This window comes from Pollachius pollachius (genome assembly GCF_949987615.1).
Source record: "Pollachius pollachius genome assembly, chromosome: 11".
Taxonomy (NCBI): Eukaryota; Metazoa; Chordata; class Actinopteri; order Gadiformes; family Gadidae; genus Pollachius; species Pollachius pollachius.
Genome location: NC_136944.1, coordinates 3,125,057 through 3,246,952, shown reverse-complemented (window position 1 = coordinate 3,246,952; position 121,896 = coordinate 3,125,057). Strand labels below are relative to the sequence as shown.

At 46.6% G+C, this 121,896-nt stretch overlaps 3 protein-coding genes across 4 annotated transcripts in view; 1 reads left to right on the top strand and 2 right to left on the bottom strand.

Moving 5' to 3' along the window:
- Positions 1-7,170: 7,170 nt before the first annotated feature.
- Positions 7,171-50,778, bottom strand: LOC307082323 (growth factor receptor-bound protein 2). 2 transcript variants are annotated; one of them, XM_079745854.1, is made up of 6 exons: positions 50,567-50,778; positions 49,116-49,376; positions 17,594-17,691; positions 9,896-10,018; positions 9,574-9,742; positions 7,171-9,386 (listed from the first exon to the last, which is right to left on the bottom strand). In XM_079745854.1, exons 2-6 carry the CDS (start codon positions 49,191-49,193, stop codon positions 9,201-9,203), a joined length of 654 nt encoding a protein of 217 aa, XP_079601980.1. In that variant the 5' UTR covers positions 49,194-49,376; positions 50,567-50,778; the 3' UTR covers positions 7,171-9,200. The 2 variants fall into 2 exon arrangements, with proteins under 2 accessions (XP_079601980.1, XP_079601981.1); XM_079745855.1 differs by having other exon boundaries at positions 50,572-50,778.
- On the top strand, positions 49,192-53,859 carry LOC307083225 (melanin-concentrating hormone receptor 1-like; the record flags this gene model as incomplete). The annotated part of the gene is made up of 2 exons (XM_079747059.1): positions 49,192-49,207; positions 52,697-53,859. The coding sequence occupies 2 exons, from the start codon at positions 49,192-49,194 to the stop codon at positions 53,857-53,859; spliced, it is 1,179 nt and encodes a 392-aa protein (XP_079603185.1).
- A 46,259-nt stretch (positions 53,860-100,118) lies between these two features.
- LOC307082623 (ubiquitin carboxyl-terminal hydrolase 43-like) overlaps positions 100,119-121,896 on the bottom strand; it is a gene marked incomplete at both ends in the record, with an annotated part of 66,899 nt that continues 45,121 nt past the window's right edge. The window contains 5 exon segments of the mRNA XM_079746247.1: positions 100,119-101,251; positions 101,332-101,505; positions 104,783-104,941; positions 106,151-106,472; positions 116,969-117,098. Coding sequence (XP_079602373.1) covers positions 100,119-101,251; positions 101,332-101,505; positions 104,783-104,941; positions 106,151-106,472; positions 116,969-117,098 — 1,918 coding nt within the window.

The window sequence follows — 121,896 nt, the reverse complement described above, 5'->3', positions numbered from 1 at the left end:
AGCTAATGAGTCTCACTGAGAGTCAATGGAATCTGTGACAAGCTGAAAGTGGCCAAACTGCATCCTCAAGAGACTATGTTTCTAAAAGAGTACACAGTCATATTACAACCTCTTGCCTACTCAATCAACCTGCTTCAAGGAGAAAAGAACTGTTACTTTGGGTACATAATTCCCACCATTCTGAGCCTAAAAGCGAAGTTGGCTGAAAAATTGCCCCAAGTGCAGTTCTCAACCCACATCCTCTCAGGAGTTATAAAAGCCATTGACACTTGATTTGGGCAGGTGTTGGCCTCCCATGAGGCAAGGATGGCGGCTTCCACCTTCCCAAAGTTTAGACTGTGGTGGCTCGCTGAAGAAGAGAGGGGGGCCATGATAACAGCAATGGTCCAAAAGTCTTGTCTTCTTCATACAGAGCCTTCTGAGGATGTCGGCACCTCTGGAAATGCTGCAGTTGGAGGTGATCCAGAAGGTGAAGACAACTTCTTCAGTTTTGAGACAGCACAAATGACAAGTTCATCAGCGGAGGAAGAGGTGCAGAGGTATCTCCGGGATACAGACAAGTTATTGGCTTCTTTTAAGATGTATCCAATGATCAGAGCCCTCTTCTTAAAGTACAATACTACTCTGCCATCAAGTGCTCCTGTCGAGCGGCTTTTTAGCCAGGGAGGACTTATTTTCACTCCACATCGTAACAAACTGACGGATTAGCACATTGAACAGTCTCTCCTGCTGCGATACAACCGACTTTACTGGAGTGTTGACATGTAGAGTAGGTGGGTCCACACACACACACACACACAGACACAGACACAGACAGACACAAACACACACACACACACACACACACACACACACACACACACACACACACACTCACACACTACCCAGGTTTAACAAAATCCCCCTTGCCTTCCTGGGAGCACTTCAGTTAATGATTGCTTGAGTCTATATCTGTTTGTGGAGCTTTTGCCACTTTACTGGAGAAGATCCACCATGTCAAATATTACACCTTACATGTTAACTGCAAATGTTTGCACAAAAGAGTTTTTCACCCAATGTTATGTTAAAATTTTCAATGGAACATTGTTTCATGTGGGTAAAATGATATTTGGTGGCGTAGCTAAAAAATCTATATTATTTAGCCATCATCGCAATCAGTTTGAGTTTCTGTTTTATTTAGATGGGCCATTGTTATTATGTTTTTATCCTGTAAAATCAGGAAAAGGGTAAGGGAAAATGCAGGTTTCCTTCTGGTGCTTTTTATTTTAAGGTGATTTTACATGCAACACCTATGCACTTCAACACTTGTTTCATGTGGGTAAGATGATATTTGGTGGCGTAGTTAAAAAATATATATTATTTTGCCATCATCGCATTCAGTTTGAGTTTCTGTTTTATTTAGATGGGCCGTTGTTATTATGTTTTTATTCTGTAAAATCAGGAAAAGGGTAAGGGAAAATGCAGGTTTCCTTCTGGTGCTTTTTATTTTAAGGTGATTTTATATGCAACACCTATGCACTTCAGCACTTGTTTTGTGTTTGTCTATTTTCCGAAGTTTCAAGTTTTTCCCACAGCTGAGTAAATAATAAAGAAACTGAAAAGGGCAAATTTGTCAATTCGTCTGTTGTTCATATCTTTTGCATAAACATACCCTTATAGTCTTTGTTCCTCTACAGCCAATTATATAATATATAATATGCACTTTCAGGGAGAGTTGGGCTGGGCCTAACACGTTCAGCCAGTTGGAACAGAAGAACACACCAGAATAGGCCTGTTTAGTAAGCAGGTGCAATGTGGAAGTAATCCAAGTATTCGGAATACAATACTCAGATTGAGTGAGCTAATGGAATACGTTACATATTACATTTTTGGGCATGTATTCTGTATTCTGTAACTGGATACATTTTAAAAGTAACCTTCCCAACACTGCCTATGGACACCTCACACGTGAATGCCCCTTTGACTGTTAGTGGCTGATTCGAAGAATATGAGTAAAGTTTCCTCTCTGTCTTAGGAACGTAGGAGTGGCACTTAATGCGTTCTGCTTTCAATTTTTCCCATGCATTTTCTCCCATAATATTACTTGTTGCGCCAGAGTCAGAGTCAATCAGCATTTTTACATTTGTTCCCCCAACACAAAAGTTAAGTCTCTGGCATGTGGATATCTTCTATGGCAAATGCAAAGTCCTCACGTTCATCAACGTTGTTCATACTTTGTTTCGGTTTCCCGCCTTTAGGGCGGCATACTTTTGCAAAGTGATCTTTTCCTTGGCAGTTGTGACACATTTGTCCTCATGCAGGGCATTTCGGATCACGGCCAATATGATCAGTATTCCCACATCTGTAGCATTTCCCATAATTTTTATTGTCTCTGTTCGGTTTACGTTTTGCATTCCCATATCCATGCTTTCCCTTTTTTCTTTAAGAGCAATTCGGTTAACAGCGTCTGTGGAAGGTCTAGCCGACGCACATGACATGTCCTCCATTTGTTCATCGATGCTCTCACAACGGGCAGCTATTTCCAGTGTAGATGCAAGCGTCAATCCACGACCCTCTTCTAAAAGTTTCCGTCTCACGTAGTCCGACGTTCCTTTGCTTAATATCGCATCCCTTATCTGATTGTCAGAATCTCCCCCGTAACCACAGTCTCTCACAGCTTGTCTCAGACGTGTATCAAACTGCTGTACCATCTCACCTGGCTTTTGGTGCATTTTTTGAAATGCATGCCTTGCCAGCGATGTGTTGACTTGGGGTACAAAGTATGCATTCAATGCCTCCACTGTCTCGTCGTATCGGGTTGCCTCACCCGTGTCCGGACGAGTTAAGAAGATGTCCTGTACGTCTGGTCCAGCAAGATGAAGTGGCAGTGCACGTCTCCTTTGCCTCATAGCATCAGGTGAATCCACGGCTACGATAAGCCCTTTGCCGTCAGCATACAGCTGGAACGACGTCAGCAATCGCTTTCATCTGGAACCTAGCGTGGCCGGCTCGGTGCAGCATGCAAAATGCTGAATCCCGGATTTCTCCATACTAACTAACTAAACTTTAGTTTCCAACTAGCTAATGCAAATTAATCCTTGTTGCCATTGTTAATTCTCTACTTTACTTCTGAATTAAACAGAGATTGCAGAATTGAATCTAAATAATATGGACCACACATTGACACGTCCTTTGCTTGCTGGGTGCTAAATTGAATTGAATACAACTTCCTCGCCCCACCCATAATACCTACGAACATTCTGATAGGGCGTGTTCCTCATGGACATTACAGATATTATTGAAGATACAAGTGTGTAGATTTGTTAAATGGTTTGAACGAAGGTAAACGGTTGAAATTTGACTGAGTTACGATGTCTTAAGTAATTTAAGTGTCAGAATGGGCAGACGGCTTCAATGGGACCAACTGTAGAATATGACGGTTTGAAACTAAAACTATGATTCTGAAGAAAGTTTAAATGATATCGAAATTCCGTTTAGATATTATTGAAGATACAAGTGTGTAGATTTGTTAAATGAATTGAACGAAGATAAACGGTTGAAAATTGATAGTTACGTCTTAAACAGTTGAAGTACTGGGAGTTGAAGTACTGGGAGAAGTTAAAAAAAGTTTAAATTTTTTTTTTTACTTTATAAGTAGAATATCTTGAAAAGTATAAAATGTTTAAAAAATCTGAAAAGAAGCGTGCGATTCCAAGCTGGTGTAATGGAGTTAGAAATAGCTTGGATTATGTGTGAGTTTCGTCAGAATTAAGCAGCCTAAGATTGTATTATTTCTAATGGAGCCTCTTGTGAAGTTGTGGTGTGCTACAGGTCTGGTGTGTTTTGTCTGTTGCGTGTTGCCTTACCTCTTTGGAGCAGTGTTGCCATGAGACAGAGGTATGTGCATAGTAACAGTTCTCCCTGTATTGTATTTTGTTTAAGGAGAAAGAGATAATTTAGGTGGTATATTTGAATGTAGTGTGTGTATTATTTGTTTTATCATGCAATGTGATGATTTTGGAATAATTTTATTTACTAATGAAACGTTTATTATTATTTTCATCAGACCATGTGCATGCTAACTAGCTTAAAAGTTTGTTATGCTATCACAGTAATGTTACTGCATTGGAAGGTAAATGCATTTCATTTTGTTTTCATACATGCAGAGCCTGTAAAGATCAACACATGCCGACAGACAGACACGTTCTTATCCCTTCTTTTTTTCCCATTCTTTTTTGATGCTACTCGAAGCTGGTTTTCCAAGTTTGAGTCAGTCAGTCTTGAGCGGAAGCGAGTCAGTTTTGAAAAACAAACTTCAGGGCATGTCTCCTCAGGATGGGAAAATCCTCAGCACGAACATACAGTTTGTAAAAGTCCAGCAGAGAAAGGTTGTGGTACTTGGCTTTGAGCTCGTTGTTGTTTTGCAGATCAATTATTTCCATTTGGAGGTTATCTGGCACATCAGACGGTTGCACATTAAATGGTGTCGCAAACACGTCGAGTTCCTTTTGTATATTTTTCACATCATGAAACCTCTCATCAAATGCCTGGATGAGTTTTGCACACTCACCAGCATATTCAGTCGTAACTTCAGGCTTTTGTTCTTGTAGGGTGGGAAAGTGCACAGTGTTTCCCCTTTCCAGCTGTCCTTGCCACAGCCTTAACTTCACTTCAAATGATTTCACATTTGAAAGCAGAGAGCTGATGAGCTGGTTGGGACCTTGCAGCTTGATGTTTAGCTCTGACAGGTGCTTGCTGATGTCCACCATGAAGGCCAGATCACGGAGGAACTTGCCATCACTGAGCTCCATGACAGGTTTACCCTTCATCTCCATGAAGCGTCTGAGTTCTTCCCGCAGTGTATAAAACCGTGCGAGCATATTTGCACGACTCAGCCATCGCACTTCACAATGATAAACCAGATCACCATACTCTGACTCAAGCTCGCTGAGTAACTCCTTGAACTGGCGGTTGTTCAGCCCTCTGCTTTTAATGAAGTTTATGGTGGACACAACTGTTTTCATCACATTGTTAAGCTTCAGGGAATGTGCACACAAACTCTCTTGATGTATGATACAGTGGCATACAACTAAATCACTTGGATCCAGACTCAGTCGGCTCATTTCTTTTTTGACTAAAGCAGTCAATCCTTTTTGCGCGCCAACCACTGCGGGAGCTCCGTCAGTGGCGATGCCGCTCAACTTCTCAAATGGCAGTTCAAAATTGTTCATGGCCACAATAACTTGATTGAACAAATCCTCACCTTTAGTAGTGCCATGCATGGCTTGCAAAGACAGCAACTCCTCCTTTGTTTCAAACTCAGACGTAATCCCACCCAGAAAAATGGCAAGCTGCGCTGTGTTTGTGATGTCTGTTGTCTCGTCACTGGCCAGAGAAAAATACTCAGTCTCTTGCAGTGTTCTTGAGTGTTTTTTCAATATCTTGCGCCATATCAGTAATCCTTTCTGAAACGGTTCTCCGGGACAAACTGACGCTTTGAAATAATTTCAGTTTGTCGGGCGCGAGCAGCTCCGCGGCGGCTACGAGGCACTCCTTCACGAACTCTCCTTCAGCGTGAGGTTTCAGCTTCGTGGCTATCATTTCACTCACCACAAAACTTGCACGCGTAATATTCTCTCTGTCAGTCTGTGGCCGTGTGAAAGCTGCTTGTTGAGCACCCAAACTCCGACGAAGAGCGTTAATTTTATCCAAACGCATTTGTCCTTTCAACTCGTCGAGTTTAGCATCTTTCGAGCTGTAATGGCGCTCGACATTGGCCTTTTTCATCACCGCAAGCGCCTTGCCACAAACTAGGCACACTGGCTTGCCTTTCACTTCAACAAAGAAAAAGTCATTTGTCCATTTTTCCTGAAATACGCGGCATTCTGCGTCCACCTTCCTTTTCTTGACAGTCGCCATGATGCATCACTTGTCTGTGTCGGTACTTGTCATGTGTCAGTCACTCCGACCCAATGCAGTGGTACGTACATCACATGCTGTATTCACTGACCCTGACGTTGACTCGGACATAGGACTCTCTCTCGGAAAACTAATGACGGGCGATATATATTTTTTCCTGATTTTTTTTTTTATTCATGTATGCATATATGAAGATATAAAATATAAAAATTGTATTGCATTGCGGGCCAGTTGAAATGGCCTCGCGGGCCGTATACGGCCCGGAGGCCGGACGTTCCCCACCCCTGCTCTAGGTGAAAATTTGAGGAAGGAGATAGGTCCCAAAGTTTGTAGAGAATAATAAAGAAAGAATAAAACTTATGAAGAACAATAGTTGAGCGCTGCATGCAGCACTCACCTAAATAATAATTGTCCAGATGGCAGGAGGAGTGTAATTTAAAGATCACATATAGAGAATCATCGGGGGGGGGGGGGGGGGGGGTTAACTTATACTTCCATGGTCGGTAAACAATGCGACTGCTCGCTCAGACCTCTCGCTTATGATGCTACAATGCTAACAATGCTAGTTGACGAGAATATTTCTCAGGCTTCCGGCCTGATGGGGGCAGGTGGTCCTCTTGCCCGCTGCATCCGTCAACGGACGGATCCCATTGACTTTGAATGGAGCGGAGCCGCAATGCATTGTGGATCCATCCAATCCGTTGGATCAGTCGGCTCCGTCAAGAAAATTGAAAAATGTTCAACTTTTCAGGCAGTGACGGATCCGTCATCCAATCAGATCGCGTATGCTCGGGCTTGGCTGATGTATGCCCTTTAAAAAGACTGCTCCCCCATCCGTCAGCCACGCCTCCCGCCATCTGTTGACAGACGGTGCAGTGGGTAGACGGTACTCCCTGTTGATGACGGAGGCCACCGCAAGCCCATGACCGCAAGACGTGCACCGACAAAATGTCACCTCTGATGAGTGTTTTAAATTTATTAATATAACTATTACTTTAACCCTTAATTCTCCTCCCTCCCCCCCACAGACCTTTTCATAGCCACTGCCACTTTAATTTGTAATGTTAATTATTTAAATCAAGGTTTTGAACATAAATTTTACTGTGCCAACATATCCGAAAAACCTCTAGTATGAACAAACTAAACCCTTAGTGGAGCTCACTACAGCAGCTAGTAGCGCCACCACAGGTGTGCAGTTCAACAGGTAGTGGAAGTATCTGACGAAAGAACGGTCGATACAATCAGAGGCCACAGCCACTTGAGGTTTTTTTTAATAATTGCATTTTATTAATGAAAAACAAAAAAAACAAAAAAAAATGCAAATAAAAAAGCAGGAAATAAAACAATATCATTAGGTAAAAGAAGGCGACAGACACTTAAATAAAGAATGTTTCATGTGGGTAGAGATCATGGGGGGGGGGGGGATGGGGGGGTTGATCATACATCTTGAATTATTCTGTACATAGTTTGTCGCCCTGGTCGCGGTGGGGGGGATGTCAGAGGTCAGAGACGCTGACCGACCAGAGAGAAAAAGGCACTAAGAGAGAACGACAACGTAAAAGCACAAAAACACAAAACACACATGGACCGGACGCAAGACCAGAACGCTCAACAGAGAAAGTGCAGCTCACACGCCGACAGACACACTTTCTTAGCTCTTCTTTTTTTCCCCATTCTTTTTCTTTTACATTATTCACGTCGCCTCACACAACTTTGTGTTAAATTCATTTTGAAGCGTAAAAGACAATCTCTTTTGTTATCTTTTGAGTTGCGGAGGCGTGTGGGCGTGGCTTCACAGGTGACACACCCCCCCCCCCCCCCCCCCCCCCCCCCACGCCGTCTGTTGCCCTCGGCGACCACAGGAAGAGGATGAACGAGTACACGCGCATGTGCATGGCATTGGCATGACGACTGCCTCTAGAGGTTCTCTCTCTCCCTCTGGAATATTGACATAGGTTTTAACACAGGGAGGGGGGCATGCCGAGGGAGGGGGGCCTTGCCAGGGGAGGGGGAGCATGCCAAGACATGGCCGACCCCCTTGATATCTACGGACTCGTTAGGCTACATTCACCGCCCAGGGAGTCGACCAACCCGCCTTGATGCACAGTGGTGGGGGCACACTCAGAGCTGTAGAAGAGTTGGGAGATGTGAGCTCTGACTTGCCTCTTTAAGAGCCTCATTCAGGGACTTGATTAGAGCCTTGTTAGGGGCCTTGTTAAGAGCCTCGTTAAGAGCCTCGTTAGGGGCCTCCTAGGGGGGCCTTGTTAGGACCCACTAGGAGGCTCCTTAGAGGCCCTGATTCGAGCCTCGTTACGAGGCTCGTTAGAGGCCCTGGTTCGAGCCCTCCCAGTGGATAGAGGAGCTCTTTTAGGCTCTTATCCGATCACGTCATGGACAGGAAGAGGAGAGCTTTATTCATCGTTTGACAACATGGTTCAGACGCTCTTGTTCAGCAGACATGCTTTAACGAGCCGGGGGGGGGGTAAGGATAACAATAACACACTGACGTCTCAGTATCCCTAGCGCTACAAGGGGGTCTTTCTCAGGAATAAACATGAAATCAAACATAATTTACAAATTAAAAAGAAAAAGTTGTGATGAGAGGTAAAACGGACAAACACATACAAATATATAATATATATTCTTAAAAAATGGATTCTCTCTATACTTGATTTATTTATACAGCCTGAAGCTGGTACAACACTGAGGAGCACGGTGCCGCGCACAAGATGGCCGCCGAGCACAAGATGGCCGCTGAGAACAAGATGGACCTCGCTCTCCACCTTCAGCCTTTTTTTGTTGTGCCATTTAATCTTTTTTTTCTTTTTACATTTTTACTGTAATTTCATTTTCTTCTTTAAAACGTAGTTAGGATGATGCACTGAGTCGTCGTCGCGGGCGACCGGAGGAGGGGCATGCGGCGGGGCACGGCAAGAAAATATAAAGCAGAGGATGTGGGAGGGGCCTGTGAACAGGGAGGGGCCTGGAGCAGGAGGGGCGGAGTCAGGACATCCAATCCATCCTCTCTTCAGTCGGAAGCGCAGAGCATTTCCTGCTTTGGTTGTGGCCGCTCCCCCTACCCCCGCCCCCCCACGCGACCAATGGCGGTGGAGCTGCGACAGGATGTCCTCAGCAGTCTGAGAGGTACCCCTCTCTCCCCCCCTCTCTCTGCTCCCAGGCCAGGGGTCTTCTCTGATCAGGGGGGGCGGGGGTCAGTTCTGGAGGGACTATGATGGTGGTGGTGGTGGTGGTGGTGGTGGTGGTGTCGATGGCGGCGGCGTTGAAGGAGGCGGAGCCGGACTCTACATGTTCCTGTTGACGGGCGTGACGTAGTTGCGGGGGAACATGCCGGTCTGGCCGTGGCAGCCGCCCTTCCACCAGTTGGGGTCCGAGTTGTCGAGGACCTGGATATACTCGCCGCGCCGGAACCCAAGCTCGCCTTCCTCCTGGGGGTCGAAGTCGAACAGTGCCTGCACGTACGTGGGATGCTGCACCGTGGCAACGGGGGGGAGGGGAGGATGGAGAGGGATGGACCAAAGAGGGGAGAACATTAGAACCAAAAAGCTCTGAGTCTGTGTGTTTCTGTGTGTGTGCATGTGTGTGCTTGTGTGTCTGTGTGCGTGTCTGTGCGTGCCCGTGTGTGTGCGTCTCTGTGTGTGCGTGCGTCTCTCTGACCTGGGCCACCTGCTCGATGTCGCGCAGGAAGATCTGCTGGTTGCGGGACACCGAGGTGGTGCGGTGGTAGTCCACCAGCTCGTTCAGGCTGTTGAACTTCACCACCCACAGAAAGTACTTCCCCGCGCCGTCACGGAGCACCTTGAAGTGCTGCACGTCGTTACCGAACCTGAGGGGGAGAGAGAGCACCACCATCAGAGACAGCAAGAGAGAGAGCGCTGCCGACAGGGGAGAGAGAGACAGATAGACAGACAGCCATTTCAAGGGAGAGGGTGGCGGGGGTCAGAGGGTGGTGTTGGTAGTGCTCCCTGGCTGCACCTACTTGACGGAGAGGGAGAAGTCTCCCGGCGCGCTCTCGCTCTCCCGGATCAGGAAGGCTCCGTCGTGCCGCTGCTTGTTCAGCATCTCCTCCGCCTTCGCCCGCGGGATCTTACCGAAGAACCACCTGGAGGGGGCGACAGAGAGACAGGGTGAGGGAGAGACACACACACACACACACACACACACACACACAGCAGCAGGGTGAGGGGGAGACACACACACAAACACACACAGCAGGATGAGGGGGAGACAGAGAGGCAGGGTGAGGGGGAGACACACACACACACACACACACCACAGGGTGAAGGGGAGAGAGAGAAACAGGGTGAGGGGGCGAGGGGGAGACACAGACCACAGGGTAAGGGGGAGACACAGACCACAGGGTGAGGGGGAGACACAGACCACAGGGTGAGGGGGCGAGGGGGAGACACAAACCACAGGGTGAGGGGGAGACACAGACCACAGGGTGAGGGGGAGACACAGACCACAGGGTGAGGGGGAGACACAGACCACAGGGTGAGGGGGCGAGGGGGAGACACAAACCACAGGGTGAGGGGGAGACACAGACCACAGGGTGAGGGGGAGACACAGACCACAGGGTGAGGGGGAGACACAGACCACAGGGTGAGGGGGAGACACAGACCACAGGGTGAGGGGGCGAGGGGGAGACACAGACCACAGGGTGAGGGGGAGACACACACACACACAGCAGGGTGAGGGGGAGACAGAGAGACAGGGTGAGGGGGAGACACACACACACACACACACACACACACCACAGGGTGAAGGGGAGAGAGAGAAACAGGGTGAGGGGGCGAGGGGGAGACACAGACCACAGGGTTAGGGGGAGACACAGACCACAGGGTGAGGGGGCGAGGGGGAGACACAAACCACAGGGTGAGGGGGAGACACAGACCACAGGGTGAGGGGGCGAGGGGGAGACACAGACCACAGGGTGAGGGGGAGACACAGACCACAGGGTGAGGGGGAGACACAGACCACAGGGTGAGGGGGAGACACAGACCACAGGGTGAGGGGGAGACACAGACCACAGGGTGAGGGGGAGACACAGACCACAGGGTGAGGGGGCGAGGGGGAGACACAGACCACAGGGTGAGACACAGACCACAGGGTGAGGGGGAGACAGAGACACAGGGGTGTAAACAGTCACTAAAATTATTTAATACATAAAGGCTGGCAAAGGTTGCCGAAAATAAGGAATTCAGAGGATTTTCCTCCTTATGAATGGCAGAAAGATGCCTGCTCTGTCTTTATCTCTGTCTCTACTGGGTTTATGTTTCTGTTGATTGTTGGAGTGTTGGATAATATTCTAATTTATGTGCAGAGCAAACAGACAATAAAGTTATTTTATTAGTACCCAGACTAATGAACCAACGACCTCCTCTCCTGTTCAGTCCCCATTTCCTCATCGGAACCTTCTTGAAACAAATCATCTTAACCTAATCACTTCTAAATTATTCTTCAACTAAATCCATCTTAAAATGAATTTCCGAAATCAGTGTGAAATGAATTCCCAGAAATCATAAGCCCACTTCCCTCCTGTAGTTATGGTGACATTGTAAACAGAGTTTATGAGAGCCGTGTTGCCCAAAGGTACCAGGAAGCCAGCCAATCAGAGAGCATCAAAGACCAGGACTGCAGGAAGCAGAATAAACCAGTGGACTTTAAACCCACCAAGATAACACTCTGAATACAGTAAGGTGTTTACATTTCATAAATTATTGGGCGGCAGACAGATAGACGCGCGTGCATGTGTATGCGTGCAGGTGTGTGTGCAATGTGCACGTGAGGGAGGGTGCGAGTGTCTATATGAATGTGTGTCTGGAGATCAAGTGCATGTTAGTGTGCAGAGTCGCCCAGTCGCTTCATGCATGTGTGTAGATCACATGCGAGTGTGTATCAGAGCGCCCAGTAGCTCCTCCGTGTAGCTCCCCGTTTGTGTGTGTATCCGAGTGGCCCCAGTGTGGGGACAGTCTGAGCAGCTGGAGGTGGATCAGCCGTCAGAGAGAGGAGGTTCTCTGGAGGAGCGAACACGATAAAGGCATTAGCCTGAAGGACAGCGGCCCGCCGCGGCTCCAAGCAATGCTTTTATTACCCCCAGGCGTGTGAGGTGGTGAAGATACAGACAGCCAAGGAGAGGAGAGGGAGATGCAGACCTCATTCTACGACCTGGTTCCAGGGAAGTTTGCTTCCCTCGTCCCTAAAGTGACCATCGCCTCATAAAACATCACAGTTCACTTTTTCACTGTATACACACACACACACACACACCTTGAAAAAGGTTTGTTACATTGTATTTTAGAATGTTTAATTTATATGTGTATTTTATTATTAGTGTTGTACTTGTTTGTGTGTGTGAATGTGCTCTTTCCAGGCCAATAAAGCCTTTGAATCAGAAGGACAGAGGGCTGAGTGTTAATACATAATCATATAAAGTAGAGAGCGATTGAAGCCCGGTGACAACATTCAGACAGCTCTTCCTTTGTTCCTGGTGTAATAAACGAATGGCCTGGCAATGAACCAACACACACAGACTAAATGTCGAGGGCCATTAAACTGCCGAGCCCTGTAACAGAAGGGCTCCTGGTCTCCGCAGGAACAGTAGCAGGCAGACCTGAGAGGGGGTGTGGTCTGAGACGGGGGTGTGTCCTGAGAGAGGGTCTGTGGTCTGAGAGAGGGTGTGTGGTCTGAGATAGGGTGTACTCCTGAGAGGAGGGTGTGTCCAGAGAGGGGGGTTTGTGTCCAGAGAGAGGGGGGGGGTGTCCAGAGAGGGGGTGTGTGTCCAGAGACGGGGGGTGTGTCCAGAGAGGGAGGGTATGTCTAGAAAGGGGGGGTGTGTCCAGAGAGGGGGCTTGTGTGTCCAGAGAGGGGGCGTGTGTGTCCAGAGAGGGGGCGTGTGTGTCCAGAGAGGGGGCGTGTGTGTCCTGAGAGGGAGGCGTGTGTGTCCTGAGAGGGGGGTGTGTGTCCAGAGAGGGGGGTGTGTGTCCAGAGAGGGGGCGTGTGTGTCCAGAGAGGGGGCGTGTGTGTCCAGAGAGGGGGCGTGTGTGTCCTGAGAGGGGGCTGTGTGTCCTGAGAGGGGGGTGTGTGTCCTGAGAGGGGGTGTGTGTCCTGAGAGGGGGGTGTGTGTCCTGAGAGGGGGTGTGTGTCCTGAGAGGGGGGGGGGGGGTCCTTAGAGGAGGAGGGTGTGTCCTGAGAGAGGGGGTGTGTCCTGAGAGAGGGGGGGTGTGTGTCCTGGGCAGTGTTGGGTTATTAGTTAGTTACTCACTACTTGTTCCAAAAAGTAGTTAGTAACTGAATTACTCTATAATAAAAGTAACTAGTTACCAGGGAAAGTAACTATTTGCTATTTTTTAAAAAAAAGAAAAAGTTGCTATATGTCAAAGAATTTGGATTATTCTGAGCAGTTTTCACTTGGCCTTAATGTGTTAAATGGTTGAACTAACCATTCAAGGCTCTGATATACTTCCAACTGAATTTTAATTTGCTTAGTTGCAAAGGCTGTGGAACATCTGCCGAATACTACAGAAAATGCCAACTTTTGATTGGATTGCTCCGGACTCGCCATTTCTGCTGCTTCATTGAATCTGTTTGTGTGTGCCTTTGCGTGTGTGTGGCGCGCGTGTTCTGGCTTGTGTGTAAAAACACTGGCTCCGATTGTCTACCATGAAACATGACTCTGCCTTAGCCAATCATAATCGCTTATCTCGTTGTTAACCCACCCGGTCTCCTCACTAGCAGTTTGTGTTTGGAGCCAGGGGTGCGTTCGGATTAAGCAGTTTATTCAATCAATTCATAGAAACGCACTGCATTTAACGTACAGTAACGGTAACAGCGGTGTAACGACAGAAACAGTAGTTAGATTACCCCGTTACTGAAAAAATAACGGCGTTACCTAACGCTGTTATTTTAAAGTGTTATTACAAACGCTGGTCCTGAGAGAGGGGGTGTGTGTCCTGAGAGAGTGGGTGTGTGTCCTGAGAGGGGGGGGGGTCCTGAGAGGGGGTGTGTCCTGAGAGGGGGGCGTGTCCTGAGAGGGGGGCGTGTCCTGAGAGGGGGTGTGTCCTGTGAGGGGGTAAATGCGTCACTGTGCTTCATCAATACGCTTCACTTCTTGTTAAACGGAGAGTGACCGTGAACACCCCCCAACCCCCCAGGGCTGCATTCAACCAAAGAATGTCTTGAGCAGCTAAAATTCAACCAACTCTATGAAAAATCAATTGCAGCCATCATAAGTATCTCAACAGTTCTGTTCTGTGCTGTCAATCTGTGGGTTGCAGAGCCAATCAGGTTGTATATATTTTATACGATGGGTCCAATGGATTAATGTCAATAAGGGATGTAACGGTTACTGGTGTAATGGTAAACCCCGATAAAATGTTGTCAATAACAATTACCATTTTCATTTCAATTAAAATTATTATCTCTGTGGATAACATGTGCGATGTGGAAACCGTGTGTTTAAATCCTTCCCAGCGCTTCATCCGAGTCTCCTGAAGTTGCCGTGCAGGCCCACTGTGTAGCCTACAACATAATGTTTTTAAGTTTCTTGAAGTTGGAATCATGGCGGAAGGAGGAGATGACAGCGCTCAAGACATCCATCATCCTCCTAAGAGGACTAAGTCTGAAGTATGGACATATTTGGGTATTATAAGAATGCCGAGGGACTGTTGATTGAAGACAGCTATCCTGTCTGCAGAACGTGCAAGAAAAAAGCTTCTGTTAAAGCAGGGCTGCCCAATTTGGGGCCCGAGGGCCAAATTTGGCCCGCGACCGATTTCATTTGGCCCGCGCCTTACCCACTGTATATATTACTGTTTTCCGCCATCAGCGCTCGGAATCTGCGCTCGCTCTCATTGAATATTATTTATTGGTGCACTTCCATTCCTGACCCTAGAATAACATTGTGATACATTGATGGTAGGGTGGCGCTGTTGAGCTCCTATCCTGTTCAGCCGCCTCCCACATATTTGACTAAATATACTGAAAAATTTAAATTTTGGCCCACGAGCCTCCCCACGATTACATTTTGGCCCTCCACTGGGAAGAATTTGGGCCCCCCTGTGTTAAAGGCAGTAATACGTCGAATCTAGTGGTGCAACGGTTCACGGGTTACCCGTGATCCGTACGGATCAACCCTCACGGTTCGGGACGCAAGTGATCCGTGGATCGGCTGATAAAAAAAGAAGTTGTTTGTTCACGTGATCAGCGCATGTTTAAAGGACAATTCCGTTATTTAGAACATCATCAAGTATCGTAGCGAAATACAGTTTCTGTCGTGTTTTATTTGGCGTTCCGTAAATCCCATTGAAACGGAAACCGAAACCGGAAATGTTTATGTTTGGTTGTAGTCTTTTCGCTCGGTTCTCCGTATCAACAGTAGGGCTAGAACCGAGCGAAAAGACTACAACCAGCCCCCCTTGCAATGAGCAATGAGTCTTCCAACAGAAATCAATGGATTTACAAAATGCCAAATAAAACACGACAGAAACTGTATTTCGCTACCATACTTGATGAAAAAAAAAGAAGACGAGTATGTCTGCATTGTCTGGGGAGAGTGTAGACTCTAAACTCTCCCCAGACAATGCAGACATCCTGAATTAAAAGTTGTAAATACAGGGTTAGGGATTATTTACTATCCATGTTAAAAATAAGTAATAATGCCTCAGATTGCAATTTTTTTAAATATTGACTATGCTGAAAGGATAATTACCTTATTTTTTCTTTTACACATTTGAAGATTTGATTTAAAGTCACATTTGTCTTGTTATCTTCTTTGCTGTTGTTGATCCGAAAATGATCCGGGCTGTGACTCAAAAACCGTGACACGATCCGAACCTTGAGTTTTGTGATCCGTTGCACCCCTAGTCGAATCTCATGACTCATCTCCGTGACCATCACCCACAACTGTATAGCCAATGCAAGGTAAGTTAACGTTTTAGCTGAAATGCATGGTGTGGTGGGACTTCGGGTTGAGAGAGAATGCAATGATCCGTCTGTCTAACTTATTAACTTGTCAACAATGTTAACAGAAGCCTAAGTGCAGCGCCCACCGCCAGCGTAGGCTATGCATTAAGAAGGCATCTAGCTGCTTGCTAGAGCTTGCTAGAACAGCTAATATTCTAAGCTAAACAGCTAAACTTTCATTCACGATGAGACAGTGAAACGGTGAAAACAAGGCATTATTGATGGCATTTATCATTTGGATTTGATTACATATGATTGTAGTAGTTATTTTTGTTATTTGTTTATAGTGGCTATTTATTTTAAACGCACCATGCACTATAAGTTTACTTGAAGTGTTCATGTGTACAAATTTACATTTTAATAAAAGAAAAGTATATAATACGACAAGTGGTGTTTCTTTGATTAGTTTACATATTGTTCTTGAATGTCTTAAATGTTTGGATTAAACCTGCACTACTGTAAATGTTCCTGACAAATAAGCTGTTTACATGCTTAACCCTTGTTCCTTTGATGTTAAAAGTTGCACTTTTGATAATATAATATATAAATAAATATATTAAAAACTGTTACACTTTTTTAAAAATATTTCAGTTCGCTTGCTTTCTGAACATATTGAAAACAATTAAAAATACTGCAATAATACCGAAAACCGGGATAATTTTGGTCACAATAACCGTGACGTTAAATTTTCATACCGTTACATCCCTAAGGTCAATCTGCCGATTCTGATATGTTCCCATTCAAGCATGGAGCACTCAGCATGAAGATAGACAGAGCCTCGGGTTTGACTCTTCAGGTCTGGACGCTCAATGTCGCTTTTCCACTGGCGGGTACGCTTCGGATCCAGCGCGCCTCAGCCCAATAGTGAGGGCGCGGTATAGCCCAGCTCAGTTTCGGCTCGCGTTTCCACCACCGACAGTATCCTTATGGTAGGGCGGGGTTTAAGCCGTAAGGCGATAGCCGCGGCAGCTACGTTAACATCGTGACCTCATAGCAGCCCGACACAGTGTAGCCTGATAATAAATCCAAGGAAAAAGAAGAACGCACACAATAAACAAAGAGCAACAATGTAGGACGTCCAAGAAGGACGGCATACTTTTGCTCGACATTTTTTTTAACAAACAAAGCTTTCGCCTTTGTCCAGAAATACCTCACAGGTACTGTGTTTGTTTGTTATTATCCCCCTGTCGCACAGAAGTGTGATTCTGTCGACCAATCAACGGACGGCGTGTGTAGCTTGAACTTGCCGGCACCCTTTCAGGCGTCTCAGTAGCCCAGCGGAGCAGTACTACGAGATGAGTACGGCTCAATACGGCTCAGTCCGGATCACGGCCACTTTTGGCGGTGGAAACGCGGCCCGTGCCGCATCTTTGCAGACCGAACCGACCCGCAGCCTCCGGTGGGAATTGCTAGGTGCAACAAATGGAGCAGGAAGAGCTAGCGTGCTGTGCTCATAAACAAACCTCAATGATAAAGTTATACCTTTCCATTTCATGAGCTTGCTGCTTTGTTATCCAGATTTTTTCTGAACAGAATAATCAAGGTCTGTCAATGCACCTCCATTCCACTGAGCACCACCTTATCTCCATTCCACTGAGCACCACCTTATCTCCATCACACTGAGCACCACCTTATCTCCATCACACCACCTTATCTCCATCACAGTGAACCCCGACCACCCCACCCAGACAGAGGTAGAGCTTCTGATACTCACAGATGGGGTTTCATCTCGATGTAGTTCTTGGGGATGAAGCCGTCTTTGCCGTTGAGCTCGGCCTTGTACCAGTTCTGGTCGCACTCCTCGTTTAACACCTGGAGGAAGAAAACACAAGAGCGCTGTTAGCCACGGAATACGGTAGCATTGCTAATGGCGTGGATTCAGGCTGTGCATGTTAGCGCTAAGGCTGCTCAGTGTTTCCCCCAGAAAAAAGTCTTAGTCAAGGTGGTCAAGGAGGGACCTTTATCTGTAGGGCCTTTATCTGTATTCACTGTCTAACCCCTACCGGCTCCTTAATGACCCGTCTCTGTATTCACTGTCTAACCCCTTACATGCTCCTTTGAACACTAGCTACTAGGCTAGCTTCACTAGACGTGTTTCACTGGCTCCTATTCAGAACACACACACACACACACACACACACACACACACACACAAGTGAGTATATGTGTGTTTATATGGTTTCTGCATCTGTGTGCCTGTGTCTCAGTGTGGCCATTGCCAGGGACAACAGATCCCGACTGTGGAGGGTTCATTCAAGGCAGTGAGGTTCTCTATATGGGCTGTATGGAGCACGTGAGCGCGTGCAGCTTCTGAAAGACACGCTGGCTGCACGACGGTGGTGCCCAGCACCAATACATCACATCCCTCTGTTATAGACAACAGCAGAACAAGGACAGCTTGTACCAGCGGCTCAGCTTCTCAGACGAGCACTTAAACCAGGGGTCTCTTGAGGGGTCTTGAGGAGGCCGGAGGAACCGTGGGGGGCACTAGAATCTTGAGTGGAGAAGTAAAAACGTCACAAACCAGTTCACCAACCGGTCAAGGCAGCAGTCTTCCCCATGATCTGCAGACTACTGAACAGGCAGAGACCTTTAAAAGTCTCAGGAAACCTGACCAGGTATTTTTTGTTAATTAGCTGATTAGAGCGCGAAACTTAGGTCTATAATATCGAATTGTTTAACAATAATCTAATTTTCTGATACTGAATTTTGGGTTTTCATGAGCTGTGATCATCAAAATTAATACAAATAGAGGCTTGAAATATTTCACTTTCGGTGAAATGAATCTGTATAATATGTATAAGTTTTGCTTTATAAATTGAATGACTGCAATTAATTAACTTTTCCAAAATTTTGTAAATCATTGATATGCACCTGTATATGAACGATTACTCATGACAATCCACCCAGAAATGTCCTGAAATACATTTTGCACGGTTTTAATTGAGACATGGTTGGGAAGGTCTACTGAGGACAGATACCTCCAGTGAACCTGGTTCATGACAGACCGATGCCTTTAACCATAAGAACCAGGCTCCCCTTTCTTCTAGTACTGCAGACTATGTGGTGGTGATGGGGGAGGCTGCATGAGGTTCAGGGTGATGTAGAAAGGCTGTGACAGAGGAACACGATGGGAGCTGAGCTCGATCGCATTGGAGACACTAAATCTACCACTGCTCCCCAAGCCATGCAGGACCGCGTTCAACTATATTTACCATTATTTTCATCAATAAAAGGATTGATTACCAAGTTATAGTAATGAGAAATAATAAAGCAATTGTGGTGAATGCCCAATCGATCCATCATAACGTGCTCTTATTGAGTGTCTGCTAGATTCTCCTCCACCTTGAAACATAGAACGTTCCAGTTTTTCTGTGGATCAGTTCACAGTGAGCCAACCATCTCAGTGTGGTTCAATATAGCCATCACAACGCTTTCAGTAGGTCTATCTATTGCGACAGATGGCTATCTCCCCCCCCCCACACACACACACACACACACAAGGAGGAAATGGAGTGTGTGACATCCTTCCTGACTAGAGAGCGACAGAGACAGAGGGAAAGAGAGAGACACGGACAATAATATACGAGGGAGAGAGAAAAATACAGAAATCAGAAAGAGCTGGCGTGGATAGACGGATGAAGAGAGAGAGGTGGATGGACTAAGGAGATAGAGTTCACAAAGTGAAGGACTAGAAGAGAGAGAGACCCTTTAAGAGGGAAAGAAACGACAGCAGCTCATGGCAGAGTGTGAGCGCAGGTCGTTGAGCCTCTCATCAATGACAGCATGTGGTCGCAGCCCTCCCCAGGGCTGGTCTCAGAGTGGTGCTGTGTATCTCCATCCCACGACAGCATGTGGTCGCAGTCCTCCCCAGGGCTGGTTCCAGAGCAGCCTTCTGGGCCAGGTCCACCTCACCACCATCACTGAGCTTGGTCCTGGTCTCTTTTTTGTTCTCTGCTAGTATTTTCAACCCAAATTAAAAAAAATAATAAGAGGTGCAGCTAACACAGCAGCCCCCAAAGCTGTCAATCAAAGAGGAGTCTCCAAATGTCCATCAACGTTGATTGGTTGATTTGGGCAATGTGGAGATACCAGTTGATTAAATAATAGTGATCGACCGATTTATCGGCTGGCCGATTTTATCGGCCGGTATTTGCGTTTTTTACGTGTATCGGCAGATTTCTATTTCAGTTATCGGCCGATTTTTTATTTATTTATTTTTATTATTTTCTTCGGCATGATTTACAGACAGTTCAATAAATTTTCCTTTTCTTTAAATTGAGACATTGTAACATTTGTTATCATTATGTCATTTTTATGATGTTAATTGAGGGAGGCTTGGCCTGGAAATCCAGACCCACATCTAGAAAACTGTAGGGTCTGGCAATGAGTAAGAAAAATGGCCCAACTCGAGGGGCCACACCAAGCATGCATTTGAAACTATCAAAAGAATACAAGAGGTGACGTATCCAGACCAGTGGAGCTAACCAATAGATAAGACTCTTGCCGTATTCGGTCGGTAAAACAGCAACGCTTTTGGCCCGCCTATATTGATACATCGATGTGATTAATGTTCTGGGTCAGGGCAGGCCCAGAATACACACAAGTATATTGCTCGTTCCCAGAGTGACTCGCTGAGTAAATTCAAATTGTGCTCTCGCGAGAACTCTGGGTTTCCAGGGTATTATCGGCTCCAAATATCGGCTCAAGGAAATCAGTATCAGCGTATCGGTTATCGGCTAAGGCAGGTGAAAAGATATCGGTATCTGCCCTAAAAAAATCCACATTGGTCGATCCCTATTAAATAATGTGAGCGATCGAAGAGCTCTTACCAGGTGAGCTGGAACCCTATAAACGGCCCTCACAGAGGAATGCTTAACGTGGCTCTGTGTTTGGCCGCTTCATTTCAGACTATATGCACGTATTATACTAATAAAGCTTCAAAAAGTACAAAGCGATGACGTCAGCAGCTGTCTGCATCACTCATCAGTCCGGACCCTCTTACGACAGCGCTCCAGTGGAAAGGTTTCCACAGACACACAGCTTCTGAGGCAGGAGCGTGTTTCAAATCATTACCAACTAAAGAGGTAGTTTGGTCTTTGTGTAAATGCGAATGAAATTGCACAGCAGGCCATGCCGTAATCAGGCCAAGAAAAAAGACACCCGTAGGGCCGACGAAGTTCAGGTAGGCTGGTCCATACTGACTAGGGCAAAGAAAAAATAATAATGGGGAGTGTTTTTCACTGGTAATTTGAAATAGTCAGATCAGTGTCCGGGAATTAAGCAAATCATTCTAGTGACTCACTGCTGACTGGGAAGAGCCTTACGCAGAGCATGGGAGTCTGGCATGGCTGTGTGCTACGCGCTACCTTCAAACCCCTCCCATCCAGAACCATCAGCCTGAGGGGGCGGTGCGACCTCCAAACCCCTCCCTGTCTGAGTGGTGCTAGCTCCAAACCCCTCCCTTTCTGGAACCATCAGCCTGAGGGCACGGGGTCGGCTGAAGCCCCGGGCCCCTGCGCCCAGCGGTCTGCATCCATGTAACCCAACGCCCGCCCCGGGTATACACACACTAGGGGTGTAACGGTACATGTATTTGTACCGAACCGTCACGGTACAGGCACTTCGGAGCGGAATTGCCAGAAATGCACATCCCTAGCACACGTATTTGAAAAGGCACCATCCAGGTGTTCCTATCACTGTGGAAAAAAAAAAGAGCTGTGCAAACCCAGCTCACGACACTATTTCAACAACCCCTGTCTGGGAATTCAGAAATGCAAATGCCATAACCAAGTTTATTGGTGTTTTCATTGCTGCTGATCTACGGCCATTCTCCGTTGTTGACAAACAAGCAGTTTTTAAAATTTTTCCCCTTAACTATGAACTGTACTGTACCGTACCGTGTCTTAAAAACCGAAGTACGAACCGAACCGTGACTTTTGTGTGCTGTTACACCCCTAACATACACACACACACACACACACACACACACACACACACTAAATGTGTGAACCAACCTCATTCTGCTGCTATTTTGAGGACATTAACCCTGCGAGCAGCTTGGGGCTGCAGTCTGAGGGGGCTCAGAGCTCGGCCAGTTCGACCGCATGCTCCAGATGTTTCAGATCCTCAAACTAATCCCGTCCTGTTAGGACCGCCCCTAACCACCTGGGGATAAGACCCAGTAGCACCAGTATCCACACTGACCTGCTTCTGCGTGAAACATAATAAACCCATAATGATTGGAGCCGTCTTTCCAGGAAAGTGTCTAAGCCCCACCATCAGGGAGACAGCGTAGGAAGGGGCGGGCCTACCGCCTCTATAACTAATTCCCAAACAAGGACAGGAAGAGGGCGGGGCTTTTACACACACACACACACACACACACACGCACACACACACACACACACACACTTAAGAGTTTGTGATAAGCTGCCTTTGTTTGAATGCATTTTAAAGGAGATGAGTTTTGTACAGACTTACATGTGTTGGAATTTCTTCAGAGAAAATATTCTATATAAAAAAAACTATATGACAAATGATAATCGATTTGTGGTGTGAACTAATGATGCTTGTTCTCTAGCCCACAGCCATTTGGGCGCTGCGTCACTGACTTCATCACGGGGCAGGTTAGTGGGTTAGCTGGTTAGTTAACCATTTATTAACTGGCACACTGAACTTAACATGGCTGAAGAAATTCATATTCTACTTTATGCATTTCAGAGGGAAATATTCAACTTTTTATTCCACTACATACATTTGCTAACTTATGTTTATATTAACCTTGCATATTTAGATTAAAACAATGCATAAACAAAGTTATACATTTAGCTATACTATTACAGGTTAAGCTACCCAGTAGTAAATTAAGTTATCAAGATTAGCTCCAACTTCACCAGCTGTATCTTTAAAGTTATGAGGCCTACATAATAATACATCCCTACTTTTAATTGATTCAGTATTTTTTTAACTAAAGGCCACTTTCACTTAAGTAAAGTAATTGAGTTCCTCCCCTTCACTGCTTCTGCCACCACCGGTCCATATCAAATATGCAGACAGGGCACTGTTGCTCTGACTGCAAGTTGCCAGTTTGTGTTATTCATGGCAAGCTGTTGACAGTAATTAAAGATATGGAGTTCAGTGCACCTTATGAAAGCAAACGCGTGCAGAATTGGTCCATCAGAGAACTTATTAATACCATGTCTCTGGTGAGGTCGCTGCTCTCTGCTAGTGGTCATAACACCCCAAAACTTGCTGCTCCTCTAGTCTGCACGTAGACGGGAACAGAGGAAGGTCTGACTGCTTTAACATCTCTTTGCTTCTCTACTTGCTGTAGTGTTCAGTTAACTCTGATCACCACAAAGTGTAGTAGACCCCTACGAAGGGGTCACAAGAAAAGTTATGTTTTTCTGCCGAATTCTACAATTTCAATTAGGGCATTTAGCAGACGTTTTCATCCAAAGCAATTTACATCGGTTAATACACACATTGACACACAGACAGCAGAGTCAACCATGCAAGTTGACAGCCAGCTTGTCAGGAGGAGTTAGGGTTAAGTGTCAACACTCAGCTAGTAGGAGCTGGGGATCCAACTACCAACCTATCGTTTACAAGACAACTGCTCTACCTCCTGAGCTAAGCCGACCCATTCGGTTGACCCATATTCATCTTCTTCTCACACAATCCTTTTTAATAGCATATGTCAAACTGCACAGCCCTGCACTAAAGAAGTAATTGCTGCGTCCAGTGGACATGTTTCAGTTAGTGGTTCCTCATTTTCCATGGAGGCAGTGAGGGTCAGCTGATGAACTAAGGTAGGACCAACAGACCTCATGCTCTACGCTAGGACAAGATGGAGCCCCACTCGTTTGTAAAAGATAACCTGGATTAATCATTATTTTAACCTTAAACTTTTAGGAGGAGTTTGAGAGTGGGAATGTATCTGATGAATGATGCTTACTAAATCAAGGGTTTCGTTTCTGCTTTACCTTCTGTGTCGGTTGCATTATAGCCTGAAAAGAGGAAGCGTCAGAGAGGAAGATGCAAAACCAGCCCTTTTGAGTCTGTGGATAACGGGTTAGAGCTATAAATAAATTACAACCAGCGACACGCTCTCCTCCACCAGTATACATCATTTAAACAGACTGGCTGGCTGGAGAGAACTGAAGGATTCCTAAAATAAAAGTTTTCCTTTGAAACTCCAGCTATATAATTATATGACGTCTATAGATATTTATCACAATCCATAAGAAACAATGCATGCTGGTTAAGGCAATTTTCACATCAAACGATTCATTTTCCAGATCATAGTGTTGTCAAGTTGTCATGTTCTCAACACTTGAAAGCCTCTGAAGTCTCTTTAGAGCTCGAGTGGCATGTGTTCCAGAGAGAGCCAGAAAGTTGGTTTGCCGTTGAGACCCTTCAACAGGCAGCACAGACCCACAGCGTCTCCCAACAGGTCAGCACAGAGCTATGGGCAAGGCCACAGGCTGAGGAAAAAATTGCTTGAATGCGCAAAACTCAAAACATTATATAGGTAACAGTCCCCTAGATCGATGTCGTCCTTAAAGCTTGCAGTGTCCTAAGATAGCAGGCGAAGAATATTTTTTCAGCTCGTTCATGTGAAGATCGATGCATTTGAAGGCACTTTAACTGAAGAAGTCTGCCACTATTTACATTTATATTTAGTTCATTTAGCAGACGCTTTTATCCAAAGCGACTTACATTTACACTTGGCATTGCCACTCAAGCTCTAAAGAGACTTGTAACTATAGGCGTCCCTACAGCCCAGCATACAAACACCCAGATCTGTTTCTTTCCTAAAGATTTGGGCCGATGTCGGAGGGTGGGGAGGAAGATAAGATAAAGTGTATATTGCCACAGGATGTAAATGGCAATGCACAAGTATAAATGTCAGGGCAAAGTGAGCACGTCATTAACGGCATGAAGCTGTGACAGGGATAGGATTGTAACGGTTACCGGTGTAACGGTAAACCCCGATAAAAATGTTGTCAATAACAATTACCGTTTTCATTTCAAAAAAAAATATTATCTCGGTGGATAACCGCGCCCGCGGTGTGGAAACCGTGTGCTTAAATCCTTCCCAGCGCTTCATCCGAGTCTCCTGAAGTTGCCGCGCAGGCCCACTGTGTAGCCTACAGTGATGCCAGTAACGCGTTAATGGCCTCGGACCACTTTTTTCAGTAACGAGTAATCTAACGCGTTACTATTTCCAAACCAGTAATCAGATTAAAGTTACTCAAAGTCACTGTGCATTACTATTTTTTTACCGGATCACCGATTGCCGTTGAGAGCGATGGAGTGGTGTGTGTGTGTGTCTGTCTGGCTGGGGTTGATAAGTTACCAGACTACTTGCGGAGTGATACGATAGAAAAAAAAAATCTACTTTCCTTGACAGCGGTCATCATATGCTTAGCAACGGTGAAATATAAAAGAAAACACCGGAAGTTGTGAAGGCCCATACAAGTGAATAAATAACGATAGTCGCATTCATTATTCAATGTTCTACGTGACTCCGACTATTCGACGATCGTTGCCCATCCCTACCTTCAAAGAGGACTAAGTCTGAAGTATGTGTATATTTTGGGTATTTAAAAATACTGCGATAATACCAAAAACCGGGATAATTTTGGTCACAATAACCGTGAGGTTAAATTTTCATACCGTTACATCCCTAGACAGGGAGCAACAACAACTCACCCCCGGTCTCTGTCTCTCCCTCATCTCTAATACCTCTCTCTAGTCTTGTCTCTTTAATAAGACAATCATTAAAGAACCAGTGAACCCATTTTTATTTTATTATTATATACTCTTTTTAAACATGGTTGCCTTGTATGATCGTCAACACAGTAATCTGCCATTTTATCACTGTTACTGAAATAAGTCCCCAATTAAGAGAAAAGGTAAAATCCTTTGTTTTTGTTCCTCAAAAAACACTAATTAAACTTTCCACTGCGCAGGTGGGTTCTGTTTGTGGCATCTCATTAGCTTTTCCGAGGTAGTGGACAGATGGTGAAGCGCTCTCTGACCAGCGGTGTGTTTAATGTCTGAGTGAGGATTAGGTTTCCCGGACACCTATATTATAACTCTACGGTGTGTAGCGCATTTCATCGACAACCTCCTCATTATAACGCTCATACAGACGGCAACAGCTGATAAAAAAGTATCAAAGTTGGTGAGAGTCGTAACCATGGGATAACACCCCCCCCCACCCCTCTTTCCTAAAACTGTCCACCGACTTAAAAAAAAATCTCCCATCACTGTACCTCTGTCCATCATCGTGCTTTCAATCAGACATGCTAGTTCTAGTTCCTCTTTTGTTAAAGGTCAGAGTTCAAGGAATAATCTCCTGCACAGCTGCTGCACAAACACACACACACACACACACTTTGTCGGATGTAATTATCACAGTAATCCAATAATCACTGTATATACTACGGTTAATATGACCTTTATCGCTGCTTTGATGTAATTAACAACAGTCAGAGTAGGGGGTTGGTACGCATAACACAGAACAATTTGCTCTCAAATCCCTTGTGAAAACATGTTTAATCAAACATCAGCCAGCCATTACAAAATACTGTAGTTTCACTTTCCTGTCTCCCTGGTGACACTTTGGTTGTTCGAAAGAGAATTCAGGGAGACCCTCAAGATTCTGGGTTGTTCAATCAGAGCCTGAGGAAGTGCTTCAGAGTCTGGGCTGTCCAATCAGTGCCTGAGGAAGACTTTCATAGTGTGGGCTGCCCAATGAAGTGGCGCTGGAGCCGTGATTGATGGATTGGCCTTGACACTAGATGAAGGGCAGAGAAAGGAACAGGCAGATCGATGGACCGATGGCTGACTGCAGCCATTCATTTAGGAAGCTAACCAGTAAACCATTAAAGCAACACATTGGGCTACAAACCACCATAAAACCACGCAATACAGCGCACATCCCTGGCAACGCATAGCTCCCAGATAGCAACCCAGGGTTCCAGGGACATGGAAGGAGAGGTGGAGGAGAGAGCAGAGGAGGAGGGAGGAGACACAACGGATTTCAAAGAGAGAACAGGAAGAAATAGTCCTACCTGACCCACGGTTGTTCCACTAAGCACTTGAGTCTCCTCGAACAATGATTAGACTTAAAATTTCAGGGTACGGCACAATGCCACGGCTGGCCACTTTCTCGGAAGCCTTTCCCCCCTCCACTTAACTTTCTTTTGTGGGAAGCCCTGTGCCGACTGGTTTCAATTATGTGAATTTTAGGGCAGGCGACCATATACCGCTGGCCAACTATCAACTGAGGTGGAACCTGCCCGGAAAAAACTCTGGAAACCGAAAGGACTTAACGTTAGGCAGACCGTGATGTCAGCGTTAACAAGGTTAGCCTCAGGTTCCTCAGGTAAGGGTAACGTTACTAAGCAGCCCAAACTGTGGGCTAACTGCAGCATTGAAGCATTTATGGGGGAGATTTCCGCCTCCATTTAAAAAATGAATGTCAGTCCCTGCACTAGTCTCCCAGGGCCCAGGATTAGAAGGAGGGGAGGAGGGGTAATCTGGTCTCTGGCTGGGCGGGCTGGACAGATGGAGTCAGCCAAGCTAAAGCTGGCTGTCCCTCTACCAGCACCATCACCTGATGTTTGGACCCCCCTCCACCCCCAAAGAGCTGAGGGACTTGGTTGGACTAGAAACGGTCCTGCAGAGTATCAACTGTCTAAGCGCTACCTGGTCCTTAATTACACGTCTCTGTATCCACTGTCTAACCCCTACCTGCTCCTTAATGACCTGTCTGTGTTCTCTGTCTAACCCCTACCTGCTCCTTAATGACCTGTCTCTGTATCCACTGTCTAACCCCAGTCTCCTCCTTAATAACCTATCTTTGTTCACTGTCTAACCCCTACCTGCTCCTTAATGCCCTGTCTGTGTTCTCTATCTAACCCCTACCTGCTCCTTAATGACCTGTCTCTGTATCCACTGTCTAACCCCAGTCTCCTCCTTAATAACCTATCTTTGTTCACTGTCTAACCCCTACCTGCTCCTTAATGCCCTGTCTGTGTTCTCTGTCTAACCCCTACCTGCTCCTTAATGACCCGTCTCTGTATCCACTGTCTAACCCCTACCTGCTCCTTTATGACCTGTCTCTGTATCCACTGTCTAACCCCGGTCTCCTCCTTAATAACCTATCTTTGTTCACTGTCTAACCCCTACCTGCTCCTTAATGACCAGTCTCTGTGTCATTCAGGAATAATGACTAAACTTTAAATCATGATGAACATTCACCGTACACACACACATGGAATGAGACTAATGAATAGGCAATCAATAAGTAACTGAAATAAATATCTATGAGGACAATTATTAATGAGCACCATACTTGATAGAATTCCCGGCTATCTCTAAAGGGTATTAAAAGCGTTCATCTGAAAATAAATTCAGATGTGTGGACATTTATCCAACAAACGCGAAGGTAAAGTGTTTCTAAAACGTTCATCTCTGCCCTGGCGGTGGCTTTGTCTGGTCGACAATGGTTGTATAATAAATGCACGTACGTAAATGGACACAGGCCACCAGCTAATGATAGAGAGGAAGATCAGAATCTAAATAACTCTGTGGAGTCTTTGTCGGCTTGCAAGCTTTTCTCAACTCAAATAATGATCCCAATTTGCTGTGTCAAATTACTTTGTCGACGTTTCATACAATACTGACACTAAACTTATTTTGACACACACCAATTTGCAGCCTAACAAATTACAGCAATCATAATCCTGGCTTTGTAGTCCGAAGCTTTTGATACAGCGCAAAGAGGCTTGAGTCTGATCCCCGGCATCTGACATTTTCCCAATTTGTAATCATTTTTCGGTTTACCTGCGATTACTAAAAGTAGGCGATCACTCTATTGGAGAAAGTGAGTATCTGATAAAATACCTGTGTCGGCAATTGTTTCACCACAGTTTTGTTTTAACCATCTACATGTACCCAAGTGAAAGCAAACACTGGCTTAAAGTGCAGACTGCCATCAAGATGAATGATCAATACATATAACAGATACGATAATTACAGGTCCATGAAGGTATTCACAGTACGGATGCAGTCAGAGGACTGATTTGAGGACTGAAAGGGTTGTTCGCTTCACTATTCTACAACATGTACAGTGACCATGGTTACCATGAGAACAACCCCTGATTGCACTCGGTCACTTATTTAAAGTCAGGCTACAGCGGTCAAAATGCACCGTGGTCACGTTAAAAGTGATGTGGTCTTTTGTAAAAACTGAATTTTAGCAACCCCCCCCTTTCAGCTCGGCGTATAAAACGGAGTGGACCGCAGACCAGCATAGCGCAGTACGGCTCGGCGCACAGAGGGCTAATGGTCTGACGCCACATGTTCCTTATGGAGCCGAGGGGGGCCATCAGGTACAACCACTTAACAGCCCCCCATCTCGAAAAAATATGGTTTATTCACTCTTTTAAAAAACATTGCTGCAGTCATCAGAGAGCCAGCGCCCCTCAGTGTGTGAATCGACCTGGATAAGAGATGCCCTCCAACTGAATAATATTGGTTTCTAAGGAGAGGAGATGGAGTCTTTCCTCTATATGCTTCACTAACAGGTGTATGAATCGACCTGGATATGGAGAGTCCGTAGTGAATAGTTATACAACGTTGGGTCTTAAGCAATAACACAGCACTCTGCTCTCCTGAAAATATAATTCACATTTCATATATATTTCAATACTTTACTGGCAAATGCACTGCACAAGGTCAGATTCAAGGAGCTGCTTTTAATCAAAATGCTAAGGCGCCCTAACTTCCACAGCTGTTCATCAATATTACAGTCTGAAAGCCTTGACGGGCCCTCAGGGGCCACCAGAAGAGATTTAAGCCTAACTTTGAGAAGTAGAGCACATAAGATCATCAGACAGTTGGATGAGTTAGAAGTCTTTAATATGAAGAACAAGAGCTGCAACAATCAACTATAAACTGTCTTTATCGCGTTACAACCTTTTTCTGGTGAAAAGTCTGGTACGGACGTAGAACTTCTGAGATGAAAGCAGAGTTCTGACGTTGGCCAGCACAGTGCAGGCTGACCCGGAGGTTCCTGAATCATTTCTATATTTGCGTCCACTATTCAACCTGTCCACTACTGGACATCTGACCTCCTCTCTCAAAGGAAGCCAAACGTTTCCTCACCAATTAAGACGTCTTCCTAAAGGTTACTGGACCTGATTCAGGCCGAACAGGCCTCAGAGGATCCAGAGGGCCATTGCAGAAATGATGAGGGCGTGTGTTCAGAGGGAATGTCACTGTGTGCTGGGTGGGAGCGACAGCACACTACAGAGCTGTCTGAACCTGTCTGTGTGTGCTGGGTGGGAGCGACAGCACAGTACAGAGCTGTCTGAACCTGTCTGTGTGTGTTGGGTGGGAGCGACAGAACAGTACAGAGCTGTCTGCACCCTGCCGATGGGGCACAATGCCCAGCCTGCACTGTGGACACAGCGGCAGATGTAGCCCCCCATAGTGTGCAAGTGTGTGCGCATGCGTGTGTGAGTGTTCGTATGCATGTGTGAGTGTCTCTGTATGTGTGCCAGTGTGCGTGTCAACTCAAAAGGAACACTTCCTGCCATCCCAACACGCGGGCTCATTACGAACACTCCCGAATCCACTCTTGCAGTTTGTCAATAATTAATACGACCATCGAACCCCCGACCTTTTCCCTTCTCAGTACAAAACGCCCGGGTCAGAACAGTCAGGCTACGATCATCTAGTGTCCTTTAAAGCCACCGCTACAAACCTGCTCTGACCCATGGAATCCCATCCATGTGGTGGCTACGTCCTGGCACTTAAAAACAGTACTTAGCATTGTTTAGCATCTTACCCTAGCTATCTCTGTTGTATACAGGGAATGGTTAACCTAGCGATTGTTAGTGCTTGGCACTTGGTTCTATGAACATCCTTACTGTACCCACAGCGATATATTGTTGTTCTCTTTCTTCTGACTAATGTACTTATTGTAGGTCGCTTCTGATAAAAGCGATGAACAGACCTCATGACCTCTAAACTTAAAGCACTGTTGAACTGTGTTGGGATGCCGGGCGGTCTGGTCTATACGATGTCTAGGTAAAGTGAGGGTGGACCTCTGACATTCTACACAGTATTTGGCATTTGTAAAGCGTCCCCCTGACCCCATATTGTTCTGGACAGCGCGGCCCAGGCTGCTCAGAGCACAGGAGAAAGGCCACCCATTTGCTGGGCTTTCGTCTTCAGTTCTTTGAGACAAGCAGGAAAAAAGCTGAGGAAAGAGGGACAGAGAGTGAGACACAGACAGACAGAGACAGAGAGACACAGACAAACAGTCAAAGAGGCAGAGAGACTCCTTGAGGGACGGAAGCAGAGAGAGAGATAGGATGAGAGAGAGAGCATGATGGAGTAAGACACTGCTGTGTAATGACAGATTGGAGCAGTCTGGTAATTAACATGATCTTAGAGACCATCACCACTTGTAGGGCTCTATGACGCCTCACAGCCATGGGCACACGTCGGGCTCAGGTTTAACCCATGTCACCGTCAGAGGAGGGGGTCAAAAGGTTAACCCTCTCTCCCCCTCAGAGGAGGGGGGGCTCAGGGATAACCCTCGCTCCCCCTCAGAGGAGGCGGGCTCAGGGTTAACCCATGTCACCGTCAGAGGAGGGGGTCTCAAGGTTAACCCTCTCTCCCCCTCAGAGGAGGGGGGCTCAGGGTTAACCCATGCCACCGTCAGAGGAGGGGGGCTCAGGGTTAACCCTCTCTCCCCCTCAGAGGAGGGGGGGCTCAGGGATAACCCTCGCTCCCCCTCAGAGGAGGGGGGCTCAGGGTTAACCCATGTCACCGTCAGAGGGGTGATCAGGGTTAACCCTCACTCACCGTCAGAGGAGGGGGGCTCAGGGTTAACCCATGTCAGCGTCAGAGGGGGGATAGTTTTTTGATAATTCACCGTTGCTAAGCATATAATGACCGCTGTCAAGGAAAGTTTTTCTATCGTATCACTCCGGAAGTAGTCCGGTAACTTATCAACCCCAGTGTCTTCGGTTGCTAAGCGACGTCAACGTCTTTGGCAGACTATTTCTCTGCTGATCAACACTACGAATGCTGGTAACAAATAAATTGTAAAAAGACACAACGTGTGGAGTTATTTTTTTGGCCATAGTTTCCATATGCTAAAGACGTGTCTAGTTCACTGTCATGCAGGCTGTGTTCAGTAAAATAAATAGCGATCTGTTTTCGGTGCATGTAGGCCTATCTGCCTAAGCCCAAGTTGAAATAATTATGATGTTGAATGTGTATGGCGCAGTTGTTGAAATAAACAGATTGATTTCAAACAAATCATAAATGCCTCCCCGTGTCATTGTGTGTGCGCGTATACGAGGTGCGTGTGTGCGTGCGTGCATGGGGGGTTCTTGACTGACCGATTTTCAAATACTTCTCAGCGAATATCGAATAGTATTTTTGCCAGAAATGCACATCCCTAGTTGAGCTGCAGCGTTAGGTTCTACCTGGGGTTACATGGAATGGAGAACTGGTGCTACTTGTGTTTAAATACTGAGCTGACCTCAGACCAAGTTCACATAGGGTCAAGACCCGGGTGTATACTGGGTTTAAATGCTGAGCTGACCTCAGACCAGGTTTACATAGGGTCAAGACCCGGGTGTGTACTGGGTTTAAATGCTGAGCTGACCTCAGACCGAGTTTACATAGGGTCAAGACCCGGGTGTATACTGGGTTTAAATGCTGAGCTGACCTCAGACCAGGTTTACATAGGGTCAAGACCCGGGTGTGTACTGGGTTTAAATGCGGAAACAGCAGCATGGGGGATTGCTTCTCTTCTACTCAAGACTAATTATATTGATTCTTAATGTTCACCACGTTGTAATAAGTGATATTTAATGTATTATAATTTGAAGGTAAGTTGGCCGATAACAGGAAAAGAAGGTGTATTTATTTGTCTTTCTGTATCGACCAAGTAGGGAAGGACAACACTGTGGTAGGTTTGTCGTCACTTCGTTAAGAATGAAAATCACTTAGAGATTGAGGGCTTAATAAATAAGACCTTAAAAACACATCACAGGCGGAGGCTAGAGGGAAGTCAGACAACCTGCTCTGTCACCCAAAAGCTGACCCATAATAATCCACCGGCCAGTCATGGAAAGAGTGGTCTGGTTTCCACCAGGCAGAGAGGTGTGAGGGCTTCAGGCTGTCGGTTATATTTAGGGTCAGCTGCTGTGTGGAGTAACTCAGCAGCATTAGACCAGAGCTCACTGGGACCGAGCCAGGGCAAGCAGTTGCTCTGTGGGGGGGGGGGGGGGCTGGCCAACACTGGGCCACCACAGAGAGGGCATCTGTCTCATCCACACATTAAACCACTCTCATTGTTGCTAGGAAAGCACAGCACGACTCAGGAAGCAGGCGACGGTTAAAGGGCAGAGCGTTGCATGCGAAGAGGACAGGAAAAGTGAGCTGGGTCTAATTGGGGTGATATGACGATACGAGATGGCGAACGATAAACCGTCCTCCGCACGATCAGAGGTGTTTAGTATCGTGCTACAATGCAGTCTATCAGATGAACTTCTATGGTTCACACACGCATCCAACATTGTTTTCTCTGCCAAATCTTAAATCACACCACCTTCAGTAAGGGTTATTCCTTTCATTAAGGGTGAGGGTAAGGGTATATCTTTTGTAGGAAGGGAAGGTCATATTGTGCTCCATAATTAAAGAATTAATAGACAACACAGAAAAACACACAGAAGTGTGTTTTTCATTGAAAGGGGGCGTGTCTTAACTGGAACTTTGTGGGTCATGTTCCAACTGATTACAAAATTAAATCAATTCTGCTTATTGTTCCGATACTTTATCGATTCCCTTATTGATTACTGATCTATTTTCTGCGGGGAAAGAGGGTAGGCCTACACAGGATTTCAGAGAGCTATCTGCAGCCAGAGAGCTTTCTGCAGCCAGAGAGCTATCTGCAGCCAGAGAGCTATCTGCAGCCAGAGAGCTAGCTGCAGCCAGAGAGCTAGCTGCAGCCTGAGAGCTATCTGCAGCCAGAGAGCTATCTGCAGCCAGAGAGCTATCTGCAGCGATAGAGCTAGCTGTAGCCTGAGAGCTAGCTGTAACCTCATCATCTTTGTCTCCGTCATCTTAAGTGTATGAAATGAGAGCAGATTTCATCCACTTTCCCCTGAGCCTGACTGCTTGGCGCTGACGTTATTATAGCGTAGGATAATCACCCCTGTTGACGCACGCGCTGCTCTGGTGAGGACAGGGAGGAATGAAATCCTGAAGTGTATAAACGACTCCCCCATTATCCCCGTATCCCAGCATGCTGCTGAAGCATCCGTTACGGAGGAATTTGGGGTACTAATCTCAGAGGCAGACAGCGAGCAGGAGAAGCACGGTTCGAACCGATAGCCAGCCAGAAGGGTATAGAACAAGGCCACAGAATAACAGATTCATAAAGCCATGCCAACCACCGGATAGCACGTACGTAGTGCTCCCCAGGCAATATCGACGTTTAAATATTGCAATATTTTGAGGATTATGGAATCACTGCTGAAAAATTCAGTATCACTGAGTGTCCATCACAACATTTTTAAAAGGGGTAAGAAAAGTGTAACTTTAGTTGTAGTGCTGGAAGGTTAAGCTCTGCAACATTATTCTGCAGGCGTCCTTGGCTCTTGAAGTTGTACGAACGAAGGTAGTAACTTTCCTTTAATGCTATGGATGGTTCACCACAACAGCTGGGCTGAGCACCAATAATGTTTTAGAGAAACAAAGGGCCGTCCATCCATAAGCTGGATGGCAGAGAGAGAGAGAGAGAGAGAGAGAGAGAGAGAGAGAGAGAGAGAGAGAGAGAGAGAGAGAGAGAGAGAGAGAGAGAGAGAGAGAGAGAGAGAGAGAGAGAGAGAGAGAGAGAGAGAGAGAGAGAGAGAGACAGACGCTTAAAGGGGTCCGAGAGGGTGGGCTTGTGACAGCGTGTGTGTTTTGTGACATATGGATTGGAGATGGATCAGACATCTAGCTCTGTGTGTGTTCGTGCGTGCAGAGGAAGTGATCAGAGAGGCAGGGCGTGCTCTAATCCGTGTGCAGGATGGCTGATTTAACTCATCCCTGTGGGTTCGTGTGGGATCACTGACGTGTGAGGATGCAGCGACCTCTGACCTACCTCCACACGTCCCCCTCTCCCTCCAGCCTTCACTCACTCAGCCGTTCACTCATTTCTGTTTAAACGGTTCTGTTTGTTATGCTTCCACTGTGTTTCTTCCTCTAGGCACCCAGTGGTCTGCTGGTCGCCCGGGGAGGGGACCAGCATCGCCCTCGCTCTGCCGCCTTCAACGGCTCCTCCTCCTCTATAATCAAGGGTGACTTTCCCTGGTCTTTGAGGGGGCCATGGATAGGGGGGCTAGGGTTAGGGGGGGCTAGGGTTAGGGGGGGCTAGGGATAGGGGGTGTGGCCTGTGAAGAACTTTGAGACTGTAACTGTGATTAAGGGTTAAACTAATTGAATTGACTCTTGGGCACGACCCACCAGAACGGAGTGTAAAGATGGGTTTAGAGCGACAAGATGTGTGAGGGACCGCAGAGCAAGAGGGGGTGGTGGAAGGGTTGACCAGTCGGCCATTTTACTAAACCAGAGAGGTTTGGTGAGGAATGGAGCCGCGGCCATTCCTCTGCCAGAGGAACCTCCACACGCACGCGCCGGGACGTCTGTGGGACGCAATCAAAACAAAAACACAACAGAAAAATGCAAAAGAACACAAGAATTAGCCATGTGGCTGCAGTTGGGGACGAGCCAATAAAAAAGGACCGGAGGACACCGGGCAACCAATCAGGTGACACTGGCTGCACTGGAAAGAAAAAACCGAACCAGTTCCCCTTTTATGTGCATCGTGTCATTACAATGTCCATCATCCCAGAGGTTCATCTTTTTACATAAGGGCCTTTAGCAGACTCTTTCATCCAGAGCGACTTACAATAAGTACATCTGTCAGAAGAGAAACAATGAAACAATATATCGCTGTCGGTACAGTAAGGATGTTCATAGAACCAAGTGGCAAGCACTAACAATAACCTGGTTAACCCATTCCCGTATGCAACGCAGATAGCTAGGATACGATGCTACACAATGCTCCACAAACACCAGAGCACTGAGACTTGTCCTCCGCTCAGCCCCACCGACTCCTTTAACACACTGGGGCAATAATTACCTTCCACTCCTCTGCTAGCTCCGGAGATGGACGTACACATCCGTTTTCCCCTGAATGCTTCAGACCCTGCTGTTACACTTAGCTCCTGATGCTAAATCAGGGCTGTGTGCTGTTAGCTCCTGTTGCTACATCAGGGCTGAGTGCTGTTAGCTCCTGATGTTACATCAGGGCTGTGTGATTTTAGCTCCTGATGCTACATCAGGGCTGTGTGATTTTAGCTCCTGATGCTACATCAGGGCTGTGTGCAGTTAGCTCCTGTTGCTACACACTGGCTCACTTGGTCCTGATTGACTTGGCTTACTGGGTTCTGATTGCCTTGGCTCACTTTTGTTCAGAGTGAATTGGCTAACTCGGTTCAGAATGAATTGGCTCACATTGTTTCTCATTCCCTAATCCAGTGAACCAGAGGTGACCAAATGTCTTGCCATGAAATATTGTGATGTAAAATCGTGACGAAAAGTTTATTTCTTAATAATTATACATCTAAAACTGCCCTCTTGTCTTGTTTGTTGCTCTGTATGAGCAGACGAGGGCCAGGGTTCAGTCTATAGGCGTTGAATGACCCCTTCTACAAACTAACATACTTCAGAGGATGTGTGCATCCTTTTTAATGTCGCCGTCTGCGTTCAATTTGACTGAAATACAGGCTATGATACACATTAGCATACAAACTTCTGTTTAATAAACTAATTTATATTATACCTCCATGAAATCAAAAACTGATTGATCCAGCATATAAGAGAACAATAATTTAATGATTAAAAGTCTATGCAAGGCTGATGCAATTGATGTTGGCCTATTATGAGAATGTGCTGTAGGAAAGATCTATAGATAAAATATATTTTCTAAACGACGATCTAACATTCAATCATTTCAGTGTTGTAATGTCTGAAATGTGAAAATGTCAGTTTCTAGTTGACCTCATGCTCGGTAGGAGATCAGCTATCTGTCAGATGGCTCCTCATTACTCACCCACCAGGACGTCTCCACTGATGGGTCGGGAGCCCAGCGGGTCACCACATCGTGAAGCTCCACCACAGGTGAAAGAAATACTTCTCAAAGCACACAACTTATGAAGGAGGGAGTTTATCTGAGTGCACCCATTAACCTTGCCCTCATCTGCACTTTCCATCTCTCGGATCTTGCCGAAAGCAGACTCTTTATCCTGTTTGATTTGGTTATTAAAATAAACATTATTATTCTAATTTCTTCACGCCGCTTAACCCTTTTTGGGTGTGAAACCCTAAGGGCACTCTCAGGTCAGACTAGCAGGTCAACAACGTCAACGTAAACATGAATAGACTAAGAATTTAATTTATCGCCCTCTATGACAAGATGATTAGTACCAACACAATAATATAACATCTTTCATATTAAAGAGATTTTAATCTCAATTAATTTTTACCTTGTTAAATAAAGGATATTGATTGGTTATATAGGACAAATGTGTTGACAGTACGTTGAATATTTTGACAGTACCTAAACATTTCAAAAGCTAAAACAAAATCATCTGATGTGCATTACAATTGAGCTGTAACCTACAAAAGGGTTTTAACACAGCAGCATTAACTAAGAGGCCTTCCTGAATATATCCCCTCAGTGCTGATCCTCATCTCAATAATGTCATCAATAACATCACTGTGAGGGATTGGGAGTTATTAGCGAGTTAAACTGGGAGTTAAACCCCTCCCACCAATCACACAGCCAACCTACAGATATTCACAATCCGAGTTACGGCCGTCTGAATGCGACTGAAGACGCGGGCCGGCCCGAGTCCTTTGTCTGGCGGTGAGCCTGCAGAAAAGCCTTGCTCAAAGGCCGCTGGGCAGCAGCCCTGCTCTCAACAGAGCTGCCTTTGGTCAACAATAACACACAATAGGCCAATGACAGAAGTGCCCTGCCCTAAACAATAACCATTACAAACTAATGTTTCCTTTGTTTCATGTAGGCTTCATATTTCATAACTCTCATTCTGTTCCATCTGCAGGGCAAATCCAGGCAGAAGTAGACTGCCTCAAACAGCCAGAAACAGACCTCTAACCAGAGGAAGTAGACACGATCTGTCACGGGACCTTGTCTTCCGACAGTTTCACATCCGCATTCGCGTCCGCTGGCCGAGTGAGCAGATGGATTTAAAATAGGTTTTCTGAGAAGATGTTGCATCAGAAGTTCATTATAGTCAGCGTCACGACGTCCTTATCTATAACACGCACAAACAAACATCAAAGGGAAACACTACGGCCTGAAATCCTTACAATACGACAGTGAACAGAGTAGACCGCCAACAGAAAGCTCATCTGTAGCCATTAGACACATGTTGTTGGGAATTGTTATTGTGTTGTTGAGTCTCATACTTTGAGACAATTCTGAAGGATTTTTCTTGTTTAAATTGTGGATTGGCTCAAGTCTCCCTCGCTCTACCTCTGTCTCTCTCATTTGTGAGTCAGTGGGTGGGCAGGATCGATAGCAGTGTAGCGATAAGCGGGCACTAACAGACGGGAGGGAGCAGTTAATCAAAGAACAGGAAGCTTAAGAAGACAAAACGAGGGCGGAAGAGCATGAGGTCCCTGATCTGGAGGAGGGGCTGAGTGGCTGGGGTCAGGTTACACAGAGAGAGACAGAGACAGACAGAAAGAGAGAGAGAGGCAGAGATCGAGAGGGGAAGAGAGACAGGCAGAGGGGCAGAGAGAGGGAGAGAATGCGAGGCAGAGATACAAAAGAGGAAGAGAGACTACATGGGTAAATGGGGTAAAAACAGGAAGCAGAACAAGAAGTGATGGCTTGGCTCCAGTGTGTTCTTGCTCAACCCCTCCACCATGGCAGCGGTGCCTCCGGCCCTGTCTCGCTACAACCCGCTGTGCGGTTCTCAACAGGACCGCGTCCACAGGAGAGAGGCCTGCCAAACGGGAAACCTCTGAGCGCTCTGGGCCGCTGGAACCCCCTACTAGGGAGAGACAGGAAGCTGCCAGGGGAGGTCCATGCAGCAAACAGGAAGTGACAGACGGGTAGCACTCGCGTCTGCTGAGGCACATGTGCACAAACACACAGGGCCGGGTGCTGGGTGCCAGCCTTTAGCCTCAGCCAGCCTGGAGTTCTACACAGAAAGTGGTTAGAGTGAACGGCTCTGTTGGTAATCTCCTCAGAACATGAAACTATGCACTAATGCACTGATAGTAATCATGAGTGCTGAATAACAGGATCTTCACACACAAACAATTTGTGATTCATTCTCATAGGGCTGGGCGATATATCGATATTTGAAATATCGATATTTTTTCAAACAAGACATGGAACGAGACGCTATCGTCAACATTGATATAGTTTAATTTGCGTTGAAAGTACAGCATATTTTATCCAAATATCAGCAGTTTCGAACCGCGACTGCCGCCTGCTATTTCGTAACTCTGCTTATCTCTCTCCCGCTCTGCCTCCGGCTCACACACGGCCCGGCCCCCCTTCCACTCGCGTCACTTTTTTAATCCCCTACGGCGCGAAACATGGAGTCCGCCGGGAAACGCGGCGCAGAGGAGCTTGTATGTAAGCAGAGGACAAATGGCTCCATAGTTTGGAAATGTTTTGGGTACAAGATGTCTGACGAATGACAGAATCAGGTTTTTTGTAGAGTGCTTCAAATCTGTCACAACTAAAGGGTCGAGTACGACCAACCTCTTCCATCACTTGCAGTAGCACAACGTGCTCCAAAATGCGTGCAGCGACCCAAAATCTTAAGCTGTCTCGACATTAATTATTTTTTATTCAGATAACGGCAGTACAGAAATTGTTGAGGAAGTGGAAGAACAAGAGACGTCGGACAACCCGAACGGTCTGGAGATATATTAATAATATAATTTTTATTAATATATAATAAGATTCATAATATTCCGGAGGCGCACACAGCTATTGGCCGTGATATTATATATTATATTGTACGGTCGGCAGTGTCTAGTCCACGGTTTAATCAATCATCAAACTGAATAGCAACAGTAAATCCAAACGGTAGGTAGGCTATAGTAATAACGGTAGCTCCACGTAAACTCCCCCCCCATCAGCAAGGCAGGTTAACGAGCACAGCGACGCAGCCAGGCTGGAAATGAGAGCACAGTGGCACCACCGATGTAGAACGACGAGTTGGAGCGCGGCAACGGCAACTATGTTATTGTGTCAACAAATATCGATATTTATCTTATATCGATATTCTGCTTGAAGATATCGAGATATGACTTTTGGTCCATATCGCCCAGCCCTACTTTCTCAGAAGGAATTGCATAGAAACCTTAAAAGCGGTAATTCCTGTAACTAGTTAACAAGTGTAGACGTTGCGAACTATCCTCAAAACCACATACAGAATCCTTTCTTCTTTTGACAGGTGAATCACAGTTCAGTTGATTCATGGTTGATTTACTTTGTACTACAATTGAAATATCAACTTGTAGGATTCCAGTTATGTAGTGAATTAATTATTAAGTTCGAACATGATGTCGAAAGAAAGAAGTTCATAGTTTTATCATACTGAAGAGTTGGCGGGTTGGTAAGCATTCAGAAATGATCCAGTGTATCCCAAAGGCTCCGACAGCTGGATATTGGTTCTATCCCACCCAGGTACCCACCCAGCTGTATGTTGGTTCCGTCCCACCCAGGTACACCAGAAGAACAGCCAAGGCTGGGGAGAATACTCAACAAGTGCACACACACAAATTGAAAATCCAAAGATCCGATTCTGTATTTTGCGGGCCACTGCTCATGCTAACACACTGGTCAGAGATAGCGTCTGCGTTAAAGGCTGTCTGATGATTGAGTGCAGAGCTGTTTCACTAAATGGGGAGGGTGAGTGTAGGAGGGGGTGGAACTGATTGGAACGCAGCCTGAGGATTCTGTGTCAACACCGCTGCTCACAGACAGAGACAGAGGGAGACGGATCCATTCAGACCACAGAAGCTGCTTTGAGACACGTTGTTCTTCAATGAATCATTTCACTTTCAGTTTGGATCAGGTCGGGATCTTCCCAGCTGACATTTTAAGAGAACTTCTTGACCACTAGGGAACTCAACCCGGGCCGGCCCTTATGGTTGGCAGACTAAACTAACTAACCTACTTTACCTTCAACAACAATGAGCCCTTTGGGAGATCACAAAGCACATGGTTATCATCACAAACAACGTGATTACTCCAGTAACTCAAAGCAATGTCGGCTGAGAGCTCCATCACTGACTAAGAGGGGTCGGCTCAGACCGTCAAAGAGCGTTTAGAACAAACAACCATATTCTGCTCATTTCATATTGTATAAAATGATCCATCATTATCACATTATCATTTCCCTTATTTGAGAGCCCCACAAAAACACAACAAAATGAATCTTAACACAACATCAATAGTAAAACATTCCCCTTAATTCAAGCCAAACTATTCGTTGGCAGACAAGAGACACAAACACCAGGCCTGGTGGACACGCACGGACAGGGACATCAGATCCACGAGGGTCGCTGGAGGAAGAGGAGTGAGGAGAGGAGGGAGTAGAGGAGGCAGGCTGGAGCTACAGACAGAGGAGGGGATCAGAGACCAGTAGGGGAGAGGCTCTGCGTGTCAGCAGGAGGTCATGTTCACTTATTGAAGGAAGCGGGGCGGCTGCACCACATGAGAGACCGGAGTGACAAGGACTGAGGCCCAGAGAGGAGACCCCAAAGCCCTTCAAGGAGGAACTAGAGCACAAACCGCCCACTAAAAAATAATCAGCTGCAATTTGCCAATTCAAATGTTCTCCTCCCCGTCTACAGAGTTGGTGTTCAGGAGAGCTGTCTACTCTGCAGATGATTCACAAGGCACATATTTTTAATATTGCAAACACAGGCTTTTACAAACTGGGTATTCAAATGAGATCAGCATTTTGCATTTCCTAAACAAAAAACCCCAAGACAGGCTCACACCTTCCCCATTTGGCCCATCTGTGGCATTATGGAAATCATATGACACAATGTGAAACTGTGCTCGTGGTTAACTCCACACCACCTCAGATCACCATCTCTATCATCGACGCCCTTATCATCCGCCCACATCTGGCCCGACATACCGTGGAGACACTGAGGCACAGGGTGGATGTTTGAGGCCTAGTGTCAGATCACTTTACTGATGAAGGGGAAAAGTGTTCACAGGTCACAGAGAAAGATATCAGTAAGGACAAAGAACAGATTTGAAAGCTCAATTAAATAAAGTATTTAAATGAAGTATCAGTCGGCTAATATAACAATTTTATATAGAAAAATATAGAAATATAAAACATGCATTTTATATAGTGGCTCAAGTTGCTGGACATTACACAATCAATTGAATGTAAAATGTCACCAGATTAAACTATTTCACCCATCAACTCCAACAGTGTGAACCACCCTTGAATACTCATTGCACTCCATTCCCGGTGTTCTGTAGTGTGAAGCCTCTCCTCTGGGCCTGGTCTGGGACCGTCATCAGCCTAATGGCCTCTGGTCCACCGCCGGCCCGACCAGCCTCAGCTCAGAGCTTGGGCTGAGCTTTCTGAAAGGCCTTTGGAAAGACGTGGATAGACAGGAGCCCTCTGTCCACCTCTCATCATCAACCCTTTCACTCAAAGTTCAGAGTGGGAAATAAATTAGCAGACAATTACCCTTGTGGAACTCTGAGTCATGCTTTCGTCAAAACATCAGATTAAAAGGTTTGATAAAACTAATCTAATCTGCAGCAGGCCCGATCCAAGACCACTGTGTCTCAGGAGGAAAGGGCTGACGACCAACATGAAGCTAAAGCTAAGGTTAAGGACTTGGCACAGGAGTCACAGTATCACTTTGGCTTCAAACGTGGCCTTCAAACGTTTGGATCTGACAAATGAATGAGCTCCGAATCTAAATTACAAACAATAGATACAAACGGATGCAAGCCATTCCAGCGCCATCTAAATAAATCGAAATCCAGCCGCTCTGAAAGACATTTTACCAAATAGACTTTACAGTCCAGTTCCAGGAAAGGTGTCTGAATGTAGTTGTACCTTGTACAGCCATACCGTGACTGATAATGCAGGGCTCCAGACTGCGACCAAATGGTCGCATTTTGGGATCAAAATGTGAGATTGTGCGACTGAATTTTACATCTGGTCGCATGTGCGACTAGTAAATTAGCCCTTTTTTATTTTTTACACGTTAAACATGGAAGGGGCGCGTCAACGAATCCGAAATCTGTAGCAGGCCAATGAATGTGAGAAGGATATGGATGGCCACTGTTAGTGGCTAATGTGTGGAGGGGGAGGGTCCTAGAGATTAAATATCGAGCGTGCGTAAACGTCTCTGAACTATTGACTCGTTCTTCCGACTAGTGATGGATTCAATGATTATTTTCCTTGATTCAGTTCGCGTCGGTCAGTTGGCCAAGAAGAGTCGTTCAGAATCGTTCATTCATTCAGTCAGACTCAACCCCTCCCTCGTTCTCATTCTCAAATGATCGTGGAAGTCGGTCATCAATCAACACAACATTAAAACTTTAACCAAACGCAGCGGGATGGGGGGTGTAGTTGATTATTGGATGTTTAACATATCAGCAAGATAATAGAATTGATTTAGCAATGATGGTGGGGGTCCCGGGTGGAGAACGAACCATGAAAGAACGAGACAGATTGACGAGACATGACACATGAGACATGACACAGAAAGTACAAAGACAGCATGCATTTACCATTTCACTGATATTGAATTGTATTATCATACGCTCGCTCACTAAGCCTCTTCACCACTCACAGTCAGTGAACGAACAGCGAGTCAGTGACTAGTGGGTCTGGGAGGAGTCGAGTCTGAGAACGAACGAGAGAGAAGAATCAGTTTGGTTCGTTCTTGTTAAAGATTCGTTCATTTGAACTGATTTGGTCACGAACGACCCATCACTACTTCCGACCTGCGGCTAGTGTGCCAGTGCCTGGGTCCTGCGTCCTGCAGGGGTCTTATTTTGCAAACCCGCACCCGCAATACTTAAAACCACAGTAGCGCGAATTACATTCCGCACCCGCTATAAATTGATATCAATGCCCGACCCGCACCCGAAGGAAGGGACTTTTCACACGGGAGGCTTTTGTCGCGCCTGCTGCATTCTCAATGGAGAGATGAATTCCTGTCAAGCGGCACGACAAGCGGGCGCACTCCGATGAAACTGTTGCTTCCGTGCTCATCGAACGCATGCACGCGCAGCTGCGCACGTGGAAACAGTGGGTATTGATGAGAATCACAATAAAATGTGACACTGAATTTGAAACCTCACATTGTTATTTCTGCATCTATTATAAAAATATGTATTAGTAATACAGTGAAAAAAAAAAAAAAGAGAAAACCACATTGGTATGTTGAATTACAGTGTTTGCCCCTAAAATTTCTGGTTGTGCCCCTAAAATGTTCAGTTAGGGTCACAGTGCTCCTAGTGAAAAAAGTTAGTCTGGAGCCCTGTAATAGTTGAATATCTTGTCGTTCACTCGCTCTGCATTTTACATAGAGGCTTAGCTTTCAGAGGGGTCCTCCTGGCCCAGGCTCCCCCGAGCAGCACGAGATGAGCCCAGACAGAAGGAGGAGCTCCAGCCCCTTGAGGCGTCATACTTATGGGCCTCATCCCAGCGTGCTGAGTGACACAGCTCAGCCTTCGGATGAATACGTTCTCCCAGCTGACAACAGTGTTTTGGGCTGGAGCTGGGCTTTGCCGACAGCCTATACTTCACCACATGTGCTTTGATTCACTGCGGTTTATGGTTGAGGCTTCAATGCTCAAATAGACAAAGGTTATGATATGAGGATTCTGAATTCACCTTGGTCTGAGGCAGACTAAAGAACATCTTTAATCTGGGTCAAACAAACACTTCAACTCAGAACGCTTCGGTGAGAACTTTACAGTTTCTCAATACAAAAATTGGTGTGATACAAGTGCGTTAAGTAAGTATTTTCCATAAATATTGTGTGTATGGAAATGAAAGCACAGCATAACTTGTCAAAGTCCTCAGAGTAGCCATATTGGCCAGTGAACGACAAAGACTTTAAATATCAGTTACATTTCACAAACGCATCGTCAGTCATTATATACACTTTGACAACTGTGGAACATCCAGCAAGGATTACAGAACGGAGTGGAAGGATGAATAACTTTGGTCAGTGCAAGTGTCACATATATCTGTGTATATATCTTGCTGTAACTCGTGCATCAGATAAACACAACCAGCCTTCCTAGGAAACATTCAACTCAGAAGAAGAAAGTTCAACTACCGTTAAAATGCAGTTGATAGTGTGCGGGGAGCCTTGTGGCGTCTTGTGTAAGACAGATTGCAGAGCAGCAAACCAATGCGTGCTGACTGGATGCCAGGTCCGAGTCCGCAGCCGGTTCAACTGACAAACACTCGGGCTCAACTGTCACGTCAGCAGCTTTCCTGGTCTCCCAGCGTTTAGACTAAAAGCTGTAATCCGCAGTGAGGCTCTCTTCAGTTATACTGCTGGCAGGCGGTTGAGACACACACTTTGAGGGGAGTTTCTTCAGACCCACATTTCACCAGTACCTTCACTACACCAGCAGAAGACAACTGTAAACCTGAAGGATTGAAACGGAAGACCCCCAAAACAATGATCAGTGTTATTTCACTCGTCTGAGCTCTCTAAGAGAGAAGTTGACTTGAAGGGACATCGTACAAAGGAGAGGGAGAGAGGGAGCCAGCAGCAGGGAAGAGCCAAGATGGCCACCTGTATCCTGTGTTGTGGACCTTTGTTAAGAGCTCCTACTACACACGGTAAAACAGGGACATGTGTTCCAATGGGGGGTTCCCGTGTGTGCATAACTTCTTGGTAAACACACATACACGTGTGAACACATTTCAACACCCACATGGTGCTCTGACCTCCATGGTGCTCTGACCTCGATGGGGCCCCATCCCTACCCCGGCTCCTGGGCCTCAACAGAGGGAGTGTGCTGTCTGAACCTCATGCCTGTCAGCCTGTCCAGGGGATTCATGTCAGGGTTAGTGGGTTTGAGTTCTTTGAGGACTGAAACTCCCACCACCAACACCACCACCACTGCTTGTTCTCGTGTCCTGGGTCTCTCATTAATATGGATGCAGCAGCTGACTGGGACTCCGGCTGGGGCGTGCTGGTGTATCACGCAGACTGATCCACTCATACGAGACAGGCCTTTCACAAACCGCCAGCGATGGATACCCAGAGGAGAAGGGCCGCCAAACAGAGGGGAGGAGATAATCTCAACAGTGGAGAGTGATAAAGAGTGTTCCTGTCCTGCCTCTTGTTCTAAGCTCCATGGAGTGTTCACCCGAGCTGCCTGGAACCATTAAGGACACGCACAGTCACTGCTGCCACCAGCCTGGGCAGAACTCTTGTGCACGTTGTGTTGGTTTCTTCTAGTGAAACTACATCAGTGAAGGAAATTAACCTTCTTAACAAGGGCTTTATTTTGACACTGTGTAATACATTTCGGGGGCATTTGAACTGTTTGGAAAACACTTTTTTTTTTTTTTTTTACAGGAGACTGATATTAAGTTATTCCGATGAAACAACCAGACCTGCTTGTTAAACAGAATTAAATTAAGAAGTTTCAAGTAATTATTTAACAATGATTGACATAACTCCCATAATCCTTCCTTGCTAGTAGGGATTTTAACAATTTACAATTAATCAACATCACATTTGACCGATAATTATTTAATTACTGAAAGAAACTAATTTTACAATAAATCCTTGCGTTTGGTCGTCGTTTTTGCTACTGTTGCAAATGTAAAATTAAAAAGGCTGGCCAAAAATATTAAAATAACCAAAATATCCTTCATTAGATTAGTATTCTAACATTATAAAATGACTCTTAAACTTTTGTCTGTAGTGTAGTACACAGTTAGGTTGTTCACGTTACTGAGAAATTATGATGGCCGTTACCTTAGATCAGCACGGCTGTCAGTGATGACAACCTTGTTCTCTGAAGGCATCTTCGAGCCGTCGACGTACATACTTAAAGCAAGTGGCAGCTTCTGCTTCTTTCCTTTTCCGAGAACTGTAAACCAGTAGTTCTCAAATCGAATCGGGCATATTGACAGCTCAACACATTTATTGGTCCCTACTAGGGGTGTGAACGGTTACACAACCCCTTTTTTTTCATGTACACAGTTAACCGTTTTTTTTTTTTAAGTGGACCGCAGTCGCGCTATAGGGTGATTATTTGTTTATTAACACGGCGGATGCGCGAGCAGAATGATCGCAAAAAGAACATTTGTTTGACCGGTTGCCATGGTTATCTCTGTGTAGTTAATTTGCAGTTGCCGTGTTAATTAGGATGTTGTCAGCTCACTGTTACATTAAACTGTAATCAGAAAACGTGGTTATATGCTATAGACCCTATAGTATCTGTGGTATAAAGGCTGGGACGAATTTCAAATGATAAATATGTACACTTTATGGTAAAAGTATAGACCGTCGCGATTCCCATTGAAACGAATGGCGCGGTGATTATTCTTCAAAACGAGAGCTGGTAAATTGTGAAAAATGAATTAAACTGTAATCAGACAACGCGGTTATATGCTATAGACCCTAGAGTATCTGTGGTATAAAGGCTGGGACGAATTTCGAATTATAAATATGTAAACTTTATGTTGAAAGTATGGACCGTCGCTATTCCCATTGAAACAATGGCGCGGTGATTATTATTTATTTTTTACGGTTTTCGTTTACTTATTTTTCCTAAGCGGTTATGATTTACTAACCGGTTACACGTGTACACCCCTAGTCCATATGTGCTTGGTTTTCCCCCCTCACTATCCTCCATGCACCACCTGCAGTATCTCTTCGCCTCCCACTTTGAGGACCACTGCTTTAAACTATTTTCCCATAGCCTGTTGGCCTGTGATATGCTAATTCATAACCACGTTCTTTCAAGTGCTATTCAATTAGACCTTTGGAAACAAAGATTATCGGCAACTTGCAATTTGAAAGTATGTAGGCCACCAATGAATAAAAACGCTGCTCCTCTTTTATAGCACATTCATTACTATCAGTTAATAGTTAATGACTGGTGAACAAGTGTTGGTTAAGTTAATAACACAAGGCTTGGCATCCCACTTCTATATATACTTCCACATCAGGACTACAGGTCAAAGCAGGGAGACACACTCAGAGCTGCTTCCATAACCCGCCTTGACAAAAGAGCTTTTCAGATTGTTGCAGCCCGCAGCTATCAGAGTCCTCTCTGGGTATTACGGCCGCCCCAAGCCAGACTCTTCAGCATAAGGAGAAGTGACCTAAAAAAAGCTCAGAGAAAAAAAAATCTAATCTCTAAAGTGAGGCGGCATCAAAGGCTGATTTATACGAGCACAAAGTCTCTCGCTAGCACACACGTTTCCTTGAAACACAGAGGAAATAAATATTTAACTCCACACACACACACACACACACACACACACACACACACACACACACACACACACACACACACACACACACACACTAAGCGGGGGGGGATTATTAAGATTGCATTTAAATCCTAAACTCAGGGAAAGTCACTGTACACTCTAATATTGTGCTATCTCCTCACGGAGGATAAGGTGAAGACATAGAATCTGAAATCAAGCAGATTATCTTTTCCCCCAAAGAGAAAAACGTCAGCGTTTGGAATCAAAGGTTCATGAAACTGAAATAGTCCCAGAATAGTGTTGCATGTGGATTAGTTTCCTGGTTCTACTCATCATGCAGTAAGGTTGGGATGGCTGCCCAATATTCCCTGAATACAGCCTTAACAGTTTCACACAGTAGTTAGTTTCCATTTCCTTCAGACAGAAGTGTTATTGGAAGGATGGGAAGGTTTCCCAATCAAAATAACAAAACAACCCACTACCCTGATAGGCTGAAATCGTGCATGGCGGTGATTCCATCAATGCCATACAAGTCGTTCAGAGTCATGTCCCTGGCTTCTGTATCCAGGGTCTGGGATAGAGTTGTGACACTTCATTTAAACACATTGCGTTTACCTTGAGCACCTCCCCTCGTTTAAAGCTGAGCTCGTCATCCGCGGTTGCTTTGAAATCATATTTGGCGATGGCCTCCATGGTCTTCGGTGCAGGTAGGAACCCGTTTGGTTGAGGTCGTAGATGCAGGCGTCTGGGCTCAAAAATACGAAAAAATATACATCCACGGAGCTGTGGTCGGCTATTCCACTCCGAGTCGCTCCTCCTCGACTAGGACCCCTTGTCTCAGGGCTGAGGCCTCACATACAAGTCAAGGGGACGCACCTGCAAAACAAAACTACACTTCAGACAAACATCCAGCCGGCTGTTGCTCATGACAAACAATCTACATTTACATTGAGGGGATTTTACTGACGCTTTTATCCAAAGCGATTTACACACACTGACGGCGGTGTCAGCCACGCAGGGCGACAGCCAGCTCGTCAGGAGCAGTCTGGGTGAGGCGTCTCGCTCAGGGACACCTCAACACTCGGGGGATTAAAGAGCAGGGGATTAAACTAGCAACCTGCCGGACGTTTACCAGCCAACCCGCTCTACCTCCTGAGCTACTATCGCCCCATAATCTAATAAAATAAAACAATTAAAGCCTCTTGGTCTGTTTTGTCTTGGCCCGTGAGGTGACCTCCATCCCTGATGGACAGGTCCCTAACGGCCAGTTGACGGGCAGCTGGTCAGCACTGGTACCCAACACGTTAATTGGTTTAGTGGCCCCCTTTAAGTGGATGAGGCCAGCACATCGCTTTAGCTAATGGTGTTCTGCAGCTCCGCTTTAATGGCATTGGGCTGATTGCGTAAACAAGAGGGCTACTTTTGAAGTGGATTAGGTGATTGAAATAAATGATACCATTCAATATTAATAGTGACCCCCTCTTCTGTCCATGCAGTACAGTGTGACGGTTCAATATCTTAAAAGTTATTGACAGGCAGGATGACAAAGCCTGTTATTGTTATGGGTCGAATATTGAGCCATAACACATCTGTATGAGAACCCCCCACACACACACACACTCTAAAATAACATCAGTCTAGTGTCCACAGGAAACCTTCTCATCGGGCTAGGAGCAGGAGTGCGCCCAGTACAGTGTGATGGGGACCTGGACCATCCCAGCTCTGTCCCCCCCCCACCATTCACCAGTAACACCAGTTCACCAGTAAAACCAGTGAGGAGCTAACCCGGACCATCTCAGCGCTGCCCCCCACCATCACATCCCAGTAACACCAGTGGGCTGAGGGCTAGCCCGAACCATCTCAGCCCTGTCCCCTACCATCTCATCCCAGTAACACCAGTGGATCCAGACCCCGTCTTTTGCTCGAACCCCGAATATTGAACCCCAGAGGGGTCCCAGAGGGAAGCTAAGCTATGTGGAGGCTAGCCGTCGGGGGCTAGCAGCTAGCCCCTGACGGCTAGCCTCCACTTAGCTTAGCTTCCGTCGTCAGAAGAAACAAACCTTCACCTTACGGGTCCGCGGAACGGTGCCAGGACAGATGCTGTGTTCGAATCCCGCCTCGTTGTTGGATCGACGCCCGCGGGATGCTATCCGGGCTTCGGTTGTGTCTCGAAAAGATTAACTAAATCGTACGTACGCCTTAAAAAAACGCTTTCGCCCGAACTCGGAGCCTCTGAGTGTGGCTGCTGCTGGGAGGAGGTCCGGCCGCGCGCACATCCGCTTTCTTTCACAATAAAAGCCTCTACAATGGCGGGTGCTGAGCGCAGGTTTCGTGGCTGACTTCCTCTTCGTTTCACAATAAAAACAAATACAACGGCTACTGCTGGGGAAATATTTGGTTGCTGACTTCCGCTTCCTTTTATAATAAAAGCCTCTGCAACGGCTTCTGCTGGGAGGTGGTTTGGTGGCTGACTTCATCCAGAACGGCTGCTGCCGCACCAAACACAAAATTATTATTTACATATGCTCCATGTTTTAGGCTCAAATAAATATTTTTATTATCCAATATGATGATTTTTTAAGGCAGAAAATACAGGGGTGGGGGTGGGGGGGGGGGGACCCCATTTAGGTAGTGCTGATCCTGGTGTGAGGGTTCTTTGGGCATTTGGGCCAGCGGTCCCATCCTTCTCCCCCTCCTCCTCCTCCTCCTGCTCCTGCTGCTCCGGTGACCGGGTTCAACTGTTCAACCATCCAACCCACACGCACATCTGTCCTCTAACCCAGCGATTCCCGACGGGTTTTGTTTAGTTTTTTTTTAGGTCTTAGGTTACACGAGTCATTTTATTTCCTCTAACACATAGACATAAAATATATCAATATGCAAGTAAAACACTGTAAATTAAGCACTATAAATGCACTGTAAATCCTTTACACTATTTTGTCTTTATTGAAGTCTCAGGTGACTTTTCTTTTGTTTCTCTTATAAATTGTTGTTTTTATATTTTTGCATTGTTGAAGGGAGCCTGAGACTCAAGCACTTCATTGCTGTTGCTTTAATTTATGTGAATTTGAATGATTGTGACAAAAAAAAAATCTTGAAAAACACAAAACCTTTGTTCAAAAGTGATGCATCTTAAAATGAAGGCATTCAAAATGACTACGGGTCCTCCAAATTTTTTTATGAATATTCCGGTCCTTGGAACAAAAAAGGTGGGGAAAACCTGTTTTAAACCTCAGACCGTCCAGCCTGTAACGTAAGACAGCTGGTAAAGGACGACATCTAGCGATGCATCGTGACCCCTGTGAATAACTAACACTTATATCTGCGGGTGTGATAAGATAAGAAAGTTTTTTTTAGATCCTTTATTTAGTCAGTCTGGTCCTTATTTCAACTTTTTGTGACCAATGTTATTTATCATGGTGTTATTATAGGCTCTGACCTGAGAGGCGTCCTACATAATCCGTCCGTATAAATAGTTTAAACTATCAGAAGAAGAAAATGCTGTTCTGTTCTGACTGACTTGGACCGGAATGGAAATCCTGCATTCATGTCTATTGTGATGGTGAGCCGCGCAGGTCCCCTGTGAAGAAGCAGACTCAATGCAATAATATGGATTTTCCAATATGGGAAAACGACATAGAACGACACTAAAGTTGACGCACGTCTCAAAAAGCAGTTGTAGATATCGAACAGCGTGGAATACCTTATGATGATTCACTGACCGGGAGAGGCTGATGGAGGAGCTTGGAGACGCGGCGCCCATATGCACCTGTTGGACAACCGGACGCGCGGCTCTAGGTGAGTCAGGATGGCAACGCAGTGCGTCTTATCTGTTCTTTGCTCTTTAGTTAAGAACACTAGTGGTCTGTTCGCTCCGGGGATGATGGCCCGGTTTATTCCTGGACTGTTTGGAGACGCGTAATGGAGTGGACAGAATGACCAGACGCGTTTGGAGTGTTTCTCTGCACGCCAGTCCGAACTGAAGATGGACTTTGGGAATATTTCAAATTATTTTTTCTCGTCGCTGAATTCATCTAAGATTCTTGAAGGTATGCTGTTTAAAACATATTTCTACCGGATAGGACAAATACTATCATTAGACGAACCTTTACTATTGGATACATGTTTCATTTAAATGATCGATTTGCATTATTTTGAAACGTTTCTGATTTAATTTCTTTCCGAACTGATTTCAGCACCAAACGGACATTTCTACAACAACGTGCTGATGGCGAGCATGTTCGGTCTGATCTGCGTCCTGGGGATCATCGGCAACGCCGTGGTGCTCTACACCACCGTGAACAAGATCCGCTTCCGCGCACAGCAGACCGTGCCGGACATCTTCGTGTTCAGCCTGTCCGTGGTGGACCTCCTATTCCTGCTCGGCATGCCCTTCCTCATCCACCAGCTGGTGGGCAACGGCTCGTGGTGCTTCGGCGGCACCATGTGCACAGTGATCACGGCGCTGGACTCCAACAGCCAGCTGGTGAGCACCTACATCCTGACGGTGATGAGCCTGGACCGCTACCTAGCCACGGTGCACCCCATCCGCTTCAACCACCTGCGCACGCCGCGCGCCGCTGGGGCCGCCGTGGGCCTGGTGTGGCTCTTCTCGCTGGCGTCCATCACGCCCGTGTGGATGTACGCCGGCCTGATGCCGCTGGCGGACGGCTCGGTGGGCTGCGCCCTGCTGCTGCCCCGCCCCGCCACCGACACCACCTGGTTCACGCTCTACCAGTTCGTCCTGGCCTTCGCGCTGCCGCTGGCCGTCATCTGCGGCGTGTACGTCCGCATCCTCCACAGCATGTGGGCCACAGTGGCGCCGCTGCCCCAGCGCCGCCGCCGCGCGCGGACCCGCAAGGTGACGCACCTAGCGGTGGCCATCTGCTTGGCCTTCTTCCTGTGCTGGGCGCCATACCACACGCTGCAGCTTGTGCACCTGGGCGTGCAGCGGCCCACGCCGCTCTTCGTGTACGCCTACAACGTGGCCATCAGCCTGGGCTACGCCAACAGCTGCATCAACCCCTTCCTCTACATCCTGCTGAGCCAGAGCTTCCAGAGGCAGCTGCTGGTGGCCATGCGGCACAACCACCGCCGCCTCCGCGTGGAGCCTGCTGCCGCCACGCCGAACCCCGCACCTGACCGCCCCATGCCGGAGAGCCTGGCCCCTGACCGCCTGGTCTCTGGATGTCTGGCTCCTGAATGGCTTGTCCCTGAGGGCCTGGCCCCTGAACGTCTGGCTCCTGAATGCCTGGCCCCTGAACACCTGGCCCCTGGCCGTCTGGCCCCTGAGGGCCCCTGCCTGCCCCCTGGCTCGCACTCCTTCCAGGACATGGCGCTGCCCGTGGTGGTGCACTGAGCCAGTTGCTCTGTGCAGAGGGGGGCCCCTTTTCACAGAGCGGTCATAGCAGGGGCGAACCCACTGTGACCCCAACCTAACATCAGGGTCAGAGTTGGACTGCATCTATTCATCTCATCTATTACACCAGGACCCGGCCGGTCGTTAGTATAGAGCGGTCTTCATATGTGGGTGTGAAACATCAGCGCTGGTCGATGCTAAAGTGTTCCTGTGTTGCCAAACTCTGTTGTGGTTGTTGTTTTATACTATGGACAGTCCCTATGTACAGAATTTATTATCCATGCATGAATGGAAATAAATAATTTCACAGCCAAATATTTAGAAGGGGAAGAGAGAGATCAGGAGAAAAAGGAGCATTGGCTCAGCGGCCAAGAGAGAGAGAGAGAGAGAGAGAGAGAGAGAGAGAGAGAGAGAGAGAGAGAGAGAGAGAGAGAGAGAGAGAGAGAGAGAGAGAGAGAGAGAAAGAGAGAGAGAGAGAAAGTTGTGTCAGTGTTTGCTCAACGGTGCACATGTTGCAGATCCTTGTCCATGTGTCTCAGTCAGGCCGGGGGTTGTTTGTTGGTTTTCTTGGACTCTGTTAGGTGTTTAAGTTCTGCCTGGAGACGATAGAGGATTGAGTGATCCTCTCTTTTAACCCATACCTTCAGGGAGAAGACCTAGTGTTGGTCCCATGAGGGGTAGCGTCTGGAAGCCCTTTCATCTAGTCTCACCACTACGCCAGCCCAAGTGTGAGTGATGGTTTTCTAAACCAGTGGTTCTCCACTGCTGGGCTTGGACCAGTACCGAGTGTGGACCATTGGCCACTGGGCTGCACAGATTTATGGAGCCAAATATAGAAAATTATTGTATTGTGCCAAACAGCATAATGAGACACTGATGTCCTAACCCAACAATTTTGATGGTTTGTGACCCAAATGAGTTGGCTTTGGATGCCGCCCTTAGTGGTCCCAGGAGTCTGAGTTGACACATGCTTCATGCATAATTAAGAGAACAATGACAAAGAAACAGATGTTGAAAGAGTGTGAGAGACTAGTCAGAGTTTGACTTGGCACAACAATTATAAATGTGAGGCTGTTTGGGCCTCAATGTCGGGTCTGTGTGAACATGAAACAAAGTTCCTTAGGGACGGCAAACTCCCCAAAAACAAATCAAACTCTTTAGAAGGAAACAATGAAAAAACAGGCACTGGCTGACACTCAGTGCATAATGTCTGCCATAGAAGGGCGGTCCCTTTGAAACGCTGGGATCACAACACGCTGGTCCGGGGTGCGGAGCGTGGCATCGAAGAACCCCTGGAGAGAGCCAACAGCAGAGATAATGCTCTGAAAGCTGGCCCCAGAGATACCAGGGAATTAAATGTTAATAAACCTGAGGTTCATATGTCACACTGACCACAACAGAGGCAGAAGATAGAGTTAGAGCAAAACAGATGAGGAGAATGAACCATACCTTCATTCAGCCTCTGAATCACATGGGGACATGGAAGAGGCAATGCAACTTATCAGCCTTATTCAGAACTGATTTGCCAATCAGTTTTTGTGTTTGTTTTTGTGTGTGTGTGTGTGTGTGTGTGTGTGTGTGTGTGTGTGTGTGTGTGTATGTTTGTGTGAGTGTGCATCGCTGTAGTTAAGAGTTGTCCATTTCTTCAGCCATTACTGACCATTTCTAGTCCTGTTAATAAAAGCATTTCCTCGAATACTCATTCAATCATGTGACTAAAAGGGTACCAACAAATCAGATAAAATGTAATTCAATGTTGAGCCGCAAATTCATCACTCGGTTTACAAAGGTAAATGTATCATACTAAATATTGATTAAAGTAAAGGCGAAAAGTCACTTTTTCCATGAACTGTGCTTTAAATTAAAAGACAATGAGGTGAAAACAATAAATTCATATTTACCTCGACCCACCCCAAAACCCAACACATCTTATCTTAAGGTTGATGTCACTTAACACTTCTCTCACCTTAAAACATCTGTGCAGATCATTCCCCTACTTCTCAAGCTGTGATCTGAGGAGTAAGCTGGTCGCCCCCCTGACCCAGCTGTGTCCCAACATTCAGCAATTTTATTTGCTCAATTTCAAACCATAGTTGGGTAGTCAAAATGATTATTATTAAATTATTAAATAACCTCTTATTTCCTTTCCTAACCCCTTTCCTCGGTGGGCACGTCATGAGGTCAAGGACAGATGTGAAGGAGAGTCCATAAGGACTTAGGAAAAGACCACCACATTAGTTCAGTTCAGTTTAGTTCAGTTTATTTTTGTCATTTGTCCAAGGACAGGTGCACAGGGGCATTGGAATTCTTGTGCGTTTCACTCAGTCAATGATATTTAAAATAAAAATAGCACATAATATTAAACACATAGTAAAACAGTCCACAGAGTATAAAGGTACATATTCTAATAAATATAATAATTTGCTCTTTTCTCTGATTCTCTCTTATCGGTGGTGTCTCAGCACCCGACCGGAGCTGCTCCATCTGAACATGGTGTAACTGGGGTGATGTGGGTCCTGGAGAATGGATTTTATTTTGTTCCTACGGTGAATTATGCACAGGGTGTCCATGGATGGGAGCTGTACGCCTATGATTCTTTTTGCAGTTTTGACATCCTCTGAAGGGCCTTCTTCGCCTTTACTGTTGTGTTGCCATACCACACAGTAATGCCCCCTGTGAGGACACTCTCCACCAGACCTCTGTAGGCCTGGGTGAGCGGTTGACAGCTCAGGCCGGCTTTTTTCAGGGACCTAATGAAGTTAAGCTTCTGCTGAGCCTTTTTCACAGGGGCCGTATTCTCGGACCAGCTGAGGGTGTTGGTGATGTGCAGGCCGAGGAACTTCACGCTCCCAACGCGCTGCACCACAGCACCTTTGATGTGCAGGGCTTATTGAGGGGGAGGTTTCTTCTGGAAGTCCAGAATAAGCTCCTTGGTCTTGTCAGCATTCAGGACAAGGACATTAGGAAGGTTCCATACTGACTGGAACGACCCGGAAGAATCTGAAGGGCGACAATGACGAGAGCTACTCCAGTTCCCTTAGTGCTGAGGAAAGGGGCTTAAATGCTTCCTTCCTTATCTCCCTTACCATAGGGTACACTGAACCATCCAACAAAGGAAAGGAAATAATGCCGTCCCACATTTCATTGCGGCAGGAATATTTAAAAACAAACAATCAACATGATCGACAATTATGTTCATACAATCCTACTAATTGGGATCTACGTCTATCAATATGAGTGGATTGTATGAATATAATTGCCTGTCACGGTGATCGTTTGTTTCTGTGAACTTCTGAATGGTGCATCCCTTTAAACATTCCCATTGCCAGGAAATGCTGAAGGTGGAAAGAAAGGAAGCATTGAAGCAGCTTTCCTCAGCAGTTAGAGAATAAAGAGAGCACTCGTCTGCGCCTCAAATACTTCTGGGTCATTCTTCATCATGTCTGCCCCTCGTTTATCACAGCTGGATATGCGCGGCGTTCGGCCGCCAGCGCTCTCTTAAAAAGGAGAGCTGATAAATAATGGAGTAATTTGGACCGGTTTTCTTGCCATCCAGAATTGATGTTTATTGAAGCGAGAAGAGATAATTGAAGAGCAGAGACAGCGCGCAGCGCACTACAAAGCCAGCGAGGGCGCGTCTTCCCTCTTTCCGACCGAGTACACTGTGAGGGGTTCTGCCCGCATCGACTCCTAGAGAAACCCAAATACTCCCCAGTCACCCGAGCAGTGGGTGGCACGTGTCTGAGACACATTTGAGGCTTTCACAAATAGATGCTGGAGATGGAGAAGGGGAAATTACAATCACTGAAGGAAAGAAAACGTTTTTTCCATAAGAAGTAAAATGGGGGTTTGGGACGGTAAGCATCTACTTGGTGGAAGCTTAGAGGACCATGAGACGTCTGATGGAAACATCGGGTGAACTCCGCGGGAGGACGGCCAATGAGGTCTCTGATGAAAAGGAAGAGAGCTCAGAATCAAAGAGTCTGGAAGAGTTTAATCCCACGGCGCTGTTCCTCACTCCCTCCCTGATGAGTTAATATATACATCATATGCATATATATATTTATGAAAAATCTAAAAGCACTTGAGAAAGCGTTCTGATCCAATGGCGTTGGGCCTTTTCAGATTCACAGAACTCTAGTCAAATAGCATCAGGGGTGGGGTGGGGTGGGAATCATATTTCAGAGGGGGGGGGGGGGCTTTTATTTATGGGTATGGGCATTCGAGATTTTTAAAATAAATATCATATACGCCTTTATTATGTAACTGGATGGTACAGTCATATAGGATGTACTGTAGTACTTGTGAATGGGATTGCGGTTGGTTTGCAACGGGAAGTGTGGCCGTCTGGTCGCAGGGTGGCAGTATTGAGTCCGACAATATAGGTGCATCCTGGTCTTTTCTTCCGGTTGTTAGCGTTCGGACAGTGTTGGTATTTGCTGAGAAGACGAGATGTGTCTCCATTGTGGGCTAACGTAGTGGCCTATGGACACATGCTGGCGGTTGCTGCGGTATAGAGCATTTGGGTGGCGATAACAGTGAGTATTTGTGGTGGATGGCCGTGTTTGCGTTCGATGTCTGGGGATTTTCGGCGCCGGTCGCCAATATGGGCGTCCGCTTGCATTGAGATGTGTGGCACCGCGCGGTGGGTTTGTGAATCGCAGTGCCGTTGAACAATGTTTAATCTTTTAGGGAAATAAATCCGCTGGAAACGTCAGGAGGGGTTTGCCTGGGTTCAAGTTTGCTGAAATGTAAGTGTTATAAGTCAATGTGTATATTATGTGTGAAGTCAGTCATTTAATGTTTGCATTGTTGATTGGCCTGTTAATGTCTATAGTGGTGAAATGTGTATGTAACCAGTGTTATTTAGCATTTCCTGTTTAAAGTCAGGCCACTGCCGTATTTTCTGAACTATAGTCTAAGCTGTTATTTAACTATCTTTCTATTAGGCATTTTCTTTTATTTGTTTTATTCCTCTTTATTATTTGAGCTGATGTAGATTGAAGTGCAACTGTTGAGCGCAGTAGAAATAATCTGTTAAAAGAATATATAACACTCGTTGTGTTCCAAAATAAATTAATGCTACAAGAAACCCCGAAAGTCATTGTGTCCTGTGTGGTATCCAATTCCACAGGCTACAATAAGATAGTTAATAGTTACAATTGAGTGTAGAATGTGGATTATTTATTCTTAATGTTTCTTTATCAATCATGTTTAATCAACTGATTGCCTGTGTGCCGATGGGAAAATATGGAGGCACCGGCTCCATATTGATGATTTAATTTCATTGTTTGAATAAGTTATTAGTTGTTAGTTCTTGCCCCATTTCAATTAATATTTGATAAGCACTGCATTTGTCTTTTATCCAAGCGAAACTCTTGTGACAGTCTTCTGTGTGTGGTAGTAACTATTATATATTCATATCTAAATATTCCCTCAGCAGTTCGGTGACAAACGCAGTCTCACTCCAAGTTCGTCAAAAATCGAGGCTTGTTCAGGGGATTTTGGTATTGGGTGTCCTTGTGCGTCTTGATTCGACGCAGGAGATTTCTAACTCATTACGATGTAATCCCTGCACGGCGAACAGTGATAAGTGCGTAACCCTTACCCTAACCACTACTACCCTAACCCTAACCACTATAACCCTAACGTTTCGTTACTTACCCCTACCATCCTACGAAATAAGATTTGCGGGAGCGCTATCCCTGGGTGTTAAAAATCGCGGTCGAACGATTTGAAAGGGAGTTCAAAAACCCCCTGCGTCGAATGAAGACGCACAAGGACACCCTCTGCGTCAGCAATTAATGCCAAAAGCCCCAAACAAGCGTCAATTTCTGACGAACTACGCCGTGAGCGCCTCCCTCCGTCGCTCAGGGAACGTGCTTCAGACGCTCGGATTGTCTCGGGTAAAGGTGCCGCATGCTATGAAGGTATTATTGTACCAAAAGTCTTTAGCATCTGTAACTGCAGATTTTGTATGCGACACTAAAGTCACAAATGTGTAAACAGTGAATTTCAAATCGTAAATATTTATTTCTGTCACAGTGTAGTTCGAAAAATGCACCTCCTGCCGGCGACTTTGATTGATTAATGCTGCAATTTTGTCCGCCCACGGACGCTCTGCTCATACGGATACGAATCACTTTTGCTGTACCCATAGACGTCCTATACATATACGAAGCATTGGCTGCTGGGACGCGAGAAATGCGGCCGCCATCTTGTGTGGGGATGTGGAAGTGGGGATGGGGAGCCAGAGAGCAGCATAAAGTCCGAGCCAAGATTGAAATAGAGGATGTATTTCTGCTTGGGGAACACAGTTTGGCATCGACAACCACCATTCGGACTTGTTATCATTGGTTGTGTCTGTGTTTCATAAAATAAGGCTGCACCACATTGCAAAACTCGCCTCTCTTGAACTTCAGAAAGGAAGCACGAGAAAGAAGCTATGCAAAACAGCTCTCTTTCAGGGTTTTAATCCCATAAAGATATTGCTATAATTTACATTCACATTGCCTTGCATACACTACATTGGTCAGTCTGCATTTACCCTGACTGCTTTTTATTGTATTTTGAATTTCACTCTTTCTGGTCTGATCATTTTCCTGTATCAATTCCCACCTGTAAACTCCAGTCCATTCCATCCATCCATCCACAAATAAACATTCCCTCAGCAGATTTGTATCATGACGCTTTCTCATTTTAGGCAAAGTATAAGACAATACTTTCTTAACGGTATAATTGTAACCATGATATAAATAGAGTCATTCAAGTTGCGATATTCAAATACTAACATTGTTGGGTAAGATAGAATGTGGTTTTATCTGAATCCAGTGAAACAGATTGGTGGTTTTAGCTGATATAAAAACTTTCAGGTGTTTATATATTTTGTTTAAGTATTTGGCGCTTTATTCCAAAGCGACATACATAAAAAATACATATAAAACAATCACTGTAAACATAATAATTTAAGGAAAGAATGTTGTTAATAAAGTAAATACAAAATATCAATACAAAGTGTCAAGACAGAATAAACTCTGCTGCTGCAGCAAGTCAGATATACAGTCTAAGGTAAGATATATAGATATCTAATATATTCATACATTGTTTCTGTAGGATATATATGTGTATATATGTAACGAGTTCGATGAATGAGAGCAGGCGGGGTTGTCGTTCTCTCCGCAGGAGATCGATTTATTTGGCGATACAAAACTGAACAGAAATCTCAAAGGGTAACAAAAAGGTCCATTTAGCCGTCTCTCGGTGAATCTGGCTCAGCGTCACGCTCGCTCCGGACCTCCCTGGTCCGTTCGCTCCCGGGTCTCATACTATAACAGAAAACAGGCACATAAGTACAGCCTCCCTGATTGACCTGAGTGCAGACACCTGCTCACCACCAGGTTCAATCCCCCCCCCCGGCCAATCCCGTGCGCTCCCAACCTGTCCATACTCCCCCTGCAGGCCAGACGTCGCACGTCCCCCCACACGCCCCCACCGCCCGACACCGGCCGGGGTCACACCCGGCCGCCGACTCACTCCCCCCCCCCCCGGAGCGGGAGAGGAAGTCTGCCACGGCCATTTGTGCCCCAGGCCTGTGCACGACCCGCAAGTTAAAGGGCTGCAACGCGAGGTACCACCGGGTGATCCTCGCGTTGGCGTCCTTCATGCGGTAGAGCCACTGGAGGGGGGCGTGGTCGGAGTAGAGGGTGAATGCGCGCCCCAACAGGTACACTGTAAGACATTTCAGGTCAGTTCAACTTGCAAATGAAGGTTCACCTGCTGCCTTAAAACTGCAAGTTAACTCAATTTAAGATTACCTTTGTTTCAACTCTGAAAATAAAGTTCAAAAGGTTGATTATACTACACTGTTCTAGTTGTCACAATGTTGTTTTTTAAGTTGTCAAAGTTGACTTAACTTTTAATCACTTGTAATCATAACTTGATACCATTAGTTGAAACAAAATATAATTATACATCATTGATACATGAAAACTTTTAATCACATCTTGTTTAAACTTGATACTGTGAGTTAAAACAACATTTTTTTAAACATTAGCAATACAATAACATTCTTTAGCTAGTAAAACAAACGGATATTTCATTATTATTGTAACTCACAGTTCTGAGTTAAACTAACTTAGCCGTATTTATACGACTCCTCATTTAAAGTTAAGAGGATTACAATTCTAAATTTGTTTCAACTTGCATGGTAAATGACAGAGCTTCACACTGAATTCTTGCAGTTGTCCAAGAACATTTATTTTATAAATACATTTATATAAACTTTAACAGAAGTTAAAGGTTTTAACATGCCATACCCAATGTATGTCTCTGTAATGTACAGAGGGTGGACTTGCAGACAGACATGACAGTCAGACAGAGGGTGGACTTGCACAGACAGAGGGTGGGTGGACTGACAGCGAGTGGACTCGTAGAAAGAAAGTAGGTGAGGTGGGGTTGAACAATGACGTATGTGAGATAGTAAACAGATAATCATAAAATCTCGACATGAATATGAACAATGTGGAACATTGATACATCTTAAACATGTCTTTGCATCAAAACAGGCCTCACTGAGGTTGACAACCGAGAGTGCTGAGGAAAGGGGGACAGATGGGCAGGTGTCATAAGAGGCAAAAAGTGAGATAACCGGTCCATATCGTCATATGAACAAAAACAATGGTGTACATTATAAATACTTACTTACATTTCACTTAATTTAACTGTTAATTGAACACAATTTTAAAACTGTGAATGAGAGAATAAGTATGGCGAAGTTGTAGAGGAAAAATGTGGTATACGCAGAGCTTTACAAAACATCAACATCCACGTCTAAAAGATTCTTTAACCACAATTCGAAACAAAAGTTTGTTTTCATTATACCTCAAAACTATTTTAGATTTTTCAACAATTTCAGATTTTTCAACTTCACAAGTGACACATCTGTCACACATACCTGACTTGTGCTGAACAAACTAAGCCGATGAAAACCTGTATGCTAGTGTAAAGAACAAGGCAAGCTTCCCAGATAACTGCTGCCTCCTAGTAGTTGCTTGACAAGTGCATTTCTTTGTTTACATGCGATATCTAAGCATTTTATTTCTGAGTCCATGGATTCTGGCTGAACATTGGTCCGGTTTAATGTTCATGACAACCCTCTGAAGGAACTCAAAAGAATACTTCATATTACGTGGGTACTCAAGGTTTAGGCAGTAGATTGCACCCAGTAACATGGCAAAGCCTGTGGACACATCTCGGACGTCATGTAGGATTATCTTCTCCTCTATTACCAGAGCCACGTTGAAAACATCCAATGGAAATGCATCATGCAGAGGGCCTTCGTGTCCAATCAACAGTCCAACTTGCATCCCGCTCATTAGCACGTCAAGGGTTTCACCATGAGCCTGAAAACATAAAGACAAAAACACACATCTTAACTGACTTAAACATCACTGCTAGGCTAATAGAGAAAGGCTACAAATGTCTTTGACATTAATTGAGTGAGTGTTGTCATTGCCTTTCTGAATGTTCATTGTTAAGCCCAAATAATAAAACAAACCAACAGTAATTTTGGCCACTAGGAGGAGCTAAACTGAGAGAAAATGTACTGAATGTTAGCCTGGCGATGTCATACTCATAATTCTAGTCAGAATATGAGTCTGAGACCGAACCATTGGGCTATGATTATAGGGCGGAACCAGGAAGGAAAATGCCTCTTCGCTCAATTGGATAGACCTAAAACCAATCAGAGCAACGTAGTATGTGACGTATGTTGTGCGAAGCACAGCTATTCTCAAACTAACTCAACTGAGCGCACGTTCGAAGTAGAAAAAGAAGATGGACATAAACGATTTATGCCTGTTTTGTAAAAAGAATTTAAGGATACACAGACAAATTGGCAACACGGTCAGCATTTTTGGGAAAATGTAAAAGCGCTGAGCGCTCTTTGGTGACGTGGTTGATTACGTTAATGTGTATCATCTGTCCATCAACGTATAAAGCCCGCCCTTACAATTTGATTGGTCAGACCACTTTTTGATCTGACCTAATACCTCCCAACGAGCTCAATTCCAGACTGAATCTCCAGACCAAATATTTTGTGGGCGGAGTTCAGGCTGGTATCCAGGCTAACTGAATGTGCTCCATTTCTCAAAAATGTAGTATATTCTGATTTTAAGTATGAATAACAATTCAATGTTATATACATTGCATTTGAAATGAAAGAATGATTATAATAGACTATGCATCACACAGCTACATGCACATGGACAGAAACTCCGGGACACACCTCTTAACTAGCATATAACATGTGGTCCAAAAAAATAAATCTAGGATGCAGCCCACTACTTTATCATCCCAGCAAACCCTTCTCTGATATACTATACTACATACTAAGCTATTTTAAAAAGTAGCCTAATGTGATATGTTAACATTCCATTATTTAAAAACAATATAAGTCTGTATATTTTATTACATATTGGTTAAGTTACTGCATTTTAGGTTTCATTACATTTTCAATTTAAATTAAGGGCACATTTCATTAATTTTTCACTCATTTACTATTTTATTTGTAAAAAATTACCCCTTACGACTTATGAAAATAAAAAATGTTAAAACAAAACAATGTCATATAAAATGTGTAAATACGGTGTCTTACATCACACATCCTGATTATGTCAGAGGAATCTTCTGCAAGGTAGCATGGAAGACCAAGTAGGACAGCTGCTCTTTTGTTTTGGTTCGTGTCCTACAAGAACAAGACAAGAGTTTGTGAATAAGATACCCAAGCCAGAATACTAATTTTAGTACATTAACAAGAAATGATTTCTGTGCAGTACATACCTCCTTTTGAAGACAACTGAGAATACTGCTCAGGCGCACCCTCCTGCCTGATGCAGCAGCTTCTCCGTACATTTGTAGAACACCTGGCACCAAGGCATCAAGTCCATCCAGGAATGACTCCAGCAGGTCTTTGGTGACGATTCTACTGAACTCAGCACTGAGCTGAAACCAATAATAAAACAGCAGAGAAAAGGGCAATGAGTGAGGGAAAAATAAGAGCAGCATAGAGCTCTAAGGGACACACAAAAAACACAAATATGATTGAAACATATAGTGCATAGTTTGACTACCTAAAACAACAAAATATAGGATTTCTATGCTGTACTCAGTGGGCAAAGAATTACCTGTCTCTCACTAAACAATGCAGGCCACCTGTCCTTGACTGCAGAAATGAGTGGCTCGTCACCAATGATCTCTTGTCTTCGCTGGGAGAATGTTGCAGTCATCAATTCATCGAGCAGGTGCAAATCTGGCTCTTTCTTCTGCACTTCCAAAAGCATGGTCTCACGATCCTTATCTGATTTAACAGTACTTTGTCCATCAGGTGGCTCTGGTAAGTAGTTGATCTCTCCCTTTTTTGCCTTCTTGACTGGCTTGGTGTTTCCCTTTCTTTTTCTTTTATTTACAAGAACTTCAGGGCATCCAGCTGCCATCATCCTCTGACGGTAATTGCCCATCTTGAATATCAGGCTGAATCTCCAGCAGTACCATCCTTTACCTGAACCCGGCTCCCTGAGACAAGGATGCTTTGCAACAAGAGCTTTGGCTACGCTTTCTAAATTGTCTTTACTTGGATAGCAAGTGATTCTGGTTATGCTATCAGCCAGTCTGTCCAGTATTTCACTCTTCACACTCTTTGAGATGACCATCACAGCTCCATCCTTGGCATAGGCATCATTTGCTACCCTCAGCTGAAACTCAACGTCATGGGAGAAATCTGAAATAACAAAGTGATCAGGCCATTCTGAAGAATCACCACTACGAGGGGGCTCGGGGCTTGCACTATTCTGGGAACTGGGGCTTGCACTATTCTGGGAACTAAGGCTTGCAGTATCTAATGTCGAGTCAGAAACTGGTTCAGAAAACGTGAACAGAACTTTCAGTGTGGCTCGTTCAGTTGGTAGGTCCTTGATGTCTGTCAAATTGCAGAGCTCATTCCCAAAGTCTGGATCTTCAAACTGTAAAAGGAACTTCCCACGGAGGCCCAGAGTGTTGCCCAGAACTACACATAACTCATCAACTGATGGGGGAACCTCCTGTAGGGTGACACGTCTTATTTCCTGAGGTGAGACGATGACTCTGAGAAGCGTCATTGATGAGATACCAAGAACTGAAACACAGTGAACAAACAAGAAAACGCTTCATTAAACAGTAAATAACATAAATCTAAAAGAAGCTGTGAATGGAGTTAAAACAGCAGAGAGATTACAACAGATAGGGAGGGTGAATTCAGAGATCAGGTAGCCATTTCTACACTACATCGTTATATAGCAAATAGTGTCGTCTAACCTTTTAAGTGCAGTTTATATCCCGTTATGTGGTCCAAAGATTAAGAGTTTGTTTAAATGTATGACAAACCAACCCAATCAAATATTACCTTAATGTAACATGAATGTCCTTGGAGTGACGAGCAGCTTTTCCTCAACAGGGTATGCAGCAAGGGGAATGTAGTCATTCAGACGGTCCGGATCAATGACCACAATTGTTGCAGGATCTCTTCTGGCGAGCTGGTAACACCTGAGATGCTCTTGGAAGGTCGCTTTGAATAGTTCAGTAATGAATGATATGCAACCATCCACTACACAGATCTCCAATACTCTCCCAAAATCTGGCAGTCCACACGTATGTCCAACTGAGAGTACCATGCCTTTAGAATATTTTGTCCCATTCAAGTAAGCAATGGAGGTGAGTGAAACAGAGTCCAGACCGTCAAACTTATTCCATACAGCCTCTCTGATTGCAGCATCTAGGATGCCCACAGACACAACTGATACTCGTCCAGTCTCAATGCTTGGCTTGAAAATAGTTGGCATCTCCAAGTAATATGACAACATCAGTTGATGTCTTGTGGCCAACGTGTGCAGAATATTTTTGAAATTGCCAGTATTGTGAACCATTCTTTTAAAAAAAAAATGTTTTGCCTCAAATCGTATTGTCCAGAACTCAATTAATGGTCCAAATTTCTGAATGAACAGGATAATGTTCAAGATAATGATGTTTAGGGCGTAATTTAGTACCAGGAAATAATTATAAGAGCAACTGTCTGTGGTCAGAAATTTTGGCTTGTAGGTAGCACAGGGTTTCTGTTGTGAATGAGGGGCTTGATAACACCTCCACAATGTCTTTCAGTTCAAGGATCACAGACCAAGTCTTTTCACTCTGTGGAATATGATGGCCAATCAACAGTGGAAGAAATCTCAGAAGTGCCCAGTTCTCGTGTCCGTTGCCACCAATTGTTCTTTTTTTTGAAAAGTTTGTTGGTATTGTCTGAGGCCTGTTAGTTTTGTCAGAAAACTGAAAAGGAAATGATGCTATTCTATCATTAAGATCATTCAATGTGAAATACTTTATAGCAATAAGATCTGAAAGACATATGCATAGTTCCACAGGAACAATTCCCTCCAATAAATCGTGCAGAAAATCAGGTGGAAAACCTTTTGCAGGATGAAAGTGGGCAAGTCTGCTTAAAGGACAGTTTCTCTTCAAACCATGAACACACGAGGCATTAGTTGTGTTAAGCACATTAATGGCTTCATCAAACAGTTCTGGTGTTCTCAAAGTAAATGCCCCACTTCTGACATCATGATGCTGAATATCTTTAAGGTTAGCCAAACAAAATCTGCAAAATTTCTCCACGTTGAAAGACTCTTGGTATCCAGCAAGGGAGTGTGCACCTAAGTTATCGGCAGACACATACAAAACAGTACCTTTGACACAAGACCCAAGTCTTTTCACAAATACACCAGTCGTCTCTAAATGCTGAAGGTCTCTAATCAGAGGCTCCAAAACTTTGCTGTAACCATATTGTTTTATATGTACAGTTTTGCACAATGCAGCTAGATAAATTGATGATAATGTTGATCTAAGTCTTATGGGTAAGTTAGCTATCACCCAATATATCCCACACAATTTATGTTTCTTTCTTGAAGTTCCCAATGGATTACAGATTTCAAAATCATCAATGTATAAGCCAAGAGCTATGCCTAATCCTTCAGCAAAAAGTTTGTTTTCTTTAAAGTATTCACCATCTTGAAATGAGCAGTAATGACCTTCCTGTCCATTGGATCTCTGTAATGTCTCTAGAATCTCACTTCTTTCCAACAACTTACTTAACAAATCTAAAATAGGAACATAAACAAATGAATGATTTTTTTCTTGTGGATTTAGCACATATTCAACCGGTTCAATCACTGTAAAAATCTTTCTGTAAAATGACTGCCTTTTACGTTCTGTGCCCAAAGGCCCTGCTCTTGAAAGAAATTTGAGTGGGTTCAACGATTGTATTTCATCAGACAATGATGTTACAACAGAGGCATCAGCTGCACAGTTATTTTCCTCCAAAACTTTCTCTATAATTGTTTTAATATTTTTATAGGCAAAGTCTCCAATGTCAAATAACTCATCAATTACTTCCTGTACTGCAGAATTTGAAACATGCAGAATTGTTTGCATACGGATAAATAAAGATGCCAACTGACGTTTAATTGACTCTCCATTTTCAAGAGGAGGTACACCCTCGGGTACTGAATCATATGAAGTTGATGCCTCAGTCCCAGAAACAGAATCCTCTTCTAGCACTGCATTTGTAAGTGCATGGTGTACAAAAAGCTCTGGTCTTAAACTGTTTATGGTGGACAACCTATGATAGCGACTTCTATGAGAAGTAAATGTTGACAGTACATTGGACTTGAAAGAGCAACCTGCAAACTGACATTTAACTGTTTCCCTGTTCCTCAAATGTGTCTTCAGATGGGCACAATATTTGATAATGTTACTAGGCTCTGAGAATGTACACAAATCACAGCATAACTTGGTCACAATTTTATGACCTTTTGAATGTTCTTTCAAGTGGTTTTTAAGTTCAGTTTGGGTTTGAAATGTGTTCAAACAGTCTTGATAAATGCAGACAAGGCCTGAACACCTCCGGTGATGTCCATGATGCTCTTTATAATGCTGTATTATTTTTCCTTGGCCACTGGAGGAAAAGGTGCAAAACTTACATTTCCACATGAACTGGAAGTGCTTGAATTCTGTGAACAGAAAAATGTATAATTAAATTAACATAACATTTATTTAGACAACTAGTGGTTAAGAACAGTTATCTATTAACTACAAAAAAACAACAACCAAAACCAATATTCTATGTTATTTTGAATTACATTTAGTTTATTGGATTACGTTTAGCTAACACTTATGCAGTATGATTCAACAACCCTGCAAGAATTAAAACCTTTATGGTGTTTAAAATATTCAGTTTGGGTTTGTTATAAGTAGTGTTGCTGCTAATTTTGAAGACTGTAAATTGTGATGTTGAATATTACCGTACATTATAAACTGAATAAAACAGAAACACAAATCAATATTATTATTCAATTCATCAGTAGTGCCAACATGAGTAGGCTCTAAAACCTCCAACCTGTTGATAATGATTAGTTAAGCATTTAATATATCCTATCCTTCCTTTCCTACCTCTCTGACTAAACATTAAAATAAATATATTTTACAATCTGTTCAACTCAATGGTTTAAACTGGTAAACAGCCCTGTGCCATCACATATCCTCTCCTCTGTCATCAGCCTAATCCTCTGTCAACCAAAGTAATAATTCAACTGTTCTCAGACACTTAACGTTAGTTAAAACAATATATTTTTTATCTATAAATGACGTTCATTTTCAGTTAATTCATCAAATTGCAAGTTGTCATGGGTAGATGTGTTCGAGCGACTTGAACTAGGTGGTAAACACTCAGTCGTGACGTGAATTTAAACCGCGTTGACGCGGCACGCAACCCCTAATACAAACACAAGACGAGACGAACATTTACGCTGTGTTAACATGTAACTAAACTAAATAAATGGACATGGAATTTAACAACGACATACTTGTTTGAGTGGTTATTGCAAAAGAACAGGTGACGTTAATGGTAAATGGTATTAAACAGAAAGTTGTAATGATGGTACTTGCAAGATTATAATAAACTGCCGTAGCGCGTCGTGGTTGATAAACGATTTGCAAACAGTATGAAGACAACGATTTGAAAACAGTATGAAGATAACGGAACACATAGACAAACACACAGGCAACATTTACACTCAAGCTGTGTTCGAAATCGTTCCCTATACACTCGTTCCCTATTCCCTATATAGTGTACATGATATAGTGCACTATATAGGGAATAAGGAACAAGAATTCGGACACTACGCTGAACATTTCTAAACGTAATTTGCGTCAGTAAATGCGCCGGGTATTTGTGTGACGCAGACAGATGCGCCCACATCAAGTAAACAAACTGGGCACTCACGACGAAAGCTGGAGGTTGTACTGATGTTGAATGTTACATTTCCTTGTTTAATTAATTTTTGAATGTTAAATATTCTATGTTATATCCCAAATAAATTGTTGACATTTCTAAACGAAAGCCGGAGACTCCATCATTAAATGTATTCGTTTTCGCGGTTATTCGGCTTCTTCTTCTCCCCTGGAAAAATACAACCGCATTGCATTGTGGTATACGGGAGTAACTTGTAGGGAACATCGTATGTACCCTATTTTAAGTCCACTATATAGTGCCCTATATAGTGGACCACTGAGAATTCGAACACCCTAGAAAATGGCGTGCACCCTATTTAGTGCACTACATCCATGATAGGGAACGATTTCGAACACAGCTTCAGTCTCTTAATAATGTCCTGGGTAGCGTATCGCTACCGTGACGGTAGCCATGCTTCCCGTCACACAAGCTCCATCTGTCTGTGTAAAACATACCGGTAACAGGGGACCGCGGAAAAAAACAGCGCATGCTGCTCATTATTAATTATCGGCATAATATCCATGTTAAAACAACTTTACTAAATGAATTGGAGTAACTAGTCAATATAAAATACAAAGTGAGCAAAGCACGAGCACGAAGTGACAGCAGCCCTAACACGCAGCCTCAACCGTTAGGTGGCTAACTAGCAAACTAGCCAACTCATGTCGGGCTCGAATAAAAACTAATGTTGCAGTCACATTTTCCAGGCTATTAAAAAAGCACAACCTACACATTTAACGTTATTACGTTACTACACATGAGGTTAATGTTAAAAGACTTAATTAGAGATAGATACGAGGCTAAACTCACCTGCTGTTCCTCAGCCTCGTGTAAAGAAATGTACTTCGACACGTTCACCACTCGTCACTTCGGTCCCCGCGTCGTGTTACTCCGCCTCGGTTCTAGGCCGTTGTCAGGCATAGTCCCTTCCCGCGTGTCGAAGTAGTCCTTGATCATTTACTACAAAGTGTCTGTATTTCGATATGATATATGACTTATCTGCGGTGTTTAAATTATTCTGTTCATGCTTCAGCCTTGCCATGAATTAAAGAAGACAATTAAACTCAAAAGTCCAAATATTAATTTTGCAGCTCTCATTGGCCCACTCCCGCCTTTTCCCCCACGCCCCGCCCCCCCATCTGATAACTTTGAAACCCAAGTTCAATCAACACACACTTATCTGATAACATTTTCAAATAGTCAACACAATTAATAACAGTAAGTTCTACTTTTTAAAACTCACGCAGATGAGTTCAAAATCCAAAACTTGTTAGAGCTCTTTGTGTTAAAGAGAGGAAGTAAGTGGACTTAACTAAACGGAGCTGTCCTGTTTTACAGTGTAGTAGCGAAGGGCGCCGACCGCCCACCGGATGGCGAGACACTCCTTCTCCACCGTGCTGTACCGACCCTCCCGGTCCGATAGTTTCCGGCTCAGGTACAGCACCGGGCGGTCGACCCCCTCCACCTGCTGGGTCAGGACCGCGCCCAGCCCCCTATCCGACGCGTCCGTCTGCAGGGAGAAAGGGAGATCAAAGTTAGGGGCGCATAGGACCGACTCTCCACAGAGGGCTGTTTTAATAGCCTCAAACGACACCTGGCATGGCTCCGACCACTGGACTGTATCTGGGGCCCTCTTACGGGTGAGGTCGGTCAAGGGGCTGGCCAGGTCCGAGAAGTGTGGCACAAACTGCCGGTAGTACCCTGCCAGCCCCAAGAACCGCCTCACCTCCTTCTTGGTTCTGGGCCGAGCGGAGGCGGCCACCGCCGTGGTTTTAGCGACCTGTGGCCGGACATCCCCCCCCCCCAGGTGGTACCCCAGATACTGGAACTCCCTCCGCCCGATTACGCACTTCTTCGGGTTGGCCGTGAGCCCCGCTCATCTCAGCGACTGAAGGACGGCCGCCACCGCACATGCTGCTCCCACGTTCCACTATAGATGACCACGTCATCAATGTAGGCAGCAGCATACGCGGCGTGAGGCCGTAACACCCGGTCCATCAGTCGCTGAAACGTGGCCGGGGCCCCGAACAACCCGAACGGAAGCACCTTGAACTGGTATAAACCGAGCGGAGTGGAGAACGCTGTTTTTTCCCGGGCTGCTGGAGACAGCGGAATCTGCCAGTAGCCCTTCGTGCAGTCCAGAGTCGTATAATAGGTGGCCATGCCAAGCCGGTCCACGAGCTCGTCGATCCGAGGCATTGGGTAGGCGTCGAACTTTGAGACCGCGTTCACCCTACGATAGTCCACACAGAATCGGACCGACCCGTCCGGCTTCCCCACAAGCACGACGGGACTGCACCAGTCGCTGTGGGACTCCTCGACCACGCCCAACTCTAACATGGTTGCTAATTCGCGCCGTACCACATCTTGTTTGTGGACGGGCAGCCTATAGGGGCGTGTCCGCACCATTAACCCGGGCTGCGTCTCGATGTCGTGAGTAATTAGCGGGGTGCGACCGGGCAGGGGCGAAAAGACGTCAGCGAACTGGAGTTGCAGGCCGGCAACGTCCCGCGCCTGACTCCGCGAGAGGTCCTCGCCCTGACCTACCGGAGGGGTGGGACCTGGGCCCGGGACTTCCGGCCCGAGCTCTTCTCCCTCCGGCAGCGTCGACGCAAACGCGACAGGGACCACGTCGTTCCACCTCTTCAGGAGGTTGATGTGGTACACCTGTTTGTTTTCGCCCCTGTCCGAACGCGCTACCTCGTAATCCACGTCCCCGACTCGCCGCGTGACCACGAAGGGCCCTTGCCACTTCGCGAGTAATTTGGTGTTAGAGGTGGGCAGCAGTACCAGGACCTTGTCCCCCGGGGTGAGATCGCGTAATCTAGTCCCTCTGTCGTACAGGCGTCTCTGACTCTCCTGGGCGCGGTGCAAATGCTCACGTGACAATACCCCTAGTGAGTGAAGCTTTGCACGCAGGTCCATAACGTACTGGATTTCGTTTTTGCTGTCACTGGACCCCTCCTCCCAGTTTTCTTTAATGAGGTCCAGGACGCCCCTGGGCTTGCGCCCATAGAGTAACTCAAATGGGGAAAACCCCGTGGAAGCCTGGGGCACTTCCCGCACTGCAAACAACAGAGGGTCTAGCCATTGATGCCAATTTCGAGCATCTTCATGTACGAACTTGCGGATCATGGACTTTAACTTCCGGTTAAACCTCTCACACAAGCCGTCCGTGGCTGGGTGATAGACGCTTGTGCGGACGGCCTTGACCTTCAACAACCCGTAAAGTTCTCTAATCGTGCGTGACATGAAATTGGTGCCCTGGTCAGTGAGAATCTCTTTCGGGATTCCCACCCGCGATACGACATGAAACAACGCCTGCGCAACACTCTTCGCGGAGATGTTGCGCAACGGAATTGCTTCCGGGTATCGGGTTGCGTAGTCGATCAGGACTAACACAAATCGATACCCTTGTGCGGAACGTTCTAATGGCCCGATAATGTCCATGCCAACGCGGTCGAAGGGGGCTTCCACCAGGGGGAGGGGCCGTAAGGGAGCCCTGGGGACGGCCGGGGGATTCACCAGCTGGCATTCGGGGCAGGATGCGCACCACCTGCGCACTTCCGCCCGAATCCCCGGCCAATAGAACCGGGCAATTATCCGGTTGAGTGTTTTCTCGTACCCCAAATGGCCCGCCATTGGGTTGTAATGCGCCGCCTGGAAGACCATTTCCCGGCGGCTCCTTGGCACCAACAACTGGGTGATCACCTCCTCACTCTGGGTGTCATGACTCACCCGAAATAGCCTGTCCCTAACCACCATGAAGTGTGGGTAAGTCAGCGCCGCGTCTGGCCGGACCCGACTCCCATCAATACTTATCACCTGGTCGTAGGCTGAGCTCAATGTGGCGTCACGAGACTGCTCGAGGGGGAAATCCTCCACCGGTGGGAATCTCGGCGCTGGGACCTCGGGGTGAGGACCCCCCCCTTCCCCCGATTCCTGAGCAGCGTCGGGCGCCCCCGCCTCGGCGCAGAATACCGCACATGACTTACATATCCCTACCTGTCGTGTCCGCATCCCCGTAGTCCCCCTAACTGCCTGTGGGAACCCCGCCCAATCCAACCCAAGAATCAGGGGTTGCGAGAGGCTCGAACTAACCGCCGCCTTCACCCTATATTTTCTACCCCCACAACGAATTTCGATGGGGTCCAAAGGATACTCGTGCACATCCCCGTGTATACACCTCACCGAAACGTTCAACGCCTCCACCAATGCCTCGGACCGCACCAGGCGCTGGTGGATCATGGTCTGCATGCAGCCCGAGTCCAACAGCGCCTGGTGCGTCCCCCGCTGTATCCTCACCGGGATACGGTACGCCTCGCCGGGACCGTGGGGAGGAGACGGGGCCCCGGTGACGCGGACGACCTGACCCACCTCCATCATGGGGCACTCCCGCCGGAAGTGGCCAGGCCGCCCACACCGCCAACACCCCTCCCCTGCCCTGCCGCCTGAGCGCCCGTCTGTGGAAGGGGGGTGGAAGGCGACTCATGTGCCCGCTCTGGACCGCCCCCCCCCCATCTCGCCCTCGGCGCCGGGGTTGGCCTCTCCCGCCGTGGGGCAGCCGCCCCGGTACGTGGGCCCGGTGTCGACGGTCGCTGGATCGCCGGTGGTGGCTGCAGGTGGCTCTCCGCCAGGTCGACCGCAGCAGCGAGGCTCTCGGGCCGGTGGTACCGGACCCAGGCGGAGGTCCGAGCCGGCAGCCCCTCCACGAATCTTTCCAAGACCACGTGCTCGACCACGTCCTCCACCGTGTTCTGGTCTGGGACCAGCCACCTCTTGGCCTGGTCCCTCAGCTGCTGGGCGAAGGCGAAGGGTCGGTCCCCCTCGCTGAAGGCCAGCGCCCGGAATCGCCGCCGATGTTCCTCGGGGTAGAGACCCAGCCGGTCCCGGATGGCCCTGGGGATCGCGTCGTAGTCCCGCTGGGCCCCGGCCGGCAGGCTGTGGGCCGCGAGCTGCGCCTCTCCGGTCAGGAGCGGTAGGAGCCGGTGCGCCCACTCCGGTCGAGGCCACCCCGAGACCTCGGCCACCCCCTGGAAGGTTTCGAGGAAGGCTTCCGCGTCGTCGGCCTCCCCCATCTTCGGGACGTGAATCTGGGCTGCGGGTCCCGGCCCTCGGGGTCCTCCGCCGCGTCCGCCGGAGGTGAGGAGCTCATGGAGCATGGCCCGATCGGCGGCAAAGGACTGGGCCAGCTCCGTGAGCACCTCGTTCTGTGCCTGGTGGAGCTGGCCTTGCCTCTCGGCCATCTGGGCCAGGTGCCCGAGTACATTTCCCAACGGGGACTGGTCCATTTGTCTGCTCTCGCGGCCCCACATTGGGCTCCAGTGTAACGAGTTCGATGAATGAGAGCAGGCGGGGTTGTCGTTCTCTCCGCAGGAGATCGATTTATTTGGCGATACAAAACTGAACAGAAATCTCAAAGGGTAACAAAAAGGTCCATTTAGCCGTCTCTCGGTGAATCTGGCTCAGCGTCACGCTCGCTCCGGACCTCCCTGGTCCGTTCGCTCCCGGGTCTCATACTATAACAGAAAACAGGCACATAAGTACAGCCTCCCTGATTGACCTGAGTGCAGACACCTGCTCGTCACCAGGTTCAATCCCCCCCCCGGCCAATCCCGTGCGCTCCCAACCTGTCCATACTCCCCCTGCAGGCCAGACGTCGCACGTCCCCCCACAATAGCTAGCGTAATCATATATTATTTCTTCAATTTAAAAATAGCTGACCGTTTTTTTTCCCCTTCTCTAGGATTATGTTCCCAGTTTTGATCTGGGACGTCTGGTCACTTATAGCATATAAGAATATTCTATTACTGTTAAGCCAACAATGAATAATAAAACACGCCAAAGCATGTGTCCTTTATCATAGCTCACACGTATGACAAAATAACGCGTGAAAATCAGTGGTCTTCAGTGAGGTATGATTAATTAAATGCGCTGACAGTTCATTGCTCCTGCCAACGGATTGCACTGAGCGGATTACCCGCGTCTCGTCAGCGCCAGTAGGCGGTAGCGTTCGACGCTCCGTCTATGATATAGGATGTCTATGCTTGTACCACATTGTACCACGACTGTTGCAAAAGCATCCGCAAGAAAAACAACAGCTGAGTAGCAGCAGATTCGAGCAGTTGATTCGATGGACTTGTGCTCGCTCATTAAAATGCTCATTGAACATAGCGATCTATATAATTTAATTTGTGAAGAAATATTTCACAGATGTGCAACTTCTGATGCATTAGTTCACATTTGGGTTTACGAATGCACAAATTTTGTGCATGTTCTCAGATTATGAAACAAGGGTGTGTGAATGTGTTTTGCACCAACTGCGCTGCAATGATTGTAGCAAAAGTGTCAAGTGCATGACTCTGAAGTTGTGATGCACAGGATAGGATTTGTGCACCTGTAACACAGACTTGTGATCTCTTAGACCCTGTTTAGTGTTTAGAATGGTAGAAAAATATTTACGACATCAAATGTAGGTGTTACACATTTGTGACTTTAGAGTGCACAGGCAAAATAAATATTTAGGACTTCAAATGTACTGTTACAGATTTGTGACTTTAGTGTACGCATACAAAATCTGCAGTTAAAGGTGCTTAAGACTTTTGCTACAATAATACCTTCATACATGCAGACAGATAAACAACATTCAAGCGATGCTGTGTCCTCCGCATTCTGTTGGTGATCCTTCCAAACCCTTCTTACGAACGTCAAAAGCTCTGTATAATTATGCAGCGTGTCACGTCAAACTGACAGCAAACAATATTCCACAAAGCGTGAAACAGCTTTAAATACATACCTTGAACGGTCCAATGAGGTTTTTGGGGACATATATTGATCTCTGGAACACTTTGTACAGACATGATGACGTTGACAGTTTAATTAATTAATTGTAGAAAATCAAAAGGAGTTCACTGGCAGAGTGGTGGGGCGGGGAGCGCGATTCAATTGGGAGCGAGATCAGAGGGAGCGAGATTCAATTGATACTTTCAATGGAAGAAGTTAACAAAGGTCCTTCTTACCTTAAAGATGAACTGAACTGAAATAATCAACATCGATAATGTGTTAGTTATGACCATTATAAATAAATGACACCAAAAAGATATTTAAAGCCACAAAAAAAAATGCGTCTGTTAGTATTAGAGCGCCGACATTTTCGATGACGTCATTGGCATGGTAGGACTAGGTCGTTGCTGCAGACACGCGAATGTCTTCTACACTCCACGGCGGAAAATAGTGATTTGAATACGGCTGGTTACGCGTTTGAGCCTGTGAGGGACATGCCTGTAGTGTACGACTACCACCCGGTGGAGAGGGATCAATTTCAGGCTCCAGCTCCACCTTAGGATCATGTGGGTGTGACTGGGGTGCGTGTGGGTGCTGCCGGAGCATGGACACTGCCATTGAATCGGTCTGCTGCCGAGAGGTCCCGGTCAACCTTGACCATCTAATGGTGGTATTAGGTTGCATAACCATGCATAGGGCATTTCGGATGCTGTGCGGCGAGAGAGAGGTTTTGGAAGTGGCCATGCTCTCTCTAAGGGACGCCCGAGCGGAGACGCTGGAGCGCCCCATAAATAGCAACCACAAGTAACAAGGCGAAAACGATCTTTCCCCCACCGTTTTCCATTGATGCGTTTAAGGAATATCTCCGCAAAGACGGACTCATTGCAAAAACGCATCGAGCTGTACAAACACTGTAGTAACTACATATTCAAGGCGCTGGTTCTCCACAAAAAAAAGTGGAGCGCATCAAGCCTGCGCGCTGTATACAAACATTCAAGTCAAGGAGGAGATAGCTGTTGTTTAACCTTATAGATTGAGAAGAAATACTTTTTAATGTAGTTATTAAATTGACCAAGGGGCTGTATTTAAAGCTACAAAAATAATGCAAAAAAAAAACGTGACTTTCAACGCAACTCTAACGTCGCTTCAGGCGTCCGTACGAATCCTAACACGAAACCGCATACGTCCGGTTTTATTTGTACCCACCCTGGGACCATGGACCTATTAAAGAACATGGTTTATTATCTGCCTTATAACATGGTTAATAAAGACATGGTTTCACCAAAAAATCGGCTCCGTGTGGACAGGGACTGAAAGACGTTAGAAAAAAACTGGATGATTGAGCGTGCAATTAAAGAATTGATTTGATATTTATCAGTTCATTACTGCCATTCAAAATGTGTTCTTCTTTACATTTACAAATGTATCTTTTTAGTAGAATAAAATATATTTGTGAATTTTTTCAGTGTAGTTAAATTATGACATATTTCTGTTCAAACCATTAACAGATCTGTCAGGTTTCCGATATGTGTCCCCCCCAATGTTAAACTCATTCCTACACCCCTGCTGTCAATAGTATTATAATTTCAAGTAATCATTTTATTTGTTTTTCAACCTTTCTAGATGGGGCTTTGTGAGTCATGGTGCAATTGATGGATACTCCCATCTGATTACCTACCTCAGCTGCAGCACAGACAATCGTTCCACAACAGTGTTTTCTCAGTTTTTGAAGGCAACATGCCTCTACGCCCTACCATCAAGAGTAAGATCTGACCATGGTGGTGAAAACATCCTTGTGGCTTCATTCATGCATCTAGTTCAAGGGCTTGAACACAGAGGTTTCTTAACCGGACGATTAATTCACAATCAGAGAATTGAACGCCTTTGGCGTGATGTATTTTTGCATGTGTTGCAGCGCTTTGACCTTATGTTCTACTCCTTAGAGGATGTTCTACTCCTTAGAGGATTACTACCAACGTTTCCCTATGAGTGTATGTGAGAGTATGAGTGAGAGTGTGTATGAGTGTGAGTGTATGTGAGAGCGTATGAGTGTGAGAGAGCGTGCAAATCTTAAAGACTAAGATGTCAGTTAAATTCAAAAAACAAAAAAACAAACATGGTAACATTATGCAAGACAAAGACATGATGGAGGGAATATTGCAAGTGCCGACAAAGGTCGGCGCTTGCAATATTCCCTCCATCATGTTTTTTAAAACATTCATAAGAAGAGTGCAGCAGCAGGCGTAGTATAACAATACACGTGTTTGCTTCAGGGAAGATTCGGTTCTCTTCATGAATGAACTGTATTTGAGGAGGGTGTGGAAATCCCAGTGGAGGGACATTAGAGGCTCCAGACGAAAATTCCAAAACCCTCTCAAGGGGACTGGACTTCATTCTCCTTCTGTAACACAAGAAAGTGGTGAGAAACAGTGATTAACTGATGCCTTTCACACCTTGATGGAATTGGAGAAAAGTTCAATCAACCAGTCACGCCAGAAGCAGATTGTTGTATTTTCTCGGTTTCTCTGGTTGCTGCCCTGCACTGAGAAGTCTGGAACAAATAACTTGCACAGGTCCTTCGCCTGAAGGGGAATTTCCTCATTGACAAAGAAGTTGAAGAACACTGCTGGATTCGCCCTCATCTCTTTGAGTAATCCAAGGGTTTTTAACCCATCAGCAAACCTATGAAAACATAGACTAGTGTGAGCTGTCCTGGGCTATTGACAGTTTAATTTTTCAGACAGATAAGACAAGTGAGGCAATTACTAACTGGTCCAGGGCAGTCGCCAATCTGCCGTTGGTCCTTCTCTTCCAGGCTGGACAAATGTCTCAAGGCACCTATAATGCTGAGACTATCTGCTGCCTCTGTAATTGCGTTGTTTGCCTCTCTGACTGTTATTGCATCCTGTATCTAAAAAGAAAAGACAGAAAGACAAATAGAAAAGACAAAAAAAAAAAGACAGAATGAAAGATAGTGAGTGGCACATAAAGACAAGGATAATTACAATGTGCAGGAGTCTACAATCCAAAATTGGCTCATAAGGACACCTTCCCTATATAAATTAGGTGTCAATAGTTGTAGACTATGAAAGGAAGCGTTTCATAAATAGAAAGTTAATAGAAAGCAACTGGAGGGCTGTGTCACAGTAGACTGTACATTCAATGTATAACACCTTTTTCCTGCTTACTTTCATCAACTGCTCCCTAAAAGTATGGTCGCCAACTTCATCGACCATGGCCTGGGTCGTTTCCATTCCACAGATTTGCCGGGAAAAGCCTTTCTGAGAAGAAATGTGGACCAACTCTTCCATTAATGACGCACACAGCTATCATTTTCCCCACCCAGGTGTACAGTTTACTCTGTAAAGCTAAAATGAAAACAAAAAAACAGAACACAATAAATCAAGACAGGAGAAATAAGAGTGCAATAATTTTTAAATGGGTTTCCGTGTATACATTTCTAGAATTCTGCCAGTTGAATGAAGACAGCCCTAAGAATTTGGGCTTCCTTACCTTGAGTATCAAGACGCAACTTCCAGTCTCTCATGTCCATCAAAGATGTTTGATTGGTGGACGGCCCTCATCAACAGCCTTAGGTACTCTCTGGTCGGGCCGCCTTCGTCAACTGCCCCTTCACCATTGTCATCTTCATCCACAAAGACAACATCCAGTTTTGGTTCAGGGTCGAAGGACTTCCGTTTAAACGCCCGCAGGCTACATTGTAAAACATTGTCCCTGCACACATTTATTTGGTTGCTTGTTGGAGAGAAGCGGTCATCTACTTTGCTGACCAGTATTTTCAATATGGTCTGTAGATCAATCCTGCAACCAAAGAAGTTCATACATTTTATTCATATGCCAAATATGTACCAAATTTTCTAAGTTTTAACCACCTGATTAAATGTTACAGGATATAAGCATCACACTGACTTTGGTTTAGTGCTAGTCCTTTATATGGTATAGAAAATGTAATATTTGCATACACCAAAATCATCAAAGTCAAGTTAATGAGGAAAACATACTCATCCACAGGTCCTCCAAGGTGATGTGTTGATACAGGAGACTGATTTTGTAAAACTGTCTCCTCTTGTTCATCAGGATGAATGATTGGTTCCTGGGCAGGTGAAGGAGGGAGTGATGGTTCTTCGTCAGTCAGGATTTCTTGCGGTGGTGAGATCAGAGGGAGCGACGGCTGGATAGAGTTCTCAGATGGCAGAGGCTGGAGAGAGGGCTCAGACAGCAGTGAGTGGGTGGAGGGCACAGGGAGACTTGGCTGGGTAGAAGGCTCAGACTGGAGAGAGGGCACAGAGAGACTTTGCTGGGGGAAGGGCTCAGACAGTGACGACTGACCAGGAGATGTATGGTTTAGGCTATGAGCTCCATCATTTTGTTGACCTGAGAGAATTTCCTGAAGACAAATATGCACAATACATGAGCTTGCACAAAACACAATCTTTTTTTCGTAGGAAATACAATATACATTTACCTGTACATGCTGATTTGAAAACCAAGTACTCAAAGAGTTGAGGATGGTTTTATGCCATGATCGATTATTGACCCGGCGGAACTGCTCTCAATTGATCTTGATGATGTGGCTTCTTGTACCACAAAGATTTCACTGGTACCATCATCTTGTCCCACAAAGTCAAACAAGGTCTAAAAAGATGTGAAAGTGTTACACCAGTGACGTTTTACAACCCACTGCGAAGACACTTGATATTTTCTCAAGCTGAACACACATCACCTGAAGTGGCAAGCTGAATTTCCTCATGTTGCGGTGTCCATCTGGATACTTAAATTTGATCAACCCCATCAGAGGGTACCTCACATGCAGATAGACGCCGACGTCTTGCTTCAATAGCCTGAAATGTTATTGCTCTCATTAAAAAGAAAATTCAGATTAATCTTGGGCTAGTTCATTCATTAAACACAAACCTTTTGACGCCTTTCCTCACAGGCCTGATAGGCTAGTTTCTTCCTCTCCTATTAGAACCACATTAAAAGTATTTATGCATTCTGTAAGATCATGTAAAACATACAAAATAATAACTTGGAAACATTACCTTCTCCTAATCCACCAACAAATTTTCATTATATTCCTGGTCTTGCTGGGCACGTATTGCCATTCTTGAAGAGCCTTTAAAAGATCAAAATTGGCATTTCTCACAAATCACAATCAAATACTACACAATACACATTGAACAAATACTTAAAATAATAAGATTCTATAATGTCAAAATTTGTTACCCGATGTGCAACCACACTTTGAGCTTGGGTACTCTCAGCCAAAGGGGTAGCATGTGCTGATTTGCACATGCTACAGTTGAGCTTGGTCTAGCAATTAGCCAGGCTATGTCATGGTGGTAGTGCAAATAAGTCCAACAGTGCAAGGATAAAGTCGAGAGACCAGCATTAAATATGTTATCAAAGTGTAGTAATTAAATACGATTTTAAAAGTTAATTTAACACCTTTCCGACATAGCCCTTTTCATCTCGCATAGCCCTGTTGGCAGCTAGCAAGTTAGCAGCTCACGTACTAGATTGGGAATCCCTGAGGTAGCAACTGAATTAACGTTATACTTAAATATGTATGAGGCTGTGAATTATGCTGCAAATAACGTTATAGTAACGATAACGAAGCACGATAGTCAACCCAGAAAAACAAGATAGGTTAACATATTTAACAACTAGCCCGAAATTCTGCTAGCTAGCAAATGGCCAAACTTACCCCGAACTCGTGGAACTCCCCGGCAAAATAGTCTTCTCGTTTAAGAAAGTAATCGGGTTTCCTCATTGCTCGCGGTCCTATAATTTGTCATTACAGATATCTGAAACGTCATTTCGCCTAGTCAAAACTCTAATTGAAGATATCTGTAATTTGATTTTGACTAGGCGGAATGAAAGTTACAGATATCTACAATTTTAGATATCTCTAATCAAAATTCCTTTCAAGATATCTATAACTTGATAATAGATATCTACAATTAATTTATGACTATCCCTAACTCCAGTTTGAGATATCTACAACGTCATTTCGCCTAGTCAAAACTTAATTTAAAATATCTGAAAAGGGACATGTAGATATCTTGAATTGAGGTGAATTAAAGATATCTTGAACTGGAATTATGACTAGTCAGAATCAAGTTGTAGATATCTCAAACTGGAATTACAGATATCTACAATTCAGTTGCAGATATCCGTAATTCACAAAGTGGATATCCGCAACTGAATTGTAGATATCTGCAATGAGAAACCCCATAGACATGAAAGGCAAAAATGACGTCATTTGTCCTAGGAGGAACGTCTTTGTGGATATCTGAAATGACGATTGTGGATAGGAGGAATGTAGTTGCAGATATCCGAAATGTTTTTTTTGACTAGGCGAAACTGAACTGCCGATATCTAACACATATCCAGTCTAGCGAATTTATGTCAAAGCGGCTTGCCATAAAAATGTAACTACGACTAGTCAGAAAGAAGTTGTTGATATCTACAATGTTAATTCTGGAAAGTCAAACTTAGTTAATAAATGACAATTTGGCTTGCCATAGAGTGATAGCTATAACAGAGTGGCGACACTTTGGACCATTGGACTGCGTTTTAGCGTTTTTTGCCGCCTACTTCCGGGGTATGGAGCCTCGCAAAGTTCCAAAACATCCATTTACGGCGTAGGAGATCATTCATTCCCATTGCTGGCCGTCGAGTAACTTCTGAGGTAAGTGCATTAAATAGCTACCTCTTTTGAATTGTCAACTGTCTATGTTGTATCAGAGGCACTTTATGATGCATATACTGATATTTATTTGTATATGCACAGCGTAATTATGTATATATTTTTTATCTTTGTAGATAACTGATTGCCTGCTAGTTTGTTAGCTTGACTTCACCATCTGTGAAGGTATCTCCGGGGGTAATGTGGAAATTGCATTAAATGAAGGATACAATTTCGCACGTTGAGCACACAGTTGTGTGACTCGTTTATTTAGTTTTTGAAAACAGGAATCAAAACGTGCTGCAAGAGAACATATGCCGCATCGGGCTCCGCGTCATGAGAAGCTCGTAATCCTTAAAGGGACAGCGATCCCTGAAACACAGAGACAGTAAAAGACTAACACAGTGTAAAGAACAACACATAACAAAATACTGTAGGTGAATTATGTAACACTCACTACACATGTCCCCCCAGAATTCACCATCAGGAGAAAACAAAAACAAAAGAGTCATCACGGGGGCGGGCGTATTAACCGGCCACAACAGCTGCGTCGTACAGGAGGTCGAGGAGCCACAACTGTGGCAGGCGTCCCGCCATGACACGGGTATGAGGCCTGGAGTGTGGGAGTCCCGGGAGGGAGGGGAGCAGGGGGCAGGGGCAGAGCTGGAGGTCGTCCGCGTCGTGGGGGCTGAGCCAATTCAATGGGCCTGGCCACGTCCAAGTGAGCTGGCTTGAGGCGGTCAATGGAGAGTCGCTCCGGCCTGCCGCCCATGTCCACCACAAAATGTTTGTCCCCCGTCTCCAAAACCCGGAAAGGGCCCTCGTAGGGGGGGCGTAACGGTCCCCTGTGGGCGTCGTGGCGAATGAAAACGTAGTCAGCCGTCCGAAGCCCAGCGGGGATGTGCGACTGAGGGAGGCCGTGACGGGAAGTGGGGACAGGTGTGAAAAGCCTTTCATTGTCCAGTAGCGTGGACCGCTGGAGAGTGGCAGACCAAGGAACGGTGGTGCCAGGGACGAAATCCCCTGGAACCCGCAGCGGCTGGCCATACACAAGCTCTGCGGAGGAGGACTGTAGGTCTTCCTTTGGTGCAGTCCTGATGCCAAGCAGTGTCCATGGGAGCTTGTCAACCCAGTTGCTGTGTCTGGCTCTGTGCGACAGCGTTCCACAGCTCAGAAGTAAACTGCGCGCCCCGGTCAGAGGATATGTCGGAAGGAGTGCCGAAACGGGCAACCCAGGTGCTGATAAACGCCCGTGTCATTTCGACCGACGCTAGCGACGTCAGTGGCACAGCCTCAGGCCAACGGGTGGTCCTGTCAACCATGGTCAACAGGTAGGTGAAACCGTGAGAGGAGGGCAGAGGGCCGACCAGATCCACGTTCACATGGTCAAACCGTCTCTCCTGCACCGGGAACAACTCCAACGGGGCTTTAGTGTGGCGGTGCACTTTGGCCCGCTGGCACTCAAGACAGATGTTAGCCCAGTCCCTAACGTCCTTCTTGAGGCCGTGCCAAACAAACTTAGCCGCAACCAATCTCTGTGACGCTTTCGAACCTGGGTGGGAAAGACCATGGATGGCATCAAAAACTTTTCGTCTCCATCCCGTGGGAATGATTGGGCGAGGACTGCCTGTGGAGACGTCACACAGGAGCGTGGTGCCGGCATCGCTAAAAACCACATCCTCTATTTTCAGCCCTGTTGTCGAGGTCCTCAGGAGTTGCACGTCTGGGTCTGTGGTCTGGTCCGCTGCAATGCGGTTGTAATCCAAACCAAGATGGACTGCTCCTACCACAGCCCGTGACAGGCAGTCCGCCACCTGGTTGTCCTTACCGGCAACGTGTTGTAAATCCGTGGTGAACTCGGAAATGTAGGACAGATGACGTTGCTGGCGGGCGGACCACGGCTCAGCCACCTTGGCCATGGCGAAAGTCAGCGGCTTGTGGTCGACAAAAGCGGTGAAGTGTCGACCCTCCAACAGGGAACGAAAGTGTCTGATGGCGAGGTAGAGACCAAGCAGCTCCCGGTCGAAAGTGCTGTACTTCTGCTCGTTGGGACGCAACTGACGGCTGAAGAAGGCAAGTGGCTGCCAGGCCCCGCCCACCCACTGCTCGTAGACGGCACCGACAGCGTAGTCCGAGGCATCCGAGGTGATGGCGATGGAGGCTGTGGGAGAAGGGTGTGCCAGCATGGTGGCGTTCGCCAGGGCTGCCTTAGTGGCAACAAAAGCCTTGTCCCTGCCCTCAGTCCACTCTACAGCGTGCTTGGGCTTACCTTGCAAGGCCTCATGCAAGGGTCGCATGAGCTGGGCGGCTCGAGGGATGAAACGGTGGTAAAAATTCACCATGCCGAGGAACTCCTGCAGGGACTTGACAGTGAGCGGGCGTGGGAACTGTGCGACCGCCTCCACCTTTGATGGGAGAGGGGCTGCACCGTCCTTAGTGACTCTGTGTCCCAGGAAATCGATGGTGGAGAGACCAAACTGGCACTTGGCGGGGTTGACAATTAGCCCATGTTGGCTGAGCCGCTCAAAAAGGGTCCGGAGGTGCGCCAGGTGCTGGGATTTGGACGTGCTCGCCACTAGGATGTCATCCAAGTACACAAAAAGAAAAGGCAGCTCCCGCAAAACAGAGTCCATGAGGCGTTGAAAAGATTGAGCTGCGTTTTTAAGGCCAAACGGCATCCGCAGGAACTCAAACAGACAAAACGGCGTGATCACTGCTGTTTTGGGAACGTCCAGTGAGTGTACAGGCACCTGATGATATCCCCGGACAAGGTCCACCTTGGAAAAAATCACCATACCAGCCAGGTGGGCCGAAAAATCCTGAATATTCGGCACTGGGTACCGGTCAGGCGTCGTTGCCTCATTTAGCCGCCGGTAGTCGCCACACGGGCGCCAGCCGCCGCCGGGTTTGGGGACTATGTGGAGGGGTGAGGCCCACGGGCTGTCGGACCGGCGGACTATACCCAGGCGCTCCATGTTCGCAAACTCAGCCTTCGCAACGGCAAGCTTGGTCGGGTCGAGGCGCCGAGCACGGGCGTAGACGGGTGGACCAGTAGTGGCGAGATGGTGCTCCACACCATGCTTCACGGCAGACGCAGAGAAAGTAGGCTGAGTGAGGGCTGGGAAACCGGCAAGTAGATGGTGGAAGTCATCTGAGGTGGAGAGCATGCTAGAGAGTCGAATGGAGTCAGCCCCGCTGAGCGTGCACGCATAGGAACAAAACGTGACGGCGTCAATCAAACGGCGGTTCTTTACATCCACCAACAGTCCATGCGCACACAAAAAATCGGCGCCGAGGAGGGGAACGGAGACCTTTGCTGTAATAAAGTCCCAGCCAAACCGGTGGCCTCCGAAACACAACTCAATATACCTCGTTCCATAGGTACGGATGGGGCTACCATTAGCAGCTTCCATAGGGGGGCCGTGGCCATCGGTCACCATGTCCAAACGGGAAGCAGGAAGGACGCTCCTCTGTGCTCCCGTGTCGCACAGGAATCGCCGTCCGGAGATGCTGTCGCGGATGAAAAGCAGCCTGCCAGCACGGCCGACGCTCATGGCCACTACCGAGCGCCGGCCCTGGTGTTTCCCAACCCGCCGTAACTGCATGGCGGACGGCATTTAAGAGCCTTCGGTCCAAACTTTGCATGGTAGAAACACATGCCTGAAGACTGCTGCGGGCCTGAAGACTGCTGGGGGTCAGAAGGCAGCTGCCGACGAGAAGTGGTGGCAGCGATGAGCGTGGAGTCGTCCAGTGTCACAGGAGCGATGTGCGCGGGAAAAATCGCGGCCACACAGTGCCCTTGACCCGCCAGGAAAAATGTATCAGCCTCAGCCAGCCTCCGACAGTCAGTGATCATGGTGTTGGCCAAAGCAGCCCTCACTTGGGAAGGCAGCTGACGCAGGAAAAGCTGAACAAAAAGAAAATCGGGTTCGTGCTCACCCATTAGATCCAGCATACGGTCCATGAGCTCAGACGGTTTGCTGTCGCAAAGCCCTTGAAGTGAGAAAAGCCTGCTAGCTCTCTCAGCGTCCAACAGTTCAAATGTCTTTAACAGGTGGGCTTTGAGTGCCGCATACTTCTCCCTTGCCGGCGGATTTTTAAGGAGGCTCACCACTCTGGATGCTGTCGAATTTCCAAGAGCTGACACAACGTAGTAGTACCTCGTCGTATCCGCGGTGATATCCCGCAACGCGAACTGCGCTTCGGTCTGGGCGAACCATGCCGACGCCGACGATTCCCAGAATTCGGGGAGCTTTAGAGTAAAAGCGTTCGCGGTCATGGTCGTGTCGTGTCCCTGGATACGTCCAGCAGACTAACGTCGGGGTCACCAGTGTGGAAATTGCATTAAATGAAGGATACAATTTCGCACGTTGAGCACACAGTTGTGCGACTCGTTTATTTAGTTTTTGAAAACAGGAATCAAAACGTGCTGCAAGAGAACATATGCCGCATCGGGCTCCGCGTCATGAGAAGCTCGTAATCCTTAAAGGGAAAGCGATCCCTGAAACACAGAGACAGTAAAAGACATGCCTAACACAGTGTAAAGAACAACACATAACAAAATACTGTAGGTGAATTATGTAACACTCACTACAGTAAATTGATTAAATTGCTACCTCTTTTGAATTGTCAACCCTCTATATTATATCAGAGGGCCTTTAAGAAGCATATACTGATCTTTATTTGTATGTGCATGTAAAATTACCGAGCTTGAATCAGATATTAATTCCAAAGGTTTATTTACTCGTTATTATTAACATGTGAGAGCATCAAGCGAGAGCACATTCCACTCGCCGTTACTTTCTGCACTACTTTCTGCACTACTCCCCCATTCCCCACACACATACATATAACCTAAATGTATTCCTGCGCGCTCTGCGCTGCACATAAACTAGTGCCATTACAACACATCTCCCTTTCTTTGAGTCTGTTAAGACATGAAGAACATTAACGATTCTTAAACAGTTAAAGTAAACATTACAATTTAACATTACTTATTCAATAACACATTCTGCATTCATTTCAAAAGAACATTCTTTTCATTTATCTTTTTTTTTTTTTCTTTCACCTTCTAGTACTTCAACAGATACATTCAACGTGAACAATTGGAAGTTAATCTAAACATATTCCCCATATCTGTCTGGTGGTTTCACTGCTCTTCCACTGCTTCTCTGAGTCTCTGGAAACACAAGCACAGTGGGAATGGGAGTGACTGGACCTTGATCACCTCGGGTAAGTATGTCAGGTCTTAGGTAAGTCACCAATGTGTTGCAGTCCTTGTTTGTGTGTGTATTGTGACCCAACGGAACCTGTTCTCGTTGAGTAGTCTGTGGGTCCCCACAGATGGGTCTGAGGTGGTGTCTGTTTCTCCGCAGCTCTCCCTGCTCGGTCTGTACAATGTACGACCGTGGAGTGTGACACTTCCTCACCACTGTAGCACATTTAGTCCATCCCCTCTCATTGTCCAGCTTTACTGAAACACAGGTTCCGGGCTGAAGTTCAGGTAATGGTCTGGTCTTGTACCTGGCATTATAGGTTTGACTGTAGCGCAGATTGGCGCGGCTGTCAGTCTGCCGCACTTTTTGCAGGTCCGGCCATGCAGGTTGCAGGTTCCCCTCCAAGGTAGGCAGTGTGGAGCGGATCTGTCTGCCCAGCATAAGCTGTGCAGGGCTAGCTCCTGTTGCTTGCAGTGGCGTCGCTCTGTAGGATAACAAAGCTAAAGCAGGGTCAGCTTGCCTGAGGAGCTGTTTGGCTGTCCGCACAGCTCTTTCTGCCTCCCCGTTCGCTTGTGCATAGTGAGGGCTTGTAGTTGTGTGTCTAAAATCAAACATTTTGGCAAACTGGGCAAAAACAGTCCCTGAGAATTGGGGCCCATTATCAGTTATGAGTTCCTTTGGACAGCCCCACCTGGCAAAGATGTTCTTCAGGCTGGCTATGGTTGTAGTGGTTGACATGTTAGTTAGGTGGGCAATTTCAATGTACCTTGAAAAATAATCAACCACTACTAGAAAGTTGTCCTTTTTCCACTGGCAAATGTCTGCTGCCACTTTCTCCCATGGGCGGCCTGGGAGTGGTGTACAGATCAGAGGTTCCTTCCTCTGAGTAGGCTTGATCTCTTGGCATATGCTGCAAGTGCTGACAGTCTCTTGTACATGTTTGCTTATACCAGGCCACCACACACTACATTTAGCTCGCTCACGGCACTTAACAATCCCTTGGTGGCCATCGTGTATGCGTTCCAGTATTTCAGTTCTCATGTTCTGGGGTATCACAATTCTGTTGTTGTACAACACTAGCCCTTGTGACAGAGTCAGATGGTCACGATGTGTATAGTAAGCTTTTAACTTCAGTGGCATGTTGGCTGAATACTGTGGCCACCCACCCAGTACGTAGCGTTGCACCAACTGTAGCTCATCATCCTGTAGCGTGTGCTGTTTGACCATGTCAAGCTTGCTGGGAGAGATAGGCCATGCCTCACGAACAGCCTCCTCGTAAGCCTCCAGGTCACTGGTCAACTCTGCAATGTCCTGCGTCAGTTCCGGCTGAGGATGTCTAGACAGGGTGTCTGCAATGACCAACTGCTTCCCTGGAACAAACTCAGCTTTCGGGCTATAGCGCATCATGCGCAGCAGCAGTCTCTGACATCTCATTGGTACTGAGTCTAGATCTTTGCTGTTAATGAGTGGAATGAGTGGTTTGTGGTCACTCTGTAATGTGAATGTGTCCAGGCCATACAAGTACCTAGAGAATTTTTCACATGACCAGACTGCAGCAAGACATTCTTTTTCAATCTGCGCATAGCGCTTTTCAGCATCAGTCATTGTCCTTGAGCAGTAAGCTACTGGCTTCAGTTGTTCATCATGTAACTGTAGTAAGACCCCACCCAGCCCATAACTGCTTGCATCAGCACTGACTACTGTGTCTTTCTTTAAATCAAAGAATGCTAAAACAGGAGCCTCAGTGACTAACTGTTTCACCCTTTTAAAGGCCTCCTGTTGTGCAGCACCCCAACCCCACATTACCTCTTTCTTTAACAAGTCTGTTAGTGGCTTGGTCACTTCTGACAGGTTTGGGAGGTACCTGCCAAGGTAGTGAATCATGCCCAAGATTCTCCGGAGCTCGGGCACGTTGTTGGGTGGTTGCAGCTGGGTGATGGCTTGGACTTTGGTCTCGTCCGGTCGGATTCCATCTTCATCGATGCAGTGGCCCAGGTAGTTGAGCCGTCGCTGACGGAGCAGGCACTTGTCGTTGTTCAGCTTTAATCCGGCTCTTTTCAACGTGTTGAGGGTGTTCTGGAGCCTCTCCTCATGAAGCTCGGTGGTCTCTGCATAGATTAGGATGTCATCTATGTATGTAGCCACACCCTCTAGGTCCTTCAAAATCTCAGCCATTTCTCGCTGATAGATCTCGGGTGCGCTTGTTATTCCGAAAGGAAGTCTATTAAAGAAAAACCTTCCAAATGGGGTAATAAACGTAGTTAACTTTGCACTCTCGGGATCCAGTGGTATCTGCCAGAAACCACTAGCAGCATCCAACAGTGAGAAGACTTTAGCATGAGCCAGCTTAGGCAAAATGTCATCAATTGTGGGCAGTATATATTTCTCCCTCTTCACTGCTCTGTTCAAGTTCTTTAAATCCACGCATATCCGGATCTGTTCTTTGTTTTTCTTTGGCACGGCCACTATAGGTGCACACCACTCTGTTGGTTCTTTAATTTCGGTGATGACACCACTGGCTACCATGCGATCTAGTTCCTCCTTAACTTTAGAGAGCATAGGCACAGACACACGTCTTGCCGTTGAAACACTGTAAGGCACTGCATCTTCTTTCAATGTTATCTTTACCGGCTTTACCTTCAGAAGTCCTACATCAGAAGATGGATAAGGGGTATTTTGCTCTTTCAATTCAGCAATGCGTTTAACTAGGCCCATCGCCACCGCTACATTTCTCCCTAGAAGGTGACTGCCATCCCCTCTTATCACATGCACCTTGAACCTGAACGGTTTCTGCTTTCTCATCATGTTGGCTATGAAATAGCCTAGACAGTTCAGTCTGCCCCCTGGGCTATCAAGTGCAGTATCAACTTTCTTGAGCTTTGGTTTGTTTTTCATTAAGCTAAAAGTCTTTTCAGATATAACACTTGTATCTGCCCCAGTATCAATCTTAAAATTCACCAGTATTCCGTGAATTGGCAACTTTACAATCCATGCATCATTCGTGTCAGTAACCTGCGTGATTGCGCCAAGGAGTGGTGTATGGCTCTGACCGTTGCTGTATCCACGTGCACTGACCTCGTTGACAATGAACGAACGGCACACGGAAGCATAGTGTCCCATCTTCTTGCAGGTGTGGCATTCCGCGTTCCTTGCTGGGCAGCTGTCGCCTTTAGCATGATGTTTCCCGCATCTGTAACATCCATTTCCGCGCCTATCCGGCGCTGGTTTCGCGTTGTTCCCCTTGCGCTGAACATGGCGGCGCTCCGGTTTAGCTGTAGTGCTACGTTGCCCTCTTTTTGCAACTTCACTGAGCTGCGTGCTTCCGCTAGCACACGCGCCTTGCTCACTAACATGTCCTTTCACTTGCTCTGACTGTCTTACGAACTCGACCGCTTTGTCAAGAGTTAAGTTGGGTGTTAACTGTAACTTTTCAGAAAGTGCTTTATCAAGAAGGCCCACCACTAACCTGTCGCGGACATTTTCATTCTTAACATCGGCAAAGGAGCATGTGTCTGCCATCTCATGCAGGCTTCTAATGTACTCCTCCGCGCTCTCGCCATGTTTCTGTACTCGCTGATGAAAGCGGGCTCGCTCGTGAATGACATTCACTCTAGGCACAAAATAAGTGTCCAGCTTGTCCAGCACCGTCTCATATTTGTTCTCGTCGCCCCTCTGATCAAATTGGAATGTCTTGAAAACTTGTTCAGCTTCCTTTCCCAACGAATAGAGCAGTGTACAGACCTGCACCTCTCCCGCTTCTTTATGAAGTTTCGTTGCAATCCTGTAGCGTTGGAAACGTTGCCGCCATTCCGGCCACAGTTGAGGTTGAGAGAATTCAAAGTTTTCGGGAGGTGGAAATTTCGCCATCTTCCAGTTTGACTTCTGACACCATGTAAAATTACCGAGCTTGAATCAGATGTTAATTCCAAAGGTTTATTAACTCGTTATTATTAACATGTGAGAGCATCAAGCAAGAGCACATTCCACTCGCCGTTACTTTCTGCACTACTTTCTGCACTACTCCCCCATTCCCCACACACATACATATAACCTAAATGTATTCCTGCACGCTCCGCGCTGCACATAAACTAGTGCCATTACAACACAGTGCACAGCGTAATTATATATATTTTTATCTTGGTAGACGACCGATTTTCAGTCATTGCCTGCTAGTCAGCTCGATTTCGCCAGCTGTGAAGGTATCACTACACCAGAAGTTAAGTAGTGAATCTCTGGCAACATTTATTTAGTTAGTTATTGATGTAACCTTATTGATTACTAGAATCAATAAGGTTGATTAACCACGGGTTTAACCTTCTGAACCTGACGGTGTTAGCTACGGTGTTGGATTACTGTGTGTCTGATGCTATAGCTAGTAGAAATAAGGTTGCTTTTGTTTAATTATACCCTTGAAAAGGCTGTTGGATTACATATATGAAATTAAATTATTCCACACAAAAAATAAAGGCCATAATGACGAGCTTTCAAATGTTATTATACAGACAGTAGTGTCACTTTTTTTTCATAATGTAAGCTTCTGTCCACCCCTTCCCCAACTTGGCAGCAATTTGTCCATGTGTGAGGAAACTTATTGACCTACAGGCTATTCAAGGTCTTGTCTGATTATTTTCACTCTCCTGCAGGTGGTGGCTGCTGGTGCTGGTGGCGGCGGCTGCTGCTGCTGATGGTGTATGCGGCTGATGGTGTATGCGGCTGATGGTGGTAGCTGCTGGTGGCTTGAGCTGGCTGGTGCCGGCCAACACTGCTGCTGCAGGTCGCTGCTGCTTGAGGCGATGGCTGCTTGAGCTGGCTGGTGGTGGCGAAGGATGGTGGTGTTGCCTTCTGCTGCTAGGGGTGGCGGCTTTTGCTGGTGACGGCTGTTGGTGGTGGCGACTGCTGGTGGCGGCGGCGACTGCTCAGATTGTTGTCCTTCCTTTTGACCTGATGCACTTTACTATCCTTAACCTCAGCCTGATGTATGTGGAGTATTTTCTTTGTTTATTAATAACTTAAAATATTCCTCCCTGTTCCTTAACTTTGTTCTTGTTTTACAAGGTAGATATACATGCACACCTGTTTACACATTTGTTGTTCTTGTTCCACACATGACTAACTTTGTTTTATTTATTGATACCCCCTGGCTCTACTTTGCTGTTCTTGTTCACACTTACTGTATGTTTGCGTCGTTGTTCTTAGAATCTTTTTTTTTTGTTGATTTTTTTCTAAACACTCTAAACACTCATCTCAAACACTGGGTCCAGCTTTACATGGCAGTTGAATCTGCATTTGCTGGAGGGTTTTATAACCAGTGGTCCATTTTACTTGTATTGCTTTTTTAATTGTCTCCGTTCCTCACCGTATTCCTCTCTTGTTAAAATTTATATATACAATATTCATCCCTGTTCCTTCACTTTGTTCTGGTTTTTCAAGTTGGCTACACACACACATTCTTGTCTCACCCATTGTTAAATAAAAAACATACTATTTCATTCATCCAAGCATAATGATTTGTTATTCTTTAATATATGTGATACTTTGTGTATAGCTTAGTCCTAAAAGTACCATGGTTGTGTGGTCAGCCCCTGCCTCATCAGAAGAAGTTGCCTGGAAAATAAATGCTAAATGGACTGTTGCTACTCTGCTTTCTCAAGCGCTCTCTGACCACGGGTAAGTGAATCGGAATTACAAGCAAAATCAAGAAAATCCAATAGTCCAGTTGCGCAAAAATTAACATCTTGAATCATCTTTGATTTCAGAACAGATGTAAGGTAAAAGTTAAGGTTGAGCCACTAAAGTCAGTAGCCTAGTGCTACCCATGCTAACACGAACGTGAAGCTTTCCCTCAAACTTAAAAACGTGTTTTTTAATTTATATTCATCATCCAATATTGCAATCACTGCAATCGTCAGTCCCATTGAAGAACACAGCAGCGCGCCGTGTTATGGAACTATACAGGCACAGAACTATAACTATACATGAACCACGTGACCACCCTGCTGGCGAGATCAGCGAGTGTCACAACTCTTCTCTCTCTATGGCTCTGGGAATAGGTTACCATGCCAGTAACGTAGCTGAATGTTGAAATCCAACATGGCGGCGTCCCTTAACATAAGCAACACTTTTACCGTACAATTTTATCCCTTTTAGCAAGTTCAGCCATTTTTAGTTATGGTACCAATGAGAAGGCCGACAATACATCTGTTATATCAACTAAACTTTAAATTTCAGTTCACTCGATGCATTTATATTCTGCAGCAAACCTGCATTCTGCCAGCCGGTGTCACACCTGTTTCCATGGCTTTATCTCTCTGTATGGGGCGTCCATTTCTCTACACTTCACCTCCAGATCCTGCCCCTAAGGCACAGCCACAAGACACTACGGACGTTTTCAATTCACCTGTGTTCACTTTACATCTTAGCACCATGTCAGATCAGCTGGAGGTCGAGAGGGTCGGGTTTTTAACCGTCTTTTTAACGCTGCAGTCCGTGCCAGGCAGGAGCTGGCAGCGAGCAATGAGGATTACCGATTACTTTCTTCAACGAGAAGACTATTTCGCCGGGAAGTTCCACGAGTTCGGGGTAAGTTTGGCCATTTGCTAGCTAGCAGAATTTCGGGCTAGTTTTAACTCCCTGTTTCATGCACTGAATTGAATCCAATTCAGTGAGTCCTGACAAAACAAACTTGATGGAAAAAGAGGTCAAGAAGAGGGTTGAAGTAAATGAAGCTGTGAGATAGGTTGTGTGAGAAGTACCTTTTGTTTAATTAGCATTTTAAACCAGTCCATCTGCCATCACAGAGCTAGCTCTATGAATAACCCTTATCATCACCTACATTCAGTCCAAACTCATCCTCCCGATAAGCTCCATCATCAGGAGATGTCATCCTCACCTCACACCCCCCTCACCATTCATACCAGGTCGGACATGTACTTCAAGGTAGAAAAAAAAGTTTGACGGAGGCCAGCGGAGGCTGTCAGAGGCTCGCTGCCAGAGGCCTAATAGGCTCTGATTGTAAGGTGTTGGAGGGCCACTTAGGGAGGGATCGTTGGGACCGCAGGCCCAAGGCTCCCTGAGGCCAGCCCCCCCTGCCTCCATTCACCGCCCGGGGGCCCTGAGGCCAGCCCCCTGAGCCCTAATGCCAGCCCCCAGAGGCCCTAATGCCAGCCCCCAGAGGCCCTAATGGCAGCCCCCGGAGGCCCTGAGCCCCCTGAGGCCCCGTGGCCAGCCCCCTGAGGCCCTGAGGCCTTGAGCCCCTGAGGCCAGCCCCCTGAGGCCCTAATGCCAGCCCCCTGAGGCCCTGAGGCCCTGAGGCCTTGAGCCCCCTGAGGCCCTGAGGCCAGCCCCCTGAGGCCAGCCCCCTGAGGCCCCGTGGCCAGCCCCCTGAGGCCCTGAGCCCCCTGAGGCCCTGAGGCCTTGAGCCCCCTGAGGACCTGAGGCCAGCCCCCTGAGGCCAGCCCCCTGAGGCCCCGTGGCCAGCCCCCTGAGGCCCTGAGCCCCCTGAGGCCCTAATGCCAGCCCCCTGAGGCCAGCCCCCTGAGGCCCTGAGGCCTTGAGCCCCCTGAGGCCCTAATGCCAGCCCCCTGAGGCCAGCCCCCTGAGACCCTGGGGCCAGCCCCCTGAGCCCCTGAGGCCAGCCCCCTGAGGCCCTGAGGCCCTAATGCCAGCCCCCTGAGGCCCCGAGCCCCCTGAGGCCCTGAGGCCAGCCCCCTGAGGCCCTAATGCCAGCCCCCTGTGGCCCCGAGCCCCCTGAGGCCCTAATGCCAGCCCCCTGAGGCTCCGAGCCCCCTGAGACCCTGAGGCCAGCCCCCTGCCTCCATTCCCCCCCGTCCCTCACTACTCTGAGTGTCAGTGTCTCTCCATGCTGAATGAAGGCGGCGCTACAGCGTGTGTGAGAGAGCGTTGTGTGTTTGGCTCTGTACGGAGCTGTGTTCGTGTGCTCTGGTGACCACAACGTGAACACACAAACACACACACTGGTGTGTGGGATGGTGGGTGATTTTTACATACACAGACAAGTCTTAACTTATATTTGCATATATAAATAAATAGCCAAAGAACATCTCTTCATTTGACCTGTCTTTTCACATCCTGGTATATCCGGCCCCTATGAGGGGTTCAACTGAGCAGGATTAGTTGTGATATTCTGAAAGAAACTAGATTAATTTAAAAGTGCAACAATAACAAAGTGAGACATGGCACAGATCCCCCGAAAAACCCATGACGAGGATCTATCACATGACGTAGACCTGTTCCTCCATCACATGACGTAGACCTATTCCTCCATCACATGACAAGGACCTATTCCTCCATCACATGACGTAGACCTATTCCTCCATCACATGACGTAGACCTGTTCCTCCATCACATGAAGTGGACCTATTCTCCATCACATGACGTAGACCTATTCTCCATCACATGACGTAGACCTGTTCCTCCATCACATGACGTAGACCTATTCCTCCATCACATGACGTTGACCTATTCTCCATCACATGACGTAGACATCCCTGTCTGGCCCTGGATCTCATCTCGAGCTCTGGAAGTAATAACCTCAACTTTACCTTTTGGGGGTGCCCTGGTGGTTCACTGGGTATAGCGCGTACCATCAAGGCCCAGTCCTGACCACAGCAACCCGGGTTTGATTCCTGTCCATGGTCCTTTGCTGCATGTCCTCCCCTCTCTCTCCCATACCTTCCTGTCTTTCTCACGCAACATGAAAGGATAAAACCTTCAAAAATTAAAAACTTTTGCACAAACAAGTCGTTTTTTCCCTCACAATATGCCTGGATTGTCAATACGTGAAGGGCCAAGAGAAGGCCAAAGGGCTGGTGAAATAATAATATAATGATCAATAAAAAAGATCAATGGGCCCCAGAGAAGCCCTGGCCTCTCTCTATTCAGGCCTGCTGCAGACCATATCCATACTTATCTTTATAGAATAGAATAGTTACCCTCCCCAGGGCCCTGGGGGAGCCGTGATGGCATCGCTCTACTACACACTTAGGGGTTAGCAGTAGTTTCCTCCAGGCTATGAAGCCATGTGTTTATATATACAGTAAAAAAACAAATACATTTTTGCTAAAGTGGATGATCGAATTAGCCCAAGTTCGACCCCAGCACCAAGGTTGGGAACCCCTGCACTCATTCAGGGAATACAAACGCATGTGCAGCTTTTCTAAAAGCATAACGAAGCCTAATGGAAGCACAGGTAACTGTTCCAACCCCCTGTAGATATTCAAATTCTATATTTAATATTGATTTATAGAGTTGAAGTCAAGGGCTGCTTGTATGACTCACTGAGCTACTACCTTCTCCTGACGGGCTGTCTCAGAGAGTGGGCATCGCACCCCACCTTACTGTATCGGGCCGACTCTCCAAGCCTGCCCATTATTTTGAGCTAGACTCCATATGAACAGTATGCATCTTACATTGATGGAAGCACATTGTGAGCAGGGTTTTGATCTGTTTGACAGCCTGGTCTTCCATTCCCAGCGACTTGCAGCCTGTCCTGAGCAGGCAGCTCAGTGCGGCCGAGCAGCTGTTATTGCGCTGGTTCCTGCCACAACGCATGAATATCAACACATGAGGAGACAGGAAAACACTGATGGGAAAATAGCCTTCATTTTCAAACCCTCTCTTCCAACGGAACTGTTAAGAAAAGAGTCTTTGTCATGGCTATTTTCAAACCAATTTAAAGTTATTTTATTTGAGATAACCAACTGCTCTTTGAAATATTTCCTTTCTAGCTTTACCAGTATTTTTGAACATATTTTTTTAAAAGTATTTTGTTATATACTGCCTGGTTCCGGCAAAGCTTCACGAATGATTATTTCGGTAAATTAACAGAGTGGACTGCCTGATGTTTCATGTTTATGGGGAGTCAGGTGTGGGTCCGGTGGGTCAGGTCTGGGTCCGGTGGTCTGGGTCAGGTGGTCTGGGGTCAGGTGGTCTAGGTCAGGTGGTCTGGGGGGTCAGGTGTTCTGGGTCAGGTGGTCCGGGGGGGTCAGGTGGTCTGGGGTCAGGTTGTCTAGGCGATGGGCTCAGACAGTCTGGCCGAGGACTGATGGCAACAGTCGCTATCATTATGGGATGTCTGAGAGGCACTTCCAACAATACAAACAGATAAATGAAAACACAAAAGCTCAAATCTTTAGCCACCATTCTAGTGCAGAAAAGAGTCCAATAGTGAGACAGGCGGGCCGCAGGGTAATGAGCTGCCAGCGTCCTGCCTGCCTGCCCTGATGCCCCCCTAGATAGCATGGGCAGAACACTACATTCATCCTTCATTTCCACCTCCTTCAGCATCCCCTCGTCCTCCCCAGCGGCACTCAGCCAATCGGCCACCCCTGTGGTGACTGGTTTAGGGCCGTCCGAGGGGAATGACTTATTCCTCCCGGTTCTGCTCTCTGAAAGCAGGACTTTCATGTCTGAAGAAGTCCCAGCCCCCCGCCAATCAGGGGGCTTAGGTAATTTGACTCAATTAGACTTTCTGATCAATGTCGATATCAGCAGGGAAAATATCAGATGTGCTTGAAATATAAATGATGCTGTGACTTTGTCTGCATGTGCATATGCGTGTGCGTCTGTGTGCGTGTGCATGTGCGTGTGTCTCTCTCCCCGTCTCTCTCCGTCGCTGCCTCCCTCCATTGGTGATCTTTTATTATGTGATCCTCAAGGAAACGAGGAGAAAGTGCTCAGAGCCCTTGGCTGGGCTCTTCATGTCTGGGAACATGTTTGGCAGCTGGAAAAGGAGGAAGGAGAGCCCCCCTCCTAATTCTCCTGCTCAAAGGCACTACGGACACTCGCTGATCCCTCTTCAACCATATTTACCCCTACTTAAATCCAAGCCAACCAGACATTAAAGTCATTCATAAACTTTAGACTGTGACTTTGACACACATAGAAAGGTGTTAGTGAATATTGATTCCACCAGGAGACGCTAGTGAACGTGTCCTGGCTCAAAACGTCTCGCTAGAAAACCTCCGGCCAACTCTTGTTCACAGGACCTGCGATTCTGCACCGCACCCCCAAACCGGCCCCCCGAGAAAGAGGTGCCAGTGGGGGTCAACATTCCAGGTTCAGAACCTTCGAAACCTTGACCTGGAACATGGAGCCTGGAGCCTTCCCGCTCCACTGGAGATCAGAGCAGAGCCGGGCCCCCAAGAGGAACAGGGGGGGTTCAGAACCGGACCCCCAGGCCAGGGCCCTGCCGGCCCAGGGAGGTGGTGCTGTACTGGGTCCTCGGGAGGGGCTCGCAGCCCGGCTTCTCCGCCAAGCGGCGGAGCAGGTGCTGGTGGTGCTGCAGGGGGTGATGCTGCAGGGGGTGGAGGGGCTGGAGGGGGCGGTGCTGGAGGGGGTGGAGGGGCTGGAGGGGGTGGAGGCCGAGCTCCCCGCTCCGCTGCAGCGAGGTGCAGCGCCGCAGGCTCTGGTCCGGCCCCCCCGGGAGGCTGCTGGAGCTGAGGGCGCGCGTGATGTCAGCGGCGGGGTTGTCGCCGTGGTGACGGTGCGTCTGGGTCGTCCCGCGGGCCGGAGTGCCGCCGCGGGCTTCCTCGCCGCCGCTTAGCGTGCCGTTGGACAGCCCACTGGCCCGGATCAGGCTCTCCACCGCCGTGGGGGGGGGGCCGCAACGGGGGGCGTCCCGCCGCATGGAGGCGGGTCTGAGGGGGGACAGCAGGCTCTCCTGGCTCCGCTGCTTCCTGTCCAGCGCGGTGTGGAGCAGGTCCCTCTGCAGGGGGGGCCCTGGGGGGCCGGTCTGAAGGGGGAGCCCCGCGGGGCCCATGTGGGCTCTGGACCGCCGCAGGGTGGAGTCCCGGCTCGGGGGGGCACTGTGGCTCACGTGGCCCCCCAGGATGGCCCCTCTCAGCTGGGGGTCCGCGGCCCGGCCCGGGTCCCGGGGCGGGCGGGGCCAGCCCGGCTCCTCCGGGGTCTTGGGGGTCCTCTCAGACACCCCCGCTCTGCTCTGCCCCTCTGGTCTGCGGGGGGAGGGGCTCCCCCCTCCAGGGCCACACCCCGGCTCCCCCCACCCCCCCTCGGGGGCCACGCCCCTCACGGCAAGAGGGGGCGTGGCCACCAGGGCGGCGATGGGCTCCCTGGAGCAGCGCGGGCGACGCCCAGACTCCAGGTACTCCACCAGCGGGACGGGGGTCTGGGCGGGGGCCTGGGGGGGTCTGGAGCGCTCCCGGGCCCCCAGGGACCAGCGCAGCGGTAGGACCTTGCTCAGGGCCTCCCGGGTCCGGGTGGGAGACCTCATACTGAGGGACCGGACCCGTGGTCCCCGGAACCCCTGCGGTGTGGACGGCTCCGGGGCCGGGCCTGGAGGTGCCACAGAGACCACGTTAGTGTGAGGTACAGGACACACACACAGACACACACACTGTGGCGGCGGGACTCACTGGTCTCTGCTGGTCTGGAGGACTCCTCTCTGAACACCGGCAGCTCAGGGGAGTCGGCGGGGGGCAGTGGTCCCGGGGGGGCCCCCAGCGACCCGGCCGAGCCCAGGCTGTCTCTCTGGCTGCTCTCCCGGAGCCGCACCAGCCAGTGGTCCGACGCTGAGGAGCTGGTAGACCCTGGAAGACAAGCAGGACCACCGCCCCCCCGTCAGACCTCCTCAAGCTGAATACACAGCTCAGACTCCACGCCCCGCGGTGGGACTCAGGAGACTCAGGAGACTGAAGAGACTCAGGAGACTCAGGAGACTGAAGAGACTCAGGAGACTCAGGAGACTGAAGAGATTGAAGAGACTCAGGAGACTCAGGAGACTGAAGAGATTGAAGAGACTCAGGAGACTCATGAGACTCATTTGACTCAGGAGACTGAAGAGACTCAGGCAACTCAGGAGACTGAAGTGACTCAGCAGACTCAGGAGACTCAAGGTGTATCTCTGCTCCCTGGCTCTCTATACATTTTATCCTGCGCATGGTGGTCTCATAAATGTTCTGGTTGTGTTGTGGTTGCCTGAGTGAAGGACTGGTCTGTGTGTGTGCGGCCCTTTCCTTGCTGCGTCCATACCTTTACAGCACTTCTTTTGACTGTCACAGCCTTCTGCTCATAGTGAAGCAGACTTATTGAAATCTCTGGGATTCCTCACAAAAAGGGAACACGAAAAAAGAAACCTTCACTCATCGAGGTGTGAACTCTTCTAAGATGAGTCCCTGAGTGGATGATTAAGAGAACTTGCGGCTTGATTTTCAGGGTAGCTGACTGTTAACAATGAAATAGAGGAACAGAGTGGTCTGAAACGATGACAACCGAGTGGTCTGGGCATGGGCATCAGAGAGGGCACAGCCAAACAAAACCCAAATCACTGGGTGGGCTGGAGGCACTGGGATCTGTTGTATTGTGATTCAACTTTCAGTTCAATATCTACGAGAATATGTGAGCAGAGCCTTGCAATATGCTGTCTTTCCAGGCCAGAAGCTAATTTGATATTTGATTGGCGTCTCAGCCCCTGACCTTACATTTCTTAAATCAAAATGATTGGCAATCAGAGGGGGTCCAATCATGCAGTGACAGCAATCGGCTGTACGACTATAAAGTAATTTTAGTGATCCTCACGAGAACGTTCAGTGGGAACACAGAGTTGTTGTGACAGGCGGCTCACAGCGTTTGTTTTCAACGTTTGACGCGCCAATCAAAGACTGGTGTGTTCTCTAATGTACCAACACAAAGCATCACCTTCACCTGTGATCAGATTGGGTCTAACTACAGGTGTGTGAGCTCTGAGCCACAGACCAGGTCCACCTACAGGTGGAGGAGCTCTGAGCCCCAGACTGGTGCTGTGTTCCAATATACATACTATCCGTACTTACTAGCCTTAATTTGAGTACGTAGGGCGTTTCAATTCAGATCGGGCGCAAATAAGTGTACTGAAAGGACCCGGATGGTGCACTCAAAACGTTCAAATCGTGAAGTGTGGGTCGTTACACTTTTCGTACTCAACGGCAGCCATCTTAGCTACGTAGCGGAAGAGGGCGGAGCCAGGTTGAGCCAAAGTCAGCGCATTTTCCACATAGCCTGCATTAATAGAGTAATTTTGTAGTTTTTATAGATTTTATAGCTTTTTATAGCTGCTAGGCGTAAAGAGTTCACCGTTCAAAGAGGGATGTTTATTGCGGGGTTGGAGCCGCGGCGGCAGTCGTGATCATAATTTCCAGTTAGTGCACCACAGAGTATTTGATTTAGAACAATACTGACATCTGAAAATTAGCGCACTTAGTGAGTACGGATAGTGTACTACATTTAAGTTTACTCATGGAAGTATGGATATTGGAACACAGCATGGGTCTACCTACAGGTGTGTGAGCTCTGAGCCCCAGACTGGGTCTACCTACAGGTGTGTGCGCTCTGAGCCCCAGACTGGGTCTATCTACAGGTGTGTGAGCTCTGAGCCCCAGACTGGGTCTACGTACAGGTGTGTGAGCTCTGAGCCCCAGACTGGGTCTACCTACAGGTGTGTGAGCTCTGAGCCCCAGACTGGGTCTACCTACAGGTGTGTGAGCTCTGAGCCCCAGACTGGGTCTACCTACAGGTGTGTGAGCTCTGAGCCCCAGACTGGGTCTACCTACAGGTGTGTGAGCTCTGAGCCCCAGACTGGGTCTACCTACAGGTGTGTGAGCTCTGAGCCCCAGACTGGGTCTACCTACAGGTGTGTGAGCTCTGAGCTCCAGACTGACCCCAGCAGCGCTGCAGGTTGTTTCAGCATCATTATCATACATTAGCAGAACACAAAAAACCCTGAAATGCCTGTCAGCCCTTAGAGCTGAGCCAGGCTCTGGTGAGACATAAATCATTGTGGAGGAGGAGGAGAAGGAGGTGGACGAGGGAGGGCAGGAGAAGGATAGAGAAGTAAAGCTGGAGTAGGAGGAGATAAGGAAGGTGGAGGAGAATGAGGAGGAAAGAGAAAGTTAAGGTGGAGAAGGTGTTGGAGGTTTAAGTGATTGGCGGGGTGGATATAAGGATGTCTGGATATAAATTTATATACATCAACTGTAAAGTTCTGGTCAGGAATTGAATATACGTAAACGTTAAAGTCATTCAAAAGATAGTTTTTCCTATTCAGCATGAGTAGCTCTGTTTGAATGAGTCAAGGTCCAGGACTCCTTTCTCCTCCCGTCTTATTCCAGTCAGATTCCTGGCGGTTCTCCTTGACATCGCAGTGAGAATGAGAACAATGCAAATACAATACCCGCTTTCTATTCAACCTGAGCTTTAGATATTTATACTTAAGTTCTCTTCTGACACCCATATTTCAGATCTGGGATTAAGAACACACTTATGAACATACATACTTATACAATTTTAGTTTTGGACGTTTGGGACGGGAGCGATTTGGTGGAGGTCGGACTAGTGTAACGGGTGGACGAGTTGGACTAGTGTAACGGGTGAAGGAGGATGGAGGGACTAGTGTAACGGGTGGAGGGTGGACTAGTTTAAAGGATGGAGAAGAGGGACTAGTGTAACAGTGGAGGAGGTAGACTAGTGTAACACCATCTACCCGCTGCACCGTCCGTCAACGGATGACGGAAGGCATGGCTGACGGATGGGGGGGTATTCTTTGCAGAGGCATACCTCAGCCAAGCCAGAGCATACGCGATCTGATTGGATGAAGGATCCATTGCTGCCTGAAAAGTTGAACAATTTTCAACTTTCTTGACGGAGCAGACGGATCCAACGGAACGGATGGATCCACAATGCATTGCGTCTCCGCCCCATTCAAAGTAAATGGGATCCGTCAACGGACGGATGCAGTGGGCAAGAGGTGTAACGGGTGGAGGAGGTGCACTAGTGTAACGGGTGGAGGAGGTGGAAGGACTAGTGTAGCGGGAGGAAGCGGTGGAGGCTGACCTGAGGTGGAGGAGCTGGCGGACCAGCGCGGCACCGTGTTGCGGCGCTGGTAGAAGAGGATGTAGGCGCCACGAGTCACCACCTCCCCGTGGGGGGCGGGCTCGGCACTGCTGTCGTCGTAGCTGTACCACTGGCCGTCCACCGAGTTCCTGCAGAACGCTGCACACACACGCCAATCAGCCTTGCTCGTTAACCACACGCCAATCAGCCTCCGCTCATTAACCACATGCCAATCAGCCTCCACTTGTGAACACACGCTAATCAGCCTCCGCTCGTTAACACACGAAGGTGGAGTCATGCGGAAGCCGATGAGCGACTCTGCGGTCCTGACATTGGCTGCGGTGCCAAAACACAGTTGTGCTTTGATGATGGAAGTTTTCTTGCTCTTAGCGATGGTGTTATGTCAAACACAACACGAAACCTCTCTGAAACAGCCTGCATAATTAACTATCAACAGTATGACTCAGCATTGTTGGCTGACCCTCAAAAAAAACTCAAAAGTCCTCTTAATATTGAAAAAACAGAGTCGAGAGTCGACTCAGCAAAATGAATACGCCAAGGTTGTGTTTGGATTATAAAATGTGGGACATGGCAAATTAATTGAGAATCAAAACAGACTCATCAAAGTTAAACAGTCTGACTCAACATGCTTTTGAAACCATCAACATTGGGATTGTTTATGATTTATGCAATCAGGGATGACTTAACTGTCAACATTGAGTAATCAACATGTTCATTTCTCCGCCTTATTAATTAGGCACCAGGATAAACACTTCAGAAACAGCCGTAGTAACAGTCAATTAGAAACAATGACCACAGACACTAGACTTTGGGTCACTTGGCCCATATTAGATATACGTTATGTGATGTCTGGATATATTGCTATTTTTTATGATATGCTATGTTATACTATGTTATTTTATATGATATGCTATTATATGTGAAGCTATGTTACTTTAAGCTACTTTAAAACAGCCTTACTTTTTAATGCTATTTTATTTTTTGATATGTACGGGATGAAATGCCATGTAATGTTGATATCATGCTATGCAACGCTAGGTCCTGCTACGCTAGGTCCTGCTACGCTAGGTCCTGCTATACTAGGTTCTGCTACGCTACTCTAGGTCATTCTCTGCTCCGCTAGGTCCTGCTGCGCTACATCTCATGCTACGCTCCGCTAGGTCCTGCTACGCTGCGCTACACGTCGTGCTACGCTCCGCTAGGTCCCGCTAGCTGCTCTACCTGTGTACTGACCGCCATGCAGCCCCCCGTGGTTGTTGCACATGGCGTACAGGTCGTGCTATGCTATGCTAGGTCATGCTAGGCTAGGTCCTGCTACGCTAGACAAGGTCCCGCTGGCCGCTCTACCTGTGTAGTGGCCGCCGTGCAGCCCCCCCTGGTGGTTGCACACGGCGTACAGGTCGTAGAGGTAGTTGGCGGGGGCGGGGTCGGGCAGGGCCGTGCTGGCAACGGATGGGCCGCGGCTCCTCTTGACCACGTGGGGCGCCATGTCCAGGCCGGCCAAGGGGAAGGACACCAGCGTGGTGAGCTTGGTGCGGCGCTCGGCCGCCTGCCGGAAGCGCTTGAGGTGCAGGATGAGGATGTCGGGCAGCGTCCACAGGCTCATCTGGACCACGCCCTGCTGCAGCTGCCGGCAGTGGGGGCAGCGCCAGGCATCGTCAGGGGCCAGCTTGGGGGGGGGGGGGGGGTAGAGGGGGAGGGAGGAAAAGAGATGGATGGAGCAAGAGGGGAACCGAGAGATGGGGAGAAATATTTGATGAGGTAAACATCAAATCTTATTTATTTTTTTGCCTTTTTGTCAGGTTACTAAAATAAGACTTATTTACTACATTTAGTTATTTACTACATTTATTTATCAGGTTTTGAACACGGTGCTGTAGTAGGGTGTGTAGTAGGGTGTAGTATAGTGTGTAGTAGGGTGTGAAGTAGGGTGTGTAGTAGGGTGTAGTAGGGTGTAGTAGGGTGTAGTAGGGTGTGTAGTAGGGTGTAGTAGGGTGTGTAGTAGGATGTGTAGTAGGGTGTAGTAGGGTGTGTAGTAGGATGTGTAGTAGGGTGTAGTAGGGTGTGTAGTAGGATGTGTAGTAGGGTGTAGTAGGGTGTGTAGTAGGATGTGTAGTAGGGTGTGTAGTAGGGTGTAGTAGGGTGTAGTAGGGTGTAGTAGGGTGTGTAGTAGGGTGTAGTAGGGTGTGTAGTAGGATGTGTAGTAGGGTGTAGTAGGGTGTGTAGTAGGATGTGTAGTAGGGTGTGTAGTAGCGTGTTTAGTAGAGTGTGTAGTAGGGTGTTGTAGGGTGTGTAGTAGGGTGTGTAGTAATATAATGTTCATTAGGAGTTACTAAGTCTGCTTTGCTCTGGATGTTGCCGAACATGTGAAACAGCACCCCCTGCAGGCACACGTTACAATGGCAGAATACGGTTTAACTATAAAACACACAGGTGACCGACGTTTGACCTCGGGTCTTGCTCGGTGAGGACACAGTCAGCAGTGAACACAGAATACAGCATCACACACACAACATGAGCAGCTGGTGATGTTTAAGACGTCTGAGTGACACATGTCACATAAAGCTCTCCCATGGAGCCCCCTCCTTGCTAGAACACTAACCTGAAACAGATCTTTATTTAACTTCATAGTGTTCTAGGTAGTTAATTAGTAAGTGATTACTAGATTGCTAGAGATGACTAATTGGCCAGCTGAGCTCAATGATTGTTATTTAGTTAACCAGGTGTCCAATAAGACATGGAATAACATCTCTCCTTCTGGTAAGAAAAAACCCACTGAAAAAGTGTTCTACACTAGACTTGTACTGCCTAATATAAAGAAATAAAGAACGAGACGGGCACTGTAAGTTCACTCAACGTGTATCACTATCTTCTCCTTTCACTCTACATCACACTACACCGTATCAGTATAACACTAGGCAAGTGCACCCTCTGATGGTGGGGTGGAATAACAGGAACAGCACATAATAGGACTGAATACACAACATATTCCCCCTCTCTTAAGAAGCTTACCCGTAACAAAAAGAACAATGCCATATCTGACATCAGCAGAGTTGTAATAATTCAAAACTCAGAAGTACAATAACCCATCAGGAGTGTAATAACTCAAGTGCCATCTTATCAGCATCAACACAAAGCTTCACCTTAGAAACAGCTTTACTGTCATCTCACTTTGCACTTTGCATATAAACTGGAGCAGGTAATCTCTCGAAACCCGTAACTCATATAATGTTAACTTCAAATGACATTCTCAGGTATTTAAATCACAACAGCCTTGTGTCAATCTAATAGACACAGTGTTCAACATAAACAGTATCTATTCCAAATTCAGTAGTCAACAACAGTATTTTTTTTTCATAATTTAATTCATTCTCTTCTTTCACCTCACAGTCCATCAGAACAACTAGTGTTCATACTCCTGAAGCCAAGCAGGCTCCTTTCTCCCTCTCACAGGTCTGTCCATGACCGCAGGGTCAACTGCTTGTTGGGGCGGCTCAGGTTGCTGGGCCGACTCCGGCACAGGATCAGGGGCAGGGCAGGCCACTGGTTCTGGGTCTGCATCCCTGTCTACTTCACTCTCAGGGACCAGAGATAGGTGGGTAGCGTTCCATGTGCGCCCATCCTCCAGTACGAAGGCACTAGAACCAGCTTTGCACATCACTCCGGTAGGTCTCTGAAATGTAGACAGTCCCTTTTTCACATGGAAAGGTTTCTTCACTCTTACTAAACTTCCATCTTTTATCTTTGGCACACACGCTCCCTTTTTCACATAAGTGTATGCTTTCGATGCCTGCTGTTTGGCAGCGACCCGACTGCGTAGTTGTTCCTCTGGCAGTGGATCAGGTTTGCGAGCAGGGCCAATGTCTACTTTGGTACGCATTGGTCGGTTGCACATGAGTTCATATGACAGGTGACACTGTGGTGCCATGTGGAGTAGCACGGTAAGTGAGCAAAAAGTCCTGTAGGAACGGCTTCCATGGTCTTTTCTCTTGTTCGGCAAAAAAGCAATGTCTCTTTTAGAAGGCGGTTCCAGCGCTCTACAGCTCTGTTTGCTTGTGGATAGTAGAGAGACACTTTCCTGTGTTTGATGTCTCTCGCTTCAAGGTACTCAGCAAACTCACTGGAAGTGAACTGAGTTCCATTGTCACTCTCTAGTTCTGTGGGGTTTCCAAACCGGGCAAAAACGGTAGACAGAAAGGAAGTGATTGCTGCAGTTGTGATGGTAGCAGTGAAAGCGACCTCCGGCCACTTTGTGCAGTAGTCAATCAACGTCACTGCAAAGCGACAGTCCCAGCTGGCTGACTCAAACAGTCCCACAATGTCCATGCCCACTTTCTGCCATGAGGCATCAGGTAGTGGAATGGGCTGGAGAGGAGCGGCATGTGTCTTGGCACTTTTGTAATTCAGCCGGCATGATCCACATGCACGGATAGCCTCCTGCACAGACATGTCCATACTGGGCCACCAGTATAAGTCCCGCAGCATTTGTTTGGTGCGGACGACCCCCTGATGTGTCTCATGTGCCAAGTTCACCAGCTGCTTCCTTAAGGCCACTGGCACAAGTCGTCGGTGAGGGCCCCTTTAGATAATCATATCTTGGATTGAGACTTCATCTCTTGTGGCAAAATATGGTTTGAGCTCATCTGGTAGCGCCTTTGATGTCTTAGGCCAGCCCCTATGTATCTGCGTTCTAAGGGCTGTGAGCTCAGGGCACGCCTCACATGCATCAGTGAACTTTTTCACTGAGAGAGCTTTGAGTTCTGTGTCCAACAGAGCAAAGAGCTCTGTCTCTGTAACTGGCTCTGTATCCTCTTCTGCTGGGAGGGGTAGACGAGAAAAGCAATCAGCAACTTGATTTTGAGAGCCAGGACGGTGTTCAACGTCGTACGTGAAGCAATAGTCTCGCAGACCAACGCGCAATGCGTATTCCTGCGCAGCCCAGACCTTTTGTTGTGAGCAGTGTGGTCAAAGCCTAGTGGTCTGTGCGTAGTGTGAATCTGGTACCCCATAAGAAAGTCCTCCATTTTTTGGCAGCCCACACACAGGCTAACGCCTCCTTTTCAACGATAGAATACTTGCATTCTGCAGGGTTAAGTTTGCGTGAGGCACATGCAAATGTGCACTCTGTTCCATCTGTGTGTAGTTGTGTCAGTACCGCCCCCAAGCAATAATCTGACGCATCTGTAGACACGAAGGTGGGGAGGCTGGGGTTGAAGATGGACAGCGCTGGGATGTTCACAATGCAATCCTTAACAGCCTCAAAGCTCTTCTTAGCTGCTGAGGTCCACTGGAATTTTTCCTCACGCAGACATGCTCGCATGGGCTCCATGAGCGACACATAGTTGTACACAAACTTCTGGTACCACTGTGTGAGCCCCAGGAATGAGCGCGGTGCTGTAGTGTCCGTCGGCACCGGAGCCTCTGTGATGCTTTGACATGCTCTGTGAGTGGCTGTAGGCCCTGGGCAGAAATCGTGTGACCAAGGAACTGCAGGCTGGACTGGTTGAACTGGCGTTTATCCTCGTTTAGCTGGAGGCCGGCTCGCTTGATCGCGGCGAGCACCTCCTGTAGGTTGGGGTCATGTACTGCCTTGACCTTTCCGTATATTATGACATCGTCCAAATACATCTGGACACCCTTGCAGCCTTTCAGTATGAGCAACATCATCTTGGAGAACGCACTTGGGGCTGAGCACAGTCCGTATGGTACATGTTTGAACCGGAACAGTCCATCATGCGTTATGAATTCAATTAAGTCTCGGCTCTCCTCTGCCAAGAGCATCTGATGATAGACGTTGGCGAGATCTATTGTGGAAAACACTGTAGCACCACACATCTCGGAGAACAATTCATCCATATGAGGAAGCGGGTAACTGTCCATCCATACCTCCTTGTTAGGCTCACGTAAGTCCACGCACAGCTTCACCGCACTGTTCTTCCGTCGTGTTACCATGATGGGTGAGACCCATGAAGATGCATCAATCCTCTCTATTACGTCCATCTGTAACAGTCTCTTGAGCTCCGTGGAGATGGCTTGTCTCACAGAGAGAGGAAGTCTCGTTGAACGGGCTGTACTGCTTCGTTGCCATCCTTCACTTTCACCCGGTGGAGAAAGTCCTTAGCTAAGCCCAGTTTCACACCAGTCACTGGCCCAGTTTGGACCTCAGACACTGGAGCCGCAGAGAGCACAGTATGGCCCACAATGATAAGATAAGATAAGTTATTTCATCTTTTTTTCAAGTTTATTTCATCCCATGCATGGGAAATTAACTTTAAAACAGCCCATGGAATCTAAAGTATGCAATAATAAAATAAAAAAGTAACAAGTATCCAACAATCATACATCCATAAGAAAATACAAAATAAAATAAATACAATAAATAAATCACACAGTGATTACAATGTCATGCCATAAGGGCAAAAACTGCACACGCCCATGAGCTACACAATCAATGAGGCCAAGAGGTGCCTCACTACAGAATAAAATACTTTGTCACAAATGTACAGTGGAAAATGCACATTATTAAATTCAAGTATTGAATTATTAATTAAGTTGAAGTGTTTTTTTGGTAGCACAATGTTTCATAACCAATGTGTTATAGAGTCTTATGACAGATGGAATAAAAGACCTTCGGAAACGTTCCTTCTTACATGCTGGGTGTAATAATCTTTTACTAAAGGAACTGTTTTGCGCTGCCACTGTCTCATGGAGAGGATGAGAGGAAATGGACCTGATGGATTCCAATTTGTCCAACATCCTCCTCTCCCCTACCACCTCAACAGGCTCCAGTGTACAGCCCAGGACATAGCCAGCCGTTCCCACCAGCTTATTAATTCTCTTCCTGTCCCTCTCAGTGAACCCACAACCCCAACAGACTACTGCATAAAAAATGACAGATGCAACAACAGTGTCAAAAAAAGTCCTTAACAGCGGCCTGAACACCCCAAAAGACCTCAATCTTCTCAGCAAGTGTAGACGACTTTGGCCCTTCTTGTACAACACATCTGTGTTATGTGACCAGTCCAGTTTATTGTTGAGGTGAACACCCAGGTATTTGTAGACTGATACCACCTCAATGTCGCCTCCCTGGATGTTCACTGGTGCAATTGGTGGTGCCTTACGGCTGAAGTCAATCACCATCTCCTTTGTCTTACTGGTGTTCATCTGAAGATGGTTTATTCCACCATTCAACAAAGCTGGTGATGACCCCCCTGTACTCCAGCTCATTCCCCTTTGTAACACAGCCAACAATTGCTGTGTCATCGGAGAACTTCTGGAGATGACAACTGTCCGTAATGTATCTGAAGTCCGAAGTGTACAGGGTGAAGAGAAAGGTGTTCCTTGTGGGGTCCCCGTGCTGCAGAGTACCACATCCGACTCACAGCCACGCAGACTCACGTACTGTGGTCTGTTGGTGAGGTAGTCAATGATCCCTCAGAAGTGCCGAGGGTAAAGTTGGAAGGAGTCCAAGTGCCCTGAATAAGTTCATTCCCAAGACAGCAGTACCTGCCTTTTCCAACACATATAATATAGCTGGTGCTGTAGTATTAGAATGCTGCACTGTAGCTGATAGGCAGCCTAGTATTGGGATATCTGACTTTGTGTATGACACTAACTTCACTTTTGGTTCAGTCAGGGGCACATTACTAAAATGCTCTCTGTAGACAGGTTCAGGAATGATAGACAAAGCGGCACCTGTATCTACCACTAGTTCTACTGGACAGGAAGTTGACTTTGCATTAATAGTCACTTCACACGTTATTTTCTAAGCTGGCTGATTTTGATCAATTCCCAGCACGCTAACTACACTTACATTTTTGGCTGGCTTTTCAGAAGACTTACATACTGTGTCCCATTTTATTGCATTTCCGGCAGGTCAGTCAGGAGCATTTGCAAGATGAGTGGATGACCCACACCTAAAACAGCATCGGTCCTGTCTTGGCGTTTCCTTTGCAGGTGCAGCCTGGTGGTTGTTCATCCCTCTGCTTTTGAATGGATGTTAAGGCTTCGCCGTCACCGCTTGCACCGGAGCCCGCGCATCTGGACCCAGCGTTCGCGCATATCCAATTGCAGATTCCACCTGAACTGCGATTTTCAATGTTTTCTCTAGTGTCAAGTTTGCATCACTTTGCACCAACAGTCTGTCGCGCACTTTCGCGCGGCTTGCATGCTCAATAATCTGATCACGTATCATTTCGTCTCTGTTATCTTCAAACCCGCACGTTGTGGCTAGCTCGCGCCGAGCGGCAACATACTCTGTAATGGTCTCCTCCGATTTCTAAATTCTTTATCTGAACTTGTGACGTTCCACCACAACGTTTATTGCAGGGATATAGTGTGCACGCAGTGCATGCAAGTGTGTAAAACACACGCTGGCCCTCTGAACCCAGACAATGTAAGACGATTGCACGTAACCTTGTGTCTGGCCAGTCGTCCCCCTCTGCGTGTATGGCTAGCAGATAGATCTCAAACATTTTAGCCCAAGTGTCGAGCGGAATTGTAGGTTGTCCGGCACACGGCAAAAATAACGCAGGTAGAGGTACTGTATACATCATCCTCGTCGCCAATTTGTTCTATACTGGACTTGTACTCCCTAACATAAAGAAATAAAGAACGAGAAGGGCACTGTAAGTTCAATCAACGAGTACGCTGTCTTCTTCTCCTTTCACTCTACATCACACTACACATTGTCAGTACAACACTAGGTAAGTACGCCCTCTGATGGTGTGGTGACAGGACCTGCACACAATAGGACTGAATATGCAACAGTCTTGTTGTCATGAAGACAGCTATTTACAATCTCTGCCCGTTTCCTGACCTATGCGCTATAGAGGGAGGAATGAATAGAACGTAGAATAATGAAAATAACTTATTAAGTAATTTCAATGCATGAGAGAGAGATACAGAGAGATACAGAGAGAGAGAGAGAGAGAGAGAGAGAGAGAGAGAGAAAGAGAGGGCAAGAAAGAGAGAGAGAGGGCGAGAGACAGAAAGAGAGAGAGACAGAGACAAAGAGAGAGGGAGACAGGGGTAGAGTAAGAGAACGGAGACATTTCTGAAAGCTTTCTAAATCAAGATGTAATTTCTATAGTACAGGGCCACTGTATGCAGTGTGCGGTTCATTTGTATAGCTAGTGTACTCAATGCACAAGGTTTGTTTGGGATGCCTTGACTACCTCGTGAACCAGGGACAGTAAAGGGGCCGTTGGAGTCCTCGCCTGGCGATGGTTCCCCAACACTCACCCTGATCCTCTACTGCGTCAAACAACAGCAGCCCCCCCTCCTGAGTACCCCGTAGACCAGGGGTCGGCAATTACGTTTGGACGCGGGCCAATTTTTTTTCAGACAATGGCATCGCGGGCCATAGCTTTTTTTTGGGGGGGGGGGGGGGGTCTACTATTTAAATTATTATTTATTTTATTATATTAAAATAAAATAAACATCATCTAACTTTTAAAACGCATTTAATTTAATTCCATTAAAACGTTTATTTGCTTATGTTCGCTGTTTTTATGCCGCCTGCTGCATCTCGTGTCGTCGCTCATGAAACAGGCGATTGCCTAGCAACCTGCCGTATACAAATATTCTTTTAGATGACGTGTAAAAATGATTAGCTGAACATTGCTATGCTAGTTATCGATGCAAAATGTCGTTGTCGAAAGCCTTGAAAAGAAAAATTGATTCAGAATACAGGACCTACAAAGAAGAATGGAAGCAGAGGTATGCGTTTATCCTGCCTGCATTTATTAATGCCAAGCCTACATGTCTCATTTGCAACGAGGCTATTGCCGTTTGCAAAGAATATAACATCAGAAGACACCATGAGACAAAACATGGCCAGTTCAAAAACGCATATCCTCCTGGGACAGATGTGCGAACAAATAAAATTAAAGCATTGGAGGCTGGATATGCACACAGCAACAAAATACTTGTCAGGTCATTCACCGAGCAGCAGAGGGTTACAAGTGCGTCCCTTAAAGCAGCATGGGTTCTTACCCGTCACAACAAACCATTTACGGACGCAGAGGTTTTTAAGGAAGTGATGGTGGCTGTTTTGGAGGAGCTGGCTACAGATAAGTCAATGGATGGAGTGATTGCCTCAGTGAAACAAATGCCGCTCTCAGCGAGGTCAGCTTCCCGACGCATAGAGAGCCTATCTGACGATGTGCGTGGATCAATTATGAGTGGCCTGAGTCAGGCCAACTACTTTTCCGTTGCCATTGACGAGAGTACAGACAACACTGATATCAGTCAGATGTGCATATACGTGCGGTATTTTGATGGGAAGGAGTTCAGGGAGGAGTTGTTGGCTCTAATTCCATTAGAAGGGAACACCACTGGGGATGTTATGTTTGCCAAAGTGGAGGAATTGATTAAACAACATGCACTACCATTTGAGAAAATAAACCTCATCGTGACAGACGGTGCACCTGCCATGGTTGGTTGCCACAGAGGTCTGGTGGCCCGATTGAAGGAGATAGCACCACAAATGCACGCACTACATTGCCTAATTCACCAGAGTGTCCTGTGCGCCAGACTCAGTGGCGAGCTGAAGAGTGTCATGGATAAAGTGATGAGAGTCATTAATTTTGTCCGGGGTGCATCAAGCACACAGCACCGTCTTTTTCGCCAACTTGTTGCTGAGTCAGAGGCCTGCTACGAAGATCTGCTACTTCACAATGACGTGCGCTGGTTAAGTAAAGGAAAGGCACTGGAGCGCTTCTGTGCGCTACTAGATCAAGTGAAAACCTTCCTGCGAATGAGCAAGATGCGTGCTTCAGACGATCACCTGGCCTTTCTAGAAGGTGAAATGTCCATCTCAAACATCGCGTTTTTAACTGATAGTTTTGGCCATCTTAACCAGCTGAACCTGCAACTACAAGGGAGAGGGAAAACCATTGTGGACCTGATCGAGAAGATGGATTCGTTGACAAGGAAGCTGGAGTTGTTCCAGTCTGATCTAGCAAGTGGAAGGCTCTTGCACTTTGCAACATTAAAATCACAGGGAGGGGGGCGAGTGACAGGAATTATGACTGAATTCCTTGACAAGCTACGGGACAACTTTCAGTCTTGGTTCCGAGACTACTGTGTCCCAAGGGAAATTGTTGGCTTTGTCCACGACCCATTGTCCACGCGAAGCGAGGAATTCTCCTCACTGGCCAAAACAACCATGAGCTCGTTGGACGAGGCAACGCTTCAGTTGGAGCTCATCGATTTCCAGTCAAGCTCCCTCGTCCGTGATGCGTTTAGTGCGCATTCCGTGGAGGATTTCTGGATCGGATGCTCAGAAGAGTACATGGGTATCAAGAAACTTGCCCTTTATGTGCTGACGATGTTTCCATCTACCTACACGTGTGAGTCCAGCTTTTCGTCAATGAATGCAATCAAGACACACGAGAGGAACCGTCTGACCAATGCAAGCTTGGAGAACTGCTTGAGAATAAAAGTGACATCCCTGTCGCCCGACATCCACAAAATTGTGACCGAAGGGAGGAGCCACTTTTCCCATTAAGTGAGTAGCCTTTTTTCTGTCTTTATTCAGGAGCAGCGCAGATCCTTCTCCCACGCGGACAATGTGCATTCATCTTTCACTTTCTTTAAGTTTTATTTTAATTGGGCCATTTCACATTTGAGCAGACCTTGTTATGTTGTTAATTTAACGAAATGTAGACTATTTTTTACCTTGCCCACTGGAGGAGGGAGACGGGACACTTTTGGGTTTTTTTTGCACAAGATTACGCGCACTCGCGTGCCAATACCGTTCTGACCTGTGCGTCATGGATAACTGCACAGATGTTCCACCTGTTGTTTTGTCACTTTAGGACTATCATCTATACCTCAATAAATGTTTCGAAATTGATGGGATTGCTGTATGCCATTTTATTTAATTTTTTTAAATATGGGGTTGAAAATATATATTTTTAAATTAATTAATTATTATTTTTGTTTTTTACATCAAATTAACGTCATCTCGTGGGCCAGACAGAATAGATGGCGGGCCAAAATTGGCCCGCGGGCCCCTATTTGCCGACCACTGCCGTAGACCCTCGACACGTTGTGCTGTTGTTTGTCTCACTGTCCTTAAATGCACTGGAGCCGTGTGGAAAGATGGATTTAGAGTCCAACTCCCCCCAGGGGAGGAGGCGGGTCGTCGTGGCAACATACCTGCTCCTCCTTGGTGTAGAGGGAGAAGCACTCGTCCAGAGAGCAGCTGAGCTGCTGGACGTGCTGCTGCTGCTGGCCGCGCACGCTCTCCGCGTCCTTCACCACCTCCTCCTGGATGTTCCCGAACAGGCTGTGGAGACACTGCCACACATCAGACCCCCGTCACACCATCACACCCCCGGTAAGACCCCGGTCAGACCATAGACCAGACCCCCACCAGAACCCCCTTCACAGGGGGTTGATTTCTTTGTCCTGTAATATAAACATGCTTTACATTTATAGTAACAGTCAATGAGTAAGAGGAGGAAGGAAGTGAGAGAAAGAGACAGAGAAAGAGAAAGGAGGTTGAGAGAAAGGGATAGGGAGGAACAGAGAGGGAGATAGAGAGAGAGAAGGCTGAGAGGAAGAGAAACGGACGAACATAGAGTTCAACGATCAACGTTCAATGTTTTTTTATTGGTCACATGTTTGTAAATAATAACATTTTACATACAGTTAAATTAAAAGGGGTTATTTGTGCAAATTACTTAAAACTGAAATAAATAGTAATTTAAAAAGTAATTTAAAAACAGACATCCCTTAATGAGGTGGTCCTATAAAAAGAAATATGAATATAAAAGTGCCTAGAAAATTGTGCAAGAGTGTAAAAGTGCCAGTTATAGTCCACCGGAGTTAAGCAGTCTAACTGCCTGCGGACAGACGGTCCTCCTCAGTCTCTCAGTCTTTAAGGCAGCGTAGGCATCTGCCTGACTGCAGCAGGGTCAAGAGGCCGGCACTTGGGCGAGAGGCTTCTTGCCTGATTTTCTTGGCTCTTGCCCTAACCCTCGTGCTGTATGTATCTTCCAGGTTGGGGAGGGATGACCTAATGGTTCGCTCTACCAGTCTCTGCAGGGCAGCCCGGTCTTGTGCAGTGCAGCTTCCATACCGGGATATGCAACCTGTGAGGCTGCTCTCGACAGCTGCAGAGTAGAAGGTCCTCAGGATGGAGGGGGAGGCCTTGAACTTCCTCAGCCGCCGGAAGAAGTACAGCCGATGCCTTGATTTGGAGACCAAGTGCTTTGTGTGCAGAGACCATGAGAGGTCCCAAATGAGGTTCACCCCCAGGTACTTAAAACTGGGGACCCTTTCCACAGGTTCTCCATTAATGTTGAGTTGGGTGAGCTCACTGCCCTGCTTCCTCCTGAAATCCACCATTTCCTTAGTCTTGTTGATATGAAGGGCCAGGTTGTTGGTCTTACACCACAGTGCCAGGTCTGCCACTAGGTTCAGGTAGCCCTGTTCGTTGTTGTCAGTGATAAGACCAGAGGCGAAGCTAGACCTTTTTTGGGTGGGCTCAAGCCCACCCAAAACCTGCCTTAGCCCGTCCTATCGTTTCGTCCTCAAATCGAATATTCTACCGTTTTTTTTTTACACAAGCAACGAGAGGATGGATGCTGTACAGTACACTAATGAACAGGCTCAAATGGGCTAGTGAAATCGAGCGCAACATTCCTGCAGGAAACTCTCACCTCTGATTGGTGGGTGGGCGTCTCCTGTTTGACAAATCCGAAATGCAGCTCGAGCGCACATAACATAGTTTCTGCTGTTTCGTCCGTCATAACATGACCAGGTAATAATTCATTATAAAACCTTGACATAATCTGTTAGATATCTATTAAATGACAGTTGACCGCAAGGCGATTCTATCTATGCCTCTTCTTGAATTGCTTCATGCTTTAGTCGGGCTTGTAATGGTCCGTACTCCGTAGCATGATAAGCTAAAGCATGATAAGCTAACACACCGGCGCCGAAGCGCTGCGGTGCGCAGTTTGCACGTCAAATGCCGCCCCTAGCACCAATAGGAAGCGTCGCGCTCCAGCGCCGTTGTGATTATGTTTTGAAAAAAGCAGATCACATAGTCGGTATAGGCTACCATAACGTTGTACCAGTTGTTTTATGACTACATATATGGCCCTGATGCCCATGATCATCTGTTTGTGCTTACAATGATAGTCATTTTAATTCATAGTTTCTTTATGCAAATTTCTGCTTTCAAAAGATGGACATACGTTCTTTTTTTAAAAGAAGTCAGCCAGGTGAGATAATATAAATCTAGCAACAAATAATGTGTTAGCCTTTATTTCTTTGTTGTTAGTTGTTATACTGTATTACTTTGTATTCTTTGCTGACAGCACGAAGAAGGGGAGATGAGGAGAGGGAGAAAAAAAGAGAGCAAGATGAAACAGGTGATAACATGATCAGGTAGTCAAGAAGACCATAATAAGCATATTTTTGACCACATTTATTGCATTTGCCCATATTTATCTACTCAATCTTTACAAACTGCTCTGTACCACTGCACAAAGACAGGTTATGGTGTAGGCCTACTTTATTTACCTCAGACATTTGCCCCTCGGCTTGTTTGCTTTATTTATTATTTTGAAAGTTTATAACTACTTCCTTACTAAACTTTTGAATGTATGTAAAGAGCGAGATAGGAGCATGGAGAGAGTGCGAATGCAAAGAGGGCAAGAGCAGGATGGAGAGATGGGGGACACACTGAGGGTGCGAGACCTGGAAGAAGCAGGTGAGAAAAAGGCATTGATTGTTATAGGGGCAAACAACCTCACTAACTATATAAAGAAAGCACATTACATCTAAACTTCATTTCATGGATGACTGTCTTTAAATATTTATGTTTATGTTACTAAGGAGAAAGAGAAGAGCAGGGAGAGTGTTTGGAAGGTAAGCAGCAGACCAGAGAGGTGCATGAAAAAGCACAGATAGAGGAGCAAGTGAAAGCAACAGTGTCTGCAGATATGGCTTGTAATTTAGGTGATAAGGACACTGGTCCTAAACAACTGAAGCTGCCTCAGTACCCACGAGATCAGTTTGGAATACAAAAGAGAGCCTTTCAGTCTAACTGGTTCCAGAGTTTTACTTGGCTAGAATATTCATTGAGAAGAAATGCTGCATTCTGTTTTGCTTGTAGGGTGTTCGGCAAGAGATTAAAAAAGGAGGAATTTGTGAATGGTGGGATCAAAAATTGGAAACATGCACTGAGCATGTTTAAGAAACATGAAACCACACAATGCCACAAAGACGGTGTACTCTGCTGGCATAGCTATAAAGCAAGTAAATCAACAGGCAGTGTTCTACAGCAAATAGAGTCTGCAAGTTCCAGTGAGATAACTGAGAGAAGGGAATACTTGAAACGTATTGTGGAAGTGACACGTATGCTGGGGAAACAGGGTATTCCATTTAGGAGTCACGATGAATCACCTGAGAGCAATAAGAGAGGGAGTTTCTTGGAGTGCATGGACCTCCTGAAAAAGTTTGACCCTTTCTTGCAAAGCTACACGCCTCCATCAAACACAACCTATCTTTCATCTGACACTCAGAATCAAATGATACAGTGTTGTTCACAAGAGGTTACAGCAACTATTGTTCGAGAGATGAGGAAATCAAAGATGTATGCCATCATGGCCGATGAGGCCAGGGACGGAAAAACAGAACAGCTGTCACTCTGTGTGAGATATGTTGCAGATGGTGCTCTAATGGAAAGGCTCCTATCCCTTACAGACTGAAAATATTTTGATGCTGCGTCAATATGCATTGCAATCAATTATTTGTGAATAATATTGATGACTTGAGATGTGTGGCACAGACTTATGATGGAGCAGCTGTCATGAGTGGGGCACTGGGGGGCGTACAAGCCCATTTTCGAAAGAAGCACCCTGAAGCCATGTATGTGCATTGTTATGCACATGAATTAAATCTCGTCTTATGTCACACGTGCAGAGCAGTTTCTGAGTCCAAAGATTTTTTTGACATGCTGGAAAATGTCTACGCTTTTTTCAATTCTTCTCTTGTGAACCACCACATTTTTGAAGAAACTCAAAAAAATCTAGGGTTGCGGCAAACTGAACTTGTCCAGTTATCCAACACACGCTGGGCATGTCAACTGCGTTCCGTGAACACAGTACTTGCCAACTTCCCTGCCATCATTGACTGCCTCTCCACTATTAACACACTTCTTCTTCAATCTATTTGCTGTTTGTTTTCCAGTCTCTCCTCTCAATTACAGAAGGTTTGCATAGATACCTGCAGAAGGAGACCATTGATCTTGCCCAAGCAGTGGCCTACAAAAATGCAGTGACTGATTCTCTTAAGGAGAAACGCAGCGATGCCACTGCTGCTGATCTGCATGTTCAGGCTATGGCCCTATGTGAGGCCAATGACATATCAGTGCCAGAGCCATCCTCTTTCCAGAAGAGGAAGGCAAAATGGATGGAAGACTTTGTTGAGTCTTCTCGTGGGGCAGGTAGTGAGGTTAGTCATTCCTCAAGGTTAGATGACCTAAAACAAAAATTATTCTTTCCTTGTTTAGATACAATGATTTCAGATATTGATAAAAGGTTTTCTGATGTGAATGAAGAATTGCTGGAAGGAATTATGGCGTGCTGTCCAACGTCTAACAAATTCCTTTCTGAGCCAGATTTGACAGCACTGGCACTTCACTATCGCATTGACCTTAAGTCAGAAGAGGTGGTGATAGCCAGAAATTTTTTGAGGCGCAGAAGAGAGGGTGGTGGTGATGTTGGGAACATGCTTGCAGTATATAACCTGCTACATGCAGAAATGTTCCCCTCTCTCAAGGCAACTATTCAGGCTGCAATAACCATACCAGTCAGCAGCTGCAGTTGCGAAAGGTCCTTCAGTGCTTTAAGACGTCTCCATACCTGGCTCAGAAGGACCATGGAGCAAAAGAGACTCCATCACCTAGCAGTGATGTCTGTTGAGAGTGATGTTCTGGAGAAAATAGATCCTGAACGAGTGATTGATAGATTTGCCTCCTTGAAAGTGAGGCGACATAGTTTAGTGCTCCCAAAATAGTGGTCTGTCTCCAATAGTATTAGTCTAGTACAGGTTGTACTTGTTGATTTTTT

Coding starts and splice junctions, on each gene's coding strand:
- LOC307082323 (XM_079745854.1), bottom strand. CDS start 49,193: ATGGAGGCCATCGCCAAATATGATTTCAAAGCAACCGCGGATGACGAG. Junction 9,743..9,895: donor GACTTCTCCCTCTCCGTCAA/GTAGGTGCAGCC, acceptor TCTCCCCCTCAG/GTTCGGTAACGACGTGCAGC. Junction 9,387..9,573: donor ACATCGAGCAGGTGGCCCAG/GTCAGAGAGACG, acceptor GCCACGGTGCAG/CATCCCACGTACGTGCAGGC.